Source organism: Zootoca vivipara, chromosome 12, assembly GCF_965207765.1.
Source record: "Zootoca vivipara chromosome 12, rZooViv2.hap1.1, whole genome shotgun sequence".
In the NCBI taxonomy this organism is placed as follows: domain Eukaryota; kingdom Metazoa; phylum Chordata; class Lepidosauria; order Squamata; family Lacertidae; genus Zootoca; species Zootoca vivipara.
The window spans coordinates 40,268,125-40,407,790 of record NC_142595.1 but is presented as its reverse complement, the minus strand read 5'-3'; the positions used below and the strand labels follow the sequence as shown (position 1 = coordinate 40,407,790).

Sequence of the window (139,666 nt, the reverse complement as noted above, 5' to 3'; positions counted from 1 at the left end):
TCCTTAATCCTAGTCCTAGCTATGGCCCCAATACATACTCACTGGCAATGACTGGTGTGCATCCATTTTTCCAAACAGTCACAGTGAAGAACTCCTCTCTCCTATGCCTTGAGATCAAGGAAGGATTGTCTGTTCCTCTGGCAAACCCAACACCCTCCTTTAAATCTCAACATAAGGAGCACAAGGGAATACCAGGCTGCAGAGCTTATTCAGCAATGCCAGCAAATATATCCCAATTGGCCAATGTCAATGCATGATTTCCTAGCACCATTAATGATCTGCATTCTAGATGGTAATCCCCCAGAGTTTGGCTTATTTCTCCCAAGAGCAAGTATCAGACACAAAGAGAAAAGTAGCAGAAAGCATGCCTCAACCCATCCTGAATATATTGGCCACAGTATCTGAGCAGCATTGGAGAAAGGGACTGCCAGATGGCGACACCTGTTTATAGACCCTATGGGCCAAACTTTATATGTTTCCTGAAAACTTCTCTTTGCTCTCAGGCTTATGCAAGCAATTAAGAAAAACATTATCCATAATAGCTAGTGATCCTTTTTTTTAAAAAAAAATGTGTGTATATACAATTGCTATAAACTGCTTTGGAATGATGATGATGATGAAATAGCATCTTACATACCAGCATGTTGTTGTTTAGTTGTTTAGTCATGTCCGACTCTTCGTGACCCCATGGACCAGAGCATGCCAGGCACTCCTGTCTTCCACTGCCTCCCGCAGTTTGGTCAGACTCATGTTCGTAGCTTCAAGAACACTGTCCAGCCATCTCGTCCTCTGTCATCCCCTTCTCCCAACATCAGGGTCTTTTCCAGAGAGTCTTCTCTCTCATGAGGTGGCCAAAGTATTGTAGCCTCAGCTTCAGGATCTGTCCTTCCAGTGAGCACTCGGGGCTGATTTCCTTCAGAATGGGTAAGTTTGATCTTCTTGCAGTCCATGGGACTCTCAAGAGTCTCCTCCAACACCTTAATTCAAAAGCATCAATTCTTCGGCGATCAGCCTTCTTTATGGTCCAGCTCTCTCCATACATCACTACTGGGAAAACCATAGCTTTAACTATGCGGACCTTTGTTGGCAAAGATATAGGATAGAATAATTGTATCTTAGCCATATATCTCCCCCCCCTTCCAACTTTATTGGCGTTTATGAACGATGACCCTCCTCAAAGCCCCTTTAACCTCCTTGTTCCTGAGACTGTAGATCAAGGGGTTCAACATGGGGGTTATCACCCCATACAACATGCTCACCAGCCTTCTTTATGGTCCAGCTCTCACAACATGCGATCAGCCTTCTTTATGGTCCAGCTCTCACTTCCATACATCACTACTGGGAAAACTATAGCTTTAACTATACGGACCTTTGTTAGCACGGTGATGTACCAGCATGTTCAGGGTCAAATAGTCATTGGCATAGTATTTTAGGCAGAAAACGGGAGCAGAGGACCAATCCAAATTGTGAGTGCAGTGCTGGGTTGCAGGCCCTTCCTATGCCTTTTGGTTTCGAGATAAAAATGGCAGAAGTGCAACACGTCCTTTAGACCATTGTCTGTTCTGCACAACAATTTATTTGAACCTCCCTTGCATGTCTGATTTGGGGGCTTTCGTTTTCTTGTTCTCTGTACCTGCCTGCCTGCCTGCCTGCCTGCCTTCAAGCTAGTAGTGCTACCTGACTACCACATTTCATCTATTCTTCTTAGCTGAAGCATCCTGGTGCCCTCATAAGCCCAGTTATCCTTATAGCTGCAAGATCATATGTACTATACATATATTTAATTTGCCTTCGTTTTCTTACAGGAGAATGCTTGGTGAATTGTTTCCATATAACTGAAAATAATCAAGGCCTGTGGAAATGGCTTAATTTCTGTACCTGCTGCTTGGGACCCCTGAGTTATATGGGGGTGTCAGCAGTAATTAAACACTGGCAGAAGACCATTGCCAAGAGCAATGATCTTTCTAATACCCTACCAGACTTCATGAAAGTCTGGGCATTATGATCAAGCTTGAAGGCACACACCTAAGAAGCTAGGAGAGTTTTCATTAAATGTCTGTAGTTGATTTTCACAATGAAAACCCCCAGAAAGGGTAGAAAACTAGGTGGACATCACGCTCCCTGCAGATATTGATATAAAAATGAAGCTATGTTCCTCTCCTCCCAAATATGGCCATTCAAATGTTTTTCCCTCCTAAATGAGTCCCACAGAGCATCATAGCTGCCAAGTCTCCCGTTTTCCCCGGGAAATCCCCGTTTTTCCAGCTGCTCCTAGCTGAAAAAACGGATTTTTTTTGTTTCTTCCCGGTTTATTCTGGCGCGGTGGCCATTTTGGAACTGGGCGGAGCATGCTCAGAAGTGACTTTTGATACTGTTCTGCCCAGTTCCAAAATGGCTGCAGTGCGACTTCTGGCACGGTGGCCATTTTGGAACTGGGCAAAGAATTGAGGGGTTTATTTTGAGACATAAGGAATTGAGTGGGGATTGCTTTACCCCTGTACCCTTTCGTCTCATAATCTATTGGCAACGTCGGCAAGGGGGTTCATCACAGGAGACACTTTGGATATGCTCAGAAACAACTTTATTGTATCCCAACATAAGTCATCACTGAGTCCAAGCATTAAGAACAAGATTGAGGAATCACACATGTGGAGCTGGGCCTACATGTTGGAAGGCTTACCATTAAAATGTCTATAATTCATGGTACTTGGTGACCTCCAAGACAAAGCCCATAGAAGTTATTAAACCACAGGGAGATTGTGCTCCCTGTAGGTATTGAAGTTGAAATATGGTGATGGACATACACATTTCTCTCGTCCCAAAATGGGACCATGCAAGTGTTTTCACCTTCCTCGTGAGTCCCACAGGTCCTTGTTCACAGTAATGGTTCAGTCTCCATCTCATCTGCTACCACAGAGCTCCCTCCGAAAAGGTCCTCAGAAGAAGTATAAAAATAATTATGGTTTCGTCCAAAGTCCATGGCTTTGATGTCCCGAGAACACATGGGGCCAAGCGAGAACACCTCTCCGCATCATCCCTAGTACTTTCTGCTCACAGAAGTGGTTACTCTGTGTGTGGACTCTGCCACATCAAATTTCAACACTTGAAAGGAAAGCCCCTGTAGAGAAAACAATCTATCTTGCGGGGGGGGGGGATCTATAAGTGAAACGGAAAAATAAACCTATAACTGAAACGACCAGAGCCACAAGGAGAACCAAGAAAAGAAGTCTCCATATTACATCAAGCAAAATGTTCAACCAATTTTGTTGTTTAGTCATTTAGTTGTGTCCGACTCTTCATGACCCCATGGACCAGAGCACGCCAATTGGTTCAACCAATTAGAAGTTACTTATCCCAAATGTCTGGAGAGAGTTTTACATTTTCTTTTTTACGTATTCTTATTTATTTATTTTTAATTTAAAATTCAATCTTTATTCAAAAAAATTAGAAAATTACACAAACACACACACAAGGGAATAACTATAATAACATAAATACACACTTAAGCCACCCAACATAAATTAACAAACATAAATTAATAAACAAATTCAACCAAAAATAATTGAAACTTGTTGGGCAAATTAAATCATTTAAACAGTAAATAGTAAACAATATCAAATTAAACGAAACATAACATATCCCCAAACAAATTTATAAAATATAAACATGTAAACATAAAATCTATTCATTGTAATTTAAAATTGACTTCCAATCGCCAATGTATCGTTTCCCTTACTATAATCACATAACTTGCTTTACCTCTTATTGATTTAGAGTCCTAGGCTTATTATTTAGTTATTTCATCCATATATATATATATATATATATATATATATATATATAGGCGCACCTGACCATCAGGTCCAGTCGTGTCCAACTCTGGGGTTGCAGTGCTCATCTCGCTCTATAGGCCGAGGGAGCCGGAGTTTGTCCGCAGACTGCTTCGGCCATCATGACAAAGCTGCTTCTGGCGAACCAGAGCAGCGCACAGAAACGCCGTTTACCTTCCTGCCAGAGCGGTCCCTATTTATCTACTTGCACTTTGATGTGCTTTCGAACTGCTAGGTGGGCAGGAGCTTTACATTATATATATATATATATATATATATATATATATATATATATATATATATCCCTATGTGTTTTCTTAATCAAAACAAATCACTAGCTCCATTTCTAGCTAGTGGAAATATGTCATCATCAGCAGAATGGAAATATGTTGAAGAGTATTTTTTAAAAGAAGGTATAGAAACAGAGCTAGTTACGTATTTTTATTTTATGTATTCAATAAAATCCCACAAAACTGAGACAAAATGTTACCTTTGTTTCCCCTTTCAAAAAATGGGTATACTATATTTCATTGGCTCAGAATTACTTATGTGTCCATTTTCATCTAACGGAGAAATACTGTACAGATAACACACCTGTCACACCTTCCCTCTTTGAGCACATATGAACTATCACCCTCTTCAAGGTCACCTTGACTTCCTTATTCCTAAGGCTGTAGATCAAGGGATTCACCATGGAGGTAACCACCCCAGAGAGCATGCTCACCATCCTGTCCCGGTCCGGATGGCGACTGTTGAGAGGCCTTATGTAAGTGAATATCATGGTACCATAGAAGAGGAGCACGACAATTAGATGGGAGGCGCAAGTGGAGAAGGCCTTGCGCTTCCCCTCAGCAGAACGGATCCTGAGGATGGTGGAGATGATGTAGATGTAAGAGACCAGTGTCACAAAGAAAGCCCCCACACCCAAAAATCCACCAACAGTAAGGACCAACATTTCAGCTGCGTAAGTAGAAGCACACGATAATGCCTGCACTGGCGCGATGTCACAGTAGTATTGATTGACTCTGTTGGATCTGCAGAAAGTTAGAGTGAACGTCATGACTGTGTGGAGCAAGGAGTTGAGGAACCCTGTGACCCAGGTAACCGCTGCCAGCTGAAGACAAAGCTTCTTGCTCATGATAACTGTGTATCGTAGAGGGTTGCATATGGCCACATAGCGGTCATAGGCCATGGCAGACAAGAGGTAGACCTCTGTCCCTACCAGTGCCACCAGGAAGTAGAGTTGTAGCACACAGCCAGCAAAGGAAATGGTATTGATCTCTAACAAGAAGTTCTCCAGCATCTTGGGCACCGTAGCTGTCGGGAAGCAGATGTCCAGCAAGGAAAGGTGGCTGAGGAAGAAATACATGGGGCTGTGCAGGTGAGAGCTCATTGCTATGGCAAGAAGAATGGTGCCATTTCCTACCAGCGTGATCAGGTAGATGAGCAAAATGGCAGCAAACAGGGAGAAGCGAACCACAGGGAGATTAGAAATCCCCATTAAGATGAATTCTGTCACTTGGGTGCCGTTCCCAATTTCTCCGTTCAGAAAAGAGCTTTCCTGGAAGAGTTTGAAAGCATAAGAGACACAATAGGCATGTTGAAGGCTGCATACATGGTAGGGATTGAGAGGAGCTCTAAGAGGAGCTCTCCAAATTGGGTTTGTGAGAAGTTAAATGGGCAAATACAATTCAGTGTAAGGAAATGTGAATGGATGTACCTTGGGGCAAACAATCCAATGTTCACACTTATCCTGACATGGTTTGGACTGGCAGGGCCTGATCAAGGAGCAGGGCCTTAGGGGCCTAAGTGGACAGTTCAATGAAAATGTTAACTCAGCATGCAGCAGCTGAAGAAAAGACAGACACCCGATTAGGAAGAATAAACCTGCCATTATAATGCCATTATAGAAACCTGTGTTGACCTCACACTTGGATCTGGTCAGCTGGCCTCAGCCTCAAGGTGGCGCAATTGAGCCCACCAAGGGTTGACTGTGGACAGGATCCCTCCATTGCAAGGGGTTGGACCCTTGAGGTCCCTTTCAACACTATAATCCTATGATTCTAAGAAGGATACTGTAGAAATGGAAAATGTTCAGAAAAGGGGCAACCAAAATTAGTAAGCGGTTTCCTATGTGGAGTAAGGTTACAACTAGGACTTCTTAGTTGGGGTGGGGGGAGGTCAAGTACTGTGGGGACATGATAGAGGTGTACACAATAATGCATGGTGCTCAGAGAGTGGGTTTGGAGAGGTTTTTCTCTCCCTTACATAGTACTAAAACCTGGATCCATCCCATAAAGCTGAGTGCTGGTAGAGTCAAGGGGAAAAAAATTAAAAAGGACTTCTTCACACAGTGCATATTTAAACCCTATAATTCACTCCCACATGATGTAGTGATGGCCAACAGCTTGGGTAGTTTAAAACGAGGGTTAGATATATCTACAGTGGTACCTCGACTTACGGACGACTCAACAACCGGATTTTTCGACTTACGAACGGGGGTAATGGCCGCACCCTTACGAATGTCTCGACATCTGAAAGGCAACCGCAGTGGTTTTAGATAGGGATTTTTCGACTTACGAATTTTTCAACCTACGGAGGTGCCTTCGGAACGGATTAAATTCGTAAGTTGAGGAATCACTGTATTCTAAATTACAGGGGCAGAACAATTTTGACAGACCACTTCATCCCTCTCCTGGGTCCAGCTCTAGCTCATTGCTTCCCTCCTCGGGTTCTAATACTTTTTAGCAGCCCAGTTTCACCTCCCGCAGCCTGCTGGGACTCTTCCCCCCAGGTAGTTCAGCTTCAACCCATCTCCCCAGCTGCTCCCACTCTTCCTCTGCATCACACCATCCCCTCCATTGCACGTCCACCAGACTCAAGACATGGTCATTTTGGTGGCCCTATTCTGAACCTTTTCCCACTCTATAACATCCTTTTTCAGGTGAGGCAACCAGAACGGTACACAGTACTGTATTCCAAAGGCAGCCATACCATACATTTGTATAATTGCATTATTATACTGGCATTTTTTATTTCCAGTTTCTTTTCTAATGATCCCTAGCATGGGATTTACCTTTCTCACAACTGCTGCACAATGGGTGGACATCTTTACTGAGCTATCCATTTACAACCCTGAGATGTTGTTCCTGGTCGACCATTGCCAGTTCAGACCCCCATGTGCAAATATGTGAAATCAAGATACTTCTTTGCACCAACATGCATCACTTTACACTTGTTTGTTTTTAATTGTATTTCCCATTTTACGTTCACTCGGTTTGAGGAGGTCCTTTTGGAGGACTTTGCAATCTCTTTGTTTTAATGGCCCTGAACATCTTGTATCATCAACTAACCTGGCCACCTGACTCCTCATCACTTAGGAAGAAGATTAAAAGCACAGGTTCCCGATCCTTGGGGGACTCCACTTTCTAAATCTCTTCAGTTGGAGAAGTCTCCCTTTATTCCTCTGCTTCCTTCTAACATAATCAATTCCTAATCCGCAAGAGTGTTTGCCACCTAGCCAGCTGAAGCCTTCTGGAGAACTCAAACATTTGCTCACCATTTCCTAATATTTTGTTGGGCCTAATACAGTCTTTACTCGAATGTGGATTTTTGAATTTTTCTGTGAGAACGCTCATCTAAGACATATTCCTATTCACCTGAACATCCTTTCCAGAACATTCTATGTATCACTCCCATTCCATAGATCCTTTCTGTTGAGGCGCCTTGCTCCTTCTATCTGTACTAGCTAAGGGCTTATCTACACTTACCTTTCCTCCTCTCTTTCCAAGCACAGTCTGCATTCTAAATCTCCATGTCCAAGCACCGTGTTGTTGTTGTTGTTGTTGTTGTTGTTGTTGTTGTTGTTGTTGTTGTTGTTCCAGAGCTTTGCCTGTGAAAAGCCACTCTCTAAAACTCAGTAGGAACAAACAGCAATCTGTGGAGAACCCGAATTGACATTTGCTCTGATTGAGTACTAAAGAGCATATTTCCGCGGGAAAACTTCGAGGCAAAAAAGGACATAGAGCTTTTAAGTGTGGGCCTGTACCTGGAAAGAGTGGGGCAAAAGATGAGTGTAATTAACCCTTATAAACATTACGTGTTCCCAGCTTCCTTCATCCTTGACCTTAGTCATAACACTACCCCCATTAAACCAATTGCTAATACACACTTGCAATGACTGGTGCATATTCACACTTAAGAATGCCTCTCATCTGCCTTGAGATCAAGGAAGAGTCTGTCTGTTCCTCTGGCAGCCCAGTCTTTCCCTTTAAGTCCCAGCACACAAGGGAATAACATGCGCCAGAGCTCTGCCTCAGTGCCAGCAAACATCTCTTTATGTCTCCAATGACCAATGATAAGACAAAAAGGTGTCCTTGATTTCCCAGCACAATAAGTTGAAGCCCTGTGGAAATTATTCATTCCAAAAGCTGCTCCCATAATGTTAAGGGAATGCAGTCTGTGTTTTATGCAGTCAAGTTCACCAAAGTCTGAAGCAGTTCTGGTCCACGTTCCCACCCCCCAAAAAAAGAAAAAAGTTCAGGAGCTGTAGAGATTGGTTGTTGAAGAGAGATTTTTTGGGGTGGGCTTTTATCATGTATAATAATAATAATAATAATAATAATAATAATAATAATAATATATTATTTATACCCTGCCCATCTGGCTGGGTTTCCCCAGCCACTCTGGGCGGCTTCCAACAGAAAAATAAAACACAGTAATCTATTAAACATTAAAAGCCTCCCTGAACAGGGCTCCCTTCAGATGTCTTCTAAAAGTCTGGTAGTTGTTTTCCTCTTTGACATCTGTTGGGAGGGCGTTCCACAGGGCGGGCGCCACCACCGAGAAGGCCCTCTGCCTAGTTCCCTGCAATTTGGCTTCTCGCAACGAGGGAACTGCCAGAAGGCCCTTGGTGCTGGACCTCAGTGTCCGGGCAGAATGATGGAGGTGGAGACGCTCCTTCAGGTATACTGGACCAAGGCCATTTAGGGCTTTAAAGGTCAGCACCAACACCTTGAATTGTGCTCGGAAATGTACTGGGAGCCAGTGTAGATCTTTCAAGACCGGTGTTATGTGGTCTCGGCGGCCGCTCCCAGTCACCAGTCTAGCTGCTGCATTCTGGATTAGTTGTAGTTTCCGAGTCACCTTCAAAGGTAGCCCCACGTAGAGCGCATTGCAGTAGTCCAAGCGGGAGATAACTAGAGCATGCACCACTCTGGCAAGACAGTCTGCAGGCAGGTAGGGTCTCAGCCTGCGTACCAGATGGAGCTGATAGACAGCTGCCCTGGACACAGAATTGACCTGCGCCTCCATGGACAGCTGTGAGTCCAGAATGACTCCCAGGCTGCGCACCTGGTCCTTCAGGGGCACAGTTACCCCATTCAGAACCAGGGAATGTCTTGTGTGCAGAGGTGTACCTAGGCTCCCTTGCACCCTTCACAAGGAGCTATATTGGGGCCTCTGAAGCCAGAATAGTCCGGAGACCAGAAACTCAGAAAGGTTTCTTTTCATTACCTTTCATGCCCCACCAGTGACTTTCTCCATGGTAATCACGGTCTGGGCTGCTTCCCCTCCTCCTCCTCCTCCATCGGTCCATTTTCTGAGCAGGCAGGCAGGCCCCTAGCCACTCCGAGCAGAGTGGAGAGTCACGGTTTTTGTGCTCCCCCTGGGCCTTGGTAGGGAGGCTGACCTGACCAACTCCTAGGTGCACCCCTGCGTGTGTGTTTGAGTTTGTTCTAAATAAAGTAGTTTGGCCAGCATCCCTCCTGTAAAGAGTGCATCTTACGCTCCCCACAGTTCAGCTACTTCCCTCACGAGCTTAAAAGGCCACACCTAGGGAGCCTGAGACCAAGCCCAGTCTATGTATTTTGAGTCCTTACAAACAAGTGTCTACAGATGCAGCTCAGTCAACTTCTGAATGAACCCCAGAGCAGTTATAAAACTGTGAGGAGATTATGTCGAAGCAGTTATGGAAACAGTTATGGAAGGTCATTGCTAAGGGTAATGAACGTATCCAAAAAAAATTTACACATCACTTGGGAAGATAGGCGAAGCAAAGATCACCAGTGTCAAAGCCATGATTCTTCAACATCAACTTCGTTGGACTGGTCATGTTGTGCAGATGCCTGTTTATCATCTTCCAAAGCAACTACTCTATTCCGAACTTTAAAATGGAAAGCGTGATGCTGGTGGTCAACAAAAGAAGTTTAAAGACTGTCTCAAGGCAAATGTAAACAATATATAGTATAAACACTCACAACTGGGAAACACTAGTCTGCAAGCACTCCAATTGGAGAACAGCCTTTACCAAAGGTGTAATGAACTTTGAAGACGTTCTAACTCATGACGAAAGGGAGAAACTTGCTAAGAGGAAGGCACACTTGGCAAACCCTCACCATGATCAACTTCTGCCCGGAAACCTATGTCCCCACTGTGGAAGGACATGTGGATCCAGAATTATGGAAGACGATCTTACTCGGCTACAAGTGATCGCCAAAGAAAGAAGAAGCCATCTCCAGCTCCTCTACTTAGGGCTTATCCACACTTACCTTTTGTCTCGCACTTTCTAGGCAACAGGTCCGCACGTTCCCAGTCCATGTCCAAGCAAAGGATGCTTGTGTTTTGGTCTCGTGCTCTGGTGTGCTCAGAACCAGAAAATGAGGGTCCTGATTTTGATCAGCAAGGTGCTGGAGGTATGCAATACACAATTGCAGCATGACCCCTCTCCTGCCCCTCTGTGCCTGGCAAGAATTATAGTTAATAATTTGTCTACTTTGTCATGTTTCTCCCAATGAACCTTGATTATCTGAAAAACCATGATCCATCTCCATTGCTCCCCAAAGTACCTAACAGGGGCATTCTGTGGTGCAGATTAAATGATCAGAGCATGACCTACACTTACCTCCTTTTGGTATTCTTGTTAGTGTGCTGGTTGGGTTGTCTCTACCAAACCAACCATAATTTCTTCTCAAGTAATACAGAGCCAGAATCTCTGTGGGAGGCAGTTCCCCTAGCATAGGGATGGAAACCTGTAGCTCTCCAGATGTTGTTAGACTTCCAACTCAGATCAACCTCAGCCAGTATAGCTGAAGGTTAGGATTTATAATCCCACAACATCTGGATTGCCCTTCCCCTGCCTTAACCCATCATTTCCTGAACACAGGGAAGCAGCTTGGAGCTGTTTAGAGGCACAAGTCCCCAGCAAGTGTGGTAAGAATTTAGATGAAAGCAGGTTTTCTGTCAGAAACGTTTTATTTAAAGGTTTATTATATGGGTGGTGCCCTGAGGCACCATCCCAGCAACGATCACTTTTTACATTCCACACAGCATAGTTTCCTACCCATGGTTTTCATCAAGGCCACTTTGACCTCCTTGTTCCTCAGACTGTAGATTATGGGGTTCAACATGGAGGTCACAACTGTGTAGAACAGGGCCAGCAGCTTGTCGCTCGACGCCGAGTAGCTGGATTTGGGCCTAAGGTACGTAATGATGCCTGAACCGTAGAACAGGGAGACGACGATGAGATGGGACGAGCAAGTGGAGAAGGCCTTACGCCTGCCCTCAGCTGATGTCATCCTCAAAATAGAGGTGATGATGTATACATAGGACGTGAGGATCAGAAGGAAAGGGGCCGTGATGAAAAGAACAGCCACCATATAGACTGCAATGACGTTCATTGAAGTATCTCCACATGCTAGCGTCAGGAGGGGAGGGATGTCACAGAAGAAGTGGTTGATCCTATTGGGCCCACAGTAGGTCAGGCTAAAGACATAGTTAGTTTGACCCAGTCCGACCATCACTCCCACCGACCACGAGGCCACCGACAGCTGGGCACAGATTCCTCGGTTCATGACAACACTGTATCGCAGTGGGTTGCAAATGGCCACATAGCGGTCATAAGCCATGGCAGCAAGGAGACAGCATTCCGTGATGCCAAAGAGGGTGAAAAAGTACATCTGGGTAGCGCAGCCCCAGAGAGAGATCCTCCCATTCTCCGACAACAGGTTGGCCAGCATCTTGGGGACAATGGCTGTCGTGTAGCATATCTCCAACAGCGACAGGTTCGTCAGGAAGAAGTACATGGGCGTGTGGAGGGCCGGGTTTAACTTGATCACGGTGGTGATGATGGAATTCCCTGCAAGCGACACGGTGTACATGGAAAGGACCAGCACAAAAAGGAGCATTCGGAACTGCGGCAGCCCAGAGAAACCGACAAAGATGAACTCGCTCACCAGGGAAGAATGATTGGCCATGGCCCGCAACAGAGAATGACTCAGCTGTAGAAGATCAGAGACACAGATGGTGAAAGCTAGCCAGTCGCAAATGATCTACAGTTCTCTTCCCGTTGCTTAGCACAGGGCTTACCCACACTCACCTTTGCCTCTCTGTCCAAGCAAAGTTCTGTGACTAAGTGTGGGGTTTTTTTGCTCCAGAGCTTTTCCCTCAAAAAAAAAAAAACCCTGCTCTTCAGCACTCAGTCAGAGCAAATGTCAATTCAGGTTATCTGCCGGTTGCTGTTTGCGCTGATTGAATTTTAAATAATAATAATAATAATAATAATAATAATAATAATAATATATTATTTATTTATTTATTTATTTATTTATTTATACCGCACCCATCTGGCTGGGCTTCCCCAGCCACTCTGGGCGGCTTCCAACAGAAATACTAAAATACAATAATTTATTAAACATTAAAAGCTTCCCTAAACAGAGCTGCCTTCAGATGTCCTCTAAAAGTCTGGTGGTTGTTTTTCTCTTTGACATCTGGTGGGAGGGCGTTCCACAGGGCAGGTGCCACTACCGAGAAGGCCCTCTGCCTGGTTCCCTGTAACTTGGCTTCTCGCAGCGAGGGAACCGCCAGAAGGCCCTTGGCACTGGACCTCAGTGTCCGGGCAGAACGATGGAGGTGGAGACGCTCCTTCAGGTATACTGGACCGAGGCCATTTAGGGCTTTAAAGGTCAGCACCAACACTTTGAATTGTGCTCGGAAACGTACTGGGAGCCAATGTAGGTGTTTCAAGACCGGTGTTATGTGGTCTCGGCAGCTGCTCCCAGTCACCAGTCTAGCTGCCACATTCTGGATTAATTGTAGTTTCCGGGTCACCTTCAAAAGTAGCACCACATAGAGCGCATTGCAGTAGTCCAAGCGAGAGATAAAGAGTGTGTTTTTGTGGGGAAAGCACCAGAGTGGCAGGGAAAGGGTGCTTAGACGCTGTGCTTTAAAGTGTGGGCCTTGCCTGGCAGGGCCGTCTTAAGCATGCCTGGCGCCCTGGCGCGATGGATCCCTCTGGCACCCCCCCCCCGCCCCATTTCCCAGTGCGGCGGGTGGGCACAGCGCGCAGCGCAGCTACCTCCTGGAGGGCTGGCGCCCTGCGCCATCCAGCCTGGCCGCCCCCTGTTGTGACGCCCCTGCGCGCGGCGGAGGTGGCCCCAGGCCCGCGCGCCTCCAGAGAGTGGCCTGAACAGCTGAGAGGCGCGCCTAGGGCTGCGTCCGGCGCACCTGGGGTGGCCTCTGCCGCGCCTCTCAGCAGGCGTGGCGGCGCCCCTGGTGGCCTGGCGCCCTGGTGCCCTGCGCCACCGGACCTGGGCCTAGAGACGGCCCTGATGCCTGGAAAGAGCAGAGGATAGGTAGATAAGCCCTGGCAGAGGTTTCAGGACTTAATTTCGACTTATCTGACACACATACTCCGACTTGGAAGTTCCCCCTTTTAGCATCAGGTGTATGGGGTTGTGGTGTAGAGCTAAGGTGAAGAAAATATACACACAGAGGATTTCAGCAGGAAGTTACGAGGTTGGGAATGAAGCAGCATGTCCTCTTCAAAACTTTTGTGGGAGCAAATAGTATTGAGAGCGGCATCACATATAACCACAGCAATACCCCGATGAGCACAAATAAAGATGAATGCACAACAGAGGGGACTTCGAAGGATCCCATGAATTGAATATGCTGCGGATCTTCCCCCTGCAAGGAACACGTTTTGCCGCTGCTCAAAGGAAAACCCAGCACCTTGGAAAACAAAACTGTTCACTAACCAGGCATTTAATCTGGAAAGAAATAGGCATCTAACACGTTTCTTTCCCAGAAAAACCGACCCATGGAAGACCTCTGATCATCCAATGTGACAGTCGGTGTTTTCAGGGTGGGGAAGGCTGAGTTTTTCTGTTTACAAAAATGAGCTGGCTGATACTTCTGGAAAGCTGGCAGGGAGGACACAAAGACAGGAGCTTCCAGCTGCATTGTTTGTCCCCAGTACCTGATCTTCTCCAGAAGTAGACTGCATCTAAACGTGAAGGTCATGTTTTGCAACCAAGACTAACAGCTGTGGATAAACTCAGCTTCTGTTAATTTGCCTAATATTTGAACTATGACATGGTGATCTTGCTACACTGGAATTACTCCGAGGCAATTTTTAAAACTCAAAATGAAGTTTTGAAATCAAGTTTTGACTGATCAGTCAATGCATACTTTACAGCCTTAGGGGAGTGACTCAGTGGAGCATTTGCCAAGGCTGGCTGCAATGCCAAACCAATTCGTGGGAAAACACTAATCTCCAAATGCACTATAGAATGCAAGTTCTGCTGAAGGAAGCCATTTGGGGCTATTGCTCTCCAGGTGTTGTTGGATTAATATATTATTATTATTATTATTATTATTATTATTATTATTATTATTATTAAAAACAGCATAAAAGACAACACAAATGTAGCACCCATGTCAATAAAAATTTAAAAATTCAGGGTCATTTTTTAGAGCTCCCGCAAGAGAAGGAGGTTGGTCCCCCAACCCTATACCATCCCAACTCAGCCAGAGGACCTCTGTCTTCGAAGGATTTAATTTCAGTCGGCTCCCATGAAGCTATCTAGCCACAGCCTCCAAGCATCTGGTCAGTGTGTCCGGGGCCGAGTCGGGGTGGCCGTACATCAGCAGATAGAGCTGAGTGTTGTCAACATATTGGTGACAACCCAGCCCAAATCTCTGGACAATCTGGGCAAGGGGGCGCATAAAGATGTTGAAAAGCATCGGGGAAAGGATTGCGCCCTGCGGCACTCCACACACTAAGGAGTGACGTGACAACATCTCCCTCCCTAGCGCCACCCTCTGTCCCCGACCAGAGATGTTGGGCTGTGCCCTGAATCCCGTTGGCAAGGCAGTGGTCCAGAAGATCGTGATTGACCATGTCAAAGGCTGCTGACAAATCTAAAAGAATCAGCAATCCCGACCCACTTCAGTCCAGTTGTCTACGGAGGTCATCTGTTAAGGCGACCAGAGCCGTCTCGGTCCCAAAACCAGGACAGAAACTGAACTGGAATGGATCTAGAGCTGATGTTTCCTCCAGAAACCTACCAAGGTGTTCAGCAACCGCTCTCTCAATTACCTTACCCAGATATGGAAGATTTAAAACTGGGGGGTCATTGGCTAGATCTAAAGGATCTAATGAAGTTTTCTTTAAGAGTGGACACACCACTGCTTCCTTCAGCTCCTCTAGGAATGTCCCCGTGCCAAGGGACAAATTGATGATTTCAACCAGGGGGACCCGCACGATGTCTGGACACGCTCTAATCAGCCAAGGCGGCCATGGGTCGAGGAGGCAAGTGGTGGGCCTACCGGCTCGGAGGAATCTGTCCACATCAACAGAGAGTATCCGATCAAAATGGTCCAACACTGGACCTGAAGACAGTCGAGGGGCCTCCAGTTCCATTACTGTATCCAAATTGGCAGGGAGGTCATGGCGGAGCAGCAGGACTTTCTCTGCAAAAAAGCTCGCAAATGCCTCACAGCTATGTGTCGGATTTGTGTTTAAATTTGTGTTTAAATCCCGTCATCCCTGATGGCTGGCCATGCTAGCTGGAAGTACTGAGAACTGAAGTCCAGCAACATCTGCCCAGCAGCCGGTTGCCTCAAGCAAGATTTTTAAGCTGCACGCTATTGCACTCAGATACCATGCATATAGCATTATTCTCTTATTTTGAGTTGGTTCCCTGTAAAATTCTGTGTGAATGACTATCGCACTGTGGTGGACGCTATATGTGTGTTGTTTCAGAATGCATCGTAATTATTCCAGAAATCTGGAAGGAGTAAAACGGCTCTTACGTCTACCAAGCATCCAAACAAGCAACACTCAAACGGATGGCTCCCAAGAGCAGATGTAAATATAACAGATCAAGGAAGAACTGAGCCACAAATGCCTTTAGAAAGGTGCACTGATGTTAAAATTTAAACACCCTCCCTGTTCAGACACACAGGCAACCTGCACTCACCTCTGAAAACATGACCCAACCCATCATCTGCGGAGAAACCTCCAGGCTGATCCGACTGATACCTTTCTACCATCACCTCATCCTCCCCTGGGGCGTCATCAGGAGACTCACGCCCTCCCTTTCCCAGAAGCATCCAGGTATAACATGTCTCTTTGGGCACAGCTTCTGCAGGGATCTGCCCCCCCCCACTCCCTTAGATGCTTGTCAGGCACCGCTGTGCTGTTGGCAATTGTCTGAGGACACAATTTCGCTTTGTCCTGTTTACAAGAAGAGAATCTTAGCAGCCCAGAAAGGAGGGTCGCCTCTCTACCTCCGGAAGTTCTTGGACTCCATCTCCCATCAGCCCCAGCCAGCACAAGCCAAAAGTCGGGGAGGATGGGAGCTGTAGTTCAAACACCTGGATGGGCCGCAGGTTAGCCACTGCTGCTCCAGAGTTGCCGATATCTTTGGCAGAGAGTAAGCTAGGGAGACTAATCCTGGCTTTGCGGGTACAGTGGTACCTCGACTTACGAAGACGATCCATTCCGCGGTCGTCTTTGTAAGTCGAGGTTTTTGGTTGTTGAAGCGCCGCTACGGCGCATGCGCGAAGCGTGATTTCGTGCTTCTGCGCATGCGCCAACTGCGTGCACCGCTCTGCGCAGGTGTAGAACGTGCACACCGGGAGGACTTCCGGAGGCTTCGACTTCGGAAGTCGAAACCTTCGGAAGCCGAAGCCTTCGGATGTTGAGGTATGACTGTATCTGCTTTTGCACAAACACACACACACACACAGCACTCACTGTGATTAACAGGAAACCTTTTATTCCCATGGCAAAATGTTTCAACTTCTGCCTTCCTCTGTTGCTCCAATAAAAATGAAATGTTGCTGTTGTCAATGTGGCAGTTATGGAGATGTTCAGAAAGGCATCGTTCGCTGAAGCTACGGGATGTTGGTGCTGCCCTCTGCAGGCTGAGGTCATGTGGCTTTAATGTGTCCTGCATGTACATTCAGAAGTTCCCCCTCTTTGCTAAAGTAGGAGTCTGTGTCTCCTAAAGTAGGAGTTGGCGTCTCTAAATCTGACAGTCTGTTGTTCCCATTTCAGAACCGAAACATTTAGCTTCTGGCTGCTCTACCCCTTCAGTCAAAATTGCGGATGTATGGCTTCTAAAACATGTCTGTAGGTCAGTTGTCATTTTACATTGTCCAAAACTTCATCATTTAGTTTCAAGTCTCTTTTCTGCCCTCCCTCCCTTCTCCTATATAACTATCCTTATCAGGGTCATCTCGAGCAGGTCGCGCACCCTGGTGCTGAGGGGCGGAGATCGCTCCAGCGCCCCCGCCCTTGCAGGGCACAGCATGGTTTCCGCGCGGCGAAGCACCGCGCCACCGGGGGGCTACCTAGAGCTGGCCCTGATCCTTATCCTGATCCTTATCTGTGCCAACCCCAGGTTCTGATGCACCACAGAACAATGCAAGTTCCTATTGTACTTTTATAATAATAATTTATTATTTATACCCCACCCATCTGGCTGGGTTTCCCCAGCCACTCTGGGCAGCTCCCAGCATAAAATAATAATAATAATAATAATAATAATAATAATAATAATAATAATAATAATAGAGCAATAAAACATCAAACATTAAAAAACTTCCCTAAACAGGGCTGCCTTCAGATGTCTTCTAAAAGTCAGATGGTTGTTTATTTCTTTGACATCTGGTGGAAGGGCATTCCACTACCGAGAAGGCTCTCTGCCTGGTTCCCTGTAACCTCACTTTTTGCAGTGAGCGAACCGCCAGAAGGCCGCGGAGCTGGACCTCAGTGTCCAGTCTGGGCAATGGGGGTGGAGACACTCCTTCAGGTATACTGGGCTGAGGCTGTTTAGGGCTTTAAAGGTCAGCACCAACACTTTGAACTGTGCTCATTCTTTCATTGGGAAGCTCAGAGCAACTTTGCATGGGGTGCCAATGGTTTCCCAGCCAGGCACCACCTGGTTTAAGACCACTCTAATCCAGCAACTCGACATAAATTAAGACCATTTGCAAACGAAACAGGGTCCTGGTGGGGCTTGATGGGACTTCCAGGTACGGCCCTTGCTATGCCCGCGGGGACAGGAGGTGGAGGGCTTCGCCGTTGAGCCCGTCTTTGTTGACTCCAGGGCTGAACATGGGGTAGAGGCGCTCGGAGAAGATGTCCGAAAAGGTGTAGATGTGGAGCATGGTGTCGGCATCGTAGAAGGAGACCTGCCCCGCTTCGTAGTCCAGGTAGACCCCGACTTTCTGGGGCTTGGCCTTGAGGGACAGCAACTTGGGGGGAGACTCGAGGGCCTTGTATTCACTACCGTTCCTCAGCCAGATGGCCCAGAATCCATTGCTGGGCTTGACTTTCACTTTGGCTTCCTTCCTGTTGACGGACTCCTTGGCCACGCCAATGTCCCAGCTGGTTTTATTCCTCACCTCTACTTCCCAGTAATGGCGTCCTGAGGTAAATCCCTGAGCGCCCAGCACACACACACACTTGCTGAACCTCTCAGGCCCATCAGGGACCTCGTCCTCAGGGTTGTCTTCAAGACGAACGCTATCAAGGTCCTTGGAGAGCACAAGGTTGGGGTGGTTGGTGGCAGGATCCAAGGTGATTTGACAGGGAGCTGTTGGGATACGACCAACGTAATGGTTACCGACACCTTACATTACATTCAGAAATGTTGGATACAGGATAGATCTACTACACTAAACAGACTGTCCAGTTTTTACCTCAGAGGTGCCAAAAGGATTTTCTGGGCCCAGCACACTGCACGTGCATCAGGCCCGCCACCCTTCTCACACAAAGAGGGCATGGATCTGCATATCCTTTGTTTCACATACAAATTTGTATTGTCTTTGGCAAGTAGGGTAGAGGGCCCAGTGATAAATCAGGGCCCACACACAAGAAGACAGACAGAGGAGTCAGCTACATTAGTCAAAATGCAGCGTTATAAATGCGTTATAACCCTGTGACACCGGATGGGACTGTAGACCTAAAATCGCAACTCAGTGATATTATCATTTGTGAGATTTACAATGGTTTCTCAGTGTGTTTTCATAGCATTTTTTTATAGCTGTGTCGATCTAGTCACAATGTCAACAGGATAAACTTTTCCTGTAATTATAGTTCCATTCTTGAAAAGGCATAACCTGTTAAATTCCTGCCTGCCGCATAGTGGTTAAAGCAGGCTTCCTCAACCTCGGCTCTCCAGATGTTTTGATACTACAATTCCCATCATCCCTGACCACTGGTCCATGGGAGTTGTAGGCCAAAAACATCTGGAGAGCCGAGGTTGAGGAAGCCTGGGTTAAAGGCATTCTTATAATTCTTATTATATTTATTTATATTTATATTTATATTTATATTATTTATATTTATATTTATATTTATATTTATATTCATATTCATATTCATATTCATATTCATATTCATATTCATATTCATATTTATTTACTGTATATTTATACCCTGCCCATCCGGCTGAGTTGCCCCAGACACTCTGGGTGGCTTCCGACACATATAAAAACATTTTAAAGTGTCAAACATTTAAAAACTTCCCGGTGTAGGGCTGCCTTCAGATATCTTCTAAAAGTTACGTAGTTCTTTTTATTTCTTTATCTCCTCAGATAAAGCCCTGCTCTTCTCTAATGCCCACCCAAAACCACACAAAGAACTCAAGTTTCACAAATGGCAACCCAATTGTGTTAACTGGAGATATTTCATCAGCTGGCACTCGGTACAAGAGCAGGCATGGCACTTCATAGAATCCTAAAACTGTAAAATTGGAAGGGACCCCAAGGGTCATCTAGTCCAGCCCCCTGCAATGCAGGAATCTTTTGGGGCTCAAATCCACAATCCTGAAATTAAGGGTCTTATGCTCTACCAGCTCAGGTATCCCAGTTTGCTTCAGATGGGGCAGGGATCAAAAGAGATGCAAGATTACACACACACACACACTCACTTTTGGATGGATGGCGGCTAACAGATTGAGGTCGTATCCTTACAAGACAGAAGTACTGTTCTTGGGAGACAGAGGGCGGGTGGGTGTGGAGGACTCCCTGGTCCTGAATGGGGTAACTGAAGCCCACTGAAGGTCCTGGTGTGCAGCCTGGGAGTCATTTTGGACTCACAGCTGTCCATAGAGGCACAGGTTAATTCTGTGTCCAGGGTGGCTGTCTACCAGCTCCATCTGGAATACAGGCTGACACCCTACCTACCTACAGACTGTCTTGCCAGAGTGGTGCATGCGCTAGTCATCTCCTGCTTAGACTACTGCAATGCGCTCTACGTGTGGCTACCTTTGAAGGTGACCCAGAAACTACAACTAATCCAGAATGTGGCAGTCAGACTGGTGACACCAGTCCTGAAAGACATTGGTTCCCAGTACGTTTCACAATACAGTGGAACCTTGGTTTACGAACACCTCGGTTTACGAACTTTCGGTTTACGAACTATCCTAACCCGGAAGTTAGTAAACAGAGGTGCCCGAGGCCTGCTGAGCGTCCGATGCCTTCGGGGAGGCCGGGCCTTCGCTCCGATGCCTCCTGGAGGCCCGGAGCGAAGGCCCGGGTTCCCCGAAGGCATCGGAGCAAAGGCCAAACCTCCCCGAAGGCATCAGAGCGTCCGATACCTTCGGGGAGGCTGAGCCTTCGTTCCAATGCCTTCCGGGGGCTGGGGAGCATTTCCGCACTGGGCTGCAGCCGCGAAAGTGCTCCCCTGCCTCCGCAAAGGCATTGGAACAAAGTCCCGGCCTCCAGAAGGCATCGGAGCCGGGACTTCGTTCCGATGCCTCCCAGAGGCCGGGGAGCACTTTCGCGGCTGCAGCCCAGTCGCGGAAACGCTCCCCAGCCTCCGCGAAGGCATCGGAGCAAAGCAGTTAATCCGTTCTAGTCGAGGAAAAACACCCCCTAAAGCAGCAGGGCCTTCGCTCTGATGCCTTCGCGGAGGCCAGGGAGCGCTCCCCGGCCTCCGCGAAGGCATCGGAGCGAAGGCCCTGCTGCTTTAGGGGGTGTTTTTCCTCGTCTAGAACGGATTAATCAACTTCCCATTACTTTCAATGGGAAAGTTCGCTTCGGTTTATGAACACTTCGGTTTATGAACAGACTTCTGGAACCAATTGTGTTCGTAAACCGAGGTTCCACTGTACAGAGTGTTGGTGCTGAGCTTTAAAGCCCTAAATGGCCTCGGTCCTGTATACCTGAAGAAGCATCTCCACCCCCATCGTTCAGCCCAGACACTGAGGCCCAGCGCTGAGGGCCTTCTGGCGGTTCCCTCAGTGAGAGAAGTGAGGTTACAGGGAACCAGGCAGAGGGCCTTCTCGGTAGTGGCACCTGCCCTGTGGAACGCCCTCCCATCAGATGTCAAGGAGATAAACAACTATCTGACTTTTAGAAGACACCTGAAGGCAGCCCTGTTTAGGGAAGTTTTTAATATTTTGTTGGAAGCCGCCCAGAGTGGCTGGGGAAACCCAGCCAGATGAGTGGGGTATAAGTAATAAATTATTGTTATTGTTGTTTGTCTTCACAACCTTGTGAGGTAGGTTATGCTCAGAAACAGAACCTGGCTGAAGTCTGCTTAGTATGTTTCGGGACCAAATACAGTGGTACCTCGGTTTAAGTACACAATTGGTTCCGGAAGTCTGTACTTAACCTGAAGTGTACTTAACTTGAAACGAACTTTCCCATTGAAAGTAATGGAAAGTGGATTAATCTGTTCCAGACGAGTCCGTGGAGTACTTAAACCAGGGGTCAGCAAACTTTTTCAGCAGGGGGCCGGTCCACTGTCCCTCAGACCTTGTGGGGGGCCGGACTATATTTTGGGGGAAAATATGAACGAATTCCTATGCCCCACAAATAACCCAGAGATGCATTTCAAATAAAAGGACACATTCTACTCATGTAAAAACATGTTGATTCCCGGACCATCCGCAGGCCGGATTGAGAAGGTGATTGGGCCACATCTGGCCCCTGGGCCTTAGTTTGGGGACCCCTGACATAAACTGAAAGTACTCAAACCGAAGCGTACTTAAACCGAGGTATGACTGTATAAATTTGAAGCTGGGCATCCCTGGTCCCAATCCAATACCAAACCCAACCTTCCCCAGCTGAAGCTCTCCAGACAGTGTTGATCTACATCTCTCATCATCCCTGACCTTTGACCATTCTACCTGGGGTTGATGGGACTTGTAGTCAAAAAAGTCTAGGGGCATCAGCTTGGGGAGGGGCTGCTCTAGTTACTATGCCACACTGGCTCCTCTGCATGAAAGAACAGTTAAACTAAGACACTGAGGTCCAGCTCCGAGGCACAGCTGTCAAGTTTTCCCTTTTCTCACAACGAATCCTATTTGGAATGAGGGAATTTCCCTTTAAAAAGGGAGAACTTGACAGCTATGCTCCGAGGGCCTTCTGGTGGTTCCCTAACTGCGGGAAGTGAGGTTACAGAGAGCTAGGCAGAGGGCTTTCTCGGTAGTGGTGCCCGCCCTGTGGAACGCCCTCCCAGCAGATGTCAAGGCAATAAGCAACTATCTTACTTTTAAAAGACATCTGAAGGCAGCCCTGTTTAGGGAAGTTTTTAAAGTTTAATGCTGTATTATGTTTTTAATATTTGGTTGGGAGCTGCCCAGAGTGGCTGGAGAAACCCAGCCAAATAGGTGGGGTATAAATAAATATATAGGGACCCAGGTGGCGCTGTGGGTTAAACCACTGAGCCTAGGGCTTGCTGATCAGAAGGTCGGCGGTTCAAATCCCTGTGACGGGGTGAGCTCCCATTGTTCAGTCCCAGCTCTTGCCAACCTAGCAGTTCGAAAGCACGTCAAAATGCAAGTAGATAAATAGGAACCGCTACAGCGGGAAGGTAAACGGCGTTTCCATGTGCTGCTCTGGTTTGCCAGAAGCGGCTTTGTCATGCTGGCCACATGACCTGGAAGCTATACGCCGGCTCCCTCGGCCAATAATGCGAAATGAGCGCGCAACCCCAGAGTCGGTCACGACTGGACCTAATGGTCAGGGGTCCCTTTACCATTATTATTATTATTATTATTATTATTATTATTATTATTATTATTGCAGAGCAGCTCTGGCCTCAAGTGGCAGATTTTGCCACAGCATCACAGAAACAGTTTATGCCAAGCTGTTGTGGCAATAAATCCTCATCGCTCCGATACTTACAAGGTCTCAGAGCTGGCAGCATCTCCTTCCACACCATGTACTGAATGGGGCCCTTAAACTGGCCCAGGCTGAACTCACGGGCGACCACAGGCAGTGTGGATCCTTTGTCATCACTAGGGCAATATCTGCAAGAACAGGGGGAAATCGTATAAAGTTGAATACATGATTATGCGTGTCACAAGCTGCTCTTTATCTCCACCTAGTGGCCAGATCTGAAAGTGCTGCTCTTTGTACTAATGCTCATTTAGCCCCTAAATATGAGTCATATCACATTATTCAAACACGGGAGTATTTGCTAGTGTGGATTAATCGATGCAAAAGGCACTGGTGTTATATTCCTGATCTAGCAGGGAATGAGCTCTAGTTGTGGATCACAGATCATGAGCAGAAAACAAACAGCAGACAAAGAAAGCTGGAAGCAGAGTTTTTCTTTTTTTAAAAAATCATTTTAAAAAGTGATGGGGAGAGGCAGAAGATCCAAGACCCTGGCCCACCCTCTAACAATACTGCTGACACAGCTCCAGTTGCATCCCCAGATGAAGTCAAGTAAATGCATGTTTGCTGAGAGGGTTAAGAACAGAAGCAGGAGGTTCAGTCGTACGGTCTACTCACTTTTCTGTGAAGGCTTTAATGTCCTGCAAAAAAGAAAAAGGGGAAAGGAAATCTGCAGAAATGTTCCGACCATTTAGAATATTGTTTCCTGTCCTGGATATCACAGAAGCTACTTAAAACAGGGCGTCTTAACTTATTTTTCATCATTGTTATGGGTTTCGTGCCTTCCTCCCACAGGAGCCCAGAGTGTCGTGCAGCAACTGCTATTGACAATCACGATAACACCCATTGCTAAAATAGTAGCTAAAACCTATATCAAAACTCAAAAGTGTGATGCTACAGGCACCGTAAATACAGTAACACTTAAGCTAATGGACTCCTCCCTGCGTCTAAGTACCAAAGGTTTGAATGAATGGCTAAATGCATCTTCAAGTTAGGCTTAACAGTTGTCAACGACGAGGACAGCCAAATTTCCCCAGGGCTGGGAGTTCCATGAGCAGGAGAGCCACCATCGAGCAGGCCCTGCCTCATGACACCATCCCATGGGCCATACCTCTCGATGTGCTGGGCCACAGAAAATGGGTCAGCCCAAATTGAGAAAGGCCATCTTGGGCCCCAAGCCATCACAAAACTGGTTGTAATATCCCAGCCAAGGTCTAAAGCAGGGGTGGGGGACCTCAGGCCTCAGGGGCAAGGGGCCAAAAGTAGCTCTCCAAGCTTTTTTTGGGTGTGAAGCCAGCTGTACAAAGGCAAAGAGTCATATTTGTTGCTCTGCCCACTTTTGCCCCCCTGGCCACACCCACCCCAGGAGGCTGCCCAGAAGGAAATGCAGTCCTTGATAAGAAAAAGGCCCTCCACCCTTGGTCAAACGGAAGCGAGCAATGCAATTGCCTCTCACACGAGGCTTCTCATGACATCATGCCAAATGATGACTGGATTTGTGTGTTCCAGCCGGATTATATTAACTGAGGCAGTCATGGTGACTTTCTGTCGCCTAGGGCTTGCTCAGCAAAGGAAACCCTCTTGCTGGCTTCAGTGGCAATGGGAGGGCATTCCACAGGGCGGGCACCACTACCGAGAAGGTGCTGTGGTGGGGCACTCAGTCGGGCCCTTCCGCTGTGACAGGGTCATACCTGCCAAGTTCCATCTTGAAAACTAAGAGACTGGACCCGAAGTAGCAGACCGGAAGTAATGCTGCCGCCATTTGGGAACTGGGCGGAGCATGCTCAGAAGTGACTTTTGATGCTGCTTTGCCCAGTTCCAAAATGGCCGCCGCACCAGAAGTCGCGCTGCAGCCATTTTGGAACTGGGCAGAGCAGCATCAAAAGTCGCTTCTGAGCATGCTCCGCCCAGTTCCAAAATGGCCGCCACGCCAGAATAAACCGGGGGGGGAACCTGTTTTTTCGGCTGGGGACAGCTGGAAAAACGGGGGTTTCCCGGGGAATACGGGAAACTTGGCAGCTATGGACAGGGGGCTCCATCGGGCCCTTCTGCTTCGGCGGCAACATATGACATCACGCACATGTGTGACATCACACACACGTGCCAGGCACCCACAATGCTGGGTGGAACTCGGCGTGCCTGACGGGCAGATTTCATTGGCTCCACTTTCCACCTATTAACCTGCATCCTTTGCAGGTGGCAGGCCCCCTACGTCCCCTTTCTACACAGGTACAGATTTGCCATACTTTCTGCTCGATCATAATAAGCAAAGAGACACAAGCATATTTCATTTACATGATTAGTGCAGGATCTGGAGTGCCTCTGGGAGACCACACCTGCCTGCAATCCAGAAATGATGCCCTCCCCATATATTTGTTCGGAGGCGCACTGACCTTAAGGAAGGCTTCGGGGTCCAGCTGCTCCTCCAGGCGGGCCTGGATCTTCGCCACTTGTTCCTCAGCCGCGCGGACTTGCTCCTGCCCGTTGCGCTGGTTCCTTTCCAGCTCGCTGAGGAGGAGCTCTTCCTCGCGCCGGATCTCCCTCCTCATCGCTGCCTCCTTCTCCTGAAGCCACTGGTGGAGCTCCGTGAACTGGGCGGAGAGATGCTGCTCCAGGCGGAGGCGCTGGGCCTTGGGAAGGAACAGCAATGGAGGGAAAAGGAGGACATGTGAGCGATGGACACCGACTCTGATCTGGCAGCCCCAGTGGGCTTATAAAAAAGGGACCCTCTCAGGCTGAACTGGGATGCGCAATGCTATTTTTTCCTTCATTTAGAAGCAGCATTAGATGCACTTTTTAATAATAATATTGTATTCTTTTTTCCATATAGAAAATAGTTACTCAACAGTTATATCCCAATTCAACAAAACTAGTGACTTCCCGCTCACCCGATATCAATGTTTATAAGCCAAATTACATGCCATTGCGCTTTAAGGTTCCGTCTTATCTAATGTCATCCTCTCGGACATGTTTCTTAATAGATTCTGCCGTTTCCTCACACTTCAAACCAGGCATTAAATGCACATTCAAAAGCAAAAGTGTGTGTGCTGAAAGTAACATGCAGCTTGGCTCCATGAAACAAGGGCGGAAACATCAAAGAGGCTTGGACTCACAGAGATTTCCGGAAATTTCTGGGCGCTCTGCTCTTGCAGCGTTTTCGCCGCTTGGGCTCTGGATTCCAGCATCGCCTGAGCAGCTGTTAGGACCTCCTGCATGGAAACAGACATGGCAAAGAATGAACACAAAAGGGCAATGTGGATACATTGGCAACCGTCACTCATGTAGGGCTGCCAACTAGCTACAGCGATCAATAGCCTGGTTAGGGGGTTTTGTTGTTGTTGGGGGGGAAGTTTCTGGAAAACCAAAAGGCAACATTAGCCCACTTTACCAGCCATAAGAGGAGACATAAGCTTTATGCTGGGCTTCGCCTCTCAAAGAAACACACCCAGTTTGTTGTTATCAATAGGACATGGCTTTCTACCTGGCAATATTTCAAAAAGTGAAAGGGGGGTTGGTTGGTTGGTTGTTTTTGGCCAATGTTCTGAGCTCTAATTTTAATGCAATTCGCCAAAATCTACACTGCCGACATGGGCTGCCATACGTCTGGATTTTCCCAGACAATTCAGCTATTTCCACCCGGATGCTGCTTATGAAGATTTGTCCGGGAGATTCCGGACTACGGTGATGACTTTTTTACAACCTCATTTCCCTGTATAATAATTTTATGAGCTTTCATTAAAGATTAGATAAAATCTTACTTTCAAAGAGATTTGATTTTTTAAAAAACTCACGCACAAAATGATTTTTTAAAAAAGATTTATCAGTTTTTTGACCATTTTTGAAGTCACTGTAAGCAGATATAAAATGGAACCCAAGCTTTAGAGGGTCATCAAACACACAAGGAAGCTTTCTTTAGCTGCAGTAACAGTATAGACGCCACTAGAGGACGATGTTTTGCTACCTTTACTATAGGTTCTTTTCCCAGCATGCCCTGCAGGGTCTGCTGGCTGAGTTTTGAGGTCCCAAAAAGGGGCTTTTACCTTGCACAGGTGTGACATTTGTATACCCTATGTTGCTAAGAACACTCCCCATTGTGGAATGTGGTGCTGTGTCCAAATTTGATACGAAATATATATAGAATTGTTAATGCAATTTTATGAAATGGTAAAACGGCATACAAAAAAAATTAAAAATGGTTTGTGCGTGACCTTTTTTAATATTTCAATGGAATATACCTCATTTTAGTCATTAATAGGCAAAAGTTCGTCCATTTGTGCTACAGGAAATAATTTGTGAGGAAAAAAATGAAAAAGTCATCACCCTATTCCGGACGTATGGCAACACTAAATTAGAAGTGGTTCCAGCACACATGAACGACACCCTCTTCAAAATAAATTGCCTGCAATCCATTTTTCCCCACCTACTTTCCAAATTTGGCATGTTCCTTTTCACCAGACACTGCCATTTTTTTGAGTGAAGCCTGGATTAGCAGCTTGTATTTATTAAACTGCGTGTTTAACAAAGTCATCATCCTGAGTAACAACTGCCCAGTACGTAGCGATGTCTCAGCTGATTTTCATGGCTCTACAAGTGATCAACACTTACAACAGCTGGAGCAAGAAGGCAAGGCACACCCGGAGGGGCCAGTGCTCAGAGTTCATGCAAACCAGCTCACCAACCAAGAAAGTCAGGGAAGCAGTCCAAAGAGTAACAAGGTACCTGAGAGGCACTTAGAGTTGCCAGACTCAATAGAGGACAGGACTTCTGTGCCTTTAATTGCCCTGCTCTCTTTTGAGTCTGGAAACCTTAAAGAGAAACCAGCAGACCCTTTGTTTAATTTCCAAGCAAAGGGTCTGCTGGTTTCTCTTTAAAGTTTCCAGACTCAAAAGAGAGCAAGGCAATTAAAGGCACAGTAGTCCTGTCCTCTATTGAGTCTGACAACCCTAGAGGCACTGCAGACCTGAAATCGCAGCTAGGGGAGATGTTTGGAAACATACAGCTAAACATAGCTGCCAAGTTTTCCCTTTTCTCGCGAGGAAGCCTATTCAGCATAAGGGAATTTCCCTTAAAAAAAGGGAGAACTTGGCAGCTATGCAGCTAAAGCAGCTTGAGGTGATCATGTGCAGCTCTGAATCACATCTAGGAAAGACTGTTTGCCTAGAGTTGCGAAACTGAGCTTAAGGCTCAAGCAACAGGCATCCTTTTTTCTCTCAAAAATGAGTAATGGTCAGGTGATGTGTGAGCCATTCTTCCACTTTGAGACCCACAGGTAATTCACAGGATTCACAGAATAAATTGCACATTCAGATTAACCATGTGGAACAGCCCCATGGAGATTGCAACACATCAGACCAAAAGGGAAGGAACTCATTGCTTAAAAGCTTCTTGAAGCTTATTCTTCTTTCTTTCTTTTAAACTCCCCACACATACTAAGCTAATATATAAGAGGCCCAAAGGCCAGCTCTTTCCTCTTTACATTGTGTGCCACCCTGAGATCTACGGACGAAGGGTGGTATACAAATGTAATAATAATATGCTTCTTGGGTTTTGGTTTGTTTTTCACAGTAAGGAATCTAAGCATGCAGCCTCCACCTGCATTCTGAAATAGGGCAGTCCGAACAAGGCTTTTCTACATTACGATTCTGAATGTGCCAGGAAACAATCATGTCCAATTGCAAACATCATGAGAAAACCAGGGATTTGATGTAAAAGGCTCTACTGTTTCCACAAGCAGGGGCCAGCTAGGTAACATCTGGAGAACGTGCTTTGTTGAGTTGCAATAATTAAGCTATAATAACGTCCAGCGAAGCAGAATTCTGGTTGCATTGACTGACGCTGAAAACTGGACTGTCCTAAGAAGTGCAAGTTGCGAAGTGGCATGGCGCCCCCTCGTGGCGCAACAGGCTACTGCAGACAGCAATAACAGGCGGTTGTGCAACAGGGTAGAAGTTTGGAGCAGAAATCCCAGCGCCCGCTCAGTAGAATAAACAGAAGCACCACAGCCACCCAGTTCAGCCCTGCTGTCTTGCCATTTTTTGGAAGCCAGTCAAGTAATAGGCATCATCGCCTAAAAGCAGAGGAGGGCAGACGTGACAGATCTAGCCCATTTCCCCCCTTTAAATCTCAAGATCTCCCACAGTTAAATAAAAGCCCTAGGCTAGGGATTTGGAAGCTAGGGGGGTTGTTTTCAGGCTCAGAACTGAACCCAGGCCACAGTTCTTCCACATTTGAGTATTCAAAGGCAGCTGGAAGGCACTAGGATGGGGGAAGTCTGATCTGCCCTGGATTTTTTATCTGAGATTCCTGCATTGCAGGGGTTGGACTAGATGACCCTTGGGACCCAACTCTAGGATTCTATAATCTAGCACTATAGGGTGCTTGAACGCCGCCTACCGACCTTGTAGCGCTCCACAGCCCCGTCCAAAGGGATGCACTGGTGCCCCCAGTGATCCGGCTGCAGCGCCCTCACCAGGCAGCCGTCGTCAGCGCAGAAGAGCAGCTCGCCCTGCACTTCGTCGTCCAGCAGCCCGTCGGGCTCGGCATCATCGTCGCTCGCCCGGGCGGACAGGGTCTCCAGGGTCTTCCGTGCCAGCTGGCCCAGGACGCGGTTGGCCGTGAATTTGCCCCCCGGGATCTCCCGGCGGCACTCCGGGCATGTGGGCAGAGGCGCGTCCTCGCCGTCGCTGCTGCTGCTGCTGCTGCTGCTGCTACTACTGCTGCTTCCCCCGCCGCCGCCTGGCACCTCTGCCCAGTAGCGGGCGATGCAAGGCTGGCAATAGTTGTGCCCGCATTCCAGCATCACGGGGTCCTGGAAGAGCTCCAGGCAGATGGAGCAGATCAGGTCCTCGGCAAATTGCTCCACTCCCGTCGGGGCCGCCATGGGGAGAAGAAGGAAGACTCAGGCCTTTCCTACACAGCGCTGGAATCTGTATTTATCTTTCTCTCTCCTTGCTTTCCTGTTTTAAAGTTATTTTCTTCTACTGCGTGGAGGACACCGCCGCCACCCTCCTCCTCTTCTGACTTTTCTATTTTTCAGTTCTCCCCGCTTTATCGATCTGCTCTTTACTGTATGCGCAGCTTTGTTATTCCTTTAAAAGTGGCTAGAAATTACCTTTTTCTACTTCCTTCTTTCCTTCCTCCTATCTCTCTCTCGTCTTTTTTTCTGTTCCCCTTGGTTCCTTCGTCGGATTTCGCCTGTCCTCCTCGCTTCCACCCCGTCGTCTTATTCTCGCCCCTCTCTTTCACAGACGGTACGAGAATCAGTACAGATTTCTGGACTATTCTTAAAACGGTTTAAACTAAGGTCTCCCGCTCCGAGGTCCTGATTTGCCGCCCCTGCCGTTTCTTCGACCCCCGTCTTTAAAATCTCTCTCCTTTGGGTCAAGGAGCCGCCCCGCCGCTCCTTCCTTGCGCCCGCCCCTTCGGTGCCAACATCCAGATGCATCACAGCCGCGCCCGCCCCGCCCCAGGAAACATCTGGAGGCTGGAGGGCATCAAACCGGTTCCAGGTGAGAGAAGAAAGTGGGGGCTGGGATTAGGAAGCCTCTCTCTCCGAAAGTCCTGAGAGGATACTAGAATCATTGAACTGTAGAGCTGGAAGGGACCACGAGGGTCATCTAGTCCAACCCCCTGTAATGCCAGAATCTTTTTGCCCAACGTTGGTCTCGAACCTATGCCCCTAAGATTAAGAGTCTCATGCTCTATCAACTGAGCTATCTTGTTGAACAACCTCAATCTTGCTGGTAACCTCTGAGAGCAGGGCAGTGAACATGACACTTTGGGTTCTCTGTATACCTGAAGGAGCGTCTCTACCCCCATTGATCAGCCCAGACACTGAGGTCCAGCTCCGAGGGCCTTCTGGCGGTTCTCTCACTGAGAGAAGTGAAGTCACAGGGAACCAGGCAGAGGGCCTTCTCGGTGGTGGCGCCCTCCCGTCAGATGTCAAGGAAATAAACAACCATCTGACTTTTAGAAGACATCTCAAGGCAGTCCTGTATTGGGAAGTTTTTAATGTTTGGTGTTTTATTCTGTTTAATACTCTGTTGGGAGCCTCCGAGAGTAGGCAGGGTAAAAATAATATATTATTATATTATATTATATTATATTATATTATATTATATTATATTATATTATATTATATTATATTATATTATATTACAGTATATTATAATCTGGGAAGAGGCAGGGTCCTATGAGGAAGAGGAGACAATGGGGAAAGAAATAGGGAGTTTGGTGGGTTGGAGAAAAAAACAGAAAGGCGCTCAGTCTGTAACTCTTTACCTCTAGCACCAGGGGAAATTAGGTTTTCAGCTGTTTTTGGACTACAAACTCCCATCATCCCTAGCTAGCAGGACGAGTAGTCAGGGGTGATGGGCACTCCCTTTGTAACGTACTAAGTAAATTTCCCAACTTGAATTTGTATGCAGTGAGATCCCCTTTTCATAAACCTTAAATGCAGAGATTTAGTATTTTTATTATTATCAGCAGCCCGATTAACAGTAGCCCAATACTGGAAACAACCCGCAGTTTGTTTGCTTTTTTGTTTTTTAATTACTTTATTGAGAAAATTTTAAAAATACATCAAATTACCAAATATAAAGTACAAAATACAAAACAATGTCCTCGTACTTCGGATATAATTCAACTCTTACACATGTAAACATAAAATTATATACAACCAAATACAGTCTAAAATGTATTCTAATCTAGGTTCTAAATCTGGATTCGAACCAGTGTTACTTCCAACCCTTTCCATTATACCTGGTTTCTCTAATTGTTGTTTTCACAGGTTTGATGTTACTAAATATACTTCTTTTGTTTTTCTTTTCTTTTCATCTCTTTATTTGTTTTCCATTAAATTGACGGGTTGGGTGCGAGGAATAGAGAACCAGAAGACATCAAAAGAATGGATTATTTTCAGAGAATATCTAAATATGTATAATACAAATAATTCACTATTGACAGAACTAGAATGATATTTGTAATGGAAAACAACCTGCAGTTTTATAAGAGTATATATTTAAAGAAGATGAATAAATGAGCAAAATGGGTTAGTTTGGATATGCAGAAGATATTAAAAATAAATTTAAGGAACCTCAGAAAGAGGGGGAAGAAAGTCAAGTTTTGAAGTGTCAAAATGATTGTAATATTAATGAAATGTATAAAATTTGTGAAATGTATGAATTTGAAAAGGATAATTTTAAAAAAACCAACAACCTACAGAAATCCCCATTAAAATCTGGGGAAATAATGTTTGGAATGTGGCTGTATCAGAATGCCTTACTCATCACAGAAGGCTAATTTCAAGGCACTTCAAGAGTAGACCCTTTTGGTGAGACTTGGCTTCCATTATTTTCCTTTATAAATGAGACAGAATATGCTTTTATTCCTCCCACAGCACAGGATTCTCCGCAGAGAGGAGACTTGAATTGATAGTGCATAAATAAACACCTTGCTTGTCTACTGCATATTAACGTACCACTGGACAAGTTACTGTGGTTATACAGTGGTACCTCAGGTTAAGGACTTAATTCGTTCTGGAGGTCTGTTCTTAACCTGAAATGGTTCTTAACCTGAGGTACCACTTTAGCTAATGGGGGCTCCCGCTGCTGCCCCACGATTTCTGTTCTCATCCTGAAGCAAAGTTCTTAACCCGAGGTACTATTTCTGGGTTAGCGGAGTCTGTAACCTGAAGCGTCTGTAACCTGAAGCGTCTGTAACCCGAGGTACCACTGTATGTTCTTGTATTTACATAAAAACCAACAAAAATTATTTGGAGGGGGAATAAAAGGATATTTCAACAACATTCCTCTTTGTTCAAGCTCTTTGACACAGACGTTTCGGGACAAAGTCTGGTCATCTTTGGAGTCTCTGAGATTGAAGTCTGGAATGCTGGTGTTTTAGATACCAACTTTGCAGCAATTCTAGGCCTGACTGAATGTTTAGCTATATGCTCCCCATACGCTATAGATCCAGAATTAGTTAAAAAAAAACTTTAAAAAAAATCTGGGAAGAGCAGAGCAGTAGAGATAATGGTGTCACCCTAATTCTGGGCAAGCAGAAAAAAAAAGAAACGCTGGCTTTAAATTTCCAAATGACTCATCCTGCCTCACCCCAGAGTGGGAGGATTTGGTTATTAATGCCGCACGCTTCACATCTCTTTTATGGCCGAGGGTATATTGCTAATCCTCTCCGGCATTACAGATTTTGAAAGGTTCCATTCATCTAAACACAAATATTAATCATTCGGCCGCACAGGAAGTGGAGCAAAGGAGTCTCGATCTCTGACTCAGACCCATTCTCTCCCCCCATGACCCAGGACAGCAGAAGGTGAAGTCCAGTGTGTTACAGCAGGTAGAAGAGTCGCCAAATGACTCCACTTCACCCACCTCCTGCCCCATATTCCTCACTTCAGTTGTGCAATATCTGGCACACCCCAGACTGCAGTTGGGTAACTGTTCACGAGCTCCTTGGCAAAACATAACATTATCACCTGCAAGGTGGAGCACTTTGAAGGACAAATCAACCCACCCATATGGACAAGGTGGAACATGTGCGGAGGAGGGTGACCAAGATGATCAAGGGTCTGGAAACCTAGCCTTCGTATGAGGAACGGTTGAAGGAGCTGGGTCTGTTTAGCCTGGGGGAAAAGGAGACTTGAGAGGAGAGACGATAGCCATCTTCAAATATCTCAAGGGCTGTCACAACGAGGAGAGAGCATGCTTGCTTTCTCCTGCTCTGGAGGCTAGGACTCGAACCAATGGCAAGGAAGGAGATTCCAAATAAATATCGGGAAGAACTTTCTGACGGTAAGAACAGTGGAACAGACTCCTATGAGAGGTGGTGGACTTTCCTTCCTTAGAGGTTTTTGAACACCTGTCGTGTGTGATCCAGTTGAGATTCCTGCATTCCTCGGGGTCCCTTCCAACTCTACAGTTCTATGATTCCGGGATACTGAAATGACCTCTGCATGTGGCTGGAATGAAACATCCCGCTTCACTGGGACACAACAAGTCAGCAACAAACAAACAAAAACAGCAGGACGTCCCCTTGTGGAATGGAGACTTCATATTGCTTTTCGGATGAACCCAGTAGTTTCTCTTGAAAGGATCTGGACAGCAAAAGCCTGGTGGAAACAGGAAGGCAAGACCCAAAATACCAGCAAAGGATTTAATCTCTGGCGATGGCTGGGTCATGAGTGTTAACTATCATTTTTATAGGGGTTCTGGCAGAACCAAGTAATCTGGTTCTCATTATTGCAAATAAATATATTTTACCACGGTAGTAAGAAAGTCCTGGCTAAATAAATCACATGAAGTAACATTATGCTACTAAGAACATGGATTTATCATTGTTCCTTTCCGCCCCCCCCCCGCCCCCCAAAATAAATCCCAGTACGTTTTTTTCCATTTGCTTCTCAAGAAAAGGTGAGGCTTCCCACAGCGATGGCTGGTTCCCATTGGGGCTGGTAGGGTGGAATGCAGGGACTCCACCTGTAGGTGTAAAGGTAAAGGGACCCCTGACCATTAGGTCCAGTCGCAGACAACTCTGGGGTTGCGGAGCTCATCTCACTTTACTGGCCAAGGGAGCCGGTGTACAGCTTCCGGGTCATGTGGCCAGCCACTTCTAAGCCACTTCTGGCGAAACTAGAGCAGCGTACGGAAACGCCGTTTACCTTCCCACCTATTTATCTACTTGCCCTTTTGGCATGCTTTCGAAGAGCTGGGTTGGCAGGAGCAGGGACTGAACAACGGGAGCTCACCCCATTGCAGGGATTCGAACCGCCGACCTTCTGATCAGCAAGCCCTAGGCTCTGTGGTTTAACCCACAGCGCCACCCGTGTACATCCGTAGGTGTAGCCAGAGCCAATGAGGGGTGGAGCCAAACCCTTTTCTCTCCACGCTCCTCCCTGTTGAGTTGGGGGGGCAGTGCCTCATATACCCACGAGGGCAAGCCATGTGGGGCTAATCTTGAGCTATGTCCAGTCTCTACCCTTCAATATCTGCCACCTGAGGCAGCCACCGTCTCTCTGCCTAATGTTAGGGCCGGCCCTGACTGCAGAGCATCAAAGGGGCAGTGCTCCACTTGTCCTAACAGACTAGACTCCACCCAGTGTTGATGCGTTTTAAGGAAGGACCAAGACTTGAAGGTGGTCAAGAAAACTAGTATCAGAACCAACAGGGTAGTGGCATGGAGAAACATCATCCTGAGCCTCAAAAACAACGTCCTGCACCAAAGCTGTTTTTGCTTTATATTTGGGAAGAACAGGTTTACAGCGCAGGTTCCTCTGCTTCTTGTCTTCCACACCACAGATCTCTTTCCGCTGTGAAGAATTAGCTCCTTTTCACAGCACCTGAGGTGGAACGAGCACTCGTACAAGCAGCATATTGCTGGCGTGTTAAGATGAGCCACACACAAGACAAAACAGGTTTTTCCTGCCTGTTTTTTCTTTATTTCTACCCTGCCTCGCACACTGCATTTGAACGAGAATCCGCTGTTGGATTCCTCAGAATTTGGCAAGAAGTTAACTCAGGCATCCCCAAACTTCGGCCCTCCAGATGTTTTGGACTACAATTCCCATCATCCCTGACCACTGGTCCTGTTAGCTAAGGGTCATGGGAGTTGTAGGCCAAAAATCTGGAGGGCCGCAGTTTGGGGAGGCCTGAGTTAACTGAAGGCTTCCTAGTCATATTTATTAACTAACCTTCACCAGAAAGTGCCACAGCAGGCTACAATTTGGAATTAAAAATTAAGCACAGCTGAAACAGATTGCCGTCACAGGAATTGGGTGGGTCTTGAAAACACACATCTCAGATGCCAAAGAAGATGCCTGTTCAGCACTGGCCAAAAGATGTGTAGGGAAGAAGCCAAATACACCTTTGTGGGGAATGAATTCCACAGAAAATGTCCTCTCCTGGTCCATTCCCACCCCTCTGCTGATCTTAACACCTGGTTGGGTCTGTAGGAAAAGGACCAGTCTTTAAAGATATTTCAGGACTCCCATTTCAGAATCCAATTGCATTTCAAACATGTCATTTTCAGTTGCAATCTTTTTGGCATTTAGGGTTGCACAACTGAGGGCTTATGCCTGAGTTTCTGAGAAGGCAGAATTTTGCTGTGGCGGGGGGAACACAAAAGAGTTTAAAAGATATCAATCCCAATGGGGCTCAGGTGAGAAGACCTGGCATAAGCCGCCAGCGGCTCTCTGCTTTCGTCATCCCCGTTTGCAAAATAGTCTGACTTCAGGCCTATAAAAGTCTGACTTCAGGCCTATAAACTTTGCGCCATTTCCGCCATATGCATCCCTCCCAAAGGGGCTTGTCCACACAGGTTCAGTTTCAGTAAAACAACAACTGTCCCATTTAGGCTTCATTGAGCTCAGGTGAGATTTTACCAGCTCCACCTGGGCTGGTTAGGCATCTCTCAGCTGCTTTGCAAAAATTTCCACCCACCTATAATCTATGCGGCTGGTAGATTGATATGAACACTTTTGATCCTCCCCTGGTGCCAAGCTCCTACACTGCAGGAACCAACTGCAGCCACTGCTAGCGTCTGAATCAAAATATAGGTCGATCATTGCCATGCCAGGCTGAAGGCAGTCTGCGTCTATAAAAGGAGCTCCAGGGAAGACTTCAAAGGCCATGTTGTCTTGGCCAGTCACAGAGACAACAGGCTAGAGCAGAGTAAGGGGGGGGGGAGTTGTGGCCCTCCAAATACTGATGATGATGAGAAGAAGAGGAGTTTGGATTTGATATCCTGCTTTATCACTACCCGAAGGAGTCTCAAAGCGGCTAACATTCTCCTTTCCCTTCCTCCGCCACAACAGACACTCTGTGAGGTGAGTGGGGCTGAGAGACTTCAGAGAAGTGTGACTAGCCCAAGGTCACCCAGCAGCTGCATGTGGAGGAGCGGGGAATCAAACCCGGTTCCCCAGATTACGAGTCTACAGCTCTTAACCACTACAGTGGAACCTCGGTTTATGAACACCTCAGTTTACGAATTTTCAATTTACGAACGCTGCGGACCCATCTGGAATGGATTAATTCACTTTCCATTACTTTCAATGGAAAAGTTCGCTTCAGTTTATGAACGCTTCAGTTTATGAACAGCTTTCCGGAACCAATTACACCCATGCTTCGGGTTAAGTACGCTTCAGGCTGAGTACTCCGTGGACCCGTCTGGAAGGGATTAATCCACTTTCCATTACTTTCAATGGGAAAGTTCACTTCAGTTTATGAATGCTTCAGTTTAAGTACTCCGCGAACCGTCTGGAACACATTAATCCACTTTCCATTACTTTCAATGGGAAAGTTCGCTTCAGTTTATGAACGCTTCAGTTTATGAACAGACTTCCGGAACCAATTGTGTTCATAAACCGAGGTACCACTGTACACCACACTGGCTCTCAAGTGTGGACAACAATTCCCATCATTCCTGATCACAGGCTATGCTGGCTGAGGCTCATGGGAGCTGGAGTCCAGTAACAGCTAGAAGGTCACAGGTTCCCCATCCCTGGGCTTGATTGGGAATGTTTACTAAGGAGCCAAGAAAGCATTTATTCGGTGCATGGATTTCTGTTTGTGGATTAGATGAGCCTTTGGGTCCCCTTCCAGTTCTAGGATTGTAAAATAGGATTTTTTCCACCAATCCCTTCCCTCGCAAGTCCCCTAAATCTAGCGTGGGGATTTCTTGAAACCCCCCCCCCCCACACACACACCCTGAGCAGATCTGGGGACATAAAAATTGTGCAAGCAGGAATCCTTGCGTAGATGGGGTGCTTACGTAGAGCTGCATTGAATGCAAGCTTAAATGCTCAGTTTAGGCAACAGGGGGAACTATGGTGCAAAGTATGCAAGCCCACATGGGGTGTCAGGATGCCTCTGAAAACAAGTTGCTGGGAATCAGAACTGGGGGGGGGGAGTTGGTGTTGTGCTCAGGTCCTGCTTTTGGGCTTCCCACAAGCATCTGGCCGGCCCCTGTGAGAACAGGCATCAGCTGGATAGCTCCATTGGTTATGGTGTCCAAACCTTTTTCAAAGAGGGCCAGATCCGATGAATTGAAGGGCCATGGGGGCCCACCAAAGGGCCCACCAAAGTTGTTGAGCTTCTTTTAGGATTGAAATTGTTTTTAGGATTTTACCCCAGGAGATAAACTGCCACAGGGGCTGGATTAAACCGACCAGCAGGCCGGATTAGGCCCCCAAAATGGACTTTGGACATGCCTGATTTACTCACTTGCCAACTGCGATGACACTGGGAAAGGATCCCAGCTGAAATCCTGGAGCTGCCAGCCAGTGCCACTCAGGATTACGCCCCCGAAACAAAACAAAAATTACTTCCAGTAGCACCTTAGAGACCAACTAAAGTTTGTCATTGGTATGAGCTTTCGTGTGCATGCGCACTTCTTCAGATACACTGAAACAGAAGTCACCAGACCCTTATATATAGTGGGAGGGTGGGGATCGGTATTACTCAGAAGGGTGATGGGAATGGGTGATTGGCGGATAGGTGTGGTTAACCTGTTTGACGACTATTAATGACTGCAATAGATCTTACACAAAAAAGAAAGGGGTTGAGATGGCTAAAAATAGCTTTATCATGCATAATGAGATAAGAATCCAATGTCTCTATTCAGACCAGGTCTCTCCATGGTTTTAAGTTTGGTAATAAGTTGCAATTCAGCAACTTCTCTTTCCAGTCTATTTCTGAAATTCTTTTGTAATATGACAGCTACTTTGACATCTTGTATAGAATGTCCTGGGAGATTGAAGGGTTCTCCTACTGGTTTCTCTGTCTTGTGATTCCTAATGTCATATTTATGTCCATTTATCCTTTGGCGTAGGGTTTGGCCTGTTCATCCAATATAGAGCTGAAGGGCACTGTTGGCATTTGATGGCATACACAATGTTAGAAGATGAGCAATTAAATAGTTCCGAGATGGTATTGTTTGATGTTGTTGGGACCAGTAATGGTGTTGTCCGGGTGTATGTGGCAGCAAAGTTGGCATCTGGGTTTATTGCAGGCTCTGGTACCAGTATCCATGTTAAGTCTGGTTGCTGTATTATTGTGGGTGATGAGTTAAGATTGGGTGGCTGTCTGTAGGCAATGAAAGGTCTTCCTCCCAGAGCTTGAGAAAGAGAGCTGTCATTGTCTAGGAGAGGTTGTAGGTCTCTGATGATGCGTTGAACGGTTTTAACTTGGGAGCTGTATGTGATGACTAGTGGTGTTCTGTTATTTTCTTTTTGGGGTCTGTCTTGACCTGGCTAAAAGACTGGTGCACATTGCAGGACCCAGACCTCCTGGATTTGGAAGGTTTTGATATCCAATGGGGATGGCACATTTACCTGATATATGGGAAAGCCAAAATTCACAAAAAAATCATGAATCATATAATTAGAAAGTCACTCTTTGCAGTATGGGGAAAATATAAAGATCTGATGGAGCCTAAAGTCCCGTGGTGGACTTCACCAATAGAAGCCACAGCGGTAAAAAGGAAAAATACCCAGGAAAGTTGGCCAACATATAAAACACTTCTAAAAGATGAAGATAGCCAATTAAAATTAAAAAGCTTCGAGGAAATAAGAGAATACATCTCAGACTGGTTCCAATACCCCCAGATATTTGAAAAATTTAAATCTGATAAACAAAAGGGGTTCTCAACAGAAATTTCCCGATTTGAATCTGATCTTGTAAATTCTAAAAGAAAAAACTCTTTCCAAAACTTATCGAAGGAGAAGGAGGTAACAGTGGCCATGGTGAGATGGTCACAAGACTATGTCCCAATGGGAAAATTTGTGGAAGAATAATAGGAAACTCACAAACTGTTATGCTATTAGAGAGAACTTTCTAAAAATACAACACCGATGGTACTTAACACCCTGGAAACTTTTGAAAATGTATAAAAATGTGCCAAGTAATTGCTGGAGATGCGGAGATAATTCAGGGACCTTCTACCACATGTGGTAGTTATGTAAGAAAATACAGGTATTCTGGGAGAGTATTCATTCAGAACTGCAAAAAATGTTAAAGATCTCCTTTAATAAAAAACCAGAGGCCTATCTCCTGGGAATTACCGATTTGGATAGCCCACAAAAAATGAAGGGTATCTCTTTATCATGAGAAGAGAAGAATCTTTGGAAAAGACCTTGATGTTGGGAAAGATGGAGGGCACTAGGAGAAGGGGATGACAGAGGACGAGATGGTTGGACAGTGTTCTCGGAGCTACGAACATGAGTTTGACCAAACTGCGGGAGGCAGTGGAAGACAGGAGTGCCTGGCGTGCTATGGTCCATGGGGTCACGAAGAGTCGGACACGACTAAACGACTAAACAACAACATCTCTTTATACGCTACAACGGCAGCAAGAGTTCTCATTGTGGCAAAATGGAAGAGTATTGAAATCCCCTCTAGACATGAATGGGTCCAAAAGCTGACACAATACAGTGTGCTGAATTAGATGGTCTATCAGGAAAAATAAAGAATAAACCAAAACAGGAATTTGTTTCAAAATGGGAGATTTTCAAAGAATATTTGAAATATAATTACAGTAGTTTAAACTCTGTTGCAGCATTCGAGGAACTTCAGTAATAGTTGCAAGTTAGCTATAAGAGTTAAGATATATTAAGAAAATGTTAAATTATGATAAAAGTGTGCATTGGCAATAAGTAATATGAAATTGAAATAAGGAGTATATGGGAGATTGGGTCTATAGTGTTAAGACCAACTTACGTTTTATTGTTTGGTAAGAAAATTTTGTGTTTATTGCTATTCTTGTGCGTAATTTTGTATCTACGTTTTCTTTTTGTTGTTGTTGTTGTTGTTGTTGTTGTTGTATCCAACAGGGCCCTTCTTACACGCTAATAATCCTACAGGCAACATGGAAAGACACAATACAAACACTGCAGCGCTCCGGCTTTTTATAAATCACAATTTTAATAGAAAGTTTAATGACAAAAATAATCACGAGATGGCACCATCGCTTTGGAGAAAATCCACCACACTCGGACTAAAGACTATGTACACACAAGTTGTTGTTTTAAACACACACACACACACACACACACTAATCCATTTCAACTCTGACCTCTGAACCTTCAGAGGTGCGTTTTCTATCTCCACCCAGCTAACCTAGCACAGAAAGCATCCGAAAACCAACCCTGCGATCTGGCCCAAATCCCAACCCTCCCCCCCTTTGTAGGAAAATGCAACTGGGCGCAAGGTTACCCTTGACAGGCTAGGACTAAGAAAGAAAGGGCACAGGAATAGCTGAAACCAAAATAATCTCAGTTCAAGTAAACAAGGCCCCCAGTTTAATGTTCCAATGCAGTCCGGGGCTGCAGAGTTTGCCTAGTGGGCCACAATGAACTAAGAGGGAAGGTCACCTTTGCTATGCAATGTTCCCGGTTCCATTGGGTGGGGGGCAGAAGAGAGATCTCTGCCACTGCCACCCCAAACGTGGAATTCTCATCTAGACAGGCGTGTTGAAAGCAAGTAACGTCTTCCAGAGCTCAGCATATGGAAACGAGACATCAAGGCCTGCTGCACACAAGGGAAAGATGGCTGGCTAAGGCACTCCTGGAAATCTGGGGCACCCTCGTCTTGGTGAAAACAGGACCATCACCACCCTACGTTTTTGGCCACACTGCATCTTCCGGGATTGGAAACTCTCAACATGGCAGAGCGGCTCCTGAGGAAGGGAAAAGTCTGGCTCCTCCGTAGCGAATTTGGCACCAAGGTCTCATGGGAAGAAATGGCTGGAGGGTTGGCAAGATGGCAGCTTCAGAGGCCTTCTTGGTGACTAGGCCGGCCTGTTGCAGCCAAACGGAAGCCACCAGAAACCATCTTCATATGAGACTCGCACACAGATCAAGAGCAGCCGGCCAGGCAAGTTAGTGGAGGGCGCAGGAACTCCCATTAGCTCAGTTGTGCACGCAGAAGGTCCCGGGTTCAGATCTTATTTCAAATCCAGCTGGGGACCACCACTCCACTTGAAACCCTGGACAGCTGCTGCCAGTCAGTGTGGACAATACTGGGCTAAAGGGACCAAGGGACGAGGCAAGGCTTCCAACTCACCCCTCTGGAAGGGGGATCCACGGCTGCTGCGTGGAGAGGCGGGCAACGTGGAGGGTTGTCCTGAGCCATCTTCCACGTGGCAGCAGCAGGACGCCAACACACACCTTCACCCAATGGGTCACACTTGCAGGAAGGCAGGCATGTTAGACAGACCCAGGAAAGAAGTCCCAAAGCGGAGGAATGGCCGGGAATTGCAACTCCCCATCAGCCAAAGGCCAGGGACGATGGGAGTTGTAGTCCAGCAACACCACCAGAAGGGCCCATAATTTCTGCGTGTCTGCTGAGGGCGGTTCAGGGTTCAACCCCTGCCATTTCCAGTTAAAAGGAACCCTGCAGAAGAATTCCCCCCCCCCCAGATCTTGGGAGATGCAGCCCAAGGTCAAAATGCACAGCACCAAGCTAGACAAGCCCCCTTGGTCTACCTCAGTATTAAGGCAGCTCCTTCTGTAAGGTGGCTTCCACCAACTTAGATGGCTTTCAAAGAGGATGAGGCAATAATTTGTGGAAGGTAAGGCTGTCAGTGACTGCCAGTCACATAGGCTAGCTAGCTTATTCCTCTGCTGTGAGAGGCAACATGCCCTCAAATGCTGAGAATCGCTGTTGCGCTTGTGTCATAGAATCATAGAGTTGGAAGAGACCACAAGGGCCATCCAGTCCAACCCCCTGTCGTTCTTGCGGGCTTCCTGTAGGCGTCTGATTGGCCGCTGTGAGAACAGGATGCTGGGCTGATCCACTAGGGCCCACCTTACCTCCTTATTCCCACCCCCCTTTCCCCGCAACAGGGCGATCCTCTCATACAATCCAGTGCTTTCAACACACTTTTTTATAAAAGGCAAAGCATGCCATGGCTGAGCATTTGGCACTCGTGTTTCTCTCCCGTCGTCAGTAAACTTGGAAAAAAGAAAACACGTTTAGACGGATGCTCGCCCCTCAAACAGTTTCCTAAGTGTGAAGAGAGAGAGGTGTCCAGTTCTCAGGCCATGAGGCAAAAGGAAAACACAGTGAGGGGTCAGGAAGGCGTTCCCTCAGCACCTATCCCAAAGACAACAGGTAATGGATCCACCCTTTAGTGTTGTCGGCTGAGGTTGTTACCTGAACAGCATTCAGGAGGAACGGGTGTCGTCTGGGCCACCCTCAGACCTTTTATGTGGAAAGTCCAAACACCAGCTCAACCCAGCTGGTGCTTTTAAAAAAAAGGAAGGAAGGAAGAAAAAAGGCAGGCACTGCGGTGACGTTCCCAGCCAGAGTCGCCAGGAAGGCCGTGAGGAACAGCCAAGCGGGGCTCAGACGTTTTCGCACCCGGTCGAAATGAAACAGGAGGAAGACAGCGGAAGGGAGAGGCAGCTTTTTCACGCGTCCTGCAGGTCTGGAATGTCAGAGAGGATCATGGGAGAGCCTAGCTGCAGTTCCTGCTGGAGGGATTCCATGTCGGCGGGGTTCATGCGATGGACTTCCAGCCAGTCGGCGAGGAGGGAGGCCGAGAGCGGGGCAGAATCGCCTTGACTGAGGCAGGAGGAGGGAAAAGGGGAACAGGTGAAGGACAAGACAATGCGGTGAAGGACAAGACAAGGCAGCTGACCAAACGTGAACCATTTTGCATAATGCTGTGGGTGAAAGAAAAAGTCTGGCTCTTCGTGCAGGAAGGAGGGGATACAAAACAGTGTGGCTCAGTGCAGTGTAGCTCCCTCTTTGGGGTGCCTGGAGCGCAGCCCTTTTTGGCGCTTGGGAGATGCTGTAGGACAGGGTTTCTCAAACTTGGGTCGCCATCCCTAACTGGAAAGACCAGTGGTCAGGGAGTCCAAAAACAGCTGGAGACCCATGTTTGGGAGATCCTACCCTAGGACAATGTTCTTCAACCTTGCCCCTGCAAAAAAAAAAATGTTGCTGGACTACAACTCCCATCGCCCCTGACCATTGGTAAAGGACAATGGGATCTGTAGTCCAAAAACATCCAGAGACTAAATTAAGATCAGGGCTTCCCAAACTTTGATCTGCATGCAAATATACAATTAAAAAAATAATACACCAACTAGCATAGTGCAAGGCAATTGCTACAACCGGCAGGAAAATCGTTAAGAGGTCCACCAAGAACCTCAGCAATTTTAAATTGGTCCATGGAGTGAAAAGCTTGGGGCCCGCCAATTTAGAGCACCTGAATAGTCAGGGCACCATCCCTTTTCCTTTGATTGCCTCTTTAAAAGTTTGAAATTTCTATACAGGTGAAACTCGGAAAATTAGAATATCGTCAAAAAGTGCATTTATTTCAGTAATGCAACTTATTATTTTTAATTTTTATTTTTATTTTTACAAATGCTTTCTTTTGGAAATTCCACAGTAATAAAACAAATAGTTACAATAATACAAAAAACAAAAAACAAAATAAACATCGCTATTAAAGGTAAAGGTGCCCCTGACCATCAGGTCCAGTCGTGTCCGACTCTGGGATGGCAGCGCTCATCTCTCTCTATAGGCCGAGGGAGCCGGCGTCATGTGGCCAGCATGACAAAGCACAGAAATGCCGTTTACCTTCCCGCCGGAGTGGTCCCTATTTATCTACTTGCACTTTTGATGTGCTTTCGAACTGCTAGGTGGGCAGGAGCTGGGACCGAGCAACGGGAGCTCACCCCATTGCAGAGATTCGAACTGCCGACCTTCTGATCAGCAAGCCCTAGACTCTGTGGTTTAACCCACAGCGCCACCTGAACAAAGAGTTACAATAATACAAAAAATAAACATCGCTATTACATTTCATTAATTACATTCCATTTATAATTGACCAGCCTAACGACAAATAATTACAATTACAACAAATAAAGGCTTGACATATCTTGCTTTGCATGTCATGCATCTATCTCATATATTGGTTTCACCTTTTAAGTTGCATTACTGAAATAAATGCACTTTTCGACGCTATTCTAATTTTCCGAGTTTCACCTGTATGCGTTGGAGCACCCTCTAGAGGAGAGAAGGGCAATTTGCAATCCTGCAGGTGTCATTGGACTAAAGCTCCCATCATCCCTGACCACTGGGCCATACTGGTTGGGGCTGAGAGTGGAGGAGGAGACTGCAGAGAAGCGGGACAAATTATTTGCATCTGTCTGCACAGCTGGGGTAGATCCCAGGGCCTGTACTAGCTTTTGCAGGTGGGGAATCCGAGGAACTGCTATCCCATCAACAACAGGAAGGCTCTAGAGCAGGCATCCCCAAACTTCGGCCCTCCAGATGTTTTGGACTACAATTCCCATCATCCCTGACCACTGCTCCTGTTAGCTAGGGATCATGGGAGTTGTAGGCAAAAACATCTGGAGGGCCGAAGTTTGGGGGTGCCTGCTCTAGAGAGCAAGAGCTCTCTTCTTTTCTTTCTCTAGAGAAGTCACAGTTTGTTAACTGCTGGTAAGGAAAGAATACAGCAGCAGGATACCGGGCAAAATCCATCTATTTCAGGAAATCATTTGAACATTAGTCGTGAAGAGCACCTGCCGGTAACTATCCTACGAATCCAAATGAGGCAAGTTGCACTGAGTTTGGACAGAGAAGGAGATGTTGAGAGCAGACATTTCTATCTGCAGAGGAAGTCCGGAGTTCTGAAATGTGTAAGCAATAAGTGCTGTCTGTTTGTAGCTAGGAAAAAAGTCTGAAGTCACTAATAATGTATCATTCCAGAGCTCACAAGTGGCAAGACTTCCAAGCTTTAATTTAAACCACAGAGTTATCCACTGATCTTAGAATTCCAAAGCTAAAGGTCCCTTCGCTTTAGCTCTCAGCTGCTTAGCCCTGAGTGATGTCAGAGCAGGTAAGCCAATGGTAGCTGACCAATCTGTGGCCACACCCCCACAGCTCCATGGTCTTGAAGGAATAGGTTGTGAGCATGCTAGTGAACATCTGTGAGCAAATGGCACATAACTCTGTTCTACTTACAAGCCCAGGCAAGCAGCTCTTACCTCTCTCTGTTCTCCCCAACCATGTCGAAAGATTGGTTCAGAAATTCTTCCAGGTCAAATCCAACCCCATAGCCAGCTCCACTACCTTTTGGGGTGCCAGAGAAAACAGGGGGCAAGAGGTCTTCGACCTGGAATCAAGAAAACAGTGGATTCATTGCTTGTGCAGAGATCAGCTTATCACAGGTCATCATCAGGAACCAGCAGACATCAGAGGACAACATACACGGTAGTAGTCAATTTTAAGTTTTACGCAGAGTACACCCACTGAAATTAATGACTAGCATGACTAAGTTAAGTCCACTATTTTCAGATAGGTCTGCTCTGAGTAAACTTTAGCTGAATACCACCCACAGTCCCCTCTGCCAGGCTATGTAGAGCTGGCAATTTTTTTAAAAAAAATCACATTTGTATGCCACCCTACATCTGTAAATCTCAGGGCAGTTCACAACATAAAACTACAATATAAAAAACACAGAATGCATAAAAACCACCATACAAACCAGGGTCCAAATCCAGATAATTTTGTCGTGCTTAAGATCCATTGAAACCAAACAGGGAAAGTTAGCTGAGGAGATTAAATACTATTAATACTAAATACTATTAATTTAGTCAACAGCAGTGTTCTGTGGATCTTGGCTACAGAGGATTTAGTTGGTGCAAAACGTTGGCAGCATTAAGATAAATTCAACAGTGTTAATAAGTTTTGATGGAAGCAATAATGGAATAATATGGTTTGGTTTATATAAAATATGCAGGGATTTCTGCTATGCAAAATGAACCATGGAAAGAGAAGAATGGGAGTCATTGGTATTTTAAGGTTGTTTAAATGAATATTCCAAATTTTAACACAGAAAATTTAATTAAAAACATATAAACAAAAAGAGAGAGAATTTAGTGAGTGCAGCAGCAAGAGAGCATGGATCAACTGAGCTCTTGGCCTGGAAAAAAGTCAGGTGGCCACGGCCTCCTTGGCAAACGACCCCCAGCTTCTCCAAGCACCAAAAACAAAAAGGATACCGCCCCCCCCACTTCTCTAGAGAGCATCTAGCAAGCGCTTCCCCTTCAGCATACAGAAAAAGGCATCACCTGGGATTTAGACAACTGCTGTGTCACCACGTTGATATCCGGAGGCTCTGACGGCAGTCCCGGGGCCATGTGGGGATGGGCGGGTCCCCCGGCTTCGTCCCCGACCAAACCCTGGGGCGGCAGCTCAGGCTTGCCCCCCACCTCTGCCAGAAACAGGGGCTGCTCCGCGCCGGCCCTGGGCCTGTAGCTGACCGCTTGTTCCGGAAGAGTACCGCTAGGGGGCGCCACCTCCGGCTGAGTCCCTGGCAGCTGCTCGGCCACAGCCCAGTTTTCAGGCGCCTGGGAAACGCCGCTCCAGGCGTTGAGGGCCGCCACGCCATAAGGGCCCTGGAAGATCTGCCCAGAGGTGTACTTGACGCCAAGGAGGCACTCTGGTTTTGGGGGGGCGGCTTTTGGGCACGTCGGAGCAGTGACCAAGAAGGGGCCCGGTTGTCCCGGGAAGAAGTGGACCACGTTGGCACCAGATCCCTGGACAGGGGCCAGCTCCGCCCCCACAGGCACAAGAGTCAGGTTGGGCCCACCCAAGCCAGGCACTCTCTTGTCCGGGAAGGCAAGGAAGTCGGCAGGCGCGCCGCCGGAAGGGGTAGTGGGGACATGGCTGACAGGGAGCGGCTGAGGCGGCAAGGAGTTGGCAGGAGGGGCCTGAGGCAGGATGTGGGCAGCCGCGTTCGCCTGAGGCGGGATGGCGGACCCGTTCTGGAACGGCTTGTTCTGGGTACGGTCAACCATCTTGGTCCACCTTTCCAGAAGGTTCCGGTCGTTCTCGGTCAGCATTCCCTTCCGCTCCTGTTCCTTCTCCTTCTTCTGCTTCTCGCGCTCCTTGGCTCGCTCCTGGCGCCGCTTGCGCTTCTCCTCGCGCTCGCGCTGGCGCTCCTTTGCCGTGACCGGTCTGCGGATATCGGGCGTCTCGGGCACCGTGGAAGGCGTATCTGCGGAAGAATGGGAGAGATTGTGGGGAAGCCTTTACAGTTGCCCTGCATTATGCAGCCACTACGTCTACGGTCAGCGATTCGGTTTCACCTGCGCATCATAGAACTCCAGAGTTGAAAGGGCCTCTGAGGGTCATCTAGTCCAACCCCTTGCAATGCAGATGGCCTATATGGGGATCGAACCCGCAACCTTGGTATTATCAGCACCACACCATGAACAACTGAGGTAACTCTCCATGCTAGGAAGCTTATGCTTGTGGAAAATCACTAAATTTTGAATTCCCCCAATAGTCCAGCTCTGCAGGAATCACTTCATACAGGGCACATCTTTGGAAATATCCCACAAATCACCTAACCTACACTTCCCTTCGTGATCATCAGCTCCAAATTGACAGGAGCTGCAATCCACAACATCTGGAGAGTGTTAAGCAGGGGAAGAGTGGCTTAGATGGTCCTGCTGCCCATCAGCCTCTCCCTTTCTCTGCCTCCCAGAACAATTGGGAAGACTCCGCTCTCATAGGGCAACATTTTCCTCCAAATGTTCAGATCTGGTTTTCATCTTGGGGTTTCCAAACAAACATCTGGCTGGGGCTGATGATCAGGGATGGGGACTGTGTAGTCTTCTGGGTGTTGCTGGACTACAAGTTCCATCAGCCCCAACCAGAGTGGCCAAATCCTCCAGTCCATTGAGGGCTACCTTTGTAGGTGACCCGGAAACTACAATTAATCCAGAATGCGGCAGCTAGACTGGTGACTGGGAGCAGCCGCTGAGACCACATAACACCGGTCTTTAAAGACCTACATTGGCTCCCAGTACATTTCCGAGCACAATTCAAAGTGTTGGTGCTTTAAAGGCCTAAATGGCCTCGGTCCAGTATACCTGAAGGAGCGTCTCCACCTCCATTGTTCAGCCCGGACACTGAGGTCCAGCGCAGAGGGCCTTCTGGCGGTTCCCTTGCTGCAAGAAGTGAAGTTACAGGCAGACAGCCTTCTCGGTAGTGGCGCCTGCCCTGTGGAACACCCTCCCATCAGATGTCAAGGAAATAAACGACTATCTGACATTTAGAAGACATCTGAAGGCAGCCCTGTTTAGGGAAGTTTTTAATGTTTGATGTTTTGTTCTGTTTTTAATCTGTTGGGAGCCACCCAGAGTGGCTGAGGAAACCCAGCCAGATGGGCAGGTATAAATAATAAATTACAGTGGTACCTCGCCTTACGAAGGCGATCCGTTCCGCGGCGCTCTTCGCAAGTCGAATCCTTCAGTTGCCGAAGCGTCCGTTTTGCGCATGTGCTTCTGCACATGCACCAACCACGCGTGCCGCTTCTGCGCAGGCGTAGAACACGCGCGCGGTGAAAAGACTTCTGGATTTGCAGACTTCGTAAGTCGAGGCATTTGGATGTCGAGGTACCACTGTATTATTATTATTATCCCCTCTCACTGCTACCTTACACCAAACTTGAAACCCTTGGGAAATGGCCGTAGCACCGAGGCAAAGCACCTGCCTTGCAAGCAGAGGGTCCCAGGTTCAATTCCTAGCATCTCCAGGCAGGGCTGCAAATGTCCCGTCAGAAACCCTGCAGAGCCGCTGCCAATCGGCGGGGCTAATTCTGACCTAGATGGACCAATGGCGTGGCTCAATATACGTCAGCTTCCTTTGCACCAAACCCTTACCTCTGGCCTTGTGCCGGAGAGCCGACGTTAAAATGGCCGCCCGGAGGGCAGCCTTGGTGTCATCCGAGATAGCGCCTTCCCGCTTAGGCGGAATGGTGGCTGGAGCGCCCTCTTCAGCCTTCACCTCTGGCTGCACAACGGCCGATGGCACCAGCGGAGAGGTGAGGTCAATTGTCTCCGTCAGCAAGTAGGGCCCGGGAGAGGCCATGGCGTAGTCTCCGTCTCCAGCCCGAGGCGAGCCGGCGCTGGGCATGTCAACATCGCGGCAGCAGAGGAGCAACGCCTGGCCGCCTCCGCCGACAACCGCCTGCTTCAGCGCCGGCTTGAAGCTGATCTGCCGCCGAATGCCCTCCCGGCGCTCGTGGAAGTCGTTGATCTCGGCCACAATGGCCTCCTTTATCTGCTCCTTGGTGAGCACCCGCTTGTCGAAGTCGAAGTCGAAGGCTGGGACGCAGTCGGGCTCGTCGTCCGGGTCGTGGTACTTGGCCAGGAAGGGGTAGTTCAGCGCCTCCACCACGGAGATCCGCTCGCGGGGGTCGAAGCGCAGCATCTTGGAGAGCAAGGCCAAGGCCTTGCGGTCGGCGTTCTGGTAGAGGCTCTCCCAAGGCACCGGCTGGCGCGACGGCAGGCTCTGGACGTAGGCGCGCACGCGGTCGGCCCCGATGGAGTGGACCACTTTGGCCGGAGGGGTCCCCAGGACCGTGATGATCAGCTGCAGCTGGTGGATGTAGTTTTTCCCCGGGAACAGCTGCTTTCGCCCCAGCATCTCGGCGAAGATGCACCCGACCGACCACATGTCAATGGCTTCGGTGTACTCGTGGAGGGAGAGCATCAGCTCCGGGGCCCGGTACCAGCGCGTGGCCACATACTCGGTCATGAAATACTTGTACTCGTCGGGCTTGGTGCAGAGGCCACGGGCCATGCCGAAGTCACCGATCTTGAGCTCGCAGTTCTCGTTGATCAGGAGGTTGCTGGGCTTCAGGTCCCGGTGGATGACGTTGGCCGAGTGGATGTACTTGAGGCCCCGGAGGAGCTGGTAGAGGAAGTAGCGCACATGCTCCAAGGTGAGGGGCTGAGAGGAGTGGATGATCTGGTGCAGGTCGCTCTCCATCAGGTCCAGCACAACGTACCTGGGCAAGGTAAGAGCAGGCGTGGTCAGTCAAGGAGAGAACCTGAATATTGTTCCACCACAATATTCACCGGGGGGGGGCGCCTTTTGGACAGACTCTGTGTGTCTCTCTCTCACTCTCTCTTTTCATATCATTTTTAAATATAAAATTTATTTATTTATTTGGTTTTTCAAATTAAAGTTTTACAGAGATATATCAAACATAAATCATAAAAACAAGATTCCAAGCCATCTCCTGGACTTCTGCCCTCCCTTCTGTGGGTCCTATTATTAATTCTTTTCTCCCACATCTTTAATGATAATCCAAATCCTTTACCTCTTCCATTATATCCAGAATTCCTTTTCATATCACTTTCATTCAGTCTCCAAAAATATTTCAAAGAATTTATCAACATACAGGTGAAACTCGGAAAAGTAGAATATCGTCGAAAAGTGCATTTATTTCAGTAACGCAACTTAAAAGGTGAAACCAATATATGAGATAGATGCATGACATGCAAAGCAAGATATGTCAAGCCGTTATTTGTTGTAATTGTAATTATTTGTCATTAGGCGGGTCAATTATAAATGGAATGTAATTAATGAAATGTAATAGCGATGTTTATTTTTGTATTATTGTAACCATTTGTTTTATTACTATGGAATTTCCAAAAGAAAGCATTTGTAAAAATCAAAATAAAAATAAAAAATGATAAGTTGCATTACTGAAATAAATGCACTTTTTGGCAATATTTTAATTTTCCGAGTTTCACCTGTATACTTTGTAGAGTTTAAAAAAGTTTCTTCTTGACTTCCCACCCCTCCTTTCCCGATGTTTGTTTTTTATTCCTTTTTATGAGCTGTTCTGCAGCACATCTGTTTGTCTTGTCTAAAAACCCCACTACCATTAAATCTTTCAATAATCTACTGCTTATATTTCAAATCCTGCCAGCGACTTCATATATGGGTGGTAATTTGATAGATCAGTGGTCTCCATTCTTCCTTAAACACTTCATCATTATGCCCTTTTGATTTGGCAGTTGATTTTGCCATTTCAGCCTAGTCCATATTAATGGATATATTAATGAGGATTCTTGGGGGGGGGGCTGAGATTTATTTATTTTTAAGGGGCCCCCCCCTTTATCCAGGGAAAGAATAGCACTTACACAGATTTGAATTCCGCATAAGGCACAGAGGGCTTAAGGATATCCTTGATGGCGATGATGTTGTCATGCTTGAAATGTTTGAGGATCTTCAGTTCGCGCAAAGTGCGCTTGGCGTTCATCACCACATCGAAAGCGTTGGGGATTTTCTTGATCGCCACCTGCTGGCCTGGCAAGGGAAGAGCAGGGGAAACAGGTTCATAGCATTGAATCAGAAAATGATTCATCTCATGCATCCGGACGTGTCACTCACCTGGTCTTTCCCTCCTTCCCCTGGAGTGCATTATGGGATTTCTCCCCCTCACAACAACCATGTGAGGAAAGCTAGGCTAGGCTCAATGCACCTGATATCTCCCACCAAAGTTTAAAACCAACTCTCTCTGCTTCACGTCCAACACCCTGAGCCAAATTAGATGTGAAGGGGCAGCCCAGTTTACTTTGGCGTGTGATTGTCTTGTTCACAAATGGCATGTGAAGAATTGAGGACTGCTCTCTTTATTGGGGGGGGTCCTTTGATTTTTCAGTTTTTTAAAAAATCATTTTTAATAAAAGATTACAGAAAATATAAAGAAAAATTAGTTTAAACATGGTAAAGGGACCTCTGACTGCTAAGTCCAGTCGCGGACGACTCTGGGGTTGCGCCGCTCATCTCGCTCTATAGGCCGAGAGAGCCGGCGTACAGCTTCCGGATCATGTGGCCAGCATGACAAAGCCGCTTCTGGCAAACCAGAGCAGTGCATGGAAACGCCGTTTACCTTCCCGCTGTAGCGGTACCTATTTATCTACTTGCACTTTGACGTGCTTTCTAACTGCTAGGTTGGCAGGAGCTGGGACCGAGCAACGGGAGCTCACCCCGTCGCGGGGATTCGAACCACCGAGCTTCTGATCGGCAAGCCCTAGTCTCTGTGGTTTAGACCACAGCACCACCCGTAAGCTGTCACAATTGTAAATGAAGAAATACTCATTCATTGCATTTCTATCCCACATTCCCTCGCAAAAGTAGCTCAAGGCGGTGTACATGGTTCTCCCCCTCCTCATTCAATCCCCACAACAGCCCTGTGAGATAGGTCAGGCTGAGAGGCAGAGACTGGCCCAAGGTCACCCAGCGAGTTTCATGGCTGAGCGGGGATTTGAACCCTGATCTCTCCCAGGTCCTAGTCCGATGCCACACGATAGGATACAGCTATGCAATTTACCGAGTTGATAACATGCCAAGAGGAAAGTGATGTGTGGCGTATGATCACAAAGGGTACAGTTACAGTTAAGTTTTTAGCATCAATGGGTGCGTCACCACCACCCCCAAACTCTGTTTTTATTCCCAGCCAGGCTCCAATGAGTCAAGCCGGAGAGAGAGAAAAATCCCTGGGGCATCACAGCACAGAGCAGCCAATCAGTACAAGGTCCCAAAGCCTCAATCGTCAGCTGGGGGACGCAATCCGGCCTTACTGGGTAAGGCCAAAGGCTTACCCCAGTCAGACAGTGGGCAACCAGGTGTCTCTAGAGAACCAGAACCTGAGCACAAGAGCATTGTTTCCACTTGGGATTCCCAGGAACTGGTACTCAGAGGCAGACTGCCTCCAACAGTGGAGGGAGAATATAGCCCTTGTGGAGAGACTTATTGTGGAGAGCCAGTGTGGTGTAGTGGTTAAGAGCAGTAGACTCGTAATCTGGGGAACCGGGTTCGTGTCTCCACTCCTCCACATGCAGCTGCTGGGTGACCTTGGGCTAGTCACACTTCTCTGAAGTCTCTCAGCCCCACCCACCTCACAGGGTGTTTGTTGTGGGGGAGGAGGGGAAAGGAGATTGTTAACCGCTTGAGACTCCTTCGGGTAGTGATAAAGCGGGATATCAAATCCAAACTCTTCTTCTTCTTCTTCTATTCACATCCATCCATTTGCACGGGCCCCACCTCTGTGCACAGTTGAGAGACCAAACAACGGCATCCTCTCAGCTTCCATCCAGCCCTGGTGCTTTCCTCCCCCCCTTACCTGTGTCCTTGCGGCGTGCCGAGCTCACCACGCCGTAAGCGCCGGTGCCAATCGTCTCGATGACCTCATATTCATCCCCCACCTCAAAGGTGACGTCGAAGGAGCGCGCCTTCAAGATGGCCAGGTTCTTGGCTGCCACCGTGGCCTGGTGAGCCGGCTCCGGCTTGGCTTGGGCCCGAGCCTCTTCCTCGCCGTCATCTTCGATCGGTGGCTCCGCCATGGTCTGTGGGCTCCTGTCAGAAAAGGCCAAAATTGTTTAAGGAAGGACCACCGCCCTCCTTAGCAAGGGGCACCATCTCCCACCCCCCTTCTCCACCGCATGAGATGTGGCAGACAGTTAAAAAAATAATAATATTAATAATAAGTGTATTATTTGTGCCCCGCCCATTTGACTGGGTTGCCCCAACCTCTCTGGGTGGCGGCTTTGAGGTGTCGGCACGCAGCTTCCAGGAAGAATCCCATTCAGCTCCTTCACTGCACAGCTTCTGACACACAGTGAAAGTATTGCTTTTATAGTGAGCATTATTTGTTTACCAATTAACATTTGTTTATTAAAAAATACTGCTATACAGCCTGCCTCATCAATTCTTCAGGCCATGTACAGCAATGTCCAAATGGGTATAAAAACATTATAATACGGGGCAGCGGGGTGTTTGTGTGTGTGTGTGTGTGTGTGTGTGTGTGTGTGAAATTGTAAGACTAGGGCACAGCTAAAATGGTAAGGCCGCAGACATTAAAAACATTGGCAGTCCTGGGGGCCTTCAGGAAGATGAGCATGATATCACTTTGATAAATAAATTTGATAACCCGAAACAGATCTGTGTTTTTGAAAGGAAGACTGAAGATGACTAATGTGTGTGTTTCCCAAGGGAAAGGTAGTCCCACAGCGCAGGAATCACCTCAGGAAACTCCTTCCACTATGACTGTTTACTGCACTTCCATAGGTAGGGATGCAAGCAGGAGAGACTCATCAGTTGATCATAATGACTATGTGGGGCAGAGGTGGGGAAGCTCCAGCCCACAAGCCTAATTAGGCCCAGAATGGGTCACAATTTGGCCCCAAGGCCATTCCCCACCCCACCCCCCAAAAAAACCACCACACCCTCCTATCACACACAGGACATTGTAAGAGATTTCAGGTGTGTAGCAGGTAAGGTCACAGTAATCGGTTGATACCACCCCTTTGAAATTTGTCAGGGGGCCAGTTCCTCACTCCTGGTGTAGGAAAACAGGGAGAAAGTTATCCTGGTCCAAGGTATTTAGAGCTTTCTCGGTTCATACCAAAATATCAAACGTGACCCAGTAGCTTAGTGGCAGGCAGTATAACTCCTTTAAGAGTGGTATAATATGTACAGTAATAATATTTCCCAGTAAGTAGCAAAGTTTTATATCAGTCACAGCCTAAAAAGCCATGTCAGACAGAGCGTGTTAGTGATACTGAGAGGCTTGCTATTTTAAAATATGCTGCTCACATTATGTGTTCCAAACGTTTTAATCAGCATTTAACCGTTATATAGTTCTCTGACTCAGGGTCCTTGATCAACAGTAAGAAGAACTATATTTCAAATATATTGGCATGTGCCAAGGTTACTTAAAGATATCAGCTACCCAATGTGGTTTCTTTACCCACCCCCTGGATAACTGACTTTAATTGCTATAGCTGTCACCTAGGCAAAATATATTAAGATAAGCCAACGGTACAGTGATTTCCAAATCAAGACCCAAAAGGGGGGGGATTAGAAGATGAAACCAAAATATATTAAGATAAGCCAACGGTACAGTGATTTCCAAATCAAGACCCAAAAGGGGGGGGATTAGAAGATGAAACCAAAATATATTAAGATAAGCCAACGGTACAGTGATTTCCAAATCAAGACCCAAAGGGGGGGATTAGAAGATAAATATCTTATCCCTGAATGGGATTATTCCTTATTTTAGAAAACCTGGAACCCCACATTAGACACACACTATCCCACGGAATAAGCATCCTTATCTGCTTGCACAAAGCAAAAAGAGATCAACACACAGGTCTGTGGAGGTTCTCCATCATCACCCAGGATATTGAGGGGGAGGCAGGTGGGAAGGACCACTTCCTTTACAGACAGCAGGGAATGGTGTGTGGAAGGCAAACGGACAATGGTAGCTTCCATTCTTTTTAAATTCATGGGACACAGAGAAAAAAGATGGGGGGGCTGGGGGTGAAATGCCAGCCGGGTCTGGGATAAGCGAAGATTATTATGGGATGGTCAGAGCAAAGACATTCTGCCCCCCCCCCGTCATGTGGTGGAATGCTGCGAATGGGGGAAAGGGAAAGATGCCAAGGAGAGCATCTTATCCCATCACAACCCCTCCCCCACCAGAAAGTAAATGGGAATAGAGGCTATTATGGGATAGAGAGGGAGAGAAAAGGGCTGCCCCTCCTGATCTCCCTACAAACCAGCTGCGATAGGGATCCATCAGAAGTGGGCGGTGGGGAGAGTTGGGGTTGGAGATGTCACTAAGGAAGAATAGGGAATACTGTATACCGTGGGTGGAGCATAGGGCGGAGAGAAGGAGAGATATTATTGGGGGGGGTGCATTTCGAGGCTTTTGTTCCTGGGGGAGGGCCGAAAAGGGAAAGAGGAGGCGTATCGGGCAGAGGAAAGGAGGAGGAGAGTAATGGCTGTACTGTAATTTTATTATTTATATCTCTCATGGGGAGAAAGAAGCATTGCAAAGGCAGGAAGGGATCTTGCACTGGGAAAGGCTGGACCCTAAACCCCTTCGCCGTGCTTCTTAATGGAGGGGGGGCAGAAAGGAGGGAGGGGGGCAATGAAAGGTGCTTGCTCACCTGCCAGAATGGAAGGGGAGGCGCAGCAGCCCTCCGGCAGACTTGGGCGGTTCCCTCTCCGGTCCGCCACTCCCTCGTCCTCGCCGCCGACACCTCCTTCTTACCTCGCCCCCCCCCGGGTGCCCGGATGTCACCGGTCAGAACCCGCCTCGGCCAATCAGAACGCGGGAGGGCGTGGCCTCAGCCGGCGAAGATCTAAGCGGCGGCTCTTCCAAAAAAAAGGGGGGGAATCCCGCCTCTCTCGCTCCAATGAGCCAATCGCAGAGCGGCAGAGGGAGGGAACCACTGAGAGGAGAGAGGGTTTTTTTTGGGAGGGAGAACCACAATGGCGGGGGCGGAGCCAAAGCTCTTCTTGCACCTGGAAGCGGTTGCATTGTCAGCAATCAGAAAAGGCGTCGGTCTATTTGCTGCGGATTTGGGGAGCAAGGCGGGGACCTTTGTTTTCTGCGCGGTTAAAAGCCGCTCCTAAGGCGGAGCTCCAATGCTTGACGGTGCAGTAATGGTGGGAATCTTCACCGGTTGGACTTCTGCCTGTCCGGCAGGTGTTGGCAGCTTTTCCAGGGACTATGCGGAGCCACTCGGGGCAGCAGGGCAGGGAAAGCCCCGGTGCAGAGGTCTGCGAGGCACCAAATCTTGTCATTCTGCTTCCCCAACTGAACTGCCTACGTGTTTAATAATAATAATAATAATAATAATAATAATAATAATAATAATAATAATATATACCCCGCCCATCTGACTGGGTTTTCCCAGCCCTCTGGGCGGCTCTCAACAGGATATTAAAAACACGATAAAATGTCAAACATTAAAAACTTCCCTAAACAGGGCTGCCTTCAGATGTCTTCTAAAAGTCAGATACTGTAGTTGTTTATTTCTTTGACATCTGGTGGGAGAGCATTCTAATGGTTCCCTGCCTCGCTGCCAGGTGTGACTATAATCATCTCAACAAATCATCTCAAGGTTATAGGTGTGGGTTGTTGTTTTTTATCATGCATGTAAAAACTGATTATCGCTGACTGTATTTTCAACTCCCACCTTACCATTTTCTCCCTTACAGTGTATACCAATTTAAGATTTCCCTTCATCCATAGGATGAAGTGGCCTTGAACCCATGAAAGCCTATCTATGAATCTTGCTAGTCTTTCAGGCGACAAAAGATGTCACCTCCCCTGGGATGAGGGATTGACTGTAAAACCACTCTGCGAATTATAGCTCTGCGAGGGCAACATAAAGTCTCCTACCAACCTACAGCACTCTTAAACAACAGTTCCCAAGACACTTTGGGGCAGGCATCCCCAAACTGCAGACCTCCAGATGTTTTGGCCTACAACTCCCATGATCCCTAGCTAACAGGACCAGTGGTCGGGGAAGATGGGAATTGTAGTCCAAAAGATCTGGAGGGCCGAAGTTTGGGGATGCCTGCTTTGGGGGAAAGCCAGGACTGTTTAAAGCAGTTTGCGGCTTTAAATGCAATAGTCTGGAGGCGGCTTGCATTACTGATTGAGCCTCTGCAGTGGGAGTGACTGAATGACCCGATTCAGTAGAATTAGCCACTCCCAAAAAATGCCGATTGGAAATAATGGAAGCAGCCTCATCCTCCTTGGATGGAAGCTTTGACCTCACAGGAAGCCTAGAATTTATTTACTTACCATAGTTAAGAAAATCTACCGTTCTTTCCCCACTGAAGCTTTGGAACAGCTTTTGTTGCTGCTGCTGAATTCCCTAAAGCAGTGGTTTTCAACCAGGGTGCCGTGGCACCCTGGGGTGCCTTGAATGATGATCAGGGGTGCTGTGGTCAACAACACTGGCCTCTTTCGTTTCCTCCCTCCTCTGACGCCCTCTCACATCTCCCAAAGGCTTGCATGGCTGTTTGATGCCGCAGCCCTGGCTACAAGCTCCCCAGGCGAATGGCACCTCTAGGGCTGGCCAGGGAGTACTTCCCAGGCCCCTGTGGGACAGTGTGAGGAGGCGCCTCTCCTTGGGACAAGGGGGGCAGCTCAGAGACCAAGGAGAGGGGAGGAGGCTGAGGGAACACTCCATGGGGAGGGTGTTTGAAAAAGGGTGAAAGGCTGCCAGCTCTACAGGCAGTGGGGGCATAACTGGGCTCCTGAGCCCCACAGGGGTGTCATAGAAAGAAGGCAGTTGGTCAAGGGAGCTGTGGACTCAAAAAAGTTGAAAACCTCTGCCCTAAAGGCTCGTGATAAAATTGCACAGCCAAACTCAGGATTCGTGTTTCTCAAATATATTTTTTAGCTGATTTCTTCAAACAAAAAAGAAAAAAAACTCTCACACATGTTTGCACAGACATTCTCAACCTCTTATTGAATACATAAACAAGATTATTTGATGTTATCTGCAGAACCAAAGCAAAAGTGTTATCAGCTCCAGGGGTACGAGGTAGAGAACATTACACACAGTCCAATTTGAAACTTGTTTTTTTCCAGAGTTAACCTCCTTGGGACAGAACCTGGATTCCAATTTCTAAGGGGGTCCCTGGCATTCTGACACGAGGATAGGAGGACAATACTTAAAACATCTCAATAAGCAGTGGCGGAAGACAGAAACTTTGGTTTCTCTCTGCATTTCGAAAGGGCAACATGGGGCTGAAGAGGTCAGAAAGGAAGGAGAGAGGAGGTGAACCCAGCAGGGTGGCCTTGCAGTGGAATTCAATAGCAGTTAGGGCCCACAAGCCCAAGACTTCTGTGTGCAAATCCCAAATCTGCAATGAAGATATAGGCAAGATCTCGTGTGCTGGGAATTTAGGGTTGTATCCAAGGCTTGGTTCTACACGGTGCAGACCCACTGAAATGGGTCTTAAGTTAGTAGTGTCCATTAACCTCACTGGGCCGTCTCTGAGTCAGACAGGATACACCCCCTTAACCCCTGCATTGTAACCCACCTTTACCCAAACTGCCCTGGCACCCTCCAGATGTTTTGGGACTGCAATTCCCATCAGCAACAGCCAGCAGGGGCAACAGCAGAGGACGATTGGAATTGTAGTCCAAAACGCCTAGAAGCTGCCAGGTTGAGGAAAGATTGTTCTAGCCTTTACCCAACCTTTTATGACCAAGACGCCCTCTACCGAGCATACGTTTAACATCAGGCAATTGAAAAGCACCCTTCCCCACCCCACAAAATCACGAAAAGTATAGAGAGTTCACAGCTGCCTGCCTCTGGCCAGGAACACACGGGAGTTGGTTGTGGTGATGCAGCCACACACTTTGGGAAGCCCCTCCAGGAATTCTGCACATGCTCTTTATTCTTAGGAGATCGCTGTGGCATTCAGGCAGGGCTAATAACTGTGCAATGGGGTTACTGTCTTCGTTTGTTTTTTATGGTACGTATTCTTGTGTTTTCATATTGTAAACCGCCCCTGTGATCATAGAATCATGGAAGGAAACCCTGGAGGTCATTGAATCCAAACCCCCGCAATGCAGGAAACAAGAGGCTTGAACTCACAACCCTGGGATTAAGAGTCGTATGCTCTACCATCTGAACTATGACCTTCAGATGAAAGGCAGTATAGAAATCTAATGAATCATAAGCCATTCTCAGATCTATTAGCCTTGCTCTGACTCCTTGTCCCCACCCACAACCCACAACTTCCCACCCCTGCAGGATTCCTTCATACGCCCTCCGGGCTCCCCGAATCGGCTTGCACCCCATCAGCCCCTCTGGGAGATCCAGGCAACAGGCGATGCACCCGCCGGTGAGAGTCCAAGTGCCCTTTCTTGCCGAAGCAGCGCCCACAGTCCACGCACTCGTAGGGCCTCTCGCCCGTGTGCAGCCTCTGGTGCTCCATGAGGTGCGTGCTTTGGGTGTAGCTCTTCCCACAGTCCCCACAGACGTAGGGGCGCTCGTGGGTGTGCACCCGCCGGTGGCGCGACAGGTTGGAGCTGCGCCCGAAGGCCTTGCCACAGTCCCCGCAGGCGTAGGGTCGCTCGCCGCTGTGCACCCGCCCGTGGGCCAGCAGGTCGGAGCTCTGCCCGAAGGTCTGCCCACACACCTCGCACTTGTAGGCCTGCTGAGCCGTGGGGAGGTGCGATCGGCGGTGCCGCGCCAGCGTGGCAGCCTCGGCGAAGGACTTGCCGCAGAAGCTGCAGACGTAGGGCCGCTCGCCGCGGTGCGTGGCCCCATGCTGCTCCAGGTCGGCCAGGTCCACAAAGCGCTTCCCGCACTCCCCGCAGCGGTGGGGCCGCACGCTGCCTTCGGCGTGGGTGACGTAGTGGCGGGCCAGGTCGGGCCGGCGGGCAAAGCGGCGGCCGCACAGCGAGCAGGCGAAAGGGCGCTCCCCCAGGTGGTTCCTGCGGTGCTGCAGGAGGTTGGAGCTGGTGCTGAACTGGCGGCCGCAGTCAGGGCAGCTGTACGGCTTCTCCCCCGTATGCGTCCGGAGGTGCTGGACGAGGGTGGGCCGGCCGGCGAAGGCTTTGCCGCAGTACTGGCAGGAGAAGGGCCGCTGCCCCGAGTGGACCTGGCGGTGGTTGGCCAGGGCTGAGTTCTGCCGGAAGGTCTGGCCGCACTCGCCGCAGCGGTACGGCCGCTCCTCAGTGTGGATGCGCCGGTGCTGGTTCAAGGTGGTGCGGTGCCCAAACGCCTGGCCGCAGTCAGGGCAGGAAAACGGCCGCCCGTTGACGTGGATCAGCTGGTGTTTGGTCAGGACGGAGAGGTCGGCGTAGGCCTTGCCGCACTCCCCGCACACGTAGGGCCTCTCGCTCGTGTGCAGGGCCCGCTGGTGGCGGACGAGGGCAGAGCGGACGCCAAAGGCTTTGCCACACTCACCGCAGACGTATGGGCGCTCGCCCCGGTGGGCCCGAAGGTGGCGGACCAGGGCCGAGGACTGCCGGAAGCGCCGCCCACACTCTGTGCAAGCGTACGGGAGCTCTCCAGTGTGGATAAGGCAGTGGCGGACAAGGGCAGAGTGGCTGGCCAAGCTGCGGCCGCACTCGCTGCAGATGTGGCGAGGCTTGGAAGGCCGCTGCTCCGCTACCAGCGCCTGCACCGGGACAGCCCAGCTGCTGAATGCCTCCTCGTCGGAGCCGTTCCCAGAAAGAGAGCCCTGCTGAGAGTGGATTTCTTCCTGCTCCTCGCCACTGGATCCCTCCCTAGCCAGAGAACCCTCCTGGTAAACGACGGCCTCCGATTGCCCCGCAAGGTCCACTCCCCCCAGGTGAGCTGCTTCCCAGCAAGGGATCTCTTCGGACTCCTCCCCATTGGACCCCTCAGCTTCAAGGGTCATCTCAGATTCAACCCCAAGAGAGGATGCACCCTCATAACCAATGGCCCCAGTTTCCTCCTCAGAATCCTCCCTTCCCAGAGCTGCCTCTGGACACAGGACCAGTTGGGCTTCATTGCGACTTTCTCTGCGGTAAACTCTTTGCTCAGATTCTTCTGCAGCAAACTCATCGCCCGGCAGAGACCCCTCTGGATAAACAAAAGCCTCTGTGTCTTCCCCAATCTCCCCTATGACTTCCTCCACCTGGGCAGAGGGCTCCTCAACATCCTCTAAATCAGACACACAACCAACATCTCCTTGCTCCTCAATGAAGACCACGGAGCTGCTCTCAGAGGCTTCCTCCTGGTCACGGTCTCCACGATGGTCCAAGCTGCTTTCCAGCCACGGCAAGTTCTCCCACTTGGCTTGGCTGTTCTTCTCCCGGAGCTCCTCCTTGCAGGACACTCTCGAAAAGCAAGCTTCCCCTGTGGACAGAGAGCGTGTTCCCTGAAACTTCTGCTGACGGCGATCCATTTCTTGCTGGGGACGGTTCTCCTCATCCTCAGCTACAATCCCAATTCCTCCTGGAGGGAGGGAGAGAGAGAGAGAGATGAGCACAGCTCATGAATATTAGAATACATTAAAGTCTTCCTAAGCAGTTGCACTATGCAATTCCCTCACAACAGGGTAAATACAGAGTCCTCACTCGTCGGGAATTTGGGGGAAGGGCTTCCAGATCAGAGCCTGAGGTTTGCTGCCCTCACACTCAGCTTGTTGGTTTCCTGGGAATCATCTATCTGACCGTCACCAAAAACAGGATAATTGATTTGATGGACCATTGCTCTGATCTAGTAGGGCTCTCCTTTCTGCAACGAGCTTAGCTACCTTTGAGTACAAATACAACTATTACTGTGCTTCTGTCCAGTGAGCTTGATAGGTGATCAAGCACTTGACAAACGGCCTGGATCTATTACCCGCGGTGGTGCCAGCCTTTGGAATGCAGCCCCCACCAGCATTCGGAGGGGCAGGTAGAAAAATGTTTGGGGTTTTTTTTGCAGTTTGTGGGCAGAGGAAGAACTGTGTGTTGACTGAAGGTGAAGGAAAACTTTATTTATTTAAGAACCTGAGATCAGAGGCTGTGGTGCCTGTTTTAATGAACCTGCTTGCAAAATGCACTGTTTGCGTAACCTTAAGCAAAACAGACACCCGGAAGGTAAGGCACCATAAACCTCCAGTACTGTACTCTCTTCTCTTGTACTCTCACTTAGCTAAGAGTAAGACCAACTTTAAATCAGCAAGGTTCACTTCCAAGGAGATATGTATAGGATTGCACTGTTAGGTTTTGCACACCTATCTCTGCTTGGGGGGAGCAGGACAAAATTTAACATTACCAGTGGGAGCCACAACAAAATGTTGCAGTTTAGGAGCACACTTTTTCAGTGTGTGAATCAAGCCAGACAGGCCATCATTCTCTATGCTCCATTCCATTTCCCCTCTCACTTGTTTTTCTCCCTTTCTCATTGAATCATAGAGCTGGAATTCTGTGGCCATTTAGCACACTCAATCCTTACTGAGCTATTTCCCACCCCTTAGGCTTCTTTTTTAATGTACTTTTACAAACTGTGGGGGGGGGTGTCCAAACCTGCTGATATTTCCCCTGTTCTGAGTTGTTGTTGTTGTTGTTGTTTTGATTTCAATAAGCAATAGCAGTCGCAGTCAGGACTTTGGGGGAAAAGAAGAATCAGTGGTGCTGTCTCCTCAGAGACTTCCAACACTCACAGCTCCTCACGTTACCCTGCAAATAGGTAGCAACTCTCAATCTCACACATAAAGATTATGCAAAGATCCTTGTGGGGTCAAACAAAGCGCCCACATGGTCTTGCACCCAGTTCCCCACACTGGACAAGCTCTTACTGGGAACCCCAGAAGCAGGACATGGGCAATGACACATGCAAACACACACAAACACATCACCATTTGCCTCCTGGCAACTCAGAGGTGAGGTTACAGGGAACTAGGCAGAGGGCCTTATCAGTGGTGGCACCCGCCCTGTGGAACACCCTCCCACCAGTTGTCAAGGAAATAAACAACAATCTGACTTCTGCTCGGTAGAGGGCGTGTTGGTCCTAAAAGGTTGGGTAAAGGCTAGAACAATCTTTCCTCAGCCTGGCACCTTCTAGTCATTTTGGACTACAATTCCAATCATCCTCTGCTGTTGCCCCTGCTGGCTGTTGCTGATGGGAATTGCAGTCCCAAAATATCTGGCGGGTGCCAGGGCAGTTTGGGTACAGCTGTTTAGGGAAGTTTTTAATGTTTGATGTTTTTTAATGTTGGATTACTGTATATTCCGGCGTATAAGACGACTGGGCGTATAAGACAACCCCCAACTTTTCCAGTTAAAATATAGAGTTTGGGATATACTAGCCGTATAAGAAATCAGCCCTGAGTGCTCACTGGAAGGACAGATCGTGAAGCTGAGGCTCCAATACTTTGGCCACCTCATGAGAAGAGAAGACTCCCTGGAAAAGACCCTGATGTTGGGAAAGATTGAGGGCACAAGGAGAAGGGGACGACAGAGGATGAGATGGTTGGACAGTGCTCTCGAAGCTACGAACATGAGTTTGACCAAACTGCGGGAGGCAGTGGAAGACAGGAGTGCCTGGCGTGCTATGGTCCATGGGGTCACGAAGAGTCGGACATGACTAAACGACTAAACAACAACAACAAATGTTGGATTACTGTATATTCCGGCGTATAAGACAACTGGGCGTATAAGACGACCCCCGACTTTTGAGAAGATTTTCCTGGGTCAAAAGCAGTCTTATACTCAGGAATATAGAATATAGGAATATAGAGTTTTTCTATTCTGTTGGGAGCCGCCCAGAGTGGCTGGGGAAACCCAGCCAGATGGGTAGGGTAGAAAAGAATTGTTGTTGTTGTTGTTGTTGTTATTGTTGTTATTCAGAGGTATCCTATGCCTAACCAAGCCCGTTCAGTTTAGCAATGGCTACCTGCCTTTCTCCAGTCCCGACAGCGACTACTGAATCAACATTCTGGGAGCTGTAGATCAGGCACAGGCAACCTTGGCTATCCAGATGTTTTGGAACTACAACTCCCATGATCCCTTACCACTGGCCCTGTTAGCTAGGATCATGGGAGTTGTAGTTCCAAAACGTCTGGAGAGCCAAGGTTGCCTATGCTTGCTGTAGATTTTTAGGGATGCTGAGCGTTGCTGGAGATCCCTATACCCCCGGCTGAGCTACAATTCCCACCCAGGGCGGTTTAACAATCCGTCTCCCAAGGAGCTCTGGAAATTGCAGCTTTGGGAGGGGAACACGGGCTTCCTATCAACTTTCAGCAACTACAGCTCCCAGGAGTCTTTGGGGGAAAGCCATGGCTACTTAAATTGGTATCACGGGGCTTGAAAGGTAAGTTGGGAGTGTGGCCCAACACCTCCCTTTGTTCTCAAGTTAGTTTGTACAGCTGAATGCAGCTATCCTCCTCTGGGCTGCCTAGCTTGCTTGCTTGCATCCTTCCTTAGCATTCGAATGTTTCTACTGTATGCTTGTTTTGTGTGTATTTTAAGAAATCTTCTTGTTTAATAAAGTTTATTTTACAATAAAAAAGAATGCAAAAAAAAAAGGAAGAGGACCCAATAAATGGAACGCACAAAAGCCTCGTCACCCAAAAATGGAAATGAACAGCGCACACAAGAGACCATCTATAAGGAAACAGCAAAACACTCATACACAATGGACTCCCTAAACCACAGCCTCAAAATAATTCTGGCATTATTATTATTTGCATTAAACGAATCCAAAATTCAACATTTGGAAAAACCTCCCCAAATATGGTGAATACCATTTTGGAGGCGAGCTTCCAGAACGGTTTAACTCCTCCCCGAGGTATTTTGCTACCCATGCCTTATTTTTTTTTGCAATTAAGGTCGTATGGATAAAATAAAAGGCTCATTAACCATAACGGGATTGTGATTCATATAAACAACACAGACCCGTTATTTTTTCACCCCCACCTCCCGAATTTAACCTTTCGCTAAAATATTCGCCGTTCATGAATTCCCACGATAGCACTTACCCAACTCGGTTTCAAATCCATCCCATCTTGCGGAATAAATGCAGCGAAAAAGAAAAGGGAAAGTTACTTTTTCAAAGTAAGAGATCCAAAACCATCAGCACACAAACCGAGATGGAAATAGCCAGCTTCTTCTTTGGAGTCCGTTTCCTTTGCAAGGGAGCCTGGGAAACGAAATGATTAAAAAAATAGCATTCTGGGAGTTGTAGTTTCCTTTTTGACATTTCCCCTTAAAGAAACAGGCTATTTTATCATTCGTTACATTTACAGGTGAAACTCGGAAAATTAGAATACTGTATTGTCGAAAAGTGCATTTATTTCAGTAATGCAACTTTTTATTTTTTTATTTTTATTTTTATTTTCACAAATGCTTTCTTTTGGAAATTCCACAGTAATAAAACAAAGAGTTACAATAATACAAAAATAAACAAAATATAAGCATCGCTATTACATTTCATTCATTGCATTCCATTTATAATTGACCCACCTAACGACAAATAATTACAATTACAACAAATAAAGGCTTGACATATCTTGCTTTGCATGTCATGCATCTATCTCATATATTGGTTTCACCTTTTAAGTTGCGTTACTGAAATAAATGCACTTTTCAACGATATTCTAATGTTCCGAATTTCACCTGTATTAATTGCATTTAAAAAAATCTTTATTGAATGTTCAAAAAGTACATAATTATATGGGCACTAACCATGGTGAGAAGTAAATAAAAGAGAGAAAAAGAAAAAGGAGAAACAGCACCCGTGTAGATGGGGAAATAAGGAGGAATGGGGGGGGGGACCCCAAACTATAAGTTGTTATTGTACTTCACCAGATCTTAACCTATTACAGTATTTGTAAGAATGGGTTCCAATTAATTGCATTTTTTAATTTTAATTTTCCTACCGGTATGCAGCGGGAAGTCCTTTTTAGCCATTGCAAAAGAAGAGACTGAAATAATAATAGCTGCTTGCTTCCTATATGCAACAGCTCTGCAACCCTGAAGAGTTACAGCCCATCAGAATAGACAGCGCTGACCAAGGGTTTTTGGCTGCAGACTTCTCACAAAACTACAATTCCCAGAATCCCTTGCTGGAGAATCACTAGGCTGGAAGTTGCTGCATGGTCGCTTGCAGAGCACCAGGTATCCTATGTTTCCTGTGGCTTCATTCATTACATCACAGCTTTGTGCTGCGGAACTAACCTGCCTAGATTTTTAACAGGTTTGTATGGAGAAATCACAGGAATATTCCTGTTCTGTACATCCCTGAGCATCTCCTGCTCTGAGCTTGAGTCCACATCACAATGCAGGCCAGGCTCCTGAAGCCTTGCCTTGCGATTCTCTGCATGGTGCAAACCAGCCAAACCTGCATTTGGTGGGTGTCGGGGGGGGGGGGGAGGCTGGCTGGCTGAAGTGTATATAAATCAGAGCCTTCTCAGACATCTGAAGGCAGCCCTGTTTAGGGAAGTTTTTAATGTTTTATGTTTTATCGTGTTTGTTTGTTTCAGATGGGATTTTAATGGGCTTCGTAAAGCCAAAAACTCAGTACAGGAACTTCCTTATCCACTTCAAATACAATGTCAATTGAATTATGCACATTTCTTGCAGTAAAAAAAGGACAATATAAACAAACATTTTCAAGAACCTCTCAAAGCGTTCAGTTTTGATTTCTGGATTTACTTTTTACAGTAAAATAGCTTTTTACTAAATCAGCGTGAATCATTTATTTCTTTTATTTATTTACCTTTTACCAAGGTAGTTTGCATTTGTTGCCCTCCCTTACTATGCTAAGAGTTGAACTCTTGCACTGCACTATTTTTTTTTTTTTTTTAAAGCTGTTTAAAGTTGTTTAATATTCTGTTGGGAGCTGCCCAGAGTGGCTGGGGAGGCCTGGGCTATAAGTAATTTGTTGTTGTTGTTGTTGTTGTTGTTGTTGTTGTTGTTGTTGTTGTTGTTACATTTTCCCCAGTCTGTTCCTGAGATCTCCATAAAGCCTTTAAGCTGAATCACTCCCTTGGGTGAACTGCTGGGGATCTGTCTCCTCGGCTGAATCACCGCTGAAGACTGGTCGCCTCTTCCACCTGGAATCACCAACCAACCGCAGCCACAACGCCAGGCAGACAGAGCAGACCTGATGGCCACCCAGAGCCCCATCGAAATGGGACTCCTATGCCACACGGCTGGAGTTTTTCCTCGCGGCCAATCAGGTGACTGACGTGAACTGAAGCAGGCCACACTGCTCAGTGTGTGTGGACCTGCCACGTTCGAGATCGCCCAGAGTCTATTAGCCCCGGCCCAGCTGACCGAGACGCCGTTTGACGCAATAATGGAGGACACACTTCGCTCCTCAGCTATCGGAGATTGCCTGCCGGCATGCCTTCTACAGACGGGACCAGGCCCCGGGTGAATCCATAGTGGCCTTTGTTGTGGCCTTGCGGCAGGCCGCCTACCACTGCAACTTCACGTAATTCTCCGTGACCGCCTTACGTGCGGCCTGAGGGACAAGGAGCTACAGCGGCACCTTTTTGCGATGAATGACCTGACCTTCCAAGTTCCCTGAGACAAGGCCCTTATGGCGGAGACAGCCGACAAGATGGGGAGAGCACACACCCCACCCATGGCCCAGAAGGCCGAGGCTGTGCACTCGGAGGAGATTGTGGACAGTGAGGAAGATGAGGCGGTCTCGAGACTGCGCACCGGCTCGTCCAAGCATTTTGGCCAAGAAGAGAGGTGCAGGGGTACCTTGCGCCAGTTGCGGGGGCCCGCATGAACGGCGCTCATGCCATTTCCACAATGCCCAGTGCCAGGCATGTGGGAAGACCAGCCGTATTGCACATGACTCCTGAGCGAAGGAGCAGCTTGAACTCACATATACTTCAGTTCCAACTCTAAAATTCTATGATTCTCTATGTATTAACTAGTTGAGATTTCTGCGTTGCAGGATGTTGGACTAAATGACCCTCAGGGTCCCTTCCAACTCTGCAATTCTATGATTCTCTGTGTTGCATTGTATGATATTTGCATTGACATTTAGCGTTTGTATGGCAATGCAATAAAAAGGGGTTGATCAAGTTGGGGTTGCAAAGGATCTTTCTTTGCTGCCATAATTTGAACTTTGAACACCATAGGATATCAGGTTTGGTCCAGCTCTCCGTTCCCTACCCCTGCTCTAGCCCGATGAACAGCTCTGTGGAACTCAAAAGCTTGCACACTATTTCACATTTTGGTTGGGTCTAGTAAAGATTTTGGAATGCATAGAACTGGCCTGTGAGCAGATTAATTGGTTATAGTTAGAAACCTTTAAAAGCAAACCTAGGAATAAGCCTCATTGAACATAGTAACTCTTGCTTCTGGGCTGTAAACCAGCATACATCTATTTGCATGAATGAGGGAAAATAGCTTTTTTATCTCTTTTAATAAAGAGATGCACATTCATTGCAGGTTTCATCTTAGAGGAGGCGTTCCATCTTTCATGGGGGGGTTCAGATGAGCCCCCTTATGTTTAAAGTCTTATGAGCTAATTCCCTACCACCTGTAACCAATGTACCTGGCAACTATTAATTTTTATTTATTTATGGCATTTGTATACCACTTTTTTTTTCTTCCTATGATCTCAAGGTGGTGTACATGGTCCTCCTCCTGATTTCACCCTCACAACAACCCTGTGAGGCAGGTTAGGCTAAGACAGACATCCCCAAACTTTGGCCCTCCAGATGTTTTGGACTACAATTCCCATCATCCCTGACCACTGGTCCTGTTAGCTAGGGATCATGGGAGTTGTAGGCCAAAACATCTGGAGGGCCACAGTTTGGGGATGCCTGGGCTAAGAGATGGTGACTGAACCAAGGTCACCCAGCAAGCTACATGGCTGAAATGGGGAATTTGAACCCTGCTCTCCCAGGTCCTAGTCAAACACTCTTAACAGTGCAACCCCCTGCCACATGTTTGGCACATGTAAGAATGGTCCCTGCATGTGTAGAATCAGGATTAGGCCAGGATTTGCCCTAGCATGGAAGAGCTCTACGCATGCACATTGACATTTTTCTGTTTATGCCAAACATGCATGACTGGGGTGTGTGATCATGGAAAGGTGTCGTGGCTCCTGACTATGCTGTTATTTTTAAAACCAGGACAGAGGACAGCTCTTTTGCCTATCAAAATAGCTTTATGTCAATTAATCAACTAAAAACGGCAGCCCTAGTATTGTTGTTAATCAACAACAAAAACAGTAGCCCTGGCATGCCTGGTTTTAATCTGTGCCCCCTTCACTTTTATATGCAAAACCGGAGGAAATAATAATGACGCCAACACAAAACAATCTGAATAAACCAATCTTGAGTTTGTATTAGTCTCAGGGTTGATACATTCCTAGAATTACAGAGAAAATTCAGTGACAAACCACAGAATTGAATCCATCAAGGGCGGGGAACCATCCTTGGACAGGGAAGAGGTAAGGAATCTTTGCTACCACAACCCCTTCGAAACTAACAGTCGCAGACATAAATATATGGAGAGATTCCTACAGTTATCATTTGGATGCTACAGGAGACATTTTCAGTGGGGGACGGGAAGATGAGATGTTTGCCCTGAGTTACAAAAGATGAGTGCTTAAGGCTACAATCCAGCGCACACTTACTTAGGAGCAACCCCCCCCCCCCACTGAACAAAGCAGGGCTTACTTCTGAGTAGACAGGCCTAGGATTGCGCTGTTGGAAACAAAGAGGACAGCCCCAGCAAATCAGGCTGGGGAGGAAAGGAAGATGATGAGGCCGAAGGAAAGGGAGGAGGGAGACACAAGGGTAAGTATTGATTGAATTAACACTCAATTATATCCCGCTCAGGAGATGCAGAAAGCTTCCAGTGGTCTCTCAACCAAGCCAGGGGCAGGCTGAAGGTTCATTTGACCAGCCTCATTCTCCGTGCCACAAAGGATTCTGGGACACAGAGTCTTCTGTTCTGCGTCTGGGCTCTGCACGAGAAACCAAGGTTTGCATGCTGCTTCAGAGATGCCTTAGGCATCTACTAAGCCTGCCTGTACAATCGTGGCAGGCCCGTTGCAGGGGATCTCCGCAGTGCTACCACAACAAGCAACCCACACGTACAAACGACGATTCAGAGGGTGCCCGTCTTCATTGGAAGTTCAGAAAATAGCAAGAACAATGCAGCAAAGGTTGCATCAGTATTGCTCCCCTGCTTATCTAGAGTAGCCCCATTTAACCGTAGAGTGAACAGGCCAGGAGCCTGCGTAGGTTCAGCTCAAGTGCACTGTGGGTTGAAGGAGGAGGACAACACTGTGAACTATTGCTGTGGGTGGTTTAGAGGAGCTTCAGTCTCAATGCCAAGAGGCAGCATGTGTAAACTGGCTAGTTCTATGTAGCAGCGGTGGGGAACCTCTGGCTGAACTATGTCTCCCATCAGCCCCAGTATGAATGGCTAATAGTCCATGGGAGTCGTAGTCCCAACAACATTCAGATAACCAAAGCTTCCCCACCCTTGCTCTACTACATTTTCCAAGGTGGGTCTTGTACACTGTGCTGGAATCTACCCATGCCATGGCTGGTCTTGTCGTCCATGCTACTATGCTCTCCATCTTACTATGGATATCATGTGGCCAGGAGTTCCACCTGACACAAGAAGCCATTTTTTTCTGCTTTGTCAAGGATCGCGCCTTAGCTCACTTGAATTGGTGAGGTAGATGCCAGCACTGGGGAAGAAGTTTAAAATCAAAGCTGTGCCAGGATAAGGGAGATCTGTTTGCTTGCTTGCTTGAAATGTATTAGGAAAAATCTAACAGCACTTTCCCACTCAGAAGTGAGCCCCACTGAATTAAATGGACCCTGCTCCCGGGTAAAGGAAGTCTAGAAATCCAGCCAGATGGGCGGGGTATAAATAATAAATTATTTATTTATTTATTTAATTATTATTATTATTATTATTATTACAGTGGTACTTCGGTTTATGAACACAATTGGTTCCGAAAGTCTGTTCATAAACTGAAGCGTTCATAAACTGAAGCGAACTTTCCCATTGAAAGTAATGGAAAGTGGATTAATCCGTTCCAGACAGGTCCGCAGAGTACTCAACCTGAAGCGTACTTAACCCAAAGCATGAGTGTAATTGGTTCCGGAAGTCTGTTCATAAACTGAAGCGTTCATAAACTGAAGCGAACTTTCCCACTGAAAGTAATGGAAAGTGAATTAATCCGTTCCAGATGGGTCCGCGGCGTTCGTAAACTGAAAATTCGTAAACTGAGGTGTTCATAAACCGAGGTTCCACTGTATATGATTGCAAACAGGTAAGAAAAGGATTCATAGCTATGAACAGCATTCAGAGGTTCAGAAAATGTGTTTTCGTCTAGATGGGGCAAGTTAAGAATCTGCTGCCATATATTTCCTGTGTCAGGGAGTTCCACAGATTGTGTTTGTCTTTGAGGATTATTACATTATCAACTCTACAGCACTTTCTATGGGCAAAGACCTCGACGTGGTCCAACTTGGATTGGTGAGGTAGACGTTGGCACTGAATGACTAAGCAAACCTAAACTGTAGAGGGATGGGGAGTAATTTTTGTTTTTAAATCTAACCAGGAACCCCCTCTCCCCACAGAGAAAGAAATACAACCAGTAGAAGTCAGAGATACACTGAAGGGTGCAGAAATATGGAAAAACCTGCTTCACTTAAGATGTGCCACGGAGATCCTATTTATTCACACACGTACACAGGAACCCATTTCTGATCATCAGTGTTTTCACCTGAAAGCAGACAGGATGGAACAGTGGAAATGTGAGGCTGCAGAAAAGCTGGTGGGCGGGAGGAGACAGACTGCCAATGAAATATTTTCTCTGGGAAGCAAGCATGTCATGGAAGGAGGAAGCAAAATTCACATTCAAAGTCCTAAAACCACCCTCAGCATCCTAAAAGTGGTCAGAACAGAGAATCAAGCAGGAGCAAGCACATGTGGCAAGCAGGAGATACAGACCGTACCCCAATGAGCCATTCCGGTATGTTGTATTTTCAGGTGATTTTAAAAACAAAAAACCTCCTATCTCACCTTATTTCACAAAATCTGTCTGCACTGGAATAGCTCTTATAGGAAATACCAAAAAAATGCAGGGGGAGAAAGATGGACTTTGGAAACTAGCCCTCCCACCAGATACAGAAATACACACACGGAGAAACCCTTCCACTTTTTGTACAAGGCCACCTGCCGCAAGCTCCTGCCTAATTCCATGTTTTAAAGAGGGGTGGGGGCTAAGCCGAAGCGATCAAGGCGTTGCTAGGACTTTAATTCCCATCAGCCCCATCAGCAGGCATGGCCAGTGGTCAGGAATGATGGGAGCTGTAGTCCAGCAACATCCAGAGGACCTCAAGCTTAGCTACCCCCTTCAAAGAGACTTCAGCTCATCAGACTCAGAGGGAAAAGCAGGGAGGAACGAAGGGAAAACTACCTGAAAAGGAAGAGCCACTGTGTATTTTGCTGGTAAAGAACCTTGAGGGTTTCCCCAGCTTGCATTGTTTGCTGCAGCAGCACCTCCCGTTTCGATTCTGCGCATCTGCACAGACCCCCACCCTAATAATAATAATAATGTCTGTAGTATCTTCTTTCCATTGAGGGCATGTCTCCAACCCTGGGCAGACCGAGTTGCCCCTAGTTTATCCATATGTACACCTCACTCTTAGCTTTGATGATCGAACAGGGGGTGGGGAGCGTGATAGAAGACAGAGCATCGCAGCAGGTGACACCTGCCTCGCGCTGGCCAAATCCCACCGAGACAACCCCCCAGGGCTTCAGGGCTGCTCTGCCGTGTGGTTCTGGAGGTGCTGCAGCAATATTGAGCTGTTCCGGGAGATCTTCCCAGGCTCAGAGTGCCCAAAGTACCTGCCCTTCTCCTGCTGCCCATGGCGCTGGCCCAGCACTCCCCCAGCACCCGAGGCTTTCCCCAAATCAAGGTGGAAGTAGGGCTCCGTGGTCTGCAAAGGGTCGCCTAAACTCTGCTTCCCGTCCCCACCACGATCCTTCGGCCGCAGCGATGCACCCCTTTCGGAGACGTGGTTTCCCCTCTGCAAAAGGACAGCCGAGATCTCCGTGAAGCTCTCCCCAAATTCCAGGGGGCTCCCGGGGTCCCTCCCCTTGCCGCGATGGTTTCTCGGCGGCAGTGTCTGCCGCACGGCCCTGGCTTTCTGTACCGTGTGTTCCATCTGGTGCCGGATCAGAGCCAACCTCTCCGGGAAGCCCTTCCCGCACTCGGGACACTTCAGCAGCTGCCCCTTCATGTGGCCGGCCTGGTGGCACGACAAGCCGCCGGCGTCCACAAAGCTCTGCTCGCAGTCGTGGCACTTGTAGGGCTTGGTGCTCGGGCGGCGGATGAGGGCAGCCATTTCGGTGGAGACCGGAGGAGGTCTGTCGGCAGGAGAAGCTCTCTTCTGCGGCGGAGCGGCAGCCAAGCTGTCTTTAAGCGAGCTGTCACCCAGGGTGCCCAGACCAGGCCCTTCTTCGGGTGGGGTTTGTGAGGCGAGAGCTGAGCTGTCTTGGAGGCCCAGCCCACCCGAAGACGCCTCCTCATGTTCAGGGGTGCTCTCAGGTGTGGAACCGTCCAGAGTCTGGGCTTTCGGGTGGATTCTCTGGTGCAAAGTAGGCCTCAAGGGGTCGCTAAAGGGCTGTTCGTCCAGTGGGGCACTCTCGTGGGGGCTGGGCACCACTTTTTCGTTGGAGGGCTGGTCACCAGAGAATATTTTCTGAGCCGTGGTAAAACCTGTGTCGGCAGGCTCCTCCATGGGATCGCTCAGTTGTGTTACAAGATCTGGGTCGGCCCGAGGAGGTTCTCTGGATTCAAGACATCCGTGCGTTTCGTCCCCCAAGCTCTTCTGGTGGAGCAAGCGGCCTTCACAGTCCTCACAGGCCTGGCCACACTCCACACACTTCTCGCAGACGTGTTCCCCCTGGTGCCGAGTGAGGGCCAAAAGGCCCTCAAAGCTCTGCTCGCACTGGGGACATTTGTACAAATCCTCTTCCATATGGGTCATTCGATGGCGAGAGAGGGCTGCGCCATCGGCAAAGGCCTGTCCACACTTGGAGCAGGCCTGAGGCCTCCGCCGGTGGCTCTGCTGGTGGTTCCACAGGGCCAAACTGTCCTTGCAGCCTTCCTCACGCTCCAGACAGCCCCACGACGCTTCCCCCTCCTGACGCGGCACGAGAGACTTCCCGACAGCAAAGCTCTCCCTGGAATCCACACGCGCCAGCATCTTCGCGGATCCCGGGCCAAACAGGAGCTCGGGGTCCTCCTTGCACCTCCCGCTCTCCTTGTGCTCCTCAAGTGCCTGGCTGTCGACAAAGCTCTCTCCACATGCCCCACAGATGTACAGCGAGTGTGCTTCTTGGTGCTGCACCAGAGCCAAGCGGTCCTTGCAGTTCTGCCCGCAGACGCCACATATCCAAGATTCATGGTTCTCCTGATGGGAGGCTAAGGCTCCGGAGTCCCCAAAGCTCCTCCCACATTCGGTACAGATGTAAGACGTGTGGCTCTCCTGGTGCTGAGCTAACTTGGCGCCATCTTGGTAGCTCTCCCCACATACGTTGCAGACGAGGGAAACGTGGCCTTTCTGGAGCTGCACAAGTCCGGCTGCATCTTTGCACTCCGGCCCGCACATGGCGCAAGTGGTGCCACTCTCCGGGTGCGATGCCGGCGCATGCCTTTCCCCACAGGTTTCCCCCAGGCCCTCTGGCTCTCTGGCACCTCCATTGCCGCTGCATTTCCCGTCCTGTTGCTGCTGGTGGCGCTGCAGCTCCTCCTCCTGGGCGAAACGCCGCCCGCAGCCGTGGCAGACGTGGGGCCGCTCCTCCATGTGGATGCGCTGGTGGGTGATGAGGTTGGAGCTCTGGGAGAAGCGCCGCCCGCACTCCTCGCAGTGGTAGGGCCGCTCGCCCGTGTGCGTCCGCCGGTGCTGCGTAAGGTGGGAGCTGCGGACGAAGGCCTTGCCGCAGTCGGGGCAGGCGTAGGGCTTCTCGCCCGTGTGGATGCGCTGGTGGCGGATGAGGGTGGAGCTCATGCCGAAGCACTTGCCGCAGTCGGCGCAGCGGTAGGGCTTCTCGCCCCGGTGGATGCGCGAGTGCAGTGTGAGGTTGGAAGCCAGCGAGAAGCTCTGCCCGCACTCCCCGCAGGCGTAGGGGCGGCTCTCGCTGTGGCAGCGCCGGTGCCGCTCCAGCGCCGAGCTGAGCCCAAAGGTCTTACCGCAGTCCGCACAGCGGTATGGCTCCACCCCCATGTGCAGGCGCTGGTGCTTGACCAGGGTGGCGCCGTGCCCGAAGCGCTTGCCGCACTCCTGGCACTGGTAAGGCTTCTCGCCCGAGTGCGTCCGCTGGTGCTGGATGAGCTCGGAGCTCTGGATGAAAGTCTTGCCGCAGTCGTTGCAGCGGAAGGGCTTCTCCCCGGCGTGGATCTTGCGGTGCTTGACCAGGTTGGCACTCTGGGTGAAGCCCTTGCCACACTCGTCGCATTTGAAGGGGCGTTCGCCCGTGTGCGTGATCTGGTGCTGGATGAGGTCCGAGGAGCGGTAGAAGCTTTTCGGGCACTCCGGGCAGCGGTAGGGCTTCTCCCCCGTGTGGCTGCGCTGGTGTTTGATGAGGTTGGTGCTCTGGGAGAAGGCCTTGCCACACTCCCGGCACACGTAGGGCTTCTCCCCGGTGTGGGTGCGCTGGTGCTGGGCCAGGTTGGAGCTCCAGGAAAAGGCCTTGCCGCAGTCGCCGCAGACGTAGGGCTTCTCGCCCGTGTGCGTCCGCCGGTGCTGCACCAGGTGGGAGCTCTGGGTGAAGGACTTTCCGCAGTCGGTGCACGTGTTGGGGCGCTCGCCTGTGTGGATGCGGCGGTGGCGCACCAGCTTCGACCACTGGCTGAACGCCTTCCCGCACTCGCCGCAGGGGTACGGGCGCTCCCCCTTCCCACGTTGCGGAGGGGCCGCAGTCGGCGAATCGTCATCCCCGACGCGACCTCCGGGCTCCATACATAAGATGCCCTCTTCTTCTTCCTCCTCCTCCTCCTCCTCCGCTTCCACTTCCTTCAAGGGCTCCATCTTCTCAGCATCACCTGGCAAAGAGGCAAAGAAGGGAGAAGGAATCAGAAACAGGGAGGCCTCAAATAACCTGAAGCAGGCAGAAACTTTAATCTGCCAGGGCTCAGCTGTGCTAAGGTTTGGGACGCCATCCAACAAAAGCAATGCTCCCTCCATCCACACAGGATTCCCTTCAACATACAAAGCAGCCTCAGAGTACAGTCCCATCTAAAGATAAAGGTAAAAAAGGTAAAGGACCCCTGGGCGGTTAAGTCCAGTCAAAGGCGACTATGAGGTTGCGGCGCTCATCTAGCTTTCAGGCCGAGGGGGCCGGCGTTTGTCCACAGGCAGCTTTCCGGGTCATGTGGCCAGCATGACTAAACCACTTCTGGCGCAACGGAACACCGTGGCAGAAACCAGAGCGCACAGAAATGCCATTTACGTTCCTGCTGCAGCGGTACCTATTTATCTACTTGCACTGGCGTGCTTTCGAACTGCTGGGTTGGCAGGAGCTGGGACAGAGCGATGGGAGCTCACTCTGTCGTGGGGATTTGAACCGCCAACCTTCTGATCGGTAAGCCCAAGAGGCTCAGTGGTTTAGACCACAGTGCCACCTGCGTCCCTACAAGCCCATCTATCCCGTTTCTAGCCACCCTGGAACTGAGCTTGTTCCCCAGTACCGTTCTGTTTTGGGGAGACCCCATGGACTGCATCAGCTCGAGCATTTAACTAATCACCCATTTGGAAGCTAGGAAGGGTATTTTCCTCCCCAGACCAGACAAGTATTAAATCGGGAAGCTTTTGTTTTATCTTCTCCTTGTTGCATGCTAATTAATACCTCCCACGCAGACTGGCTGCCCCCATGCAGCTTCCTAGACACACACAAACACACCAACCGGCTGGGCTTTTGGATCCCGTTAGTGCTTCATGCACTTGAGTTAATGATGGAGGTTGCTGTTTTATTCATCAAGTCATTCATCGCCATTTAATACGTTGCCTTTAATTAATATGTCTTTTGCTGGGAAAGGACTTGAAACGTCCTTGAATTATGAGCGGTATCTAAATGTTGTTGCTCTTAAATGAATGCAAATTCTACAACCCTTGTCATCCCTGACCACTGGCCCTGCTGGCCGGGGCTGATGACATTTGGAGTCCAACAAAATCTGGAGGGCTACAGGCTCCCCACCCTTGATCCATAAGTGAGGTTAGAGAGCCTGATGGAAGTGGGAGTTGCAGGAAGTCACAATTGGTCGACTTCTGAGGAAAGGGAAGATTTCACAAGAGTGAAATCCTAGAATTAAAGAAACAACCTGGGGGAAGAAAAGGGGGGTATGGTGGGGGAAATCTAAACCTTTGGAAGGAGAGGGGGAAATATGTGTTGCAATGGATATGAATGGGAGAGAGATGTGGGTCTTGAGCCCTCCAATCCCAGATGAATGGCGTGAGAAGGATGGTGGTATGGACCTTATATCCCCTCGTTTCAAGACAAGTCATTCCGGTTTTATCTTTCCCACCTGCATGGGTGATTCTCAGGGTCTCTCCTTCCTCCGAAGTTCCAGGTCCATCAGGATCGCTTGCCTTCTTTGTTCCATCCATGTGGGATGCTGCAGCAGGAGCATTTTCTAGGGGACCTGCAGAAGCAAGAGTAAAAAACAACAACAGGCTAAGTCCATGTGCCTTACCTGAGATGTTGAAAAATCTCCTTTCTATCAGGGTCAACAGCACTAAGCCATATCAGTCGCTTTCAGGCCGTGTGCTGGGGAAACCTGCGGTTCCTCTACTTAATAGGAGATCAATACCAGTGAAAGGCAGCTCGCTCCTTGGTACCAATCCTCCCCTGATCACAGAGAGCTGCAAGCAAACAAGAGTGTTTGGAATTCGCTCCTGCAGGAAGCATTGATGGCCAACATTGATGGAGTTGCGGAACAACTCCAGGCACGCCTGGAAGAAGCGGACCATTTGGATCCCTTCCAGTCAGGATTCAGGCCTCATCATGGGACTGAAACTGCCTTGGTCGCACTGGTCGATGATCTCCGGCGGGCTAGGGACAAAGGTAAGAGCTGTTTCCTTGTTCTGCTGGATCTCTCAGCGGCTTTTGACACCATCGACCATAACATCCTTCTGGACCGTCTAGAGGGCTTGGGAGCTGGGGTCACTGTCATGCAGTGGTTCCGCTCCTTCCTCCTGGGCCGTGTTCAGAAAGTGGTGGTGGGGGATGAGAGTTCAGACCCCTGGGCGCTCACTTGTGGGGTGCCTCAGGGTTCTGTCCTCTCCCCCATGCTTTTTAACATCTATATGCAGCCGCTGGGAGAGATCATCAGGGGGTTTGGGCTGGGTGTCCATCAGTATGCTGATGATACCCAGCTCTACCTCTCTTTTAAATCAGAACCAGTGAAGGCGGTGAAGGTCCTGTGTGAGTGCTTGGAGGCGGTTGGAGGATGGATGGCGGCTAACAGATTGAGATTGAATCCTGACAAGACAGAAGTACTGTTTGTGGGGGACAGGAGGCGGGCGGGTGTGGAGGACTCCCTGGTCCTGAATGGGGTAACTGTGCCCCTGAAAGACCAGGTGCGCAGCCTGGGAGTCATTTTGGACTCACAGCTGTCCATGGAGGCACAGGTCAACTCCGTGTCCAGGGCAGCTGTTTATCAGCTCCATCTGGTACGCAGGCTGAGTCCTTACCTGCCCAGTGACTGTCTCTCCAGAGTGGTGCATGCTCTAGTTATCTCTCGCTTGGACTACTGCAATGCGCTCTACGTGGGGCTACCTTTGAAGGTGACCCGGAAACTACAACTAATCCAGAATGCGGCAGCTAGACTGGTGACTGGGAGCGGCCGCCGAGATCACATAACACCGGTCCTAAAAGACCTACATTGGCTCCCAGTACGTTTCCGAGCACAATTCAAAGTGTTGGTGTTGACCTTTAAAGCCCTAAACGGCCTCGGTCCGGTATACCTGAAGGAGCGTCTCCACCCCCATCGTTCTGCCCGGACACTGAGGTCCAGCTCCGAGGGCCTTCTGGCGGTTCCCTCATTACGAGAAGCCAAGTTACAGGGAACCAGGCAGAGGGCCTTCTCGGTAGTGGCACCCACCCTGTGGAATGCCCTCCCACTAGAGGTCAAAGAGAACAATTACCAGACCTTTAGAAGGCATCTCAAGGCAGCCCTGTTTAGGGAAGCTTTTAATGTTTGATGGATTTCTGTATTTTAGAATTTGTTTTTTTGGAAGCCGCCCAGAGTAGCTGGGGGAACCCGGCCAGATGAGCGGGGTATAAATAATAAATTATTATTATTATTATTATTAACTTGAAGTGGCTTTTAAAGAAGATTAGACAAATTCACCGAGAAGGTTATTAAGGGCTGGGTAGCCGTGATGAGCTATGCCCTGCCTCCATGGTAAGAGGCAACAATGCTTCTGAATACCACAGGAGGGAAGAGGGCTCTTGTGTTTGGGTTTCCCACAGGCATCTGTTTGGCCAGTGTGAGAACGGGACGCTGGACTAACATGGGACATTGGCTTGATCCAGCAGTGCTCTCTCCTCAAGGACATACCGTATTTTTCGCTCCATAAGACACACTTTTTTTCCTCCTAAAAAGTAAGAGGAGATATCTGTGCGTCTTATGGAGCGAATGCATGGTCCCTGGAGCCGAATTGCCCAGGGGTGAAAGGCACATCATGCTTTTTTATTATTATTTTAAGAAAGAGCTAAAGGCTAACAAGAGGGAAAGAGAGTCTTGAAAGGAACCCACTCAGCAGCTGATTGCAAGAGATTGGGGAGGGAGATAAGGGAGCTAGCTCCCTTCCTGGCCCGCCCAGGCCTCAATAGTTGTCTGCAGAGGGAGGCTGTTTGTTTCCCCAGCGACATGTGACTGGCTGATTAGATTATCTGTCTGGAAACTGTAGACATGGGTCCCTTTCCTTTCCTAGAGAAGCTGCAGAAGTGTGAGTTGAACCCCATAAAAACAGGATTTTTTTCCCTTTGCAAGGTAAGCTCAACAACTTTGAGCTGATCCTCAAAAATGGAGCTTTCCCCCTTTGCAAAAAAGATGCACAACTGTGAGTTGATCCTCAAAAAATGGAGCTTTCCCCCTTTGCAAAAGAAGCTTCCTCAAATATTTAATGGGGAGCGGCGGCGGCAAAGGAACCTAGGCCTCTAGGAGTTGGCTGCTATGCCTAGAACAATTCAAGAAAGCAATTTTTTTTTCTTGTTTTCCTCCTCTAAAAAACTAGGTGCGTCCTATGGTCAGGTGCATCCTATGGAGCGGAAAAATACGGTAATTTCACTCCCCATAAGCAAGACGTAATTGCACTCTCCCCATAAGCAGGATGTAATTGCACATTCCCACCTGAAATTCTCTCAAGACTGATCCTGCAGGTCACATGTTGTCAGCATAACTAGTGGCATGATTTTGGCATCTACAGGCACATCTTTAAAAACAAAAAGTTACATGCACCGCCCAAAAAGAAAGAGACTGGGGAACGTTAGCTCCATAGGTGATACCCACTCCCCAGCATCCTGTTCTCTGCCAGCCCAGCCCATAGAGGGGGGACCATAGACTGAACATTCCTAGGTCCAAGCGATTCCTGGCTCTCCAGTTGCTAACCAAAAAGCGAGTGGGGGGGCAGTGACAGCTGTGGCAACGGCTCGCTCAGGGTGGTTCAAAAATATACCAAACAGCAATGCACACAACATAGCATTCACACCTCCTGTTGGTTCCACTATAGCACAGCAGAATGCAAAAAGCTTGTTTTTATATTGATAAATATAGATATAGATATAGATATCCAGAATGTAAAGCGAGCAGCTAACCTAATGCTCCTGTGATTCTTCGCCCCATCAGGCTAACCCAGGAACAACGGCACAGTCAAGCAGACATTGATGTTTTTACTTGGGACAATTTCTATGAGATTTGATGCCCCAGTTTCAAGCCCTTATCACAAAGACGCCGACAAGCAAAGGGACCCAGCACAGCAGAGGGTCTGTGCAAAACAGGGAAGCCACAAAGGACCCAAACTGCTCTACCACCTTAGCAAAGACATGCCTGCGAGGGACAGGTCCTGCTTCTGCCTTTGTCTCTAGAAGCTACTACAAAACTCAGCCTTGGCAGCTGGGAACTGCCAACAAACGCCCACTTGAGAGAGGGCCAAGTCCAGATACAAAATCCTCACTCCCCGGTTCCTTAGTGCCTTAATTTACGCTGCCCTCGTGATGGGGACTTGCCACAATTTGCAAATGGGGGGAAGTGGGGAAAAGAGAAAAATAATAATGATCAATTTAACTCAGGGAAGTGGGCAGATTCCAAACGGGTTGCAAGTGTGAAGTGCGTACAGACAGACACTTTAGCACTGAAGGTGAAGGCCACATCCACACAGAACATTTAAAGCACTGCTCTACCACTTTAAAGGGACGCAGGTGGCGCTGTGGGTTAAACCACAGAGCCTAGGGCTTGCCAATCAGAAGGTCGGCAGTTCGAATCCCCGCGACGGGAGGTTGTTCAGTCCCAGCTCCTGCCAACCTAGCAGTTCGAAAGCACGTCAAAGTGCAAGTACCGCTTCAGCGGAAAGGTAAATTGCGTGTCCATATACTGGCTGCTCTGATTCGCCAGAAGCGGCTTTGTCATGCTGGCCACATGACCTGGAAGCTGTACGCCGGCTCCCTCGGCTAATAACGTGAGATGAGCGCCGCAACCCCAGAGTCGGTCACGACTGGACCTAATGGTCTGGGGCCCCTTTACCTTTACACGACTTTAAACAGCCCACACCCCGAATCCTGGGAACTGTCATTTATTAAGGTAAGGGTGCTGAGAATTGATAGGGGACCCCTATCCCCCCTCACAGAGATGCAATTCTTTTTCAGTCAGGCTCTTAGTCAGGCATCCCCAAACTTCGGCCCTCCAGGTGTTTTGGACTACAATTCCCATCTTCACCGACCACTGGTCCTGTTAGCTAGGGATCATGGGAGTTGTAGGCCAAAACATCTGGAGGGCCGCAGTTTGGGGATGCCTGCTCTTAGTTCATTAGCACGAGTGAGGTGCATTGTTTATTCTGGCCCAGGCAGTTCTGCAGGGCCCCAAGCCAAGGTCTTGCCCAGCCCTGCTAGATTCCTCATCCCCACACACAAGATCTTTTGCAACTGGCAATGCCAGCAATCGAGCCTGGGACCAAGCCTGCATGCAAAACACTCGCTTTTTGCCACTGAGCAGTGGGCAGCTGGCTGAGCCGGAGACCAGCTGCATCTTAACCGCTCATCCTGGCAGATCTTTCCATAGTGTTGCTCCTTACTCAGGAATAAGTCCCATTGGACACGGTGGCACTTCCTTCTGCGTAAACGAAGTTTAGGATTGTGCTGCACAGGTTTATCTCAGCTAAAGAGTTGTGCAATGGGCTTCACAAATATCCAAAGAGCTCCCTTTCAGGTTTTTTTAAATAAAAAAACAAGGAACCTGTGACCCTCTGGACATTGTTGAACTAATTCTGGCTGACTCCATGGGCTATCCCTGTATATACTCTGAAATGCATTGGTCATTGAGTTTTACTGCTGATCTTATGTTAATGCAAAACTTGCTAATGAAAACTACTATCCACACAAACCTGCCCGAGTTCTGAGCTCTTCAAGGGAGATCCATCTCTCGGTTCCATCACACTCACAGGCAGCAGGGCCTTCTCAGTGGCTGCTCCCAGACTTTGGAACTCCCTTCCTAGAGAAGTTAGACTGGCTTCCTCCTTGTCCTTCTGCCAGCAGGTGAAGACTTTCTTGCTCCAACAAGTGTTTGGGAACCAACTGCTTTTAATAAGGGAGCCGGTGCCGTGCTGTTTTTTGTTGCAACTGTCTGTATGCTTTTAATATATCTTAGAGAGAAAGAGAGTTTTAATTATACTAATGTTTATTGTTTTTCATGATTTTTTTCTGTATTTTTTAGCTGTTCTTATTTTATCTGTAGCCTACGCAGAGTCCCTGCCAGGGGAAATGAGAGGGTATAAATAAACAAAACTATCATTATTATTACTTGGGGAAAGCAACAGAAGAATTGTACAAGAAGGATCAGTGGACTATACAGAGTTAGGGGGTTAATAGATGATGATTCACAGCTAAGGAGCAAAAAGGGTTGTGTCCCTTCTTTTGGCATGAGACAAGGTGTTAGCACCCCACACTGTGGTTCTCTGTCCACAACTGCTTCAGAAGACACACACACACACACACAAACGCTCATCCTCACCCGCTATATTTCACAAAGCTTAATGCAGAATAAATGGCACTTCCCCTTGTTCTCATTGTTAGAATCAACAACGCAGATCTGGAACGCTTTTTCATCAACTAAATGTGCCTTGCCGAGCAAATACGAAAATCCCGCTCTCAGGCTGCAATCCTATGCACGGATACTTTGGAGTAAACGGCGCTGGAACCTAAGGGCTAGGATCGCGTCGCTAACTCCCTTCCCCAGGCTACGACAAGGAGATCGAAGTGATCTGAAGTACAAGGCTGCCGATCTCCCTGTGCCAGCGCTCTCCAACACTAAATAATGACTTATGTTTTGATCCTTTGCAAAAAAATTAAAAAAAAATCCTGCATTTGGCCTGTCCACACAACCGCCAACGCCAACCCCCGTCTCTTTTGTTTGCAAAATAAAAAAAAAATAGAAATGTACCCATTTCCCAGCTCTTGCAAGACACCCTACAACTTACCATTGCAGCTGCCGCTGCCTCAGAGATCTGCAGCTCTGGCGAGATCTTGTCCCCCACGGGGACCCCCCCTCCCCATAAGGCCAGGGGAGCCCCCCGCCCCGAGCTCCCTGTGCACTGCAGTAACCCTGTCCCCGCTCACCAGCCACCGGGGCTCAGGGTGACTGGGAGGGAGCGAGTCAGAGGAAGTTCCCTCCTCTGCACGGTCCCCTTCTTCCGCCGCTTGCAGGCAGGGAATGGAAAGGAGAAAGAGAAGGTATTCTCTATGGTGGTTAACCATTTCAATTTAAAGAGGCAGTTGGCCGGGGCCGAGCCTCCTGGCTTGCTTTCTGGGACGGAGCAGGCTCAGGGAGGAATCCCTTGGCTGCAGCTCCGGGAAGGCGCATTGCGCCCTCGTGGGCGCATTCGATTTCCAAGGAGCGCAGTGGATTTGGGGAACCAGGATTACCAGATCAGCTCGGCGGTCCTCTGCATAAAACCGGTCCAGAGCAATAAGCACCGGGAGCCAAGATTCCCCAACCCCCCTTCCTCTTTTTTGTATATAAATTTTAATAAGTCTTCTGTTATACAAATTAAGATACTCATTTTCTTTAAGACATAAGTGCCTTCCCTTCTTCTCTTTCCATGGTTCCTTTTACGTATCATATATCCCTGCATATTTTACAAAAACTATACCATTCAATATTCCATTATTGCATCCATCAAAACTGATTTACACTGTTGAATTTACCTTAATGCTGCCAGCGATTTCAGCTATACATAATTATTTCCCATATATTCAATAAATGTTAACCAATCTTCTTTGAACGTATGTTCTTCTTGTTATCCTATTCTAAGTCTGTGAGTTGTGCATATTTTTTTCTTCTTTTTACAGATGCAAAGGACTCGTTTACAAAGCTTTAATACCTCCTCTGGTGAGATATTTAACTCATGGTCCTCCTTTTCTATCTGGCTGGAGAAAGCTGCTCCTGTTGAATTTCTGGCTGCCATGGGGAATTTGGGAGGGTGGGAGGTGGCAGCCGTATTGTGGGAGAGGGCAAGAGTTTGAAAGCTGCCCACCACCAGAGAGAGAGAGAGAGAGAGAGAGAGAGAGAGAGAGAGAGACTCCTAAGGGTGTGGAAGCAGTTTGTGGTTCTTCTTGGAATTAGCACGGTGTTTCCCCAGGCTAATGAAGAAATTATTTTTTAATCAAGCAATCAGACCAACACACACACTCCTTGAGTGCGTTTAATTGTTTAATTAGCCGGTAGGCAGCCTTGCTTACTCACTGTAGTCAGGCAGGTTGATTTAAGGAAAGCGATGACAGCCGGGATTCCCCAGACCAAAAGACAAAATCCACAGATTTCCTTTGAACATCCTGTTCCATGTGCAAAATGAAAACGTCACGTGCGCTAAGCAGGGTCTTTATTGCAGTTGCCCCCAAGATTTTGGGAAGCTTTTGGTCTGGTGTTTCATTGGTTTTTATATTCTGTTGGAAGCCTGCCCAGGGTGGCTGGGGCAACCCAAATGGGCGATGTATAAGTAATAAATTTATTAAGATGTTTATTATTAACCTCCTGGCGTTGGGTGGTGTTATTGGCACCAGTCTATCATTGTTGGTCTTGTGTGTTCTGATCATATTTTAATTTGACTGCTTTATTCTTGTTACATCTGTTTAGTTTACCCTGATTGTTAAGACTACTGCTATTAATTATAATTATAATTTTAATTTCTTACCCGCCCTTTGTCCTCAGGCCCCTGGAGGGGGGGTTACAATTTAAAACACAACATTAACAACAATGTAAAGGTTTAACATTAAAAATGCAACCACAAAACATAGGGTGGGTCCTGAAAATATATACCTCATGTATCAGAGGCCAGGGTAAAGAGATGCCTCTTCAGCTTTCGCCCCAAAATGTATAAAGAAGTTGCCAGATGGCTGCACCTCTGTGGGGAGGCAGTTCCACAACTTAGGGGCTGCCACAGAGAAGGCCCTCTCCAGGCCCACCCCCACCACCCTGAGCTTCTGAGGGTGGCAGAACCACCAAGAGGCCCCCTCTGCTAATCTTAACATCCATGGGGAGTTTTAGGGAAGAAGGTGGGCTTTTAGGTATATGGGGACAGTCCCGGATTCACAGATGCCGTCCAAGTTTCTGATTTGATCCTGGAATATCCGGCTTTTCATTAGGACGTCCCTTCATCAGAGAAATGTTGGAGGGTATGGAGTTATCCAACCCCCGAGCCATCTGAAGGCAGCATAGGGAGGGTTTTTTAACGCTTCATGTTTTATATATGTTGGCAGCCACCCAGAGTAGCTGAGGCAACTGAGTCAGGTGGGGCATAATTTATTATTGAAGAAAAAGAGTTTGGATTTGATATCCCGCTTTATCACTACCCGAAGGAGTCTCAAAGTGGCTAATATTCTCCTTTCCCTTCCTCCCCCACAACAAACACTCTGTGAGGTGAGTGGGGCTGAGAGACTTCAGAGAAGTGTGACTAGCCCAAGGTCACCCAGCAGCTGCATGTGGAGGAGCGGAGACGCAAACACAGTTCACCAGATTACGAGTCTACCGCTCTTAACCACTACACCACACTGGCTCTCAATTTATTATTATTACTATTACTACTACTACTACTATTGAATTGGACATCCCTATTTTCATCGGAGAAATGTTGGAGGGTATGGAACAACTTGAATTCGGCCCAGAATCGAACTGGCAACCAACACAACTGTTTTAAAACAGAGGTTCCCTGGGAAACCCAGCAGGTGATCTGGCCACTGTTATTTGGACCAATGGGCATTTCTGAGTCACCTTCAAGGGCAGCCCCACATAGAGCACATTTCAGTAATCCAACCTGGGAAAGGGCACTCTAAACCAAGGCCACTTGAGCCTCCAGTGACAGTGGGGAATCTGGGGAATCCCCCGCAGTTGCATGGCCAGGTGGCAACAGCAGCCAGGGATGCTTTCAAACAACTTTGGCTGGGGAACCAGTAGCTTTCTTTCCCAGAGAAAGCATATATAGCTTTGGCCCATAGCCTGGCTGAATTACTGCAACATGCTAAATGTCTTTTAAAAGCATTTTGGAAGTTCTGCTCATGCAAAATGCTAGTTTGGGCCTGTTTTTCATGTGACATGACTGTCTCACCTTCAGTGGCTCCCAGGCAGTTTCCCAGCTCAATTCCAAGTGCTGGTTATGGCTGTTAACAGTACAAATGGTTTGGCACCAAGTAAAAGGTAAATAGGTAAAGGTAAAGGACTCCTGGACGGTTACGTCCAGTCAAAGGTGACTATGGGGTGCGGCGCTCATCTCGCTTTCAGGCCAAGGGAGCCGGTGTTTGTCCACAGACAGCTTTCTGGGTCATGTGGCATGACTAAACCGCTTCTGGTGCAACAGAACACTGTGACAGAAACCAAAACGCATGGAAACGCCGTTTACCTTCCTGCCAGAGCGGTACCTATTTATCTACTTGCACTGGTGTGCTTTCGAACTGCTAGGTTGGCAGGAGCTGGGACAGAGCAACTTGTGGGGATTCAAACCACCAACCTTCTGATCGGCAAGCCAAAGAGACTCCGTGGTTTAGACCACAGCGCCACCTCCTTCTATGCGATCCTACTCACTTGCTTAAGACCTCAGTGGAGGTCTTTTACGCCAGCTTCTTGTGCTCAGCATATATACAGTATAATTGTTTTTAATGTTATTTTAAAACCACCTTAGAGGTAGAAAAGCAGGCCAATAAATAGATGAATGTAAAGAACTAGCAGAGGTCAAGACCGTCGTGTCTGAAACAGAGTCTGGTTACACCATTAAGAATAAGATAATAAATCATTCTACGGAAAGGGCATAAGACAATTGCTCACTTTGTTGGATACTAGGCTAGAACTGCAGGATACAAGTCAGACAAATCAGATAGTGGAATATTTACACACAGTCTTGCTCTGTATTTAAGGCATAGTTGTCCATATACCACGAAGATTCATTGTAAAATTCAAGGTATAAAGACTAACACAGATACAGTACCCTCTTGTAACTAAAATGTGTATTGCTTTTGTAGCTGCATCCTAGCTGAAGGGTGTGCATGCACACATCTCGGCTGATTATTAAAATCTAATTGCATATAATTAAGAACAATGAAGCAAAGGAAAGGCATATCGGCCCCTGCGAAAAAAACCATTTTTGCATGTTCATATAGGGTTAGCCAGCATGGTGCCCTCCAGATGTTGAACTCCAACTCCCATCAGCCACAAGCTGTGTGGCTAATGGTCAGGGATGATGGGAGCTGTAGTCCACAAAATCTGGAGGGCTACCCATTACGAATTCATGGAAATACCTGTCTGAGGGAGGGCAGGTAACTCCAGAGAAACACAGTAGAGGACAGACCCAAAGTTTATGGGTTAGGAGAGCCCCAAGACTCAAACCGTGCAGAGAGACGGCAATCCTGAAGTTCAGTAAATAAGAAATGTACACCCAGGTGTGCCCATAAGTCTTTATTACAAGCAAGTGAAAGAGGCACAAATTGGTGAATGAGATAACACAGTTATGCTACATTCTTAATCGACTGCTCCCTGGGGAACAGGAAGCAGAAGTCCATTCTCTTCCTTCTCAGGGTTTTCGCATCGACATCTTGAAAACAGCTTGATTGCTCAAGAATCTGTGAAGGCGTGTTTCAGCCGCTCCAGCTCTCCTGCTGTTCACAAGAGAGGTGTCTTCCTCTGGAAAGGGCTGCCCAGCTACCTTACCCAGTGTATTGAAAAGCTAATTTCTACCTCTCTTGAGAGAAAGTGAGGCATTGACAGGCTCACAGCGCTGCCCTCAGTTGGCTCTCGGTTCCCTGTTCTGGAACCAGTGACAAAACACAGGAGAATCAGGCTAACTCTGCAATTCCCAACATGGTGCCTGTGGGCACCACAGCACTCTCAAAAAACACCCTGGCTGCTCCCAGCTCCCTGCCGCTCCCAGTTCTCAATGATTTCCCCCCCCCCCTTGGGATTTGGTTTGTTGGAAGTTGTTGGGTTTTTGCAAAACGTTGCCTGCTTTTGTGTTTTATTTGTTTACAGGTGTGTGCAGGTGTTCTACCTTTTGTCTGGAGAGGGTGTCATTATGAGGATTGCCGGTTTTTCTTCTGTGAAATGGGCATTTTGTGGAACCCACAACAGTTTTTTGGTTTCCAAACGTGCCTCCTGCACTCTAACTAGTAGGATTCATTGCCTTTCTCCGACCTGGGGAAGGAGTTAAGAATGACTCCAACCTTACCTTTCTCTTAAGAGCCTATTCTCTCAGAGGTTCCCTTTCCTGAATTTTTGAGAAATTCCGTTGTTCCTGCAAGGGGACCATGACAATAAAGATCTATTATATTCTATTCTCCTGGTGTATGTCCTCCAGTCAAAGCTGGAAGTAAAGAACAATGCTTCCTCACAACTTTTTGTCCTCGCCTCAAGGGCAGAGTGAAGAATAAAGGCCCTTCTTCCCAACCAGAAACAATTACGTTTATGTCTTTGGCAAGAGGAGGTGGGCACAGGGGTAGTTTTAACAGGTGCAGGGCATGTGGAAGATCTGCTTGCCAGAAAGCAACTATTTGGCAGAGAATAAAATAACTAAAGAGGAAAATTCAGACTAGTGCTTGGGATTTTTCCCACCTAAAAGTGAAGGGTGGAAGAATGTTTAGAAGGCAGCAATTAAATGTAATTACCTTTGGAAAGCTGAAGATCAGTAGTTGAAACTCTGCCAAGCACCAATTACAACTAAAAAAACACACAAATCATTTATGCCAGCGTTTCAAACAAAAGAAATCACTGGAGTGATTACCAATATGTCCTTAAAATATATGCACTGAGTCCACAGTACATTATTGGCCCAAATACAGTTAAAAGGGCTACCCACCTATCTGGGAGTGTAGGATACTGAACTCAATGGGATTTACTTCTGAAGAGGATTGCAGTGGAAATTCTACTAAAATCAATGCTATGGATTAAGGGTGACGTAGCTCATGCATCCCATTGAACATGCAGGCAGGCCAATCCTATTCATGTCTACTCAGACCGCATTCACACAACACATTTCCAGCACTGTAATTGAGAAGTGAGAGTTTCCAAGGCATGCTCTGGTTCATGGGGTCACAGAGAGCCGAACACGACTAAGACGACTAAACAACCACAAGACTGCTTTAAACAGTTGTGGGTTTCCCCCAAAGAATTCTGGGAGCTGCTGTTTGTTACAGGTGCCAAAAGTTGTTAGGGAACCCCCTCACAGAGCTACAATTTCCAGAGATCCCTTGAAGAGGGCTTGATTGTTAAAGGAGGGGAACGGACGGCATCCTAGCAACTTTCAGGACGCTTAACAAACTACAGCTCCCAGCATTCTTTGGGGGAAGCCATGGCTGCTTAAAGTGGCATCAGAGCATTTTAAAGTGTGTGGTTTGAATGTGAGGTAAGCTCCATTCAGTTCCAGAGAGACATGCAGCTGAATAGCGTACATATTTATTCAGAAGAGACCATAGCTAAGATCAACCATGCAGCCCGATTCACAATTAGCAAAGCCACGGACTGCCTACTTTTGAAATTTTTGATATTTCCATGGTAGTTTTTGTGATGTGAATGGGGCCACGGACTCCTTGGGTGGGTTTCGTGGACCCCCTTGGGGTCTGCAGCCCACCAACAGGGAGCCACTGCTATACAGAAATTAGCTGCACCAAGCCCAAATGACATCAATAAGCCCACCAAAATCTCCCCAGGATCAAGCTGTCTTTAACAACTAAATTTAATTTGACAGGAACCGTTGGGTTGTATCCAATTATTAGTTATGCCCGGAGTAGACCCAGATAAATTAATGGGCATGATTAGGTCCATTAATTTCAGTGGGTTTACGGTATTCTGGGTTCTGCGTTGGTAGAACTCAACGTAGGGAAATTAATCAACAATACTAGAACAATTTAAAATGTACGCTTGCTTCTCTCCTAACTGTATAAAATAGTATTATATGTGTGTCAACCAAATCAGACATAATGTATTAATCATTCTAAAGATGGACACACGGGTCCCACTATCCGAATACAATGCATTTTCAGGAAATCAGGAACCATTTTCATTGATTCCTATGGGGAAATTTCTAATGTGTTCCCAACCATGGAACTTAAGAGTTCAAAATTACAAAAGAACAAAAAACAAACAAACATGAAAACCCTCTGAAATCTTACAAAAGGCAAATAAGGAAGGGAAAAAATGCTCTTATTTGTCTGATTTCTCCCCCCTTTTTTCCTTCCCTGCCACCATGGTTTCTGGCAAAACGACCACGGACCAGCAAAACACAAAAAATAAGACTTGTTTAAGGCAACTTATTTGTTTACAGTTCTACACACAGGTCTGGCTGTTTGGCTACCTGAATCTGCAGTGTGTATGGCGAGATTGGGTACAAATTCCTCATGTTTGGATAAGTGAATTTTCGTATGAGTATTTGGACAGCGGGGCCTATGTGTTTTTACATTTAGCTCTGAATGCCACGAACTACTGCAGCAGTCTTCCATTTTCCTCAGCAATTTCCCCCTAAGTTAATTAAAAATAAATAAATCAGAGGTTTTGGAACAGGAATTAATTGGAGATGCCATGTCCTACTTATAGATCAAGTGCTCTAGAAGGGCTATGAAGAAATCAGTGACAGTAAAATTGACAGGATTATTGGAGGGAAGAGTGTCTCCACAGAGGAACATGTCCTCTTCTGCCTCTTGTACGCCCATGTTAATATTAGGGAGCATTTCTGAGGAAAAAAGATGTTCCCTGAGGACAAACATACAAGAGGTTATGAGGAGAATATTTTTGTCTTCAACTTTCCACCCATTTAAAATGTCCCTCACACAGGATTTTCCTTTTCCTCTACTACATGGGTAGGCAAACTAAGGCCCAGGGGCCCAATTGCCTTCTAAATCTGGCCCATGGAGGGTCCAGGACTCAGCCCGTTTTTACATGAGTAGAACGTGTCCTTTTATTTAAAATGCATCTCTGGGATATTTGTGGGGCATAGGAATTCGCTCTTCTTCTTTTTTCAAAATATAGTCCGGCCCCCCACAAGGTCTGAGGGACAGTGGACCGGCCCCCTGCTGAAAAAGTTTGCTGACCCCTGCTCTACTACATGGGCCTGCTTTCTGCTGACCCTAATTTCCGTATTCACACCTTCTGTGATTCAAAATGGTCTCCCAACTTATGAAAAAGCTGCCCCACTCCCTCTGCCACACCATTCTCCAAAGCAATATTATGATGCCCCAGGATTCGATCCCCACCTAAGTACCATTTTTGCCCGCCACCATTTCCTCAGAATTCCCTTCGCCATATAAGCCTCTGCTATTCCCCTCAGCCTCGTGCCAAATTAATCACTCTCCATGTTCCGCTGTGGAAGAACCATTCAGCGTTCAAGTCTCATCCCCTGCTGAAGGTACCAGCTTGTTCTTCATTGTTAATGTAGCTGCTTCTCCTGCAAGACCTGAGGCCCCTCCCCTGAAATGCGCCTTTTGGTGCCGCGTGTACTGCAGGAGGTATCGGAAGCGCTTCCCGCATTCCTGGCACGCGTACGGCAATTCCCCGGTGTGGATACGCTGGTGCTGCATGAGAGCCGAGCTCTGGCAGAAAGCCTTCTCGCAGCATGGGCATTTGTACGGCCTCTCCCCGGTGTGAATGCGCCGGTGTTGCAAAAGTGCCGAGCTGTGCCCAAAGCGGCGCCCGCAATCCTTGCAAGGGTACGGCCTCTCGCCGGTGTGGACCCGCTGGTGCTCCAGCAGCTTGGAACTCTGGGAGAAGCCGTGCCCACAGTCCTCGCATCGGTATGGCCTCTCGCCGGTGTGGACCCTCTGGTGTTGCGCCAAGTGCGAGCTCTGCCGGAAGCTCTTCCCGCAGTCGCTGCAGATGTAGAGGGTTGGGTGGTGAAGCTGCAGGGCCGTCCCATTTTGGTGGGTCTTTTGATGTAGTGCCAAATGCGCCCTCTGGCTAAAGGCGCGCCCACAATCCGGGCACTGAAAGGGGCGTTCGCCCGTGTGGACTCTGCGGTGCTGCAAGAAGTGCGAACTGACGCCGAAGGTCTTCCCGCAGTCCTGGCACTCGAAGGGCTTTTCTCCGGTGTGGACCCGCTGGTGGCGCAGCAGGGTGGAGCTGAGGCCGAAGGACTTGCCGCAGTCCAGGCACTCATAAGGCTTCTCCCCGGTGTGGGTGACGTGGTGCTGGATCAGAGTGGAGCTGAGCGAAAAGCACTTCCCGCATTCCTTGCACCGGAAAGGGCGCTCCCCGGTGTGGGTCCGCTGGTGCTGGGTGAGGGAGCTGCTCTCGGAAAACGCCTTGCCACAGACGCGGCAGGCGAAGGGGCGCTCCCCGGTGTGCACTCGCCGGTGGTTCAGCAAGTTGGAGTTACGGTTGAAGCACTTGCCGCAATCGGAGCATTTATACGGTTTCTCTCCCGTGTGGATGATCTGGTGCTGGATAAGGGTGGAGCTGAGGGAAAAGGACTTTCCGCAGGTGCCACAGTTGTAGGGCCTCTCCCCCGTGTGGACCCGCTGGTGCTGAACGAGGTTGGAGCTCCGGCCGAAGCACCTGCCGCAATCGGGGCACTTGTACGGCTTCTCGCCCGTGTGCGTCCGCTGGTGCTGGAGAAAGGTCGAGCCCCGGGTGAAGCATTTTCCGCAGGCGCCGCACCTGTAGGGCTTCTCTCCGCTGTGGATGCGGCGGTGCTGGCCTAAGATGGAGCTGGTGCCGAAGTATTTCCCGCATTCGGGGCACCTGTATGGTTTGTCAGGTGCAGAAGGGGAAACCAGCGAGGCGACTGCAAGGGACGACTCGCAGTTGACGTCCCGTTGACTGGTGCTAATGTCAAAGTCTCGGTCACCATCGCTGACATCCAAGCAGAGAACACGGTCCTCTCCATTGTCCACATCAGAATCAAAGTCCTCAATGGAATCTCCATCTGCTTCTTCCTCCACCTCTGGAGAGACACTTCGGATTCCTTCCACATCTGTATGGAAAGCTTGAATAGGGCTTCCACCTGTGTCTTGGTTAATGTCACCGTCCACGTCGGAAGACAAATCTTGGGCACCCTCCTCATCTAGATAGACATGTACATCATTCTCCCCATCTAAATCCCCATCAGCTTCTGGAGGATCATTCCAGTTGCTGCCACAAGTTTGCTTACACTCTGTGTTTGAGTGCAACTCGATTATTTTCTTGATCTCGTCAACGTCCAACTCTGGGTGAGCTCTCTGTTCTCCTTCAGCGTCCAAGCCATCATGACATCTGCTACGGACGTCCTGTTTGGGTACATTTTGTAACCCAGCTTGGTATCTGGTATCCCCACCACCTTCCAAACCTTCGATAAGCTGTTTGCTCTCAGCACAGCATCTGCCCTCATAGCATCTCCCGTACATATTGACTGAAACGCCCACGTTGGTGGGAATGGTGTGCAGTCACAACTCTAGGATGACGTTCCTCATCGCATTGATCCTCCTCACTGAAAGACAGGCACAAGGTACCACTGAAGAGCTCTTGGAATCGGGAATCGGGAATCGGGGTGGCCGTTTTCTTCTTTCAATTAAGAAGGAGCACATCCCTCGCGCATGGTCTGCAGGCAACGAGAATGAAAGGAATCAACAAACTAAGCTCACATTCTTGCCTTGGTAAATGAGTAGGGTTAGTGTGCAAATTCTGCACCAAGCAGCTCAATTCCTGCACCAAGGTGACCCAGAGGAAAACTTGCTCTTTCAGACAAAGATATACATCAGGGATGGGGGAACCTGTGGCCTTCCAGGTGTTGCTGGACAACAACTGACCTCAGCCACTACAGGTTCCCCACCTCTGAAATATTAAATATGCATTTAATAGACCTTTGCAGTTGGTCAAACTACAGTAAATTCCCCCTGATATCTCTCTCTAAAACAGGGGTCCCCAAACTAAGACCCAGGGGCTGGATGCGGCCCAATCGCCTTCTAAATCCGGTCTGCGGATGGTTCGGGAATCAGTGTGTTTTTACATGAATAGAATGTGTCCTTTTATTTAAAATGCATCTCTGGGTTATTTGTTGGGCATAGGAATTCGTTCATTTCCCCTCCCCTAAAATGTAGTCTGGCCCCCCACAAGGTCTGAGAGACAGTGGCTGAAAAGGTTTGCTGACCCCTGCTCTAAAATCTCTCTGCTTATCTTATGGAGCACCAGTCCTATAAACCCTCTGATCTTTCAAGACCTGTGTCAGAAGCACAGTTTAGGGGCTTTCCTCTGTGGGCCCAAATCTGGGGCGGGGCTTCATTGGTGGTGGCTCCAGTTGTCTAGGGCTCACTTCCTATGGAGGGGGGTGGACCCAAACATCTCATCACTGCAGCCTGAAAAAGGAGACTGAAATACGGTATAAACAGAAACAAATTACTTTCATCACATACATTGCCTTAAAAAAGAAGGTGGGATAGCTCAGTTGGTAGAGCATGAGACTGCGAATCTCAGGGTTGTGGGTTCAAGCCCCATGTTGGGTAAAAGATTACTGCACTGCAGGGGGTTGGACTAGATGACCCTCAGGGTTCCTTCCAATTCTATGATTCTATGATTTAGCATTTCTTATATAGCTGATTTCTTATTTTAGTACCGTACTTGTTTGAAATACGTCTTGAAATACATCTTCAAACGAAGCATAAGAACTGCATATACTACATATAAGCGTCCCCTCGCTCTCAAATGTTTCTAGTGCTACTCTGCTGCTGAATTTGTCGAAACTCCTGACCTGGAAATGGATGGTGAAGCAATCAGAGAATAGTTCCTCATAGGCCAGGACTCCCTCACAAGGCTGCTGACATCTCTGGCTGCAGTGGCAGATTGCAGGAGGTGCCAGGGAAGCAGAGGTGTTATCAACCTCACCTGGTCCTTAAGATGCTGTCATGTTGTGCGGATGCCTGATGACCGTCTTCCAAAGCAACTACAGTACTCTATTCCGAACTTAAAAATGGAAAGTGTAATGCTGGTGGTGAACAAAAGAGGTTTAAAGACTGTCTCAAGGCAAATCTAAAAAAAATGTAGTGTAAACACTGACAACTGGGAAACACTGGCCTGCAAGCGCTCCAGTTGGAGAACAGCCTTTACCCAAGGTGTCATGGATTTTGAAGACACTCGAACTCAGGACGCAAGGGAGAAATGTGCTAAGAGGAAAGCATGCTTGGCAAATCAACACCGTGATCAACTCCCGTCCAGAAACCTATGTCCCCACTGTGGAAGGACATGTGGATCCAGAATTGACCTCCACAGTCACTTACGGACTCATTGTTCAAACCGTGTTTATGGAAGACAATCTTACTCGGCTATGAGTGATTGCCAAAGAGAGAAGAGTAACTGCAAAAGTTACAATTCACCAAAAACAGCTTCCGGACTGCAATGTCCTCCTTGCCTAATCTCACTGCGTCTGTCACTCATTACAGGGCAATGGATCCGCATGGCATATTCCTACCATATATAGAAAGGCAATCTCATAGTGAACTTTGGCTCTCCGTGGAGATGGAAAACAGGGTTAATTGAAAAGAGATTGTTCTCCTCCATGCACACAGAACCATAATCACACCACACATCACTATAGATGCTCAACCTCTGTATCCTACAATTGCTAGCGTGAATTTGGAATTATTTGAAGAATTCATGCCATTCACAGATTGGCAGAGGTAGGGGGGCAGGGAAATTTAATTTTTTTTAAGAAACCCACTCTTTGAACACCCTAAATCAGGCATCCCCCAAACTGCGGCCCTCCAGATGTTTTCGCCTACAAGTCCCATCATCCCTAGCTAACAGGACCAGTGGTCAGGGGTGATGGGAATTGTAGTCCAAAACATCTGGAGGGCCGAAGTTTGGGGGTGCCTGCCCTAAATTGAACCTATAACAACATGTGGTGAAAGGAATTTTGAGAGAAAGAATGCAACCTGCAGCATGCAGAATCCAGAATGGGAGAAGACCCTTCTTGCAGCGGCGAAAACATGGACAAAATGTACAAGTGCTCACAAAACCTTTAATTGCCCGTGTGTGCCTTTTTGGGGAAGATGATGGGGGGGGGGACAATAGACACGATGTCCACATATTATGTTTTCCCTGTGGGAAATGCGGGTGTTTTCTATAGAAAACGTGTAGGGTTGACACTCTCCTTAAACATTAGATGAGGAATGAAGGAAAGGACGGGATTGAAAAGGAACGATGAAATCAGAAATCCATTGTAATTACAAAAAAGAGAGAACCCTCTAAGAGGAAATGAACCAGATCTCTGATTTCTCATAACAGCAGCATGCTCTTCAAAGCATTCAGCCCCCGCTTCCCTCCTTATACGTAACTTTTGCCCTCTGTCTTTCCCCCCTGCAATTATTTTTGCGCCTCTGACTCACCCAACGCGCCCCCTTAGCGTGGCTGCAGTTCGCTCCGCTTTGTTGTATTGAGGAATCTTCCCTCTGAGCCCCCAAACCTCTTATGTGTCACTAGGTGGGAAGGGGAGGGGGCGAAATCGAGCTTGAAACAGGAAGAAGTCCATCTCTTATTACCTTCCCCCAAATTCCTCGCTGGGGAGAAAGCTGGCAGCCACAAAAATCAGTTCCTCTATGATTCCTTTAACTCTTCCTGCCCCAGATTGCATATAGGATTTTAAACGGTGACTGACCATTCCTCCAGAAGATGGCTACCGGTACATTTGCACCAGGATTCAGCCCACAGTTTGTCTGTCTGTGTGTCTATCTATCTATATATCTGTCTGTTTCTTCCTGACAGAGGTGTGATGCATTTAGCAGATGCAGATGCATTTCAGGCAAGGATTCAACAGGTGGTTAGTTTGCAAGTTTTTAATCTTATTGCTTAGCGCCCTGAGGCAGCATCTGTGCTGAACGCTTGTTGGGTAGACATTCAGAAAATTAGTTGATTAAAGAAACCCAAGCTATCAAAATCTCTGCCGTTCAGAAGTTTTAAATAGTACAGGAGTCTTGCAATTAAAAAACAAACAATTGTAGTGATTCAGTCCAAAACTCAGTACTGTATTGGGAGTGTGCAAAAAGTGAGCAGTAACGAAGACAAGAGAGCCTTTCTGCCCATTGCCACTACATAAGCACATCCAGCTCTATAGACATTCAAGAGATAAAGACAGCAACAGTAGGAGTCTTGGTAGACCACAAACTTGACATGAGTCAACAGTGTGATGCAGCAGCTAAAAAAGCCAATGCAATTCTGGGCTCCATCAATAGGAGTACAGTATAGCATCTAGATCAAGGGAAGTAATAGTACCGCTGTATTCTGCTCTGGCCAGACCTCACCTGGAGTACTGTGTCCAGTTCTGGGCACCACAGTTCAAGAAGGATACTGACAAGCTGGAACGTGTCCAGAAGAGGGCAACCAAAATGGTCAAAGGCTTGGAAACAATGCCTTATGAGGAACGGCTTAGGGAGCTGGGTATGTTTAGTCTGGAGAAGAGAAGGTTAAGGGGTGATATGATAGCTATGTTCAAATATAGAAAAGGATGTCATATAGAGGAGGGTGAAAGGTTGTTTTTTACTGCTCCAGAGAAGCGGACACAGAGCAATGGATTCAAACTACAAGAAAGAAGCTTCCACCTAAACATTAGGAAGAACTTCCTGACGGTAAGAGCTGTTCGGCAGTGGAATTTGCTACCAAGGAGTGTGGTGGAGTCTCTTTCTTTGGAGGTCTTTAAGCAGAGGCTTGACAGGCATATGTCAAGAATGCTTTGATGGTGTTTCCTGCTTGGCAGGGGGTCGGACTGGATGGCCCTTGTGGTCTCTTCCAACTCTATGATTCTATGAGTTTCCAGGATTCTTAAGCTAGAACTATTTAAAGTGGTATGGTACCACTTTAAATGTATTGTGCAGATGGGGCATAAGTCACAACCGCAATCACAGTGGATTAGTGGTGAATTTATACTTCACCCTCTCTAAATCATTCCATGTTATTAGCTGTTCTGCAACGCTTCCTCCATGTGACATTATTGCCATCTGGAGAGACACTCTTGCATTATAGTAGGACACACACAACACCCCAAAACATTTGTGGTATGAAGAAATATAATATTTTAAACTAAGCAGTAGGACCGGCCCAAAACCTGCAGGCACAAATGGTATTAAAAGCGTGGTCATGCATAACCAACAACATATTGAGCACAAATCATGACAATCACTCAATTAAAAACAACATCTGGAAGGGAGCTCAGACTGCATACTGAGCAATTCACTTTCTTGGCAGACATGTATTTGTGAAAGACAGCAGTTAGAAGGGACAGAAGGAGAGACAGAGAGTTGAAGGTATTTTATTGCTGGAACTGAGATGGCAGCCTTCCTACAGCTGCCCTAGGTGTACTCTGGAGACCAGCATTCTGCTGAAGATGCCTTTCTTCCTATAAGCTTGGCTCATATATTGAAGCAAAAATACTGTGGCATCCTAAGTCTCCAGTGCTCTCTCATCCAAAGGATGCTGTGGCAAGAGATGTTACAGATGGAACTACCCAGTGCCTTTTTTCTTTTAAAAAAATGTTTAGGGGTACACTTATTTTGACTCAAGAAAATCACCATATTTTTGGTTCAATTTGGGGGAAATAATTACAGTAAATGGACAAAAGCACAAAGATTCACAAAATGTTTAGGGGTATGCATCCCCCTGAGTCCCCCCAGAAAAAAAGCATTTGATCTACCCAGGGAAATTTGCAGTCATCTTGCACAAAAAGGGAAATGCAGTTGGGGTGCCATTTGCAAAACACGAGTGAATATGCCCTATCTCACGCACGTCCAACAGGTAGATCGTGATCTACTGGTAGATCACTGGAGGTCTGCGGTAGATCACTGGTAGATCAGTGGCTCCCCCCTAAGAAGCTGAACAACTCTGGCTCCCCTAAAAAAGCTCAACGTTTTGGCCCTTCACCCCCCTCCAAAAAAATGGGCCTTCCCTCCTCCCTAAAAGAAGTTCAACAATTTGACCTGAACCCCACATAACAGGGCTTTACTACCTAAAAAAAAAGCTCAAAAACTTTGACCTGAACCCCCAAAGGGGGGATAGATCATTTCCAGTCTTTAACTCTGTGAATAGATTGCAGTCTCTTGGGAGTTGGCCACCCCTGCTCTATCTGATCCCCGGACCAACTATCATAACACACTTGTATCTCCACATGCCTCAAAACAGGATTTCAGTCCTAAGACACTTTTACATAGAGCAAAAGTTTATTTATTAAGTACTTAGAATACACTGTGGCTTAAAATCCCAGTTCATGGAATCCCTCAGCAGCTGCTGGGGCCCAAGAACCCCAACAACTGGTTAAGTTTCCTAGAAGAGGCCACTGGAAGGCAAATTGCCTGGGATGATACACACCCAGAGCCAAGCTTGCCTGTTCTGGTCCTTTCCTAATGCCAGTGTGTTTGGTTATTGCCTCAACCCACACATCTCTACACAAAGAGCAGATGCCATGCATCTATACTGCCTTTGCTAAGGCTTCTACTGTATGTGCTTCCTTGCTAAGAGATGGGTTGGGTATTGGGGTTCGAATCCCAAGTTCATGAAGTCTGAGAAGTACCGTTTTAAAATCATGTTGCTCCTTAGAGGTGGCAGGCGCAGTTCGGGGGGAAGATGCCTTCTCCTCTGTGATCCCAATCCAGACTTTATTCTTGTGCCTCTTTCAAATGGACTTCGTGACAGTCCCCACTACCAACTGCATTGATAGCTGGGGGACGAACCTCTGTTCTAGTGCAGTCTTTGCATACAGTATATGGGTTTTCCCGTGTAGCTCTTTAAACATAGCAGCAATCTCCAGGGGCTTACCCTTTTCTGCGGATGAATAAATAAGAAACACTGCTGTTTTCACTGAATTAGATTCTCTAGGAATGCCTTGTAGATCCAGCTGTTCTTGTCTGCTTCTTCTCGAGTTGCTTATGGTCTTATAGCTGTGGCATGTTGTGGGCTGGGTGTTTGGGGGTTTATTTTGGGGTTTTGGCTTTTAATTATTATTTTATTGTTGGTTACAGGTAGGTAGCCGTGTTGGTCTTATTGTTGTTGCACTGTGTGCACTTTAATTGCCTTAGGAGGAGTTTCCCCTTTAAAATAAATACAAAAATATTATCTGTACGATAATATTTCCGCTTATGATATGTCCAGGGCATTGTCCTTGCAGAAGCAGGCATTAGTTGAGAAAGGAAAAACAGAACAGGAGATGTTCTTTTTCCTCTACCATAGTGGAAGGTGGAATATTTTTAAGGGGGTTGCATTTTTCCCTGAATTGTACAGCCCAGGGCAAAAATAGGGGAACAACCTCCCTTTGAACCTAGAACTCGCAAAAGTGTAAAGGTGGGCCATGGTAGAAGCATCACAGAAAGACACCAGGCCCCCATTATAGTCCAGATAAACCCCAACTCTCTTGGGGAAGGATGTGGGGCACAGTCTTTGAGGGGGGTCGTCCTTGGCCATTAGCTCCACACCATTTCGCAGCCGGATTACCCAGTATCCACTACCAGGGGAGGCAGCGATTTTCCCTTTGCGGTTGATAGAAACGCTAACCAGGCCTAAGGTCCAAGAGAGCTTGCTGCCAACTTCCACTTCCCAATAGTGCTTCCCCGAGGAGAAACTCTGGCAACCCAACACGGCTACACAGTAGTTGAACCGCATGGGAGTGTCCAGGACTTCCTGCCGCAGGTGACCGTCCCGGACACAAGTGTAGTCATCTGATAGGACAAGACACGGATGTGCTGTTTCAGGGTCCAGGGTTATCCGGGGGAAGTCTGCAAAATGGCCGGGGGGGGGGAGAGAGAGAGAGGAAGAGAGCAAATTTTAAAATCAAGTTGTCCTTGCATTTCATAGCAGCCTGATGATGATGATGATGATGATGATGATGATATTGATTTTATAAACATCTTTATTGAAAGTTCAAAAAGTCTATATGTGCACTAAACATTATGAGACATTAATAAAAGAGAAAAAGAAAGAAAAAGAGAAGCAGAACCTGCGTAGAAAGGAAAGGGGGAGGGGGGAACCCAAAACTGTCGTACCTTGGAAGTCGGACGGAATCAGTTCCGGAAGTCCATTCGACTTCCAAAACGTTTGAAAACCAAATCATGGCTTCTGATTGGCTGCAGGAAGTATTTGTACAGTATTTGTAAGAATGAATTCCAAATATCGTTGAATTTGTCCATTGCAAGACTGATACTGAAGAATTGGGAAAATAAAAATGCGGCTCCCTTCTATGATTGAAGACTTACACAAACTCACAACTGATTATTATTATTATTCCTATAATTTATTAAGTTCCCAGGGTAAAGGTAAAGGTACCCCTGACCGTTAGGTCCAGTCACAGATGACTCTGGGGTTGCAGCGCTCATCTCGTATTATTGGCCGAGGGAGCTGGCGTACAGCTTCCGGGTCATGTGGCCAGCATGACAAAGCCGCTTCTGGTGAACCAGAGCAGCACACGGAAACGCCGTTTACCTTCCTGCCGGAGTGGTACCTATTTATCTATTTGCACTTGACGTGCTTTCGAAATGCTAGGTTGGCAGGAGCTGGGACCGAACAATGGGAGCTCACCCCGTCACAGGGATTTGAACCGCTGACCTTCTGATCGGCAAGTCCTAGGCTCTGTGGTTTAGACCACAGCGCCACCCGCGTCCCTAAGTTCCCAGGGTAGGTTACAGCAGTTAAAATACAAAAGTAAAAACAGTTTGAAACAACTTAAAGCCACAGGAATGGGCGGGGGCGCTAATAATATATGGGGTGCAGCTTCAGCATTCTCTGAAAGTTGTGTAATGAAGGTGCCAGCCGCAATTGTGGGGAGGGACTTCCACAATTTATGAGCTGCACCAGAGTATGGCAGTTCCTTGGCCACCACCCCACTGAGTCTGAGGGCAGTGGGACAACTCAGAGGGCCCCTTCTGCTAATCTTACCCCTCATATGATCTGTAGGGAAGGAGACAGTCTTTCGAGTTTGGGGGATGGTTCCACATTCCTACCATCTGAATCATAGTTAGGGAACCTGTGACCTCCTAAGTGCTGTTGCCTCCCTCAGCACCAGCCAGCATGAACAAGGGTCAGTGTTAGGTAGATCTGCTCTGAAGTAAGAGTTATTCAGGGACAACGAGGATCCTCTGGTACTGTAGCTTTATGTATAAGGAAGGTTTAAACTTAATAGTCTGAGATGACAAGAGTCATAGTCAGGCAACACCATGGGGGTTCCCCATCCTTGGTTCTAAATACTAGACATTTTGTGAGCCAGCACTAATACAAATGACACACCCAGAATCGCCAGATTCAATGAGTTAAGAACTCAACATACATTCCCTGTGAGCATAACAAGGGGGGCCTGCCCCCCTCAATCAAGTAAATACACAAAAATACTCAACTAAAGGTAGAAATAATCACTGGAAAAGAGGAGGAATTCGAGAAGGAAGTGCTGAAAGGGTTTTCAGCAAATCCAAGAAAGCTTATTTTGTTCTTTGAAATTTTGCAAAACGTACTCGATAACTCCCTGGTGTTCATTTTTTTTATCCCACTTCCTATTTTTCAAGTGACTGAAGATTTTGACAGATTTATCCGAGCACTTGGGGGCTCAAAGGAAAGTAATTTAAAACATCTGTTGTTGAGACATTTCATTCCAAATCTGCTAGACGGAGCCAGACAGGGGATGGTGACAGGTGGGTGTCCTGCTCCTGGCCTTAACATAAATCTCAAATCCATTACTCATGATCTGAACTTGACTCATCTTTTTCCTCTGCCATTCTGTTAGGTCATCCCTGAGCCTTATTAGCTCCTGGCCTGATCTATTAATTGGCTTGGTATACACAGCTCTTCCTAGGTCAGGTCATCGCCTAATCATGAAGGTCCTGTTGAATGCAGATTCCTTCATTATCTGTTTTCTCCACATCTACACCTAGGTGTCCTTTCACTGCTCCCTGACTCACTGCAAGGAGCACTCTTAGTCATTCCCTCTCACCTTCTGCATCACCCACAGAATCCCCAGCCAAGCTGAGTGAGCCCACAGATGCCAACCGCTACAGGTGGGTTGAACAGTAAATGCATAGGTACTCAAGATCTCTTAACTGTTAAGCAGAACCAATCTGTGCCAATCTCTTGCTTAGAACACAAGGTGAGTGCCTTGCAAGATCAAAAAGCCCACCTAGTCCAGCACATTTGCAAGAATCCTTTGGGAAGTGATCAGTGGTAGGGCAGAGGTTTTGTGTGCAAAAAATAAATAAATACCACGTTCAATTCCTGGCATACTCAAATACAAAGGGAAAGAAAAATCCCTGCCTGAATGCTGCCCGTCAGTGTAGACCTGGGGTGAGAAACCTGGGGCTCTCCTTCCAGATGTTGTTGTTGTTATTTAGTCGTTTAGTCGTGTCCGACTCTTCGTGACCCCATGAACCATAGCACGCCAGGCACTCCTGTCTTCCACTGCCTCCCGCAGTTTGGTCAAACTCATGTTCGTAGCTTAACACTGTCCAACCATCTCGTCCTCTGTCGTCCCCTTCTCCTAGTGCCCTCAATCTTTCCCAACATCAGGGTCTTTTCCAAGGATTCTTCTCTTCTCATGAGGTGGCCAAAGTATTGGAGCCTCAGCTTCACGATCTGTCCTTCCAGTGAGCACTCAGGGCTGCTTTCCTTCAGAATGGATAGGTTTGATCTTCTTGCAGTCCATGGGACTCTCAAGAGTCTCCTCCAGCACCATAATTCAAAAGCATCAATTCTTCGGTGATCAGCCTTCTTTATGGTCCAGCTCTCACTTCCATACATCACTACTGGGAAAACCATAGCTTTAACTATACGGACCTTTGTCGGCAAGGTGATGTCTCTGCTTTTTAATATGCTGTCTAGGTTTGTCATTGCTTTTCCCCCAAGAAGCAGGCGTCTTTTAATTTCGTGACTGCTGTCACCATCTGCAGTGATCAAGGAGCCCAAGAAAGTAAAACCTCTTCCAGATGTTGCTGAACTACAACTCCCCAGCCCCAGTAAGCATGACCGGGGCTCAGGGGTGGCGAGAGCTGTAGTTTGGCAATGGGAGGTGGGCCACAGGTTCCCCTCCCCTGGCATTGCACAATACTGAGCTAGACTGACCCATGGTAAAAAGGAGCTTCCTGTTTTCACTAATGTCAGGAACCAGCAGCAGCCAGGTGTCCCGCACTAGGAAATTGCTAGCAATCCACTGCTGGGAGAGTCTGCCTCCCTCTAGGCGAACTAATGCCAGTGTACTGGAAGAAGCAAAGATCGCCAGTGTCAAAGCAATGATTCTTCAACATCAACTTCGTTGGACTGGTCATGTTGTGTGGATGCCTGATTATCGTCTTCCAAAGCAACTACTCTATTCCAAACTGAAAAATGGAAAGCGTAATTCTGGTGGTCAACAAAAGAGGTTCAAATACTCTCAAGGCAAATCTTTAAAAATGTAGTATAAACACCGACGACTGGGAAACACTGGCCTGCGAGTGCTCCAGTTAGAGAACAGCCTTTACCAAAGAGGTCATGGGCTCTGAAGATGCTCAAACTCAGGATGAAAGGGAGAAAAATGCTAAGAGGAAGACATGCTTGGCAAAACCCTCACCATGGTCAACTCCCGCCCAGAAACCAATGTCCCCACTGTGGAAGGACATGTGGATCCAGAATTGGCCTCCACAGTCACTTATGGACCCACTGTTAAGACTGTGTTCATGGAAGACAATCTTACTTGGCTACAAGTGAAGAAGAAGAAGAAGAAGAAGAAGAAGAAGAAGAAGAAGAAGAAGAAGAAGAAGAAGAAGAAGAAGAAGAAGAAGAAGAAGAAGAAGAAGAAGAAGAAGAAAGTCCCAGTGGAGAAGGAATACAATCAGCCTGAGACAAGATTTGTTCATGCATTGCACTCAGAAAAGGCAACAAAGACATTTTTTTGTGTTTCTCCCAAACATCACCTTTACCTATGCCGAGTGCAGATTTCATTTCCCTCCAAGCGGCACACTGTAGAGGCCCCTTGAACTGCCCAAGGGTCTGCAGCATGGGGGGCAGGAGAGGAAACGTTGGTGTGGCTTGTTGTTGCTTCAACCTTAGCCAGGTGGGAGGGAAAACAATCACACACATACAAGTATATGTTAATAACTGAAATAAAAATAGGGGGGGGGTTCTTTATGAATGAGAAATTACTCTTTTCTTTTTGGTTCACTCACCTGTTCAGGAGAGAATGTATTCCCTGTGCATGGGACATGGGACAAAGGGGAAACATATGTTTAGAAAAATACCAGGGAGATTTGAAATTTTAATAATTTCGACCTAGTAGAGCCGGAAGTTCCTAGTTTTGCTGTTTTATGCAAGGAGCAACAAACTGCCTGCTTAAACACCCTCCCTCATCTTGCAATCATAGTATCATAGAATCCCCACCAACTTCAGCAGCAGCACCAGTGGCCTTGTTCCAAGTTATTTGGCAATAAATCTGTGCCTCTATTTAAGAATGGCCATGCTGGATCTGGCCAAAGGTCCATCGAGTCCCGCATCCTGATTCTATGGTAGCTACCCAGATGCAAGCCGGGTCTGAGAGCAACAATGTTGTTCTTTTGGCTGCCAAGGACTTGACGTGATTGAAGAAAGTGTCCTTTCTTCCCCTTCCATTTCCACCCCCACACACCCACACACACACACACACCAGAGTTAAATGCATCAATTTGTGCAAAAACCAGGATGCCGGGGAGAAGGCTCAGCTAGAACCCTTCTCCCTGACATCTATTTTATGTGAAAGGAATTGGTTTGGAGAATCAAGCAGACCTATGACACACTCATACGGTACACACCAAAATAAAAACAAGAAGGTGTTTCATGCTAGGTCAGACTATGGGACCACCTAGCTCGGTAGACAGGAGATTTCCCCAGACATAGCTGGAGATGTCAGGGACTGGACTATGGAAACCAAGCACTATCCCTGAGGCCCAGTCCTTCCCTCAAGTAGTATGGCCTAGTAGGTACAGGTTTGGCGCCTTAGTGAAAACTAGGCTTTGGTTCTGTTATAATAATTTTAAGGTCTCAAATATAGAATAAATATTCATAAATGCACACCTATCTAAATATATGAACCATGTGTCTGAAATAGTACGGGAGAGCAATCCTGAAGTCATTCTGACTCTCCCAATGACCTCGAATATTCCTCTGCAGTAAGGGAGGCAATTGGGGAAAGCCTTCCCATTGTCTTTTTCCTTGCAAATCCTGTCTTAAGGGTGTATTTGTGTATGAATAGGGTGAGCCTGTGACCTGGATTCAGGAGCTAAAGCATTAACCATCACAAAAGAATGACCAGACTGCCCAGGTAATGCAATCAGTGACCATTATCAGGTATCCTGGCAGGCAGGATTTCTGCTGCAGACCGCCTCCTTCTGTGATGTATGTATGATGTTTTGGGGGGTGGTCTTGGGCTACAGGGTGGGCAGTTTCAAAAGTCTATATAAGGGCTTGCGCACCATTGTTCAGGGTTCTCCTCCCTCCTGCGTGTGGCGAGTGAGGACCCTGTTGCAACAGTTCATTGAAGAAAGATTGAGCTTACTAGCAGCTTTGCTTCTTAATATACTCTGGTTGGCCTCTGTTTTCTCCTACCGATAGGGAACCCACTTAAGGACTCTATACGGGCTCTGGAATACCCCATAAGGGAAAGGGAGCAGTTTTCCTTATAACGGTTCCAGCTGTAGAATCTCCATGGGAGCCCGTTTTTCCCTTACCGCTAGGAAGCTTGCAGAGTCTTGTAGCTGCAGGTGGCCCTCGGCTTCCAACAGCAGCTCCTGGCCCAGCTGGCAAGACTCCTTCAACTCTCTCAATCTCTCCTCCATCTCCCGAAGAACATGTGCCCCTTCCTCCTCCAGCCTTGCCTTGCATGCTTTCTCGTGAGCATAGAGGAAGCGATGCAGGTGCTTGTATTCGGTGGAGATGTGGTCATCCAGGCTCAGCAAAACTGCCTAGCAACCAGAGAGAGAGATCTAAGCATGTTTCCCTCCGGAGATGTATAAGCTTATTTCCCTCATCAAGTTTCTCACCACCCCAGTCTTCTTCACCTGATGGTTCTGGAGCTTCTCTTCTTCCTCCCTCGTAAGCAGGAGAAGTTTGGTCAGGTTAGATTCCATCCGCGAAATAGCCAAAGAGAGCTCCTCCTGTTCAATATGGTGAGTGGAAGTTAAAAATAGCCTCCTCCTCCTCTCTCTGCCATACACACACACACACACCACAAAGTAAATGCACATTTAACAGTGACCTAACCATTCCCACACCAGGAAAAATGCTTGCCATGAATTTGACTGTCTCCAATCGCATGGACCTATTCCAATGGTTCTGTGTGATATAAACTCCAATGAGCAATTAAGGTCTTCACAAAAGGGCTGGGTGTCCGTTGATGGCTCCTGCTTTTGGAACGCAACATACCGTATATCCCTTGGCAACTGGGAGGGTATTTTTGCCATTTGAATTTAGGTAGACAAGAAGAACTATTCACTGGCCGAATAAAAAGCCACCCTTTTAAGGGTATCTGATGCAGAAATAGGAAGTGGATTGCCTACTGTGAGGGACAGGGGATATCGCGAAGTCCCTCCCCTCCTAAGTTCAAGCCAATCCCCGAGCACAGGGGGAAGCAGAGAGAGTTCCGATTCCAGTGGGGAAGCAGGAAGTCGTGTCCGAGGCTCAGGCAAGGTAGAGGAGCCAGGGTCCCAGGTGGGACAGGAAGGGGCGAATAAGGGCGGGAGACCCATCCCCCCAACTCCGGAATTACGCAGAAAGAGGAGGGGAAAGAGGATGGGTCTGCCAAAGCTTTTGTGTTGGAGAAAGACGCGCCAAAAGCCATTAGGAGGTTCTGAAACCGACTGACAACATCACTCCGTGTAAATAGCAATGACTTGAGCACTGTAAATACGCAGCACCAATAAAAGAATAAAATGCAGAGCTGCGTAGCGTCGTTACTCTGAAGTAGTCCACTCCGGCCACTGTGACAGCAACCTCCTAATCCTTTTTGGGCTACTTTGGAGTTGCCGGGATGAGCGTGTCAGAGGCGGAGAAATGGCGGCAGATCGCGGAGCAAGCCCAGCAAGAACTGCAGCAGCTGTCGCTGCAGGCGCAGGGGGAATTGAAGGCAGCTAAAGAGGAGACTAAGAAGGTCCAGGACGACCGGCTACAACTTGCGGAACAGGTGAGAGCGCTTCAGGAAAAAGAGCAGCAATTAAGGGCGGTGGCGGTAGACCTCCAAAACAAGCTGGATGCAGAGAAAAACAAGGCGGGAGGGGCACCCCAAGTCCAAGTGCTGCCAGGAAGGAGAGCCGGGACCCTAGTAAGCAAGTTCAATGGAGACCCGAGGGAATTTCAGGGCTTTGAGACTGAGATTGTGTATGCTCTTGAGCTGCACCACGATGAGTTCCCTGATGATGAGCACAGGGTAGCGTTTATTGTGGAGCACCTTACCGGGGCAGCCAGGGAGTGGCTAAGACCGTTAATTGCAACAAGGAATCCTTGCATGAAGAATGTCAAACTATTTCTAGAAGGTTTGAAAACGATGTATTCGTCCGATAGTCATATGGATCAGACTAAGGAGGAACTTCATAATTTACGCCAAGGAAATATGACAGTTCGCGCGTATTGGGCGAAATTCACCATGCTGGTGCACAGATTGGGGTGGGAACTTGAGTCCCCCCCAATGCAAGCGGCGTTCTACTTGGGGTTGCATGAGGAGGTGAAGGATGAGCTCTCGAGAGGTCCAAAGCCCAGTAATATGGATCAGCTGAGCAAAGCGGCTCTGGCGGTGGGGGTGAGACAGGAATCCCGGTGGAGCGACAAGCAAGCAACGCGCGCAAAGCGGGCTTGGTTCCCACGGTTGCAGGAGAAGCCACTCCCCCAACAACCCTTTCAAGCCACGCCTGGGGCCAGTCAGGACCAGGAACCCATGCAGATTGATAGCGCGCGCGCGGGGGCTTTTCAAACCCCAGCGGCGCCAAGACGCAAGGAGGGAAGGGGTGGGAATTGCTTTCTCTGCAACTCCCCCCAGCATCTCGTCAGAGACTGCCCACATCGCAGGGAGTGGCAAGGAAAGGCGGGAACGGTTGTGCCCTCCCCCACTGACGCAGCACCACAGCAGGGAAACGGGAAAGCCTGGCTGCAGGAGACAAGGGGCGGCAGCCAGGCACAGTCAGCAGACAACAGCCCCAGCCCACCCACCCGCACAGAGAGGAGCAGAGCCAGCCCACCCCTCCCAGAGCAGGAGTGGTTCTAGAAGTGACGCTCACGCTTCCAAATGGCTATCCCCTGACAGTCCTCGCCCTAATTGACAGTGGGGCGTCAGCGAACTTCTTCTCGAGAAACTTTGCAGAAGAGCACCAGATCCAGCTTCTGCAGCTGGATTTTCCTCTGCACGTGGCAACCATTGACGGCAGAGAGCTGCTGGGAGGGGCCATCACGCATCAAACCCCCCCCATGAGAATGACGGTTGGAAGGCACTCAGAGACACTGGCATTCAACGTCACCACCATCTCAGACCCCCCCATCGTTTTGGGCATGAGCTGGCTGGCGCGCCATGACCCCTCCATAAGTTGGCACCAGAGATGCATCACTTTTGGATCGGACTTTTGCCTGGAACATTGCATGCAGCACCAACCAGGGGAGGGGCCTCCGATAGCCACGGTGGCCACCATGCACGTCAAAGGGGGTGAAGCGATACCCAAGCCGTACTGGGACCTGCAGGAGGTCTTCAGCGAAGCGGAGTCCGACCACCTACCCCCACACAGGCCTTTTGACTGCCAGATCAACCTGGTGCCAGGGGCAACGATACCCCCAGCCAAGCTGTACGCCATGTCAGATCAGGAACTGGAGGATCTGCGTGCTTTCATCGACAAGAACCTCAAGCGGGGGTTCATCAGAGAAAGCAAGGCAGCAGGGGGCAGCCCGGTCTTCTGGGTGGACAAGAAAGACACGCAACAGCGCCGTCTTGTGGTGGATTTTAGACGGCTGAATTCAGTGACAGAGCCAGTGGCTTTCCCCATGCCCAGAGTGGATGATCTCCTGACAGCGGCACGCAGGGGCAAGATTTTCACCAAGCTAGACCTGAGGGGGGCGTACAACTTGATCAGGATCCGGGAAGGCGATGAATGGAAGACCACGATGTTCACGCCTCTGGGCTCTTTTGAATATCTGGTGATGCCCTTCGGGTTGCAAGGGGGCTCAGCATGCTTCCAGGCCTTCATGCACCACGTCCTGGGGTCCCTCCTCTTCAGGAAATGCTTGGTCTTCCTGGATGACATCCTTATTTACTCCAACGACCCAGTGCAGCACGTGAAAGATGTCAGGGAGGTGTTGCAGCGCCTGAAGGAGAACCACCTGTATGTGAAGCTGGAGAAGTGCAAGTTTCACACCAAGGAGGTGGACTTCCTGGGCTACAAGCTGTCAGACAAGGGGCTGGCGATGGACAAGGACAAGGTGCAGGCCATCCTGGACTGGCACAGCCCCAGGACTCGCAAAGATGCCCAACGCCTACTAGGCTTCGCCAACTTCTACAGGAAGTTCATCAAGAACTTCTCTCGCGTTACGGCTCCCATCACTGACTGCCTGAGAGGCAAGCAGAAGTTCAGGTGGACACCAGAGGCGCAAGCAGCGTTCGAAAGCCTCAAGAGGGTGTTCGCCTCAGACCAGAACCTGTTCCACGTGGTTCAGGACGCGCCCCTACGCGTGGAGACAGATGCTTCTGATAAAGCTGTGGGCGCCATTTTGTTGCAACTGGACGCCAACCGAGAGTGGAGACCCTGTGCCTTCTTCTCCAGGAAATTGACTCAGCCAGAGCGAAACTACACAGTGTTTGATCGGGAACTTCTGGCGATCCACGCTGCGTTCCAGCACTGGAGACACTTCCTGGTGGGCGCCAAGCACCCCATCCAGGTGTGCACAGACCACAAGAACCTGGAGTTCTGGAGAACTGCCAGGGTGCTCAACCAGCGGCAGATACGGTGGGCAGAGTTCTTCTCGAACTTCAACTTCTCCATACACTACATCCCGGGAGAGCAGAATGTCAGGGCGGATGCCCTCTCCCGCAAGCCAGAATACATGGAGGAGGAGGCGCCACCGGCACCCAGGCACATTTTCCCCCCGTCAGCATGGTCCTGCGGAGCAGCAGTGGTGAGCGAGGCAGAACTCACAGCACTGACGGCAGCGGATGAATTTGCCAACCGCATCTGCAGAGAACTGAGAAGGGGGGGGGAGCAGGCAAAAGACTTTGCAGAACGCAGGGGGCTGCTTTTCTACAAGGGTGCACTGTACCTGCCCACCACCCAGCTTAGACGTACGGTCCTCAAGCAGATGCACGACAACCCAACGGCGGGTCATTTTGGGAGGGACAAAACCACTCACCTAGTCATGAGACACTTCTGGTGGCCAGGGGTGCGGGAAGATGTTCGAGACTATGTACGGGGCTGTGACACCTGCCAGCGGGCAAAGGTGGTCAGAGCAGCGCCACCGGGATTGCTGGAGCCCTTAGCCACGCCACACAGGCCGTGGGAAGTGGTGTCCATGGACTTCATCACAGATCTGCCTTCTTCCAGGGGCAAGACCGCAGTGTTGGTGGTGGTGGACCTCATGTCCAAAATGTGCCACTTTATACCGTGTGCCAGGGCGGTCTCGGCAGAAGAGACAGCCAAACTGTTTGTGGATCACGTATTCAGACTGCATGGATTACCCTTAAGGGTTATTTCGGATCGTGGCCGCCAATTTGTTTCCAGGTTCTGGCGGCGGCTCATGAACCTCCTGCAGGTGGAGGTCAGCTTGTCGACGGCTAGACACCCGCAGACCAATGGACAGGCGGAGAGGGTCAACGCCATTCTGCAGCAGTACCTGAGATGCTACGTCAGCCAGAGGCAAACGGACTGGGTGGATCGCCTGCCACTGGCAGAATTTGCCTACAACAATGCGGTGCACGTCTCCACAGGGGTGTCGCCCTTTAAGGCCAATTACGGGCGTGACCTCAGATCTTTCCCTGAGAGGGAGGGGGAGGAGGAGGAGGAGGGCCCACAGGCTGAGGATTGGGCAGAGGAACTGGAGACGGTGCACCAGCAGCTCAGAGAACACTTGGAGAGAGCCAAGGAAGCGTACAAGAGGGGGGCAGATCGCCACAGGCGACCGGGGGAGGTCATTAGGGTGGGGGACAAAGTTTGGTTGTCCTCGGAGGGCCTTCCCATCAGAGGGCGATGCAAAAAGCTGGCGCCCAGAAGGTTGGGCCCCTTCACGGTCACGCAACAGGTCAACCCGGTGGCATACAGGCTGGCACTGCCAGAGGACATGAGGGTGCACCCAGTGTTTCATAGATCGCTGCTGTCACCGTACAGGGAAAGCAGCAGGCTCCGAGACAGCGAACAAACCCCTGAGGGAGGGGGGGAGAGGGAAGGCAGGGAGCAACTCAATGAGGCCACAGCCATCCTGGATTCAAGGTGGGGGGTGGGGGGCCTGGAGTACCTCATGGCATGGGAGGATGCTCCACCGTCCCAGAATGAATGGGTCCCAGCCACTCAGATACAGGAGGAATTCCTGGTAGAAGAATTTCACGCCCTTTTTCCCCATAGACCCAAGCCCTGGCACATGGAAAGGGAGGGGGAGGGGGAGGAAGCACGGGAGAGCAGTTCACCATGGCGCTGGGAAGCGGAGTTTGAGGAACCAGAGGATGAGGTATGGGTGTCACCGAGATCCACCCAGTCAGAGGAAGGAGCAGATTGGCAGAACATTTTTACCCCCACCAGCTCTGACGCCACAGACTTTTTGGGATTCCCGTCCTCCCAGGCGGAAGGGGGGGGCTTGCAGGACTGGGGGGAGGTGTTCACACCAACGGGCTCGGAAAGCACTGAGTTCTTAGGCTTCCAGTCGTCACCGACACCTGGGGGGGACCTGGGGAGGGGTGAAGGAGAGCTTGGGAGGGGGGTGGATGTGAGGGACAGGGGATATCGCGAAGTCCCTCCCCTCCTAAGTTCAAGCCAATCCCCGAGCACAGGGGGAAGCAGAGAGAGTTCCGATTCCAGTGGGGAAGCAGGAAGTCGTGTCCGAGGCTCAGGCAAGGTAGAGGAGCCAGGGTCCCAGGTGGGACAGGAAGGGGCGAATAAGGGCGGGAGACCCATCCCCCCAACTCCGGAATTACGCAGAAAGAGGAGGGGAAAGAGGATGGGTCTGCCAAAGCTTTTGTGTTGGAGAAAGACGCGCCAAAAGCCATTAGGAGGTTCTGAAACCGACTGACAACATCACTCCGTGTAAATAGCAATGACTTGAGCACTGTAAATACGCAGCACCAATAAAAGAATAAAATGCAGAGCTGCGTAGCGTCGTTACTCTGAAGTAGTCCACTCCGGCCACTGTGACACCTACTAACCTGGAGGGGGGGGGGCTTGATTCCGCTCTGCTCTGCTTGTATGTTTGTAAGCGAACATCTCTTACAAAGGCAATAGAGAAGTCAATCTGTAACTAGATTCCTTGCATGGAATAACTGATATTATTTGTGTGGTTCTTCCCAGTATGCTGCCAATCGGGACACGTGTTGCTTGTCTGTTTTCTGTCTTATTTATTTGCTAAATTTATATAGCAAATGCGCAAGCGATCAAACATTTAAAAATAATTCCAATACAGGTCAAATGGGGGGGGGGGGAGAGAGGCAATAGGTTTCCAGTGCTGTCTTATCCAAAGGAAACTCAACCCTTGCTATAAAAGACTTGAACATTTCTCCATTCAAGGGAGCAGGGTATGGTTAACAAACCAGCTGCTGGGGTAATGTTAAATGCATGGGAAACCTCTAGAATGTCTTCATTATTTGCTAATAATAATGATAATAATAGCATTTGCATCCCAGATTTTCCTCCAAGGAGCTCAAGGTAACATACATGGCTCTCCCCGCTATCCACAACAGCGCTGTGAGGTAGGTTGGGTTGAGAGGCCATGACTAGGCAGTCTCCTGACTCCCAGTTCCCACCAATTGTGCTCTCACACACCCCATTCATCTCTATTACTAGCAATCTGGGAACAGGACACAGGGGAAGGTTAAGGGGTGATATGATAGCCATGTTCAAATATATTAAAGGATGCCATATAGAGGAGGGAGAAAGGTTGTTTTCTGCTGCTCCAGAGAAGCGGACATGGAGCAATGGATTCAAACTACAAGAAAGAAGATTCCACCTAAACATTAGGAAGAACTTCCTGACAGTAAGAGCTGTTCGGCAGCGGAATTTGCTACCAAGGAGTGGGGTGGAGTCTCCTTCTTTGGAGGTCTTTAAGCAGAGGCTTGACAGGCATATGTCAAGAATGCTTTGATGGCGTTTCCTGCTTGGCAGGGGATTGGACTGGATGGCCCTTGTGGTCTCTTCCAACTCTATGATTCTAGGGGGCTCTGCCTGGACTCTTTCCCCCGCAACTTATAGAGCTTTGTAGTCTCCTGGACAGAGGTCAGCATGCTGTTCTGGCGCAGCGCAGATTCTCTGCAGCTGGGCTCGGTGCGTCGACCCTCCTCGGCCTCCCCGGTCCTCATCCCACCGATTCGGTGAATCAAGGTCCCCAGGAGCTTGCATGGTGTGTACCTCCTCTCTGGGAACTGCTCCCGGCACTGAGGACAGATGAGCTTGCTGCCAGGGGCTCCCCACGCTGCCTCGATGCAGGCCTGACAGTAGAGGTGGCCGCAAGGGAGGGCAACCGGCTCCCAGAACCACTCCAGGCATACAGGACAGGAGAAATCCATCACAAGGTCCTCAAAGTGTGTGTAGGAAGCCATGGCGAAGGCAGGTCAATCCAAGGAGCTTCAAGAAACTTGGGTCCCAGCCCTCCACAATACTATAGCTGGGAAAAGGACCCAAAAGTCTGCTGTTCAGCCGTCTTTCCTGCTTGCCCCCCTCCCCCCACCAGCACCCAGATGTCTCTGCTAGAGTTAGGAGACAGCAATCCAGTGGTCCAAGCTGTCACTCTCTGCTGTCAAGTTGTGGAGCTTCTGGCTTGATCTAGACCCAGCCACTTGCCTGCGCTTGTCAGAAATCCAATGCTGAACTTTGCTCCCAAACGCCCAAGATTTGCGCTTATCGCTCACAGGGGCGTGGGTGCGGGAACACAGCTGCTCGCAACCCACCCTCTCTGCACATAACACTTTCACGAAAGCAATGTGGGCTCCCCTCCCCTTTAAAAACAAAACAAAACCTGGCTCTACTGCAGTGCCTCTGACAGCACTCTGGCATATTCATTGCACAGCTTTGCCTGAAAAGCTTCCTTTGCTACATTTCTGCACACAAGGGCCAGGCTGCTGCTGTGCAAACACTGCCAGCCCTATGCATTTCAGACCAAATGGACTCAGGAGACAAAGTGCATAGCTCTGCTATAGAGCTTCATCTGTTACTGGTAATCAGTCACCTGCTAGGATATGGAAGCACTTGATTAAACAATAAACGTCAGGCACACCCTGTATCCAAGATCAAGTGGAAGATTTTGGAAGATTTGAATTTTGCATGCTATCGCAATAATGGAGCGGCGAGGGGACTTCATGGGCCAACCTAACTGCCGCGAACACGCAACTTTTAATAAAAAGCCTATTTGCCAGGGTGCAGAAAGAAATGTCCTTAAATCATAGCTGTCAACCCTCCCGTTTTTCACAGGAAACCCCCTTATTTCAATCCGTTTCCCGCTGCTATCCCGGATTGTAGATATCCTGCAAATTTCCTGGGTTTCAAAGCAGCTCTTCTCCCTCCCTGCTGGCCAGCGAGGCTCCACTCGGGAGCACCCCCCCACACACCCCACGAGTGAGCAGCCAGCCGCCGCCCGGTAAAACACCTCACTCGGCGGCTGGCTGCTCACTCACTTGCCGAGTGCTGCCAGAAATCGCCTCTGTGCATGCCCAGGCATGCGCAGAACCGATTTCTGGTGCCGCTCTGCCCATGTCTGGGCACCGGAAATCGCTTCTGTGCATGCCCAGACATGCGCAGAAGCGATTTCCGGTGCCCAGACATGCGGACACAGGCAGCCCGCAGCAGAAGTTGCTTCTGTGCATGTCTGGACATGCGCAGAACCGATTTTCGGTGCCGCGCCGCTGGGTGAGGCTGCTGGTCCCTTATTTTCCAATGCGTAAGTTGACAGCTATGCCTTAAATATGGAGCTGGAGGAGGTGGGAAGAAAGTAGACCAGCCATGTCCTCACAGAGTACGTCCTTATTTGGGATGCATTCCCCTTTAAAGGCTCCCGAAGAGACCCCAGACCCACCTTCCTGCTTATTCCGTTTGCTAGCACCCTGAGTCAGCAGCAAGGATCCAGCCTGACGAAGAAGAGTTCTGTTGGACTCTAAAGCTTACCCATGTTTTTAAACATTTTGGATGTTTCCAAGGAAGGTTTTAGCTTTTTAAAAACTTTTCGAGATTTTTAACTTCTAACGAACTAAAATGTTTTTAAACTTTCAAGTTTTGTCTACTTCACCTGTTTATAAAGGTTTACCTGTCAGAGTTAGGAGCAGAGGCCCCTAGTCCATCTCTGCTAAATCAGCCTCCAGGTCCTACGACTGCTAGTAATATTGATTTCTATAAACCTTCGAGAAACATAATTGCCAATACGTGGTCTAAGAGCAGGTGGGTAATACATAGACCCTCAACCATTCATACAGCTCTAGGAAACTTGCAGTACATTGGCAAAGGGGTTCTGCCTCCCAATTGTATTTTTAAAAGCAAGAACAAAAAAGCCTCCCTCTATTATTATTATTATTATTATCATCATCAAACTGGGTTGTTAAAAAGGAACACTTTGGAGGAAACCAGAAACGAACTTGTGTGCTTGGCTCCACGAATGGTTCAGCAATTCCTGGGCTTACAGCGCATGCTCAGAGCCACCCTGGTCCTTAATTCTTCACAGATATTTGCCCAAATGAGCCACTGTTTCACACCTGGCTCCAGAAAGTGAGGTACACAGGACCACTCGAAAAAAAAGCAAATCCCATAAGCCAGACAATTGCCCTAAAGGTTATGATTGGAACTCTGTGCTGCCAGAAATGGAAGAGTAACCCTTTCATCGCTTTGGGCACCAGATGGAAGGAGGTTGTATGTGTTACAGACAAAAAAAAAATAGTTCAATGGATTAAGCCAGGAAAGCTATGGAAACAAAACAAAAAACGGAAAATATATTTTATTTTCCATATGTACATCAAGCAGCCCACAACTCTTCGCATGATGCTGAATCTCCCAGTAGTTATTGCCACCTTCCCTGCCCAATGGAAAACCATGGCAGAGAGTTCACAGCAGATTAAAAAAACTTAACATGTACGAGACCAAACAAACAAACAGCTGCCATTAGCCATCTCTCAACCAAGTCATTGCAACGGACCATGCTTGAGAACTGAGGAGAGAGCCTTGGAGGTAAGCTGGAGGGTGAAAAATTACAGCCAGGAAGTGACTGGTTGAGCCTCCAATAAAGAGGCATTGCTTTGATCCTGAACCCTTAGAACTCTTTAAGTTTGGGAGTTCTGTTTCTGGGCTGTACCACTTCAGACTGCTGGAAGGGTTACACAGCTCCCTGTAGGGAGAAAAATAACACAATTCCCTGGCATGTTAGGGAGAAAGGTTCTAAAACAATGCTCCCCCCCCTGATGCTTGTTTTCTCTGTGTGCAAGAGATTCGCCTCCACCAACTACTGAAAGATTTAAACACACACAAGCATCCTGCAAGCCGATATGGTACAGGCTTTCCATGTCATCGGTCCTTAGGATGGGGACCATTGTTGTGGCCCTGGAGATGAACCCTCTAAGCTCAGGCATGGGCAAACTCGGCCCCCCAGAGGTTTTGAGACTACAACTCCCATCATCCCTGGCTAACAGGACCAGTGGTCAGGAATGATGGGAGCTGTAGTCCCAAAACATCTGGAGAGCAGAGTTTGCCTATGCCTGCTCTAGCTCCTGAATACCTGTTCCAAAGTGACCGGCACCAGGAAGGTAGCTTTGTTCCGGCAAGTGGGAAGCGCTAGCTCGTCTCTTGGGTTGTTCTAAGCTTTTATCTGTTTATAATACTCATTGTTTGGGGTGCCCTATTACACCGAGCAGAAACCTAAAGACTGTAAGGGCTTTGGAACTGCCCCCCATATGGCTCCCCCCCCCAAATCCCAAGTACCCTTTTTGGATGTAGGCTTGAACGTATCTTTAGGAGTAAGCTACAACCCCGAATATTTGCAAGCGGGGGCTATTTGGATCTCCAGGCTCGCAGCCGCCCATCCGCAACGGTGTGAACCCCCTCTTTTCCCAACCCTTTCTCCAAAAAACTCCAAGCTGGAATTCTCCACCTGGAAGTCACGGCTCTCAAGATCATGGTCAGAACAAACTGTTAAGCAAGCTAATGCAAATGCGGCTCATCAAAATCTAGGGTCCCAGGGTCCCACCAGAAAGCGGTCGCTTCCCACAGTGGGATTTGCGTGGTGTTCTCGCTCATATAATCATCGCCACGGGGCCAGGCGAGTAAGGAGAGGCATCCCACATGGGAGCCAGCCCCAAGGCCTCAGGCTTGCCGTGGAAGCGCTGGTGCCGACGGAGCGCCGAACGGTCGCTGTAGCTTTTCCCACAATCGTCGCACTGGAACGAGCGCTCACCCGTGTGTATGCGCTGGTGGCGCAGCAGCTTGGATCGGTAGCTGAAGCTTTTGGGGCAGTCGGGGCAGGCGTGGGGCAGCCCCGAGGTGTGCGTGAGCTGGTCCAGGGCCAGCAGCCTGGGCATCTGGGAGGAGAGGCAGCACTCCTGGGACGCGTGGCGGTGTTCCGTGGCATGGATCCGCTGGTGGCGGGAAAGGCTGGAGCTCCGGGTGAACGTCTGCCCGCAGTCAGCGCACTGGGGGACCTCACTCCCTTCCAGCGAGGTTTGGTTGGCGGGCTGCAGATCCAGGCAGGGGTCACTCTCCCGGCTGTCGGAGCAGAGGGGCCCTCCATCGCTGACAAGCAGACAATCGTCATCGTCCTCCTCCTCAATCAATCTGTGCTCCTCAGCATCCCCTACGCACAGCTCTACTATTTCCTCGCTCTCGGGGTTTCCAGCACACAGCTCCAAGCTCTGCTGGTGCCCAGGGGTCCCAGGCCGGAGCTCCATAATTTTGCCGCGGTGGAGCTCCGCGTCCCACCCGTGCTCAGAATCCCCAACACAGAGCTCTAGGGTCTCCTTGTCCTCCTGGAGCTGCAAGCGTGGGTCGCCCTCGCTATTTCCAGCACAGAGCACGTCACCTGCCTCCTCGCCACCCAGCCCATCTGCAATCCACTCATATTCCCATTCCTCCACGCCTGGTCCAACCTCGGCGTCTCCTGCGTGGAGTTCCCCGCTGGGCCCTCCTTGCTGCTGCCCCTGCACCCAGTGCACCCGGAGGTGCTGAATGAGGTTGGAGCGCCGGCTGAAGCCCCTCCCGCACTCGGGGCAGCTGTGGGGGCGCTCGCCTGTGTGCACGCAGCGGTGCTGGCGCAGGTTGGAACTGAGGCAGAAACTGCGCCCGCACACGTCGCAGCGGTATGGCCTCTTGCTCGAGTGGGTCTTCTGGTGGCGGGTCAGCTTGTAGCGGTCACAGAAGCGCTTCCCGCACTCGGGGCACTCGCAGGAGGGGTCCCTGGTGTGGAGGCAGCGGTGCCGGGCCAGCTTCGAGCGCTGGGAGAAGCTCTTGGGGCAGTTCAAGCACCGGTACGGCTTGTCCCGAGAGTGCGAGAGCTGGTGCCGAGCCAAGGCGGATTGCCAAGGGAACATCTTGCCGCAGTCAGGGCATGTGAACCGTGGCTCCGTCCGATGCCAGCGGGGCCTGTTGCTGTCCGTGCTGGGAGGTCTGCTTTTGACAGCACTGTCCGCACTTCTGAGACCGCTTCTGGTTCTCGGCAGAGCCAGTGGGCTGTCCACCGCTTTCTCTTCCTTCCCGGTCATCAGCTCCTCACAGTCAGACTTGCTCGAAAGCTCAGCATCTTCTGGGAAAGGGAAGAAAGAGAAGGATGGGGAAGGATTATGCAGTCATAGGAAAAGGGAAGTATGCCCTCTTGAATTCTGTGGTTCTACATATCAGGACATTGTAACAATCACCTGTTCCTTAGCAGGTCTTAAAATTAGATCAATACAACCTCAGGTGAGCAACAACACGAGACATATGACACCGTGTCATGATTTACTTAACAAAAATAAAGCCAAATTGGAGGAGCCATGTGTGAAAAACTAAGTACAAAGCTAAGTTCAAAGAGAGTGTGCCTTCTTTCCCCCATGACTTTATTTTTTTAATTTTTTAATTTTATTGGGTTTTATAAGCAGGAATAATGTTATACAAATAAGTATACCAAGTTTTCTCATGTCACTTGTATATCACAAAAATAGCATAATAAATGCGGGAAAATATCTACAACATAGGTTTCATTATTAGTGGTGAATGCCTAAATTCTTGGTTTATGAATTGATTCAAACAATTAGGAAGAAGAAGAAATAGGAAAAAAGGGGGGGAAGAGGGGGATGCACCCCTTATGGGACCCATTTTGAAGGCAAGTCGTAGGTCTTCCTGACAAACGGGTTCTCAAGCAGTTGTATCTTTCTCAGAATCCATGTTTAGGACTTGAGAGTAGCCGCTTCATAGAATCTTAAGAGTTGAGAGGAGCCTCAAATGTCATCTAGCCCAACCTTCTGCTGATGCAGGAGAGCCACCACTACAACTCCCTGATAGGTTGGCCATCCGGCCTCTGCTACAAGGTCCCTGATAGGTTGGCCATCCAGCCTCTGCTACAAGGTCCCTGGTAGGTTGGCCATCCGGCCTCTGCTACAACCTCCCTCATAGGTTGGCCATCCAGCCTCTGCTACAACCTCCCTGATCGATTGGCCATCCGGCCTCTTCTACAACCTCCCTGATCGGTTGACCATCCAGCCTCTGCTACAACCTCCCTGATAACCAGTCTAGCCTCTAATGAAGGAGAGTCCACCCCCTTCTGAATACAACTGTATTTTGTTGAAAGAAACCAGATTTATAACACATGGCCTAAGCTTAGCTTGTTTCTAACAAACCATGGTTAAGATTAACCACGGTTTACTGAGTTTGGACAACACAATAAGCTGTGTCCAAATAAACAGAAGTGAAAGCTTTCAAATCTGAATGCAGTAACAGATGCAGTAACATCAAGGGCAGCCATTTGCTCACCAGTATCTCTTGGTGGGACTCCTTTTTTTGACTCCTGGAGATCTTGGATACATGGATCCGGGTTCTTGCTATTCTCCATCTTGGAGATCAGATCTGGTTTGCGAATTGGAAATCCTGCAAAGTGGAGAAGAGAAACAAAATAAAGAATATTTTAAAGAAGAACAGATATTTTTAAAATATAAAAAAACAAGAAACAGTAACAAATCTGTTGGGGCATGTGCAGCGTGCCCATTCGACATGCCAGCTGAGTGGCATGCCAGTGGCATAGAAAAACACCAGGCAGTTCTAGGTAGGGTCAGTCCCTTTACTGACAGTATAATGCAGTTCCACATCTGATAGGTTCCATACAGTTGTAATATACAGTCCTCCTTTCAGCATTCGAACACAGAGCCAAGGGCAGGGGCCACTTGCTTCAAACACAAGTGCATTTACACTTTAGATTCTGCTGAGTCGCTCTCACATGCTTGCTGAGTCACTCTCACGTCACTGAGTTGCTGGTGCAGGACAAACACACGCAACTTAACCCTTCCTTGCCCTTTTCCCTCTACGTCTGTAAACCCTTACTCATTAACAAAATATTCCAGTCCATGAGAACGAAATGCAAAATCGTTAACTTGTGTTACCTAAATGTAACTGCAGGGGCCTTCAAATTGAGCCAATATCATTTAAAGTTGTTAAAATTTTGTATTTGCATTTTCCTTTTTGATTGTATCCTGAACGTTTGAAAGGTGTTCCAGAGCAGGAAGCCATGATGTATGGTATGTTAATCTATGCAGAGAGCAGCTAAGGATGAAAGGTTTATCACCCTGTCTCTACTCAACAGATGACCCATCTGCAAATCACTCTGAGATGGTGGTTTAGAATGCAGTTAATAAATCAACTGTAATTCAAAGGAGAACACCACTACATTTAGCAGTCAAGTCGAGCTAGCAGCCCCTCCAAAGGCTACAACCTCCTGTCATTTTTGATAGGAAAAAGGTTAGGCAACACCTCCCCACCATGAATGTAAACAATGGCACAGCCAAGCTGATTCAGAGATCCTTCGCCAACGACTCTAAGACATCCAATTCTCACCCAGCGACCGGACATTCTCATAATTCTCCAGCATGACCTCTCGGTAGATCTGCCTCTGAGTTTCATCCAGGAATCTCCACTCTTCCTCAAAAAAATACACACCCACCTCTTCAAAGGTCACCAGCGCCTGAAACAATGCAAAAAAAAAAAAAAATTAAAGCATATGCACGGAAAAATACTACTATAAATATATACATTTTACCAGAGAAACAGTATAAATATGAAGAAAACTTTCCCCAAAATTATTCGATTTATGAAACTGCATTCCAATAGGAAATAAACGAACTCCTTTTTTCAATAAAGGCATTATCACTTTGTTTCTCCCCTGCACTAACCCTAAATATATTTGTGAGTTTAATCACTTGTGAGTTTAATCACTTGACTTTTTTCCGTTTTTGGTACTCATGGCTCCCCTGAAATGACTTGGGATCTGACCTCTTCCAGGCATTCCTTTCCTGACGTGATTAATATCGTGTGAAGGGAGAAGCAGAGGTGAATCTGAATACACAACCCTGCAGGCTGCCCTCCGCAAGTTGTAAAGAAAACACAGATAACACATTCATTTTATTGGGCATTTATATTTGCCGTGCATGAAAAGTGGATCGCAGCTTTGAAAATGCCTGTTTCACCAGTATCATACCCATTTGTTATTTCACTAATTAATGCTTTCTCTTTTTTTTAAAAAAGAAAATTACACACAATTGATAGAAACAGGAAATGTGCTGCGCGTGAAAATAAAACAGTTCTCAGCACACCCAAGAAGTCACCCACCTTTCCCCATATAACCCCCTGCATTTCTTCGGTGTTTCAGTCTGGAAAGCCTTGGGGCTCATCTTCCCAACTCTGGAACTATGTTTCCTGTGTTTATAATTGGCATTTCTGTCACAATGCCACTTTTCAACCCACATCAAATTACTCTGCCATCTCAACCTCACAAGAGCCTTCGAACCCTGGGTAGCCCAATGCTCCACACTGCAATTTCAAGTACCCCACCCAAAAAACCCCACCCCATACCTCATGGCTAACCCCTATGCCATCCCCATATGGGGTATCTCACCTTTTCCCCATGTCTCTGAAGCAGAGAAAGGCCTGTCAGGAAGTTTTCCACCAGGTCCACGGCCTGCACACATGTCTCTGGGTGCTGCTGCCACACCCAGCTCTGAATTTCCTGAGGCAAAATGGCCAGGAATTGCTCCAGGACCAGCAGCTCCAGAATCTGCTCCTTGCTGCGGCTCTCCGGCTTCAGCCAAAGGCGGCAAAGTTCCCTCAGCCGCCCGTAAGCTTTCCGCGGGTCCTCAGCTTCCTGGTAGCGAAACCACCGGAAACCCTGGCGGGCGGTCTCCATGGCGATGCCACCTTCCCCCAAGATGTCCGCCTGGTGTTTCCCACCGCCTCCTTTTTCACTAGCTTCTGGGCTGTTACAAGCCTCTTGTGTTTCTCCTCCTCCTCCTCCTCCTCCTCCTCCTCCTCCTTTAGGGTCCTCTGGTTTCTCGGGAGAAGCCCAACTGGCCTGGCCACCCTCCTTAGATGCCACCTCAGATTCCATTAACTCTTCCTCTATGGAGTTGGCTGCCTTCTGGATAGAGGCCTCACAGCTCTCAGCACTGTCCCTCTGTCTCGGTTCGGTCTGAGTGGCCTTTTCTACTCTAGGGAGACCTGTGTGTTTGAGAGACTCAACGAAGTCCTCAACGGTCCCTCCATCTATGATCTTAGGCTGGGTCTCCTCTTCCTCTCGAGAGCCTTCTTGAGATGACACCACACAGGCCTCAATGTCGTCGTCATCTGACACAATCTCAGGTTCTGGCGACTCCTGCTTTTCAGGGTCAACCTCCTCTTCTTCTATAGTAATCACGCAATTTGGGCCAACCATCACTTCCGTTTTGGTCCCTCTCTCTTCTTTGGGGTCAGCGGCGTTTTCAAAAGACACCACACACGTCTCAATTTTCTCCTCCAGCATCCCCTCAGGTGCATCAGCCTTAGATGCCTCATCTTCTGGAGTGGGGAGAATCACCTGTTGCCGGACTTCCCAGCACTGAGGCTTCACAACAGCTTCCTGCAGATCCATCCGGTCCTTGCGGGAGCGAGAGCGCTTGAGGATCTCCTTGATGGTCCCAATGGGAGGCGAGCTCTCCTCCATTTCGACACTGATTTGGACCCCTGGTTCTAATGGTGAAGGGAAGCGGAGAACCCAATTAGATGATGGACCTTCCTTGGTGGTCATAGTTCAGCCAGCTTCCAGAAGGATGGGTGGTGGCGGTTATCCCACGTTACGTTCCGGAGCCTCAATTTATGTTTGCCATCTCCTGACAGTGGCAAGTTTGAAGCCAGGCAGCTGAGAGGTGGAAAAAGTAAATGTTATGTGGTTAAAAAACATAGGTATTGGGGGGGACTTAAACATTTCACCCTTAAACAGAAGACAAGGGGACTCAAACAGAAATGTCACCTGCCACTTCAGAAATACAGTGGTACCTCTACTTACGAATTTAATGCATTCCAAACGCACATTTGTAAGTAGAAAAAATTTGTAAGTCGAATCCCATAGGAATGCATTGGGAGAAAAAATTCGTAAGTAGAAAAAACCCTATCTAAAAATTCGTAAGTAGAAAAAATCCTATCTAAGCCGCATCCAAGATGGCGGACGGAGCTCCATTCATAAGTAGAAACATTCGTAAGTAGAGGAACCACTGTAGAAAGCGCCTAGAAACACACAATATTGTTGCATTTATTAGCACTTCTGGTCGAAAACTAAATTGCTTTTCCAGTCTGACTTCCACTGCAAAATAATAATAATAATAATAATAATAATAATGTATTTTCCTGTGCATAAGACTATATTTCCCCCCCCCCAAATATTGTAAGTTTAAAATTGAGGATAGTCTTATACACGGAATGTTGCAATTATTTATTTCTTAATTTTGGGTTCAAAAAATAGGGGTCATCTTATACATGGGGGCGTTTTATACACAGAAAAATACAGTAATTTATTATTTATTCCCCAGCCACTCTGGGGGGGCTCCCAAAAGAATATTAAAAGCGCAATAAAATATCAAACATTAAAAACCTCCCTAAATAAGGCTGCCTTCAGGTGTCTTCTAAAAGTCAGATAGTTGTTTATTTCCTTGACATCTGATGGGAGGGCATTCCACAGGGTGGGCACCACTACCAAGAAGGCCCTCGGTATGAATGTAGTTTTTATTCATAGAATCATGGAATCGTATAGTTGGAAGGTATCCCAAGGCTCATCTAGTCCAACCCCCTGCAATGTAGAAATCACAGCGTAAAAATAAAAGCTTCAAGTTCATAGTGATGTGTAAAGGGCTTTCCGTGGTCACTCCAGCTCCAAAATGCCAGGAAATGACAGGCATTTACACAGATGCACTATTTACGCGGCAACTGATATGGCATGGAATCTTGTCCCGTGGTTAGTTCCAGCATCAACGCAACCAGTTTGGGACTTAAGCTTGGAGGGTCCTAGAACATTTGCCCAACCAAACGAAACAGGGAAGGCACAGAAGCACACACCAAGTACAAGGGGCAGATTAGGAAGAGGAGATGTGTATCACTGAGCAGCCTGCTCCGTCTGCGGAAGCAAAGAACCTGGAACCTGGGCTATGTCATCAACTGACAAAGGTCAGGAAACTGTTTGCAGAATAACAGAAGGTTTGCCTTCTTGGCTGCCTGCAGCTCTCGAGCCTTTCCCCAAAAGTCTGATCTGTAGGAGCCGCAAAACGTCTCATAGGAACATAGGAAACTGCCTTATACGGATGATTTGTTCATTTAGCTCAGTCAAGTCTACACTGTTGACTCTCCAGGGTTTCATGTTGGTTCCCTCCTAGTCCTACCTGGAATTGGTGGGGATCGCACCCAAGACCTTCTGCATGCAAAGATGCTCTGCCACTAAGCCACAACCCTTCAAGGAAGAAGAGCATTTTCTAACTTAGAATGTAAGAGCCTGCAGGAACAGGCCAGAGGCCCATCTAGTCGAGCAACTTGTCCTCACAGTGGCCAAGCAGATACCCAGAGGAAGCCCACAAGCAGCACTTGAACCTTCTCCTGCAGTTTCCTGGTACAGTGGTACCTTGGTAGTCAAATGCCTTAGTTGTTGAACAAATCGGCTCCCGAACGTCGCAAACCTGGAAGTAAGAGTTCTGGTTTGTGAATGTTTTTGGGAAGCCAAATGTCCAACGCAGCCTACGATTGGCTGCAGGGAAGCTCCTGCAGTCAATCGGAAGCTGCGCCTTGGTTTTCAAACCATTTCGGGAGTCGAACGGACTCCCGGAATGGATTAAATTCCAGAATCAAGGTACAACTGTATTCAGAGGCATTCCTGCTGCCGACCATGGGGGCAGAACACAGCCATTGTGGCTAGTAGCCATTGATAGACTTGTGAATTTGTCTAATCCTCTTTTAAAGCCTTCCAAGTTGGGGGCCAACACTGCCTCTTATGAGAACAAGTTCCATAGTTTTAACTATGTGCTGTGTGAACAAGTATCTCGATACAGGCATACCTCGGTTTAAATACGCCTCGGTTTGAGTATTTTCAGTTTAAGTACTCCGCGGACCCGTCTGGAACGGATTAATCCACTTTCCATTACTTTCAATGGGAAAGTTCGCTTCAGGTTAAGTACGCTTCAGGTTAAGTACAGACTTCCGGAACCAATTGTGTACTTAAACCGAGGTACTTCCAACATTCAATACTTCCTTGGATACCTCAAAATTCTAGTGTCGTGGAGACTTCCGGTCTGCTGCGCCGGACAAAGAAGACACAGGGACTGCGAGTTCCGCAGTCCCTGGCATCGCGGAGGGGGGGGAATTCCGCGGGGCGCGCGGATTCCCCACAAGAACTTCGGGTCGAGCGTCCCGAAGGCTCAGAGACCGGCAGGCTCCGTTTTTTTGGCGACTCCTCTGCTGCCCGGAGACACAGTAGAGTCTCCGAGAGCCAGCGGAGTTGGAGTCGCGGGAGCCATTTTGGTCGACATCGGTTCCTCCGAGAAGCGAAGCCCCGAGTCTTCTACCGGGCAGCGGCAGATTCTCCCAAGAATTTAAAAAGACCTCTTCAAAGTAAGTGAAATCTTCGTTGGGACTTTTTGGACTTTAAAAGCACCAATTTGGAAAAATCGGAAGAGATTTAAAAACGGGAGTCGATCTCTTCCTAATGGCTGATTAAGAGGCGCATTAAACATTCCAAAGCCGAAAAAAAATACTTTGTTATTAGCACCTGAAAGAAACAAAGACTTTGTATCTCTTTACAAATCCCGGTGCCGGCACCTCCTGAGGAACAGCAAGTGCATCAGGGGAAAAAAATTTTTTGACAGCTGTCAAAGCTGTCAAAACTGCTAAAAGACAAGAATTTTTTTAAAAAAATTTGTTGAGAGTTTAATTGGCTGTAAGATTTTATTAAAAGAGAAGCATTTGGACTTAAGAGAGGATTTATTTGTGGAAAAGTCAAAGACAATGGAAGGAATAGCCAAGATGGAGGAAACTGTGAGTGAGTGGAAATTTCCAGTGTGCTCTGCCTCCTAATCTCCTGCCTGTTTGTGGTTAGAAGGAATGAAAACAATGTATTCTCCAAGCTTCCAAGAGACTGTTCTGAACTATTTAGAGATTTTGAAGGACATTCACAGGACACTGCAATACTCCAGATGTGCAGAGACTTTGGTTCAAGATCAGGACTTTGAGGACAATGTGGAAAGTCTACCTGAGACTAAAGAACAAGAAGTGGATTTTGCAAAAACTGAGATGGAATATAAAAAATGTGATCTGGAGGAAGAACAACAAGGATTTGAAAAGGAAAAAGACAGCTGTCAAGAACAACAATATGATTTAAAGACTCAAGAAAAGAAGACTCTTGGAGGGACTAAAAATTGGGCATGGGCAACAGAGGGAAAGGAAAGGCAGAAGGGGGGGGAGACAGAGGCCTGGATTGGGAAGTGGGAAAGAATGGGAGTTGGGTGAAAAATTCTAGTTAAAAAGTATTTTGGTGATTGATTAACGGTTTCTGAAATCTTGGCTTGTTAAAGGACTGCTGATCTAAGGGGGGGGAAGGACACCGGGAGGAGAAAGGAGAGTTAGTAGATATAAAAATTTAGTTTTCTGGAGGGAGGTAGAAGAATGGCTTGGGAAACAATCTTTAGATTTGTATTAGTATTTTTGTGTTCAGATAAGTGTCTGGATGGAGGGCCGCCTTTCCTCCTTTCTCTGCCCAGAAACACCTGGTGGCAGAAGGTGCTCTGGGGGGGGAGGAGGGGGGGAGGGAAGCCCAGACACAAAAATGGAACCTTTGAAGTGCTGCATCCAGCAGGTTCCTCTTGTGGCAGGAGGGGACTTGTGGGGGGGCAGCATGAAGAAGGAGGAGGAATAAGTCAATATTATAAGAATAAGAGTTGAAATTGGAGTAGAAAATTCGCCATATTAAATTACAGAAATTAGGAAAACCAGGAAGAAGAGATCTGAGGAAGTCACAAGGATAATGTGAAGAGTTGGGAATTTTTATGTATTTTTCTTTTCTTTTCTTTTCTTTTCATGTTTTTCTTGGTTTGTTCTCTTTTTTTCCCTTCTCTTTTTTTGTGGGTTTTGGGGTGGGGGGGGCTAGGGACTCTATTTTCCAATTTAGGGTTGGGAATGTTGGTTGGGCGGACCCCCTGCTCAGTCTTCCCCTGTTACTCTGGGGCCCACCGGTGGCAGGGGTGGGCCTTGGGGAGGGGAGGAGGGGTAGGGGAGAAACCCAGCCACTTAAAATGAACCACCTTCGACTATTTGCTCAGCATGGGTCTTTCTTGTGGCAGGAGGGGACTCATGGGGGGGGGATGGAAGAAGGTGTGAAATGATGATTATTTTTCTGTACTTCCTTTTTTTTATTATAAAATTAAAAAAATTATATGAAAAAAAATTCTAGTCTCGTGAGAGAAAAGAAGCTTTTCTCTATCCTCTTACTCTGCAGTATGCATAACTGCATACAGTACACCTCTACGATGTCTAGTTTTCTCTAAACTAAAAAGCCCCAAATGCCAAAACTTTTCATCACAGGGAAGTCGCTCCATCCCCTTGACAATTTTGGTTGTCCTTCAGCACATAGTGTTCATATGTCCCTTATACAGTATAGTGCTGCTCAGAAAACTCTATTGAGTCCATTACTCCAAAAATCACCTGGGTATCCAACAGTTGCAGCTTGCCTTCCTATTGCAAGACTCAGATTCGTGTGTAACATTACAATTGGCAAAAAAGTTAACCTCCGTTTTGTCTCATAAGAGACGTAACGGATTGTTGTATACAATTTGAAACTCTTTTTATTCATTATATTTTTTTTCCCAACTCCTTATTGCTAAACCTGTATACCCTTTATGTTTTCTAAAAAGGTAAAGGTAAACGGACCCCTGACCATTAGGTCCAGTCGTGACCGACTCTGGGGTTGCGCACTCATCTCGCATTATTGGCCAAGGGAGCCGGCGTACAGCTTCCAGGTCATATGGCCAGCATGACAAAGCCGCTTCTGGCAAACCAGAGCAGCACATGGAAACGCCGTTTACCTTCCCGCTGTAGCAGTTCCTATTTATCTACTTGCATTTTGACGTGCTTTCGAACTGCTATGTTGGCAGGAGCTGGGATCAAGCAACGGGAGCTCACCCCGTCACAGGGATTCGAACCGCCGACCTTCTGATCAGCAAGCCCTAGGCTCAGTGGTTTAACCCACAGCGCCACCTGGGTCCCCTTATGTTTTGACTTTTTTACCAATTGTAACTATTCCCGAGCGTCTTGCTCGTTTTGTATGGTCTGTATGTTGTCGTATGTTTATGTTGTTGTTGTTTTATGAGCTTAAAGCTGCAATAAATTTGATTTGAACATCTGATTTGATTTGGTTGTCCTTTTCTGAACTTCTATCCTTTTTCAGATGAGATGACAGTGTTCCTTCCACAGGAGGCTACACCATATATCCATATAATGACATCAAGGTACCAGTAGTTTCGTATCATAAAGCCTTAAACAGCTCAGGACCCCAATACCTCAAGGACAGTCTCCCCCCCCCCACATGAACCAGCCTGTGCCCCCTCCATGGGAGATTCAGAGCATGGCAGCATGACAACAGGCATGCCTGGTGCCCTCTGAGCCAGTGTGGTGTAGTGGTTAAGAGCGGTAGACTCGTAATCTGGGGGACTGGGTTCGCGTCTCCGCTCCTCCACATGCAGCTGCTGGGTGACCTTGGGCTAGTCACACTTCTCTGAAGTCTCTCAGCCCCACTCACCTAACAAAGTGTTTGTTGTGGGGGAGGAAGGGAAAGGAGATTGTTAGCCGCTTTGAGACTCCTTCGGGTAGTGATAAAGCGGGATATCAAATCCAAACTCCTCCTCTTTATCTTAGGGTGCCAGGCAATGACCTCTCTCAGTCCCCTGGGTATTGAAGGGTGGCCTTGCCAGAGGCAGATTTGGGGAACCATGACCGGTTCGCCCGCACTGGGCACAGAGCTGAAAGGGTGTTGCAACAATGACTTAGAACGGACAGCAAGAGGCGGTGCCAAATTTCGGCTCAAAATTGAGAGCCCCAAGTCCACCAGAAGCACTGTAGCTTCTTTGAGTGACGTGCGATTGGTTAATTCTGCTGTATAGTTGGGTCTTCAGATTGTTCTTAATTTGTTTTTCATGTAAGTTGCTTTGGGTGAGAAAAGTATTATGAGACCTGCTAATAGCTCCAGTTCTATTTGCTGTTAAAAGAGGAGCAGGGGCTACTGCTCACCGTCTGATAAGGAACACAGGAAACTGTTGGTATTTAACTCCCAGTAAATTAGCAAAAAAAATTTTTTTAGCAAAAATATATAAAACAGGGTCAAATGTATGTTGGAACTGTAAGGAAAAAGAAGGCAGCTTTTATCATATATGTTGGAAATTCAAAGTAGTAAAAGAATTTTGGGAAATGATATATAATTGTCACGGTCCGGTCGACGGGTGTCAGGACCAGAGGCAAGATGGTGGTGTAGAAGCAGGAACAGGTGCATGGCTGAGGGTCCAGCAGCAGGCAGTTGCAGGGTCAAGGAGCAAGGCAGAGACGAAGGTCCAAGGAGCAAGAAGCAAGGCGAAGGCTCAAGGAACAAGAAGCAAGGCGAAGGTCCACGGGTCGAGGAGCAAGGCGAAGGCAAAGCAAGGGTCCCAGGAGCAAGGCGAAGGTCCAAGGAACAAGAAGCAAGGCGAAGGTCCAAGGGTCGAGGAGCAAGGCGAAGGTCCAAGGGTCGAGGAGCAAGGCGAAGGTCCAAGGGTCGAGGAGCAAGGCGAAGGTCCAAGGGTCGAGGAGCAAGGCGAAGGTCCAAGGGTCGAGGAGCAAGGCGAAGGTCCAAGGGTCGAGGAGCAAGGCGAAGGCAAAGCAAGGGTCCAAGGGGCGAGGATCCAGGCGTCGGCAAGGCAAGGGTCCAAGGAACAAGGATCAAGACGTCGGCAAGGCAAGGGTCCACGGAGCAAGGATCAAGACGTCGGCAAGGCAAGGGTCCACGGAACAGGAAGCCAGATGCAACCAGGCAGGGAAAGCATTGCTGTGGCCAAGAGCTGAAGGGAAATGCTGAGCTTTTATCCCTCCCAGCCCCTGCCACCAGGTGCAGTGAGATAACAAGTGGCCTCACCTGAGAGACTACTCCTTGCCTCTCCAGCACAAGCTGAGGCAGGCCCCAGTCCTGCAAAGCACCACAGGCCCCAGAACCTGACTCCTGCCCATACTCCTGACAATAATGAGTTGAAAAAAAAAGTTTAAAATAACTTTTTCTAAAAAAACCTGGAGCCTTTCTTTTAGGAATCTTAGATGCTGAAATCCCAAGGGAGCAGAAAAGACTATTTATGCATGCAACCACAGATGTGCGGATGTTATGGGCCCAGAGATGGAAAGAAGATAAAGTCCCTACCAGAGAAGAATGGCAGATCAAGTTGATGGATTATGCCAAAACTGCTAAAATGACTGGAAGAGTCAGAAATCTGGAAGACCAGAATTTTAACAAGGAATAGGGGAAATTTATAATTTATCTTTAAAACCATTGTAAACAGTTAAAACCGTTAGTAGGATTGGAATAACACTTGTGGTGATTTTTGGACACAATGGAGGTGTAAAAGATTTGGGTTATCATAAAAGATGCAGGAAATGATTAACAATAAGACCCACAAAGGGGAGGAGGGAAGTCCAGGAGATCATGGGAATCTTGTTTTTATGTTGTATATTGGACATGTGATTGTAAAACTTTGATCTGAAAACCAAATAAACAAATTCACACACACACACACAAGGAACACAAGGAACTGCCTTCTACTCTACATTGGCCCATCAAGATCAATATTGTATACACTGACTGGCAGCTCCAGAATTTCAGACGGATTATCTCCCAGTGTCATTGCAGCCAGTAAGTAAATAAAGCGTTGGCCTGCCAGGACTCAGGAGCCGGGCTGAATCTTGTCTCCTTAGGAGGCTGTTGCAGCGGCTCCGAAGTCAGAAATAGCCGGGTTCCAAAATGGGGAGGGTCGCGGGATTGCCTCCCGTCCCAACCCCAGTCGAAGGAAGGAGGATCCGAGGCTGGAAGGAATGGAAGGTCTCAGCAGGACTCCTGAGCTTTCTCTCTTGAAGGAGGGATGAATGGGTTAAAGCCGAGGAGGGAAAGAGGTGCCAGGACGCCTGGGTTCCCTCCGCCCACCCCAGCTGTGGGAGGGAAGCAAGGGGGCGGGGTTGCTGTTTGGGTTAAAAGGCAGCGACGCCTGTGCCTCCCCTCCGTCTCCACGAGCCTGGGAACTTGCTCCATGCGAGGGGGGCGTTGCAGGGAGGGAGGCGAGGATCCGGACTCCTGGGTTCTCCTCCCACACTGTGCCCGAAGTGGGGCAAGGGGGGCGAGGATCCGGACTCCTGGGTTCTCCTCCCACGCCGTGCCCGGAGTGGGGCAAGGGGGGCGTTGCAGGGAGGGAGGCGAGGATCCAGAGTCCTGGGTTCTCCTCCCACGCTGTACCCGGAGTGGGGCAAGGGGGGCGTTGCAGGGCGGGCGGGAGAGAGGGAGGCGAGGATCCAGACTCCTGGGTTCTCCTCCCACGCTGTACCCGGGGTGGGGGAAGCATGTACAAAAAGCAAACTGCCCCCCCCCCGCACATTTCGTCTCCAGTCGGAAATCCCTATGCATGGAGAGGGTGAGCAGAGCCCTAGTGTCCCCACCGCCACCTACCCAGCAAGGCAGCCCCCCGCCCCCCATTCACTCCTGCTGCTGCGCGTTTCCCCAGTCTTCTTTTTTTTACCTGTGCCAAATGATGATCACGGCGCCTCCTCCGCCGCTGAGAGCTCGAGACTCTTCCGTGGGGAGGATTGGGGGGGGGTGTCTCTCGCCGGCAAAAGCAAACCCACCCTTCTCTCTCCCCCTCCGAGCACCGATCGGACCCCCGCCCCTCAGGAAATGAGCGAACAGCCCGCGCTGCCGCGAGCCCCTCCCGACGAGGCGCTGCCTGCCCTCCCCTTCCGTCTCTCTGCACATGGAGACGGGCGCGATGTGTTGGGGAGGGGTCACTGGGAAGAGAGTGAGTAGAATTAACTATTCCTTGCCCGGCCTGATCTGATAAGGGGGCTGGTTTGCCTGCAAAGATCCACCCCTCCACCCACCCCCGCTGCATTGCATTGCATGGCATGCGTTGCAACCCTGAGCGCTGCAGAGGGTGCCACTGGGGACCTGAGGCCAGAGGTGTTTACTCGGAAGAAGGGCCTACTGCGTTCGAGAGGGCTTTCTCCCAAGATAAGGGGGCGGACCACTTTGCAGCCAGAAAGAGAAAGAGATTACTGTACTTGCCAACGATCAGCTGCAACAATCGATGGAACAGAGAGAGAATAATCAGTTAAAAAGTTGATCTTCAGGAGTGGAACAATTTTATTGCGGGGGGGGGGGGTCGGAAGAGAAAGAAAGCGACTTGCAAAACAATATGGCTTAGGCCATCTTGCAAGAGACAGTCTCTCCTCTCTCAGTAAGGAAGGCCTCTTCCAAGATGATGCTTTGCTGCCACAGGGAAACAAAAGAAATGAAAACAAAGTGTGCTCTTTCTTTCTTTGGAACAAGGGTTTATTTGTATGGCAATGTATGCGGTTTTAATGAATTAAAGTCTGCAATCCTAACATCATCTGGGGAGTAAGCCCCACAATTTCACTGGAACAGCTTCTTTTAAAATTAATATTGTGTAACAAAAAGAAAGAAACAGCGGCAGCTCCCATTATTAGTGCAATAGCCATTAATACAGCCCATCTCGGTTGAAATATAGAATCATAGAATCATAGAGTTGGAAGAGACCACAAGGGCCATCCAGTCCAACCCCCTGCCAAGCAGGAAACACCATCAAAGCATTCCTGACAGATGGCTGTCAAGCCTCTGCTTAAAGACCTCCAAAGAAGGAGACCCACCACACTCCTTGGCAGCAAATTCCACTGCCGAACAGCTCTTACTGTCAGGAAGTTCTTCCTAATGTTTAGGTGGAATTTTCTTTCTTGTAGTTTGAATCCATTGCTCCGTGTCCGCTTCTCTGGAGCAGCAGAAAACAACCTTTCTCCCTCCTCTATATGACATCCTTTTATATATTTGAACATGGTTATCATATCACCCCTTAACCTTCTCTTCTCCAGGCTAAACATACCCAGCTCCCTAAGCCGTTCCTCATAAAGCATCGTTTCCAGGCCTTTGACCATTTTGGTTGCCCTCTTCTGGACACGTTCCAGCTTGTCAGTATCCTTCTTGAACTGTGGTGCCCAGAACTGGACACAGTACTCCAGGTGAGGTCTGACCAGAGCAGAATACAGTGGTACTATTACTTCCCTTGATCTAGATGCTATACTCCTATTGATGCAGCCCAGAATTGCATTGGCTTTTTTAGCTGCTGCATCACACTGCTGACTCATGTCAAGTTTGTGGTCTACCAAGACTCCTAGATCCTTTTCACATGTACTGCTCTCAAGCCAGGTGTCTCCCATCCTGTATTTGTGCCTTTCATTTTTTTTTTGCCCAAGTGTAGTACTTTACATTTCTCCTTGTTAAAGGAGACACAGTCCATCTGGATGTTCTGTTAAGATACACAAACAAAATTGGCATTTATAAGAAATGCATTCAAATGTATCAAGAGCAGTGAGGTCGTCAGACTATTGTGCAACAGATGGTGGGTGATCAAAAGAGCTAATGAAATCTACTGTACTTTTGTTGTCCTGCTGTTAGTTCCCTAGCCACAGGGGTGTAATTCTAATGGGATTACCATCTGAGTGCACACGTTAAAATTGCAGCCTTACTTATTCTCACATGGCTCAACTGAGTCAGACCACATTGGTCCATTTAACTCATAGAATTGTAGAGTTCATAGCTGCCAAGTTATCCCTTTTTTAAAGGGATTTTCCCTTATGCTGAATAGGCTTCCTCGCGAGAAAAGGGAAAACTTGGCAGCTATGAGAGTTGGAAGGGACCCCCAAGGGCCATCTAGTCCAACCCCCTGCAATGCAGGAAGCTCAATGTTGTGTACATATGGGGGACAGGGACGGGACAGAGCTCCACTCCTGGGGGCCAAACACAGCCCTCCAAGCCTCTCTGCTCGGCCCTTGAAAGTCTTCCTGGGTCACACCCCTCACCATTCACATTCCACATTCTACTGGAGTGCTTTTGACTTGCTAGATTGCGTCCTTGAAGTCCAGTAACACCTCTTGCTTGTCTGGATGGTGTATGGGGAGAAAAGTGTGTGGCTCTGTAGAAACCTCTGGCTTGTGTGTGGCTGGAATGTAGCCTAGGGTACAAAGGGAAGAGTCACATCTCTCGCTCCGCCTACTCTGGCCCTGCCCACCACCAGCATCACACATAAGCACACACACAGAGAGAGTTTGCACAAGGGAAAATGCTGAAAAGAGCTTCCCCAGTCTTGGTCTACATTGACTTTGGGCAGCATTTTCTCCAGCACCACCTCGAGATGTTGACGAGCAAACCTGGAGCCCTCTGCTTGCAAAAGCATGTGCTACCCCCTCCTCACAGCAGCTCCATTAAAGCACATGGGTTCCCCCAAAGAATCCTGGGAGTTGTAGCTTCCTCACCACAGAACTACAATTCCCAGCACCTGTGAGAAACTACAGTTCTTTCCAGGTGCTGGAAATCTTACGTGCTCAGATGTATGGTGGGTACTGAACTTCTTCCTACCATTGAAGCTGTGTCCTCTCTCTCTCTCTCCCCCCCCCTCCCCAAAGCCGATGTTAACTCTGTGCAAAGAAAAGTCATTTATGAAACAGCCCTGATTAAATTTATGTTTTAAAATACAACATTTATGTTGTATTTTATGCTGTTTTTAAGCTGTTTTTAAAGTCATGTTTAATTAATGTTTCATATTTGCTGTTAGCCGCCCTGAGCCCGGTTTTCAAATTGGGAAGGGCGGGGTATAATAATAATAATAATTATTATTATTATTAAATGCACCCAAAGGCACATACAAAGCGACCAGTATGCTTAGTGAACTGTGCCTGTCTCTATCATTATTAACTTTCAGGAGGAATTTGAAAACATCCCTATTTACATGGGCATTTGGTGACTGAATAATTCAGTTCCAGATCCTTGGATGGTAGAATGCTTTCAACTAGTGAGGAAGGGCAGGGTATCAATTAAATATATAACATTAATAGTAATGATTCTGAATTATATCAAAGTGTACCTTTTCTCACACATGAACAGACACACACGGGCTCAGGATGAGGAATCTCCTTTATAGACCAAGAGAATTACAATGTAAAATTGCTTATAAAACAATAGGTAAGAAAAGGGGGGGGGACATTAACACGGTATTGCTGAAATAAACAATAGCACACTCCCGCTGCTACTAAGGGCTTCACTGAATGAGTGCCTTAAGGGCCTATGTTGAACATTTAAAAGCTCCCACATGGGAATCATTTCCACGCAAGACATTGTGCAAATACCACGTGAGACAAGATGGCCCCACAGTATGACCCTAATGTCTTTTTCAAGGCAAACCCACAACTGGAGTTAACTTATTGGGGCCGGCTGCATGTGAGAAAGTGCATGCACATGGGTCTGTTACATGCAGCAGCCTACATGCAGGATTTGTGCAACTGTCATGTTTGAAGCACACTCCACTTAACCCAGAAAAGGTATTTCCCAGTGAGCCTTGGCCCAACCACAAGAGGAAGAAGGCGAGAGAGCAACAAGAGAGTATGCATTTCCATATATTCCTGTAGTCCCTTTTTTATCTTTCAAAAAAAACCCCTTTATTTTACTGTTCTTTAATGCTATCCTGAAATTTGACAGCTGAGGGCTGTAAGGATTATCACCTTGCCTATTGGTGGGCATAAGGGTTTGAGTCCTGTTCTTTTCGGCTCCTCCTTGGAGTCGATTTGGGCTGACCTTGAATTCAGAGTTCCTGATTACTGAGATCACTTGAAATTGCATCTTGCAGGAATGTGAGGTGCAGATTTCGACTTGAAAAGCTAAACTGGGAGCAAGCAGGTTGCTGGTTTGC

General features: G+C 48.2%; 9 protein-coding genes and 1 long non-coding RNA gene across 12 annotated transcripts in view; 1 reads left to right on the top strand and 9 right to left on the bottom strand.

Moving 5' to 3' along the window:
* Window positions 1–4,389: 4,389 nt before the first annotated feature.
* LOC118095536 (olfactory receptor 5V1-like) lies at window positions 4,390–5,331 on the bottom strand. Its single transcript, XM_035136785.3, has one exon. It carries the CDS (start codon window positions 5,329–5,331, stop codon window positions 4,390–4,392), a length of 942 nt encoding a protein of 313 aa, XP_034992676.3.
* A 5,743-nt stretch (window positions 5,332–11,074) lies between these two features.
* On the bottom strand, window positions 11,075–12,207 carry LOC118094735 (olfactory receptor 10AG1-like). Its single transcript, XM_035135347.3, has one exon. The coding sequence runs from the start codon at window positions 12,080–12,082 to the stop codon at window positions 11,135–11,137; it is 948 nt and encodes a 315-aa protein (XP_034991238.2). The 5' UTR covers window positions 12,083–12,207; the 3' UTR covers window positions 11,075–11,134.
* A 4,658-nt stretch (window positions 12,208–16,865) lies between these two features.
* Window positions 16,866–30,721, bottom strand: LOC118094143 (zinc-binding protein A33). The gene is made up of 6 exons (XM_035134185.3): window positions 29,650–30,721; window positions 26,366–26,461; window positions 25,646–25,882; window positions 23,871–23,893; window positions 23,259–23,383; window positions 16,866–18,715 (listed from the first exon to the last, which is right to left on the bottom strand). The coding sequence occupies exons 1-6, from the start codon at window positions 30,130–30,132 to the stop codon at window positions 18,165–18,167; spliced, it is 1,515 nt and encodes a 504-aa protein (XP_034990076.2). The 5' UTR covers window positions 30,133–30,721; the 3' UTR covers window positions 16,866–18,164.
* LOC148684008 (uncharacterized) lies at window positions 30,633–34,586 on the top strand. Its single transcript, XR_015946529.1, has 2 exons — window positions 30,633–30,760; window positions 33,571–34,586. It is a non-coding gene; the product is annotated as an uncharacterized LOC148684008 (long non-coding RNA).
* Window positions 34,587–41,160: 6,574 nt separating this feature from the next.
* On the bottom strand, window positions 41,161–57,120 carry MAPK7 (mitogen-activated protein kinase 7). Its single transcript, XM_035134184.3, has 7 exons — window positions 57,040–57,120; window positions 54,210–54,442; window positions 52,225–52,390; window positions 49,951–51,080; window positions 47,350–48,278; window positions 46,264–46,391; window positions 41,161–43,825 (listed from the first exon to the last, which is right to left on the bottom strand). The coding sequence occupies exons 2-7, from the start codon at window positions 54,427–54,429 to the stop codon at window positions 43,672–43,674; spliced, it is 2,727 nt and encodes a 908-aa protein (XP_034990075.1). The 5' UTR covers window positions 54,430–54,442; window positions 57,040–57,120; the 3' UTR covers window positions 41,161–43,671.
* Window positions 57,121–59,265: 2,145 nt separating this feature from the next.
* On the bottom strand, window positions 59,266–66,505 carry LOC148684007 (uncharacterized). The gene is made up of 2 exons (XM_088655496.1): window positions 66,347–66,505; window positions 59,266–62,835 (listed from the first exon to the last, which is right to left on the bottom strand). The coding sequence occupies exon 2, from the start codon at window positions 62,783–62,785 to the stop codon at window positions 60,665–60,667; it is 2,121 nt and encodes a 706-aa protein (XP_088511622.1). The 5' UTR covers window positions 62,786–62,835; window positions 66,347–66,505; the 3' UTR covers window positions 59,266–60,664.
* A 4,160-nt stretch (window positions 66,506–70,665) lies between these two features.
* On the bottom strand, window positions 70,666–98,562 carry LOC118095535 (uncharacterized). Its single transcript, XM_088654737.1, has 6 exons — window positions 98,412–98,562; window positions 93,462–95,632; window positions 85,216–85,288; window positions 83,978–84,046; window positions 78,901–79,017; window positions 70,666–77,421 (listed from the first exon to the last, which is right to left on the bottom strand). The coding sequence occupies exons 2-6, from the start codon at window positions 95,436–95,438 to the stop codon at window positions 74,129–74,131; spliced, it is 5,529 nt and encodes a 1,842-aa protein (XP_088510863.1). The 5' UTR covers window positions 95,439–95,632; window positions 98,412–98,562; the 3' UTR covers window positions 70,666–74,128.
* A 1,749-nt stretch (window positions 98,563–100,311) lies between these two features.
* LOC118094144 (E3 ubiquitin-protein ligase TRIM69-like) lies at window positions 100,312–116,891 on the bottom strand. 2 transcript variants are annotated; one of them, XM_088655497.1, is made up of 7 exons: window positions 116,394–116,891; window position 116,350; window positions 109,044–109,139; window positions 108,714–108,947; window positions 107,181–107,203; window positions 106,935–107,059; window positions 100,312–102,779 (listed from the first exon to the last, which is right to left on the bottom strand). In XM_088655497.1, the coding sequence occupies exons 1-7, from the start codon at window positions 116,744–116,746 to the stop codon at window positions 102,229–102,231; spliced, it is 1,383 nt and encodes a 460-aa protein (XP_088511623.1). In that variant the 5' UTR covers window positions 116,747–116,891; the 3' UTR covers window positions 100,312–102,228. The 2 variants fall into 2 exon arrangements, with proteins under 2 accessions (XP_088511623.1, XP_034990079.2); XM_035134188.3 differs by lacking the exon at window position 116,350 and having other exon boundaries at window positions 116,556–116,839.
* A 2,215-nt stretch (window positions 116,892–119,106) lies between these two features.
* LOC118094141 (uncharacterized) lies at window positions 119,107–135,656 on the bottom strand. 2 transcript variants are annotated; one of them, XM_035134181.3, is made up of 5 exons: window positions 135,434–135,656; window positions 125,251–126,525; window positions 124,194–124,320; window positions 123,120–123,233; window positions 119,107–121,914 (listed from the first exon to the last, which is right to left on the bottom strand). In XM_035134181.3, the coding sequence occupies exons 2-5, from the start codon at window positions 126,412–126,414 to the stop codon at window positions 120,413–120,415; spliced, it is 2,907 nt and encodes a 968-aa protein (XP_034990072.2). In that variant the 5' UTR covers window positions 126,415–126,525; window positions 135,434–135,656; the 3' UTR covers window positions 119,107–120,412. The 2 variants fall into 2 exon arrangements, with proteins under 2 accessions (XP_034990072.2, XP_034990074.2); XM_035134183.3 differs by having other exon boundaries at window positions 119,107–121,911; window positions 135,434–135,586.
* A 3,220-nt stretch (window positions 135,657–138,876) lies between these two features.
* BCL7C (BAF chromatin remodeling complex subunit BCL7C) overlaps window positions 138,877–139,666 on the bottom strand; it is an 11,529-nt gene continuing 10,739 nt past the window's right edge. The window contains exon 6 of the mRNA XM_035136555.3: window positions 138,877–139,666. This exon is cut by the window's right edge and continues 2,568 nt beyond it. The gene's annotated coding sequence lies outside the window, so the exon portion shown is untranslated.

What these genes read in the sequence shown, in the direction of transcription:
- LOC118095535 (XM_088654737.1), bottom strand. Translation starts at nt 95,438, where the DNA reads ATGTACGGGAGATGCTATGAGGGCAGATGCTGTGCTGAGAGCAAACAG. An exon ending in AGAACAAGCTGGTACCTTCA is followed by an intron (nt 85,289 to 93,461) that starts GCAGGGGATGAG and finishes CCTGCCTGCAAG; the next exon opens with CGGCGGAAGAAGGGGACCGT. An exon ending in CCCAGTCACCCTGAGCCCCG is followed by an intron (nt 84,047 to 85,215) that starts GTGGCTGGTGAG and finishes GCCACTGAGAAG; the next exon opens with GCCCTGCTGCCTGTGAGTGT.
- MAPK7 (XM_035134184.3), bottom strand. Translation starts at nt 54,429, where the DNA reads ATGGCGGAGCCACCGATCGAAGATGACGGCGAGGAAGAGGCTCGGGCC. An exon ending in AGCAGTTGTCTAAATCCCAG is followed by an intron (nt 46,392 to 47,349) that starts GTGATGCCTTTT and finishes TCTTGATTCCAG; the next exon opens with GTCGAAGACCTCTTGCCCCC. An exon ending in GTTGGGGAGAACAGAGAGAG is followed by an intron (nt 43,826 to 46,263) that starts GTAAGAGCTGCT and finishes CTCCTGCCTCAG; the next exon opens with TCAAGGCGATTCTGCCCCGC.
- LOC118094144 (XM_088655497.1), bottom strand. Translation starts at nt 116,746, where the DNA reads ATGGCTTCCTACACACACTTTGAGGACCTTGTGATGGATTTCTCCTGT. An exon ending in ACTCTGCAAGCTTCCTAGCG is followed by an intron (nt 107,204 to 108,713) that starts GTAAGGGAAAAA and finishes TCCCATGCACAG; the next exon opens with GGAATACATTCTCTCCTGAA. An exon ending in GAAATCTGCACTCGGCATAG is followed by an intron (nt 102,780 to 106,934) that starts GTAAAGGTGATG and finishes GCCATTTTGCAG; the next exon opens with ACTTCCCCCGGATAACCCTG.
- LOC118094143 (XM_035134185.3), bottom strand. Translation starts at nt 30,132, where the DNA reads ATGGCGGCCCCGACGGGAGTGGAGCAATTTGCCGAGGACCTGATCTGC. An exon ending in AGAAATTTCCGGAAATCTCT is followed by an intron (nt 25,883 to 26,365) that starts GTGAGTCCAAGC and finishes TTCCTTCCCAAG; the next exon opens with GCCCAGCGCCTCCGCCTGGA. An exon ending in ATTAAAGCCTTCACAGAAAA is followed by an intron (nt 23,384 to 23,870) that starts GTGAGTAGACCG and finishes CTGTTCTTGCAG; the next exon opens with ATATTGCCCTAGTGATGACA.
- LOC118095536 (XM_035136785.3), bottom strand. Translation starts at nt 5,331, where the DNA reads ATGGGGATTTCTAATCTCCCTGTGGTTCGCTTCTCCCTGTTTGCTGCC.
- LOC148684007 (XM_088655496.1), bottom strand. Translation starts at nt 62,785, where the DNA reads ATGGATCGCCGTCAGCAGAAGTTTCAGGGAACACGCTCTCTGTCCACA.
- LOC118094735 (XM_035135347.3), bottom strand. Translation starts at nt 12,082, where the DNA reads ATGGCCAATCATTCTTCCCTGGTGAGCGAGTTCATCTTTGTCGGTTTC.
- LOC118094141 (XM_035134181.3), bottom strand. Translation starts at nt 126,414, where the DNA reads ATGACCACCAAGGAAGGTCCATCATCTAATTGGGTTCTCCGCTTCCCT. An exon ending in TTCAGAGACATGGGGAAAAG is followed by an intron (nt 124,321 to 125,250) that starts GTGAGATACCCC and finishes GCATTGTTTCAG; the next exon opens with GCGCTGGTGACCTTTGAAGA. An exon ending in TGAGAATGTCCGGTCGCTGG is followed by an intron (nt 123,234 to 124,193) that starts GTGAGAATTGGA and finishes TCCACTTTGCAG; the next exon opens with GATTTCCAATTCGCAAACCA.